The 121,896-nt window shown below is 37.8% G+C and overlaps 1 protein-coding gene and 2 pseudogenes across 1 annotated transcript; 2 read left to right on the top strand and 1 right to left on the bottom strand.

The window, feature by feature from the left end:
- Nucleotides 1–634: 634 nt before the first annotated feature.
- On the top strand, nucleotides 635–98,472 carry MRPL1 (mitochondrial ribosomal protein L1). Its single transcript, XM_045392444.2, has 9 exons — nucleotides 635–684; nucleotides 16,691–16,802; nucleotides 28,078–28,336; nucleotides 31,531–31,614; nucleotides 33,838–33,909; nucleotides 40,925–41,036; nucleotides 55,338–55,444; nucleotides 95,471–95,552; nucleotides 98,176–98,472. Exons 1-9 carry the CDS (start codon nucleotides 654–656, stop codon nucleotides 98,289–98,291), a joined length of 975 nt encoding a protein of 324 aa, XP_045248379.2. The 5' UTR covers nucleotides 635–653; the 3' UTR covers nucleotides 98,292–98,472.
- Nucleotides 98,473–103,962: 5,490 nt separating this feature from the next.
- On the bottom strand, nucleotides 103,963–106,102 carry LOC102141455 (uncharacterized; annotated as a pseudogene).
- Nucleotides 106,103–108,353: 2,251 nt separating this feature from the next.
- On the top strand, nucleotides 108,354–112,107 carry LOC107129723 (high mobility group protein B1 pseudogene; annotated as a pseudogene).
- The last annotated feature ends 9,789 nt before the right edge of the window (nucleotides 112,108–121,896 follow it).

Genomic DNA, 121,896 nt, shown 5'->3' with positions numbered 1-121,896 from the left:
CTAGAAATGTTTTATAAATGTCAAGTATTATTATTCAATTGATCCTAATGGCAAGTCTACTCGCTTGCCAGCAGGGGGTAAATGTAAAAATTAATGTAAGATTTTAAAGCTAAGGTTGATCTTGCGCTGAGAGAAAGTTTGACAATTAACAAAGAAAGTTTGTCAAAGAGGTGGACACCTCCCCTGGGTAGCGGCGAAACGCCCAGAGAAATTTTTAAAGAAGTCTTTCCAAGGCCGGAAAAGTGGCGGAGGAAGCTAGTGGGCTTCAGGGTTTCTGTTTTTCAAGATTTTACGTTGGGTATTAAGTACTCTCACAGCCTGTTAAAACTGTCGCTCTGAGTACACGTGCACGACCAAAAAAGAAAAAGAGGAAGAAAGGATTAAAATAATCACGGCATCGCCAACAGGATCGTACTTTTCCGAAGGTGGTTAACCAGCCATACCGGAACCACGAAACACAGGGTCCTTTGCAGCACGGAGGACTAACAGTAACACCGCCACGCCGGCAGCAAAGTTCATTTTGGTCCCCGCCCCGTTCCTCTTGCTTCTTTTAACTCCTTCCCCCTTTGCCCATTCTAGAACGGAACTCTTTTTTAATTCTTCCCAATAGAAACGTAGGAACAATTTCGTGAACGCAATCCGGAGTGCCCAACATGGCGGCGGCCGTAAGGTGCATGGGTAGAGGTAAGGCAGGGGGTTGTCTTGCAGGGGAAATGGCTCAGGCACCGAGTCTCTGGTTGCAGCAGAGTGCAAGGCGGATTCTGCTTTGGGTGTTGAAAATGCCTCCTGCTGTTTCTGGTCTCTAGGTTCTTCAAAGAGTGGGTCATTACTACTTAAAAGTGACCTTATGAAGGGTTTCACTCCATTCTGGAGACGTCCACCTTGAGGGAGGGAGTGGGAGCGGGATGTACATGGAGCGCTCTCCAACCACCTATAGGGAAGGCAAGGACTAGGTTCTGTCTCTGATACTGGGGTGGGGGCTGCGGATAGTGGAGTGTGATAAGTGAGGTGAGTTCTGGTAAGGGAAAGATGATGTATTTGAGTGGCTTAAGTCTGTAAACTAGAGCAATTTTCAAAGTGCTTTTCGGTGCTTTCCGAATTAATCGTTATAGGCGATTCCAGTTCTTAAACTTCCACAGGTAGTTTAATTTGGATCAACGTTTATAATTTGAAGGCTAATTCTGTAGTACCTCTTGGTAGCGCCTATTTTCATCTTAATAATTTCAACTTTTTAGCTACGATAACAGCCCTTTTTTGGTGCAACTATATATATACTACATTGTGTATATATACATTTAGTATATAGTATATATACTATATAGCATATATATACTAAATGTATATTATTTCTGAAAGGAAGGTGAAGGCGTTATCTTCCTGTATGACAGAAATCGGTATGTTAGACAAATCGAAAGCTTTGCTGCCGGCGTGGCGGTGTTTTTTATATATATATATATATTTTTTTTTTTTTTTTAATTTAAATTTTTTTTTTTTTTTTTTTTTGAGACAGTTGTCTCACTCTGTTTCCCAGGCTGGGTGTGCTGTGGCGCGATCTCAGCTCACTGCAACCTCCGTCTCCCAGGTTCAAGCGATTCTTCTGCCTCGGCCTCCGGAGTAGCTGAGACTACAGGCGTGTGCCACCACGCCCGGCTAATTTTTGTATTTTTAGTAGAGACAGGGTTTCACCATGTTGACCAGGCTAGTCTTGAACCCCTAATCTCAGGTAATCCGCCCTCCTTGGCCTCTCAAAGTGCTGGGATTACAGGCGTGAGCCACCGCGCCCGGCCTGTGCAATGCTTTTTGTTTTCATTTTGTTTTTGAAATCCAGTGATTTCGTACTGGATTTCGTACACATATCATACATATGATATATGTATTCATATATATATGAAGTCCGGTGATTAATATATATATTAATTTAGGTAGGTCTTTAGTTAGAAGCAGTAGCCAGCATTACCCCCATTTTACAGAGGAAGAAACTGATCTTATTAGATATATGGCCAAGTTCATATAACTGGTAAATGGCAGAGGAAGTACTGAAGCTTACAATGCTAGGTCAGTGATATATATATACATTTAACACTGCATCACGGGGTTGTTTTTTTTTTTTTTTTTTTTGAGTTTCTTTGCAGGAAAACTGTGTCAAGAGAGTTATTGCTCAAAAATTAAGGGTGACAAGAGATAACAGACCCTGATGTCTACTATGTGAGCAAACCAAAATGTATATTATTTCTGAAAGGAGGTTAAAGGCATTATCTTCATGTATGACAGAAATCGTTATGTTAGACAAATCCAAAGAAACCAAAAATACCTGAATATTATAATTTTCTTGTCACATTTTCTTTTCTTGGCTTCTAGGGTATCTCTCTGTTAAATTTCTTCCTATTTCTTGTGTCATTTTTTTCTCACATTACTTGGCTGGTTCCTCTTCCTCTCCCCAGTCTCTTTACTTGGAGTGTTCTGGAAGCCAGGGTTCCCTCCTTCATTCTCATCTCTTCTGTATCTAAATTCACTCCTTTGTTAGCTCATCCAAATTTTGTGGCTTTGATTATTGTCTATCTTTTTTATTTTTTTAATTGTTTACTTATCAAGAGAAACTGTCTAGCCCACATATTCACATTTCATAGTTCAAGAACACAGGTCAGTGACAAACTTCTAGGTAATTCAACCCAAAGAAATTCTTTATATTGCAAAATCATTTTGTGCTCTGAAATATACCAGCTTTCCTTATCTCCTCAAAATCTTTTATGGAATCATCATTTCTGTAGAAATCTACGTATACCTTCTTTCTTGGCTCAGCCACAGCAAACATAGCTAAAACCCCCATGGATACAATCAATGCTTCAACAATATGAAATTGCAAATGCTTTGCCAGAAGGCCATGCATCTGAGGTTCGTTAAAGCACTGGAAACCACGGTAGCTACTGTTCTTGTTAGGTATCAGCCTCAATACCAGCATTCTTCCTGACTGTTGGAGAAATGGATGATCAATTATTGTCTATATCTTTTTTTTTTTTGAACCACCCCGCCTGGCTAATTAGCCACCACGCCCAGCTAATTTTTGTATTTTTAGTAGAGGTGAGGTTTCACCATGTTGACCGGGCTGGTCTTGAACTCCTGACCTCAAGTGATCCATTCACCTCTGCCTCCCAAAGTGGTGGGATTACAGGCATGAGCCACCGTGCCCAGCCGATTATTATCTATATTTTAATGGTTATCAGATTTATATCTACAGTTGGGATCACTCTTCTGAACTTTAGATTCTTATACTCATCTGAGTATTCTACATCTCCACTTTGATAGCATATCAGCACCTTGCAGTTGTTTAAAATCAAACTCATTGTCATAGCCTGCAGTCTTTTTCTTCTCGTTTGAAGGCAGTTCTATGCTTCATTTGTCCAGGCCAAAACCTCAGAATATCCTTGACTCTTTTTTTTTTTTTGAGACGGGATCTCACTGTGTTGGCCAGGTTAGAGTGCAGTGGCCCGGTCACAGCTCACTGCAGCCTTGACCTCTGGGGCCCACTATGACCAGCCAATTTTTTTTTTTTTTTGGGTAGAGATGAGATCTCACTATGTTGCCCAGGCTGCTCTTGAGCTCTTGGGCTCAAGTGATCCTCCCAGTTCAGTGTCCTGAAGTGCTGGCATTACACGCTCTGAGCCACTGCACCTGGCTGACTCCTCTCTGTATCTCACACTTTACATTAAATAGTTGCCAAATCCTGTTGGCTTTACGCTTAAAATAAATTCAGACTCTGACTTCTCACTGCCCCCACTGTACCTACGTTGTTCCAAACCTGCTACCATCTCTCACTTTGGATTTCTCTACAGTCTACTCTCAATAAGTAGTGAAATTTGTCCTTTAAGGACCTCAGTCATGTTACTCCTGTGCTCAGAACTCTGCAAAGCCTTTCCATTTTTCTAAATCCAAAGCCCTTAGAATGGCCTACAGTTGTGCTGTTCTTTTTGTTAGCCACTATTGATTGAGCAATTCAAATGTGGCTAATCTGAATTGAATTTGTCAAATATACATTAGATTTTGAGGGCTTAGCATTAAAAAAAAAAAAAAACCTATAAAACACCTCAGTAATTTTTTTCTTTTTTTTTTTTTTCCCGAGACAGAGTCTTGCTCTGTTGTCCAGGCTGGAGTGCAGTGGCATGATCTCGGCTCACTGTAATCTGTGCTTCCCGGGTTCAAGTGATTATGTAGTCTCAGCCTCCTGAGGAGCTGGGATTACAGGCACATGCCACTGTGTCCTGCTAATTTTTGTATTTTCAGTAGAGACGAGGTTTTGCCCTGTTGACCAGGCTGGTGTTGAGCTCCCGACCTCAGGTGATCCGCCCGCCTCGGCGTCCCATAGTGCTGAGATTACAGGCACGAGCTGCCGTGCCCAGCCCAATTTTTTTACATTGATAATTTAATAATACTTTGGGGTATTAGTGGTAATAAAATATATTATTAACTTACTGTGTCTTTTTACCTTATATATTGTACTTATTAGAAAATTTAAAATTGGCCGGGCGCGGTGGCTCAAGCCTGTAATCCCAGCACTTTGGGAGGCCGAGACGGGTGGATCACGAGGTCAGGAGATCGAGACCATCCTGGCTAACACGGTGAAACCCCGTCTCTACTAAAAAAATACAAAAAACTAGCCGGGCGAGGTGGCGGGCGCCTGTAGTCCCAGCTGCTCGGGAGGCTGAGGCAGGAGAACGGCATAAACCCAGGAGGCAGAGCTTGCAGTGAGCTGAGATCCGGCCACTGCACTCCAGCCTGGGCGACAGAGCAAGACTCCGTCTCAAAAAAAAAAAAAAAAAGAAAATTTAAAATTGTACATGTAGTTTACGTTATTCTTCTGTTGAGTAGCACTGGTGTACAAGTCTTCCATATTACCTTGTGCCTGCCTTCTCCTACCCCTACCTCACCCAGCTGACCTCTCTGACCTCTTCTCCAACTATCCTCCCTCATACTTACTCTGCTGTAACCAACTGGCCTTCTGGTTTCTTTTTTTTTTTTTTTTTTTTTTTTTAATTTATTTATTATTATTATACTTTAAGTTGTAGGGTACATGTGCATAACGTGCAGGTTTGTTACATATGTATACTTGTGCCATGTTGCTGTGCTGCACCCATCAACTCGTCATTTACATCAGGTATAACTCCCAATGCAATCCCTCCCCCCTCCCCCCTCCCCATGATAGGCCCCGGTGTGTGATGTTCCCCTTCCTGAGTCCGAGTGATCTCATTGTTCAGTTCCCACCTATGAGTGAGAACATGCGGTGTTTGGTTTTCTGTTCTTGTGATAGTTTGCTAAGAATGATGGATTCCAGCTGCATCCAAGTCCCTACAAAGGACTCAAACTCATCCTTTTTTATGGCTGCATAGTATTCCATGGTGTATATGTGCCACATTTTCTTAATCCAATCTATCACTGATGGACATTTGGGTTGATTCCAAGTCTTTGCTATTGTGAATAGTGCTGCAATAAACATACGTGTACATGTGTCTTTATAGCAGCATAATTTATAATCCTTTGGGTATATACCCAGTAATGGGATGGCTGGGTCATATGGTACATCTAGTTCTAGATCCTTGAGGAATCGCCATACTGTTTTCCATAATGGTTGAACTAGTTTACAATCCCACCAACAGTGTAAAAGTGTTCCTATTTCTCCACATCCTCTCCAGCACCTGTTGTTTCCTGACTTTTTAATGATTGCCATTCTAACTGGTGTGAGATGGTATCTCATTGTGGTTTTGATTTGCATTTCTCTGATGGCCAGTGATGATGAGCATTTTTTCATGTGTCTGTTGGCTGTATGAATGTCTTCTTTTGAGAAATGTCTGTTCATGTCCTTTGCCCACTTTTTGATGGGGTTGTTTGTTTTTTTCTTGTAAATTTGTTTGAGTTCTTTGTAGGTTCTGGATATAAGCCCTTTGTCAGATGAGTAGATTGCAAAAATTTTCTCCCATTCTGTAGGTTGCCTGTTCACTCTGATGGTAGTGTCTTTTGCTGTGCAGAAGCTCTTTAGTTTAATGAGATCCCATTTGTCAATTTTGGCTTTTGCTGCCGTTGCTTTTGGTGTTTTAGACATGAAATCTTTGCCCATGCCTATGTCCTGAATGGTACTACCTAGGTTTTCCTCTAGGATTTTTATGGTATTAGGTCTAACATTTAAGTCTCTAATCCATCTTGAATTAATTTTCGTATAAGGAGTAAGGAAAGGATCCAGTTTCAGCTTTCTACTTATGGCTAGCCAATTTTCCCAGCACCATTTATTAAATAGGGAATCCTTTCCCCATTTCTTGTTTCTCTCAGGTTTGTCAAAGATCAAATGGCTGTAGATGTGTGGTATTATTTCTGAGGACTCTGTTCTGTTCCATTGGTCTATATCTCTGTTTTGGTACCAGTACCATGCTGTTTTGGTTACTGTAGCCTTGTAGTATAGTTTGAAGTCAGGTAGCGTGATGCCTCCAGCTTTGTTCTTTTGACTTAGGATTGTCTTGGAGATGCGGGCTCTTTTTTGGTTCCATATGAACTTTAAAGCAGTTTTTTCCAATTCTGTGAAGAAACTCATTGGTAGCTTGATGGGGATGGCATTGAATCTATAAATTACCTTGGGCAGTATGGCCATTTTCACAATATTGATTCTTCCTATCCATGAGCATGGTATGTTCTTCCATTTGTTTGTGTCCTCTTTGATTTCACTGAGCAGTGGTTTGTAGTTCTCCTTGAAGAGGTCCTTTACATCCCTTGTAAGTTGGATTCCTAGGTATTTGATTCTCTTTGAAGCAATTGTGAATGGAAGTTCATTCCTGATTTGGCTCTCTGTTTGTCTGTTACTGGTGTATAAGAATGCTTGTGATTTTTGCACATTAATTTTGTATCCTGAGACTTTGCTGAAGTTGCTTATCAGCTTAAGGAGATTTTGGGCTGAGACAATGGGGTTTTCTAAATATACAATCATGTCATCTGCAAACAGGGACAATTTGACTTCTTCTTTTCCTAACTGAATACCCTTGATTTCTTTCTCTTGCCTGATTGCCCTAGCCAGAACTTCCAACACTATGTTGAATAGGAGTGGTGAGAGAGGGCATCCCTGTCTTGTGCCAGTTTTCAAAGGGAATTTTTCCAGTTTTTGCCCATTCAGTATGATATTGGCTGTGGGTTTGTCATAAATAGCTCTTATTATTTTGAGGTACGTTCCATCAATACCGAATTTATTGAGCGTTTTTAGCATGAAGGGCTGTTGAATTTTGTCAAAAGCCTTTTCTGCATCAATTGAGATAATCATGTGGTTCTTGTCTTTGGTTCTGTTTATATGCTGGATTATGTTTATTGATTTGCGAATGTTGAACCAGCCTTGCATCCCAGGGATGAAGCCCACTTGATCATGGTGGATAAGCTTTTTGATGTGTTGCTGAATCCGGTTTGCCAGTATTTTATTGAGGATTTTTGCATCGATGTTCATCAGGGATATTGGTCTAAAATTCTCTTTTTTTGTTGTGTCTCTGCCAGGCTTTGGTATCAGGATGATGTTGGCCTCATAAAATGAGTTAGGGAGGATTCCCTCTTTTTCTATTGATTGGAATAGTTTCAGAAGGAATGGTACCAACTCCTCTTTGTACCTCTGGTAGAATTCAGCTGTGAATCCATCTGGTCCTGGACTTTTTTTGGTTGGTAGGCTATTAATTGTTGCCTCAATTTCAGAGCCTGCTATTGGTCTATTCAGGGATTCAACTTCTTCCTGGTTTAGTCTTGGAAGAGTGTAAGTGTCCAGGAAATTATCCATTTCTTCTAGATTTTCCAGTTTATTTGCGTAGAGGTGTTTATAGTATTCTCTGATGGTAGTTTGTATTTCTGTGGGGTCGGTGGTGATATCCCCTTGATCATTTTTAATTGCGTCGATTTGATTTTTCTCTCTTTTCTTCTTTATTAGTCTGGCTAGTGGTCTGTCAATTTTGTTGATCTTTTCAAAAAACCAACTCCTGGATTCATTGATTTTTTGGAGGGTTTTTTGTGTTTCTATCTCCTTCAGTTCTGCTCTGATCTTAGTTATTTCTTGCCTTCTGCTAGCTTTCGAATGTGTTTGCTCTTGCTTCTCTAGTTCTTTTAATTGCGATGTTAGAGTGTCAATTTTACATCTTTCCTGCTTTCTCTTGTGGGCATTTAGTGCTATAAATTTCCCTCTACACACTGCTTTAAATGTGTCCCAGAGATTCTGGTATGTTGTATCTTTGTTCTCATTGGTTTCAAAGAACATCTTTATTTCTGCCTTCATTTCGTTATGTACCCAGTAGTCATTCAGGAGCAGGTTGTTCAGTTTCCATGTAGTTGAGCGGTTTTGATTGAGTTTCTTAGTCCTGAGTTCTAGTTTGATTGCACTGTGGTCTGAGAGACAGTTTGTTATAATTTCTGTTCTTGTACATTTGCTGAGGAGTGCTTTACTTCCAATTACGTGGTCAATTTTGGAGTAAGTACGATGTGGTGCTGAGAAGAATGTATATTCTGTTGATTTGGGGTGGAGAGTTCTATAGATGTCTATTAGGTCTGCTTGCTGCAGAGATGAGTTCAATTCCTGGATATCCTTGTTAACTTTCTGTCTCGTTGATCTGTCTAATGTTGACAGTGGAGTGTTGAAGTCTCCCATTATTATTGTATGGGAGTCTAAGTCTCTTTGTAAGTCTCTAAGGACTTGCTTTATGAATCTGGGTGCTCCTGTATTGGGTGCATATATATTTAGGATAGTTAGCTCTTCCTGTTGAATTGATCCCTTTACCATTATGTAATGGCCTTCTTTGTCTCTTTTGATCTTTGATGGTTTAAAGTCTGTTTTATCAGAGACTAGTATTGCAACCCCTGCTTTTTTTTGTTCTCCATTTGCTTGGTAAATCTTCCTCCATCCCTTTATTTTGAGCCTATGTATGTCTCTGCGTGTGAGATGGGTCTCCTGAATACAGCAGACTGATGGGTCTTGACTCTTGATCCAGTTTGCCAGTCTGTGTCTTTTAATTGGAGCATTTAGTCCATTTACATTTAAGGTTAATATTGTTATGTGTGAACTTGATCCTGCCATTATGATATTAACTGGTTATTTTGCTCATTAGTTGATGCAGTTTCTTCCTAGCCTCAATGGTCTTTACATTTTGGCATGTTTTTGCAATGGCTGGTACCGGTTGTTCCTTTCCATGTTTAGTGCTTCCTTCAGGATCTCTTGTAAGGCAGGCCTAGTGGTGACAAAATCTCTAAGCATTTGCTTATCTGTAAAGGATTTTATTTCTCCTTCACTTATGAAACTTAGTTTGGCTGGATATGAAATTCGCCTTCTGGTTTCTTAAACACATTAACAACACTCCTGCCTTAGGATCTTTGGCCTAGAACACTTTTCTTGGTGTTTGAGTGGCTAACTTTCCCATATCTTTCAAGTCTTTGCTGAAATGTCACTCTTTTTTTTTTTTTTTTTTTGAGATGGAGTTTCGCTCTTGTTGCCCAGGCTGGAGTGCAATGGCGCGATCTTGGCTCACTGCAGCCTCCGCCTCCCAGATTCAGACGATTCTTCTGCCTCAGCCTCCTGAATAGCTGGGATTACAGGTGCCTGTCACAACGGCCAGCTACTTTTTGTATTTTTAGTAGAGACGGGGTTTCAACATGTTGGCCAGGCTGGTCTCGAACTCCTGACCTCGTGATCCTCCCACCTAAGCCTCCCAAAGTGCTGGGATTACAGGCATGAGCCACCATGCTTCAAATGTCACCCTTTTAATGAGGCTTGTCTTAACCACTATACTTAAAATTGCAAACCACTTTCTCCGATATACTCTCTTTTATCCTGCAGTGCCTCCATCCCCCAATTATTTTTATTGGTATTCCCCCTCTAGACATAAGCCCTATGAGGATAGGGATTTTTATGTTTTATTCACTGATGTATCCTAAATGCTTCAAGCAGTGCTAGCATATGTTTCATTGGCATATTTGTTGAATGAATGAATGAATAAATGGATCATCAGAAAAATGACCCCTTTCATGTACTGTAATGCATAATATTTGAGTCCAATTTTTGCTCTCATTTATTCAAATTTCCTTCAGTCAACGAATGTTTATTTAGAGTCTTCACTTTACAAACACTGTGCTAGGTACTAGGTATACAGTGCTGAACAGGCTATATGCGTTTCTTGCCCATGATGCTTACCATCTATTGAGGAGCAGGAATTGGATAATTCTTTCTTTTCTTTTCTTTTTTTTTTTTTTCTTTTCTTTTCTTTTTTTGAGATGGGGTCTCATTATGTTGCCCAGGCTGGTCTTGAACTCCTGGGCTCAAATTATCCTCCCACCTCAGTCTCCTGAAGTGCTGGCATTATAGACATGAGCGATCCACCCGCCTTGGCTTCCCAAAGTATTGGGATTACAGGCGTGAGCCACAACACCAGCCTTGGATAGTTATTTCTTTGTTTCTTTTTTTTCCTTTTTGAGATGGAGTCTCATGGTGTTGCCCAGGCTGGAGTGCAATGGCACGATCTTGGCCCACTGCAACCTCCACTTCCCAGGTTCAAGTGATTTTCCTGCTTCAGCCTCCTGAGTAGCTGGGACTACAGGCACATGTCACCATGCCCAGCTGACTTGTGTGTGTGTGTTTTGTTTTTTTCCGGAGATGGAGTCTTGCTCTGTTGCCTAGGCTGGAGTGCAGTGGTGCAATCCTGGCTCACTGCAACCTCTGTCTCTGGGGTTCAAGCAGTTATCCTGCCTCAGCCTCCCTAGTAGCTGGGATTACAGGAGCATGCCAGCACACCCGGTTAATTTTTTTTTTGTATTTTTAGTAGAGACAGGGTTTCACCATGTTGGCAGGCTGGTCTTGAACTCCTGATCTTGTGATCCACCCTCCTCAACCTCCCAAAGTGCTGGGATTACAGGCATGAGCCACCATGCCCGACCTGGATAATTATTTCTTTAGTTAAAATTGTCCTAAGTGCTTTGAAGGAAAAGTATAAGATGCTATACAAATGTATATAAGAGACCTAATCTATTCAGGGGAGACTCTTCTGAAGAAATAATGTTAAGTAGAGTCCCTGAAAGATGACTGTTTTACTGTGAACAAGTGGAGTGGAAAGCAGTAGGAGAAAATGTCATAGATGGAAGATTATGAAAATTTTTAGGTGGTAAAGAACAGGGTCAAGTAACTGAAAGAAGATGAGGGTATTTGAAGCGTGGCGAACATGAGGAAGAGTGATGCTAGAGGATGCTCACTAGATGGTTTAGTAGTAGCTCATGGAGTACCTTGGTAAATGAGATACCATCTCATAACAATTAGAATGGGAATCATTAAAAAATCCAGAAACAACAGATGCTGGAGAGAATGTGGAGAAATAGGAACACTTGTACACTGTTGGTGGGACTGTAAACTAGTTCAACCATTGTGGAAAACAGTGTGGCGATTCCTCAAGGATCTAGAACTAGAAATACCATTTGACCCAGCCATCCCATTACTGGGGATATACCCAAAGGATTATAAGTCATGCTGCTATAAAGACACATGCGCCAGGTGCGGTGACTCATGCCTGTAATCCCAGCACTTTGGGAGGCCGAGACGGGTGGATCACGAGGTCAGGAAATCGAGACCATCCTGGCTAACAAAGAAAATTAGCCGGGTGCGGTGGCAGGCGCCTGTAGTCCCAGCTACACGGGAGGCTGAGGCAGGAGAATGGCGTGAACCCGGGAGGTGGAGCTTGCAGTGAGCCAAGATTACACCACTGCACTCCAGCCTGGGCGACAGAGCGAGACTCCATCTCAAAAAAAATAAATAAATAAAAATAAAAAAAATAAAGACACATGCACACGTATGTTTATTGTGGCACTATTCACAATTACAAAGACTTGGAATCAACCCAAATGTCCATCAGTGACAGACTGGATTAAGAAAATATGGCACATATACACCATGGAATACTATGCAGCCATAAAGATGAGTTTGTGTCCTTTGTAGGGACATGGATGCAGCTGGAAACCATTCTCAGCCAACTATCGCAAGAACAGAAAACCAAATACTGCAAGTTCTCACTCGTAGATGGGAATTGAACAGTGAGATCACTTGGACACAGGAAGGGGAACATCACACACCGGGTCCTATTGTGGGGGGGGGGGGGAGGGGGAGGGGGAGGGATAGCATTAGGAGATATACCTAATGTAAATGACGAGTTAATGGGTGCAGCACACCAACATGGCACATGTATACATATGTAACAAACCTGCACGTTGTGCACATGTACCCTAGAACTTAAAGTATAATAAAAAAAAAAAAAAAAGAAAAAACAATTTCCTTTGTTCAAAGAGCCAAGTGAAGCCATCCAATTGTTTTAAGGACATGATGAAATTTTCATTTTAAAATGATCCCTCTTACTAATAGGTGGAAAAGAAATGGAGAGGGCCAAGTGTAGAAGACAGAACAGTTTAGAGGCTGTTGCAGTAATCCAAATGGTAGGTGTTGGTGGCCTGGACTGTGATGGTTGTAGCAGAAAGGCAAGAATAGATAGATACAATTCCCTAGGGAGAGTGAGGATTATAGAGTCAGGTGAGAAGGCAGTTTAGGACTGACCCCAAGGGAACTCTAACCTTTCACTATCAATTAAAAGAGAATAAGGAGGGGGAGTTGTTTCTATCTCATCGCCACGGGGTGGGAGAGATTTTGAGAATGAGTGCTGGATCAGGGAGGCTCAGTAGTTCAGGAAGTTCTGAGGGTCATTTTCTCTGAAGTAGCAAGTGAGGTTATATGCTAAGAATGAGGGGAATAGAAATGTATTAATAAAGGAGATAAAAAAATACCCTTAGACAAATCGACTACAAAAGGATGGAAAATACAGATATCATGATCTAACTGTGCTGCTTAAATAGTGGTATTTAGTTTCTTTTGGTCTATAGCGTTTGATTTCTGTTGAAAATTGTAATTTCTGGTTGTTGTGACTGATAGTAGTAGTTTTGCTTGCTTGCTTTTTGTTGTTTGGTTTTTTTTTTTCTTTTTGAGACAGAGTTTTGCTCTTGTTGCCCAGGCTGGAGTGCAATGGTGCAGCTCACTGCAACCTCCGCCACCCAGGTTCAGGCGATTCTTGTGCCTCAACCTCTCAAGTAGCTGGGATTACAGGCATGCACCAGCACCCTCGGCTAATTTTTTTTTTACATTTTTAGTAGAGACGGAGTTTCATCATCTTGGTCAGGCTGGTCCCAAACTCCTGACCTCAGGTGATCCACCCGCCTCAGCTTCCCAAAGTGCTGGGATTACAGGTGTGAGCCACTGCACCCAACCTGTTTTGTATTTTTGAGACAGGGTACCTGTCACCCAGGCTGGAGTGGAGTAGTGAGATCAGAACTCACTGCAGCCTCAACTTTCCTGGCTCAGGTGATCCTGCCACCTCAAGCAATCCTCCCACCTCAGCTTCCTGAATAGCTGGGACGACAACCGTGCACCACCACACCTGGCTAATTTTTAAATTTTTTATAGTGACGAGGTTCCACTCTATTGCCCAGGCTGGGCTCAAGCTCCTCGGCTCAAGGGTTCCTCCTGCCTTGGCCTCCCAAAGTGCTGGGATTACAAACATGAGCCACCATGACTGTCCTTGATTTTTTAAAATAGCAGATTGCAATTGATATGTTCAAGGTATTTTTTTGTTTCCTCAAGAGAATTATTATTTTGGGATCTTCCAAGGTTGTTAGGTTCTTGTTTAGTACAACTAGAATTGTTTGAAAGTGTTTGCCAAGCTTTGAATGGATAATTGCTTGTTCCTTCATTTACCATATGTGATTTTTCAAGATAACTGGCTTCTTCAAAAATGTGGAGCATCTTTTAGACTGTTGTATAACAGTCTAGCCTGCTTAATTTGAGATTCTCGAGGACAGGAACTGGACCTGTTAGTCTGTTTCAGTTTTTCTTCCTAGCCATTGTAGCCCTTTGTGGCTTTGCTGCAAAGAATTCTCAGTGGCAGATAGGTCTCCTACACTGCTTCAGGTGTCACTCCTATATGTTCACAGAATTCACAGTTTTGGTGGTTATCTTGTACTTCAGCTTGGAAGATTAGAGATGAAATTGGCATATAGCTTTAATGACATTTGAGCTGATATAAAAAGGAGTAGGCTGGGCGTAGTGGCTCATGCCTATAATCCCAGCACTTTGGGAGGCCATGGCTGGAGGAACCCTTGAGCTCAGGAGTTTGAGACCAGCCTGGGCAATAGGGTGGGACCCAGTCTCTACAAAAAACTCAAAAATTAGCTGGGCTTGTGATACACACCTGTAGTCCTGGCTACCCAGCAGGCTGAGGCGGGAGGATTGCTTGAGCCGTAGAGGTCAAGGCTGCAGTGAGCTGTGATCATGTCACTGGACTGTAGCCTGGGTGAAGGAGCAATACCCTGTCTGAAAAAGACAAAGAGGAGTAGGCCTTGGAAAGATTTGGAGATGGTGCATCCCAGACAAATATAGCAATAAATGCAAAAATACTATATTGGCACGAGTGTGTGGAAACAAGTGATCTTTTCATTGCTGGTGGGAAATGTATATAGTACTGTTACTAAATGAGCAGTATTTATCAAAATTACAAATGTTTATATCCTTTGTCAGCAAATTCACCTCTAGAAATTCTATAAATATACTTGTGCAAAATGATGTTTGTATAAGGTTATTTACTTTGCACTGTTTGTAATAGTAAAACATTACAAATGACCTAATGGTTGGTCACTGATTAAGTAAATTATATAGCCACACAGTGGAGTACTTTGCAACCTTAAGAGATAAAATCTTTTTTTTTTTTTTGAGACAGATTTTCACTGTCCCTCAGGCTGGAATGCAGTGGGGCAACCACAGCTCAGCTCACTGTAGCCTCAACCTCCTGGGCTCAGGTGATCCTCCCACCTCCATCTCCCAAGTAGCTGGGCCTGCAGGTGTGTGCCACCACCATGCCTGGCTAATTTTTTGTATTTTTTTTTTTTTTTTTTTTTGAGACAGAGTTTCACTCAGGCTGGAGTGCAATAGTGTGATCTCAGCTCACTGCAATCTCTGCCTCTTGGGTTCAAGCAATTCTCCTGCCTCAGCCTCCTGAGTAGCCACCACGCCCAGCTAATATTGTATTTTTAGTAGAGACGGGGTTTCTCCATGTTGGTCAGGCTGGTCTCAAACTCTGAGTTCAGGTGATCTGCCTGCCTTGGCCTCCCAAAGAGCTGGGATTACAGGTATGCGCCACCACGCCCGGCCCAATTTTTTGTATTTTTTTTTTTTTTAGAGACAGGGTTTTACCATGTTGCCCTGGCTGGTCTCAAATTCCTGGAGTCAAGAGATTTGCCCACGTTGACCTCCCAAAGCGCTGGGATTCCAGGCATGAGCCACCACACTCGGCAATAAAATCTTTATAAACTGATATGAAATGATCTCTCAAATATATGCATGTACACATACCTTTATGAAAGGCACACATAAAATCTCATCTACATCTCATGTATATATGTGTGTATGTTTGTGAAAATAGGCTGTAGTACCTTTAGGTGAAAAAGCAAGATGGAGTAGTGATTAGAGTATGCTACCATTTTATAAGAGGAGGAAAATATATTGGTACCTATATGTTAATATATGTATCTAATGTTTCTAAAAAGATACATAAGGTATTGCTAACATGGGAGAGAAGCTGGGGGCCAGGTATAGGAGGAAGACTTTACTTTTGTAACCTTTAAATAAAAACATATTTGTAGTATTTACACATGCAAAAAAAATAGGTAAGATATAAAGAATAATAATAGCTTGAAATTCTAAATACTCGCTATTAAGCTTTAAAAAAAATAGAACATTACCAATACCTTCAAAGACCTGTGTACCTTTTTCTTATTTCTCACAGCTCAAATGCCCCACTTTGTTCTTATTTTCAGAAGTACTTGGGCAACTGTGTTAATGTCTTATCTATTGTAAAAATGAATAAATAAATTATTTAAGAAATTTCGGGATACATATACATATTCGCTAATAATAGAGCTAACATACTCTGATGAATATGAAATTGATTAAGTTAAAAATAAATGAAAACCCCAGAGCCTTGAGAGGCTGAGGAGGGAGGCCCACTTGAACCCAGGAGTTCAAGGTTATAGTGAGCTATGTTCATGCCAATGTACTCCAGCCTGGGTGACAGAATGAAACCCTGTCTTTAAAAGAAAAAAAAAAAGATAACACAGTTCAAATATTAGATGTATTTACCTGCTTTTAGTTTTAAGAACTGTGGTTTCTATTACACCTTTTTTTTTTTTTTTTTTTTTTTTTGAGATGGAGTATCGCTCTGTCGCCCAGGCTGAAGTGCAGTGGCACGATATTGGCTCACTGCAACCTCTGCCTCCTGGGTTCAAACGATTCTCCTGCCTCAGCCTCCCAAGTAGCTGGGACTGCAGGTGCATGCCACCACGCCGGCTAATCATTTGTATTTTTAGTAGAGATGGAGTTTCACCGTGTTAGCAAGGATGGTCTTGATCTCCTAACCGCGTGGTCCACCCGCCTCAGCCTCCTAAAGTGCTGGGATTACAGGCATGAGCCACCGTGCCTGGCTATTATTATACTTTTAAAAGAAGGATTAAGAATCACAAAATATTGAATGTTTTCATTTTTAAAATACTGATTTTTAAAATTAAAAAATTATGAATATAATTATTGTTTAATGTTAATATTTTATGTGTTTTTCCTTTCAAGCCTTGATACATCATCAAAGGCATAGCCTTTCCAAGATGGTTTATCAGACATCAGTTTGTTCTTGTTCTGTAAACATTCAAGTGCCCAACAGACATTTTGCTGCTGCTACAAAGTAAGTATTTTTTTTAGTTATTATTTCATTTGTTATTTAATTTTTTTAAAAAAGCATGTTTAGTTCCATAAAGATTTACGAGGACATATAGTCGTAAAAGTTTATTATTTCTGCTTTGTCAACCTTATAGTCCTGAAGGAAAGATAAGACATAATAATACTTAACATTTATTGAACACTGATGTTCAATAACTAACTTATTCCCAACAGCAACCTTATGAGGAAGCTATTGTTATTATGCACATTTTACAGAGAAGAAAATCGAGGCACTGGTAGGTTATATAACTCGCCCAAGGTCAGAGAGCTACTAAATTTTAGAGCTAGGATTTGAATCCATGGAGTTTATTCCAGAACCAAAACTTTTTCCTGTATGCTTTCACTGCCTTTTTAGAACAGAACCCACTGTCTGTTGCAATTAATGAATTTTAGTTAAGGTGTTCTCTCTGTGTCTGTTTCTTTCTGTTCTTTAAATTACATTTTTTCCTTTTAGGCACTTTTTATACATCATGTATTAGAGGATTATCCATACTATGATTACATAGTAAGATTTCAGATTTGCGTAGTATATATATTGGGTAAAAATTTGTATTATTTTGACTTGGCACGGTGGCTCACATCTATAATCCCAGCACTTTGGTAGGCCAAGGCAGGCAGATCACTTGAGCTCAGGAGTTCGAGACCAGCCTAGCCAACATGGTGAAACCCCGTCTCTACTAAAAATACAAAATTAACAGGCACTGTGGCTCACGCCTGTAATCCCGGCACTTTGGGAGGCCGAGGCGGGTGGACCACAAGGTTGGGAGTTCAAGACCAGCCAGGCCAAGATGGTGAAACCCTATCTCTGCTGAAACTACAAAAATTGGCCAGGTGAGTTGGCAGGCACCTGTAATCCCAGCTACTCGGGAGGCTGAGGTGGGAGAATCGCTTGAACCTAGGCAGCAGAGGTTGCGGTGAGCCGAGATCGCACCACTGTGCTCCAGCCTGGGCGACAGAGTGAGACTCCATCTCAAAACAAAAAACAAAAAACAAAATTAGCTGCACATAGTGGTGTGTGCCTGTAATCCCTGCTACTTGGGAGGCTGAGATAGGAGAATCACTTGAACCTGGGAGGCAGAGGTTGTAGTAAGCTGAGATTGCACTACCGCACTCTAGTCTGGGCAACAGAGGAGACTCTGTCTCAGAAATAAAATAAGATAAGATATATGTAAAGGAATGAAATGTGTTCTCTCAACTTTGTATTTCCAAGAGCAGGAACTGGTTTCTTTACAAAAAGCTCTAGATAATAATAGTTAAAATTTATAGAATGCTTCCTTTGTGCTAGGCACTATACAGAGCACATAGCATATATTCATTTAAATTTCACAACACCCTGTGAAGCGTAGATACTATTGTAAGTGTTTCACGGATGAAGGAATGAAAGCCCAGAGCTTAAGTAATACGTTGAAAGTTACACAACTGGAATGTGTTTGAGGAAGGATTTCTGCCTAAATTTTCTGACTTTAGAACGATCACACTCTTCATGATTAGTATATAATAATAGAATCATTGGCTCTGGAGGACAGGGTCTGCAAAGCAAATAGAGTTCCATGTACAAAGATCTTACTTTATGATGAAATTTGTTAGAATACAGTCCTTAGGTTATGGGATACCCAAAATGAAAACTAAAGGGTGGAAAGTTTTTGCTGACTGTAAATTTTTGCTTAATATATTCTTATTTCTGTAAACTTAATTTAATATCAGGCAACTGTGCCTCAGTTGCCTCTTATTTAGCATACTTTGTTGATCATCTGCTGTAGGCCTGGCACTGTGCAAAGTGATGATATGAAGATGAACAAGGCACACATTCCGTTTCTCTGTCTTTGAGATTTTCACAGTGAACTGACAGCAACATAAACAATTGCTTTTTGTTTTAAATGAATTAATTAAAATGAGTTAGTTAACTCTGAGTAGATAAAAGATGATTCATGGTAAAAGATAGAAGATATTCATGGTAAGCATAGTATGTATGAAAAGTTGGTCGTCTTCCCACCCCGTCCTTTAGCCATTTGTAATGGTCTGTGCATATATAAGTACATGAATATATTATTTGTTTTTTACATAAATGGTAGTGTACTATACACCCTGTTTTGCATATTGCCTGCTTTTTTTTTTTTTTTTTTGAGACGGATTCTCACATTGTTGCCTGGGCTGGAGTGCAGTGGTGCGATCTTGGCTGACTGCAACCTCCACCTCCCGGGTTCAAGCGATTCTCCTGCCTCAGCCTCCTAAGTAGCTGGGATTATAGGCGCCTGCCACCACGCCAAGCTAAGTTTTTGTCCTTTTAGTAGAGACGGGGTTTCACTCTGTTGGCCAGGCTGGTCTCAAACTCCTGACCTCGTGATCCACCTGCCTTGGCCTCCCAAAGTGCTAGGATTACAGGTGTGAGCCATCGCACCTGGGCCTCCTGCATTTAAGTTAGCAATATATCATGGAAATAGTTTCATGTGGAGCTGTCTGGTCATTTTAACTGCATTTCATTGTGTGAAATGTAGTAGTGCATAATTTATGTAACTATTCCCCTATTGATGCACATTTTTCTTTCCAATCTTTTTCTATTACAAGTGATTATGCAAGTGAATAATCATGCATATAGATCGTGTCAAATATAATGAATATGTCTGTAGCATTAACTCTGAGAAATAGAATCGTTGGGTCAAAAGATGTGTGTATTTATAATTTTGATAGGTAATACCAAATTGCCTTCATAGAAATCTTGCCAGTATTTTTACCAGCAAGTATTATTGGACTGCCAATTTTCCCATGTATAGTATAGTCAAATTTTTTTATCTTTGACAATTTGATAGGTAATAAATAGCATCATTATATTTATATTTCTTTTATTATTAATGAGGTTGTATACCTCTTCATATGTTTAAGAGCCACTTTTTTTTTTTTTTTTTTTTTTGAGATGAAGTTTTGCTCTTGTCACCCAGGGTGGAGTGCAGTGGTGCAATCTCGGCTCATTGCAACCTCTGCCTCCCAGGTTCAAGCGATTCTCCTGCCTCAGCCTCCCTAGTAGCTGGGATTACAGGCATGTGCCACAAGGCCCGGCTAATTTTTTTCTTTGTGTTTTTAGTAGAGATGGGGTTTCACCATGTTGATCAGGCTGGTCTTGAACTCCTGACCTCAGGTGATCTGCCTGCCTCGGACTCCCAGAGAGCTGGGATTACAGGCGTGAGCCACCGCACCTGGCCCATTTATATTTTCTTTACTGTGAATTTTCTGTTCATGTCCTATTCTAATTTTTTGTTGTTATTGATATGTAGAAGCTTCTCTATATATTGTTATATACAAATATGATACTCATATGTTATGAACTAACATGTCTGTGATATAACTTGCGATTAGTATGACTGTTTTAACTGTCATATTAGAGGATTGGATCAAGTACCGTGTGATCACAGATGAAATGTCAATTCTATACAGGAAAGAGTAGGGCAAGAAGTATTTGATCTAGGTCTTGAAAGATAGAATTTTGCAGGGGGCAGAGTGCGGTGGCCCAGCACTTTGGGAAGCCGAGGCGGGTGGACCACTTGAGGTCAGAGGTTTAAGACAGCTTGGTGAAACCCTATCTCTACTAAAAGTATCAAAAAATTAGCTGGGCTTGGTGGCGCATGCCTGTAGTCCTGGCTACTCAAGAGACTGAGGCACAAGCATCGCTTCAACCTGGGAGGCGGAGGTTGCAGTGAGCCAAGATCGCACCACTGCCCTCCAGCCTGGGCAACAAATTGAGACTCTGTCTTAAAAAAAAAAAAAAAAAAGGAATTTTGCAGGGGAATTGGTTGAAAGGTATTTTGATAGTGCAGAGACAGGAAAGTGAGTGATACAGATAAAAACATAACTGATTTGGTTTGAAAATAAGATAAATAGGGAGGTAACAGAAATGTAGCCAGAAAGGAGGCTTCCTTTGAGTGTGAATAGTGCCTGGCTTCTTTTTGTTGTTAAGTTGCTGGAGTACCGCTTGTACCAGTTTACATCTCCACTTAATAATTAGTGAGGAGTACATGCCTAACAACCTTGGATCCCATCAATCTTCATTTGTGTTTCTTCACTGTATTTCTTTCTTTTTTTTTTGAGATGGAGTCTGCTCTGTTGCCCAGGCTAGAGTGCAGTGGCATGATCTCGGCTCATTGCAGCCTTCACTTCCCAGGTCCAGGCGATTCTCCTGCCTCAGCCTCCCGAGTAGCTGGAATTACAGGTGTGCACCACCACACCTTGCTAATTTTTGTGGTTTTAGCAGAGATGGGGTTTCACCATGTTGACCAGGCTGGTCTCGAACTCCTGACCTCAAGTGATCTGCCCGCCTTGGCCTCCCAAAGTGCTGGGATTATAGGTGTGAGCCACCAAGCCCAGCCTCTTTACTGTATTTCTGGCTTATGCCTTTTGCCTCTTTTTCTGTTGGGCTTCGTCTTTTTCTCTCTTCTCTGTAAACATAGTTGTTTATTAGGGATACTAATTATTTCAAGACTATTGTATCTTTAAATGTTTTCCTATATACCTTAGAAATGTTTCATTTTGTCTACCCCAAGTTCTATTCCAGTATGGTTTTAAATGTGCTCTTCAAAAACCTAGAAAGCATAGAACAAGAAACATGCCTACTCTTAAAAAACCATGAAAATTTATAAGCAGATGGTTTTTTGCATGTCTGACAATAAAAGTTACTTAGTAGTTTGATGAGAATCATAGTATTCATAATTTTAGTTGTAGCTTTATTGTTTCATGTACTGACTCTATAATATACTAAAAAATGTTTTTTTTTTTCGTGGCTAGATTTTGTTTTTTATCAGGATCTGAATGGAGTAGAGGGGTATGTGCTAGCTTCTCTTGCCTCTGTCCTTCTGGCTCTCCCCTCTCCCCTGTGTGTGTGCAAGCATATATCCTCTATTTGCCAGTAGCAGATCCTGATTTTTAAAAAGGCCACTAGGTTGAGTCTGGTTTTGTTTCTTTCTTGACAGTGGGTTTTTTTCTTTTTCTTTTCTTTCTTTTTTTTTTTTTTGAGGGGAGTTTTGCTCTTTTTGCCCAGGCTGGAATGCAATGGCGTGATCTTGGCTCACTGCAACGTCTGCCTCCCAGGTTCAAGCGATTCTCCTGCCTCAGCCTCCCGAGTAAGTGGGATTACAGGCGTGCACCACCACGCCCAGCTAATTTTTGTAGAGATGGGGTTTTACCCTGTTGGCCAGGCTGGTCTCGAACTCCTGACCTCAGGTGATCCGCTTGCCTTGGCCTCCCAAAGTGCTGGGATTACAGGCATGAGCCACCGCACCTGGCCTGACAATGGGTTTTTTTCTTGCTTATGTCAGAGGTCTGAATGCCAGATATGTCGTGTAGGGACTGAAGTAAATAATATTTACGCCTGCAAACAGGCATGCCCCTTCATCTGTCAGAGCATTGGGTCAATCTCGTCAGAAGCTGAGCTAGGTTTTGGTTTTGTTGTTGCCATGGTTACCAGCTTCAAATTTATATAGTTTCCTTGTTCTTAGGGTGGGGGCTGGGTTGCTGGAGGGTTTTTCTCAACCGTTCCTGTTCCATGCTCAGTTTCCTGCATTCCCTGTGCAGCTGTGCCTCAGTGGCGGGGATGGGGTGGGGTGGGGTGGGTCACTCTTTTGCCCCCTTCCCTAACAGTGGACTTCTATTCTTGGTGATGGGTAGTGGGAGGGAATTTTTTTTTTCTTTTTATAGTAAATCTAGCCCTACTCTTAAGTAGGCCCAGTGCAGCTGGACCTTGGGGTTGGGGTTTTCTCAGCATTTCTGTTCCTTCTCTTCGTGGCACGACTAATCTGTTGCATGTCTTATGGGGAAGTTTCTTAACCATTCTCTAGCTGGATTGGTACAGGATACTGGGCTCAGGACTATTTCCTGCCCTGCTCCCAGTGGGTAGAAGTGTTGCAGGTTTTTATCTTTCTCCCTTCCACCGTGAGACACAGTGCATATTTACCTGTGCCTTTTCCTGTGTGCCTGCAACCCTCGGGGGGTGGGGGTGGGGGCACGCTTCTAATCTGCTTTGCTCCAGTCTTTCCTGGGACCACCTGGTGGGAGGTATGTGGAAAATGGCCTGTGAATTGAGTGTGAACTCCCTGTATGCCTGGGTCTCCCAAGAGGTTTATACTGTCACACTAGTCCTAAAATTTTAGCTGATTGTTTCTTACCTGCTTGCCTTTTGTGCTCTGGCACAAGAGAGACTGTGGTGGGAACTGGAATGTGGGACTGACTCTGCTTGGATTTCAGGTTATTTGCATTCAGTCTCACTCTGTCATGGGTTCAAGAAAAGTTGTGATTTTATCAAGCTCTTTCTCATTGTTAATGGTCTTTCCAGCTTTTACATTTTAAGTGGAAACAGAACTTCTGCATTTAGTTTAAAAGGTAATGAGTAAACCAGCATCAGAGATGTTAGTGCATTTATTTATGTGATTACACTAAGAAATAAGAATTCCAAGTATTTCCATTCCATTAATATGCCTTAGGCATTTTCTCTTTAGTTCTGTTTAGTTCATTTTAGTTTGACAGAGGTTGTACGAATTTCCCCCCACTAATGTCTCAATGTAAAGGATTCTTCAGCCTTGGAAAGACTTGGATGGGTCTGTTGGGGTTACAGATTTTCAAAGGCCTTAAAGTGAACTTTATTATATCTCTGATTTTTAAAAATCATATTTTAGGCCCAGCACTTTGGGAGGCCGAGGTGAGCAGATCACAAGGTCTGGGGTTCGAGACCATCCTGGCCAACATGGTGAAACCCTGTCTCTACTAAAAATAGAAAAACTGAGCTGGGTGTGGTGGCAGGCACCTGTAGTCCCAGCTACTTGGGAGGCTGAGGCAGGAGAAATGCTTGAACCCGGGAAGTGGACGTTGCAGTGAGCCCAGATGGCACCACTGCACTCCAGCCTGGCAACAGAACGAGACTCCATCTTAAAAAAAAAAAAAAAAAATCATATTTTATGGGCATAACCGTGGAATTTCATGTTTTTGGAGTTAGGAGACAGATGAGGCAGGGAAAAAGTTATTGCTTGTGTGCAGTCTCTTATTACTCTTTTAATCTGTGTGGTTTAGTTACCTAGGTAACTACAGCTAAGTTCTATTCTCTTTGATTCAGACTGCCAGGTGTTTGTCCTCTACCTTCCCAAAAACCTTTCTAGTAGGATTTATTGTATTCTCTGAGAATCACAGTATTTAAGTGTTCCTGATAGAGCTTTATATAATTGCATGAACAAAAAAGTTCTTCTGAATGTGATTCTTACGAATAAAGATAGCTACATTTTGGAAGGCCATGGAAAACAGGCGACAGGTCTGTTAGATTATTGTGGAAGGAATTTGTTAAATTGCAGTTCTTTTTTTAAGAATGCATTTTTCCTGAGAGTCCTATTTGATCAATGTTACAATGTTACACTTTTTTTGTGTTTACAAATATTTTCACTCAACCACTTTAAATATTTTGTGACACAAGGTCCAAAGTATAAATAAATTGCAATATACCCAACTCAGTCTCTTTATGCAGCAGACTTTCATTGAGTTTTGCAAATACTTATTAATTTACAAAGTCATATTTCAGCCTTGGGGAATATCAGATTAATTGTAAATTAAATGTATAGGTTCAACTATGATTGAAAATTTAGTGGCGAATTCTGCGTTTATGTAAAGTAAGCCTGGAGGCTACAGCTAGAACATTTTGTTTATTTTAAATAGGAGAATTTATTCCTAAAACAGGCTCTCCAAAATCCTTCTGTTGGCTTCTCTGCTGCTTTGCTAAATATAAAGTAAAAATATGGTTTCTCCAGTTTGGAAGGTTTCAGGATTTTGTGGAGTACTTCCAAGGTAGCTATTGAGATGTGTTGTATCCATTTACTTGGGCACTTGCTTAGACTTGTCATCAGTCCAGAAGGACACCTGTGCCCCATTACAAATAAGCATTGTCATTATCTAATATTCTGTTGAATTGCTCATTAGCTGGGAGGGTACTATTATTAGTGGTGTTAGTAAGGATTTATTGAGGACTAAAAGTGAGAATGGAATTATACGTTGAATTGGTTTTTGAGGTCTTTTTAAAAAAAATTGTTTTATTGTCATCCATTTCTTTCACATCAATTTTATAGGACCTCATATTCATTTTCTTCCATAACAAATTACCATCTCTGCCACAACAAATTACCAGAAACTTTGAGGCCTAAAACTACACAAGTTTTTCATTTCACAGTTCAGTAGGTGAGCAGTCTGGCATGGATCTCACTGGGCTAAAGTCAAGGTGTTGGCAGTTTTTTTTTCTGGAGCCTCTAGGGGATAATCCATTTCCTTGCAATCCCCAGCTTCAAGAGGCCACCCACATTCTTTAACTTATGGCCCTCATCATCCTTCATCTTCAAAGCAATGGTTGGTTGCTTGAATTTCTCTGGTGTCATTTTCCCATCTCTGTGTGATGCAGTTGGGAAAGGGAAAAGACTCTCACTTTTAAGAACTCATGTGATTAGATTGGGCCCACATAGATAATCTAGGATAACTCTCCATCTCAAGGTCTTTAACCTTATCTTGTCTGCAAGGTCGTGGTTTTTTGTTTTTGTTTTTGCTTTTTTTGCCATGTAAGGTAATATATTTACAAGATTTGGGAATTAGGATATGGGTCTCTTTGAGGCATTATTATTCTGACTACCACAGAACCCGAACATCTTTCCAGAATACTATTACACTAATTTAAAACTTTTATGGTTAGAAGAGTATAGGCATGATTTGAATTAATGCTGAGAAATTTCTTCAAACTCTTATCTGCCATTACCTGTTGAATATATTTTCTTAGATATTTTGTAAGCACCTTGTTAGCTTTTGCTATGTAACAAACCAGTTATTTATCATTGCCCACATATCTATGGGTCAGCTGACATAGGCTGGGTTTGATGGATGTCTCTGATGACCTTGGCTGGACTTGCAGTGCATCTGTAAGTTTGCAGGTCAGCTGAGAATTGTCTAATGTAGCCTGGGGCTCTGTGGAGGCAGCTCTGTTACACATGTTTCTCATCCTCCTACCTTTGAGCTAGCCTAGGCATGTTCTTCTAATGAAAATGGCAGAAATGCAAACATGAAAGTAGAAACATGTGAAACTTCTTTTGGCTTAAGCATAGAGCAGGGAAACTGTCATCTTTGCTTTATTCTGTCAGCCAAAAATAGTCACATGGCCAAATAAAGGGGCTGGGAAATATACTCCTCCTCTTTAGTGGGAGGAACAGCAAAGTCATTTAGCAAGGGGCTTGAATGGAAAGGAGGTAAAGAATTGGGACCAATGATACAATTGACCCCATACTCAAACTTTGTATCCCCCAAACTGAACTAATCTCTGTGACTACCTCCTTCACCAGAAACCTGTTTTGCCTTCTTTATTTATGATCTTAGTTAATGATTCTATTCTATGCCTAGTCACCCAAGCCAGATACCTAGGAAGTATTTTGGAGTCTTCGTTTTCTCCTTTTCCCATCTTCAATATTTATTTGTTTATTTTTTTGAGACAGGGTCTCACTTTGTCACCTAGCTGGAATGCACTGGCATAATCATAGCTTACTGCAGTCTCAGACTCCTGAGCCCAAGTGATCCTTCCAAATCAGCCTCCTAAGTAGCTGGGACCACAGGTGTGTACCACCATGCCCAGCTAGTGTTTTTAGTTTGGTAGAGGCAGGGTCTTGCTATATTGCCCAGGCTGGTGTTGAACTCCTGGCCTCAAACAGTCCTCCTGCCTTGGCCTCCCAAGGTGCTGGAATTACAGGCGTGAGCCCTCGTGCTTGGCCCAGTATTTAGCTTGACAATTATTCTCTAATCTGCCATCTTTTCCAGTCTTATTACTGTTGCTACTCTGGTTCAGGTTCTCATATCTCTGAAAAGAAAGAGAGGGAACAGACTCTCAATTGTTTTCAATCCTACTTCCTTCAGATCTATCTCTTATGTTGCAGCGGAATACTCTGCCTAAAATACAGATGTCACTCCTATTTAGTGACTTCTTATTACCTCTAGAGGATGCCCCCTCTGCTGTCTTTTCTAATCTATCTTCCACTCTTGCCTACCTTCTCTTTTACCGTTTTAGTTCAGAAGTCAGCAAACTTTGGCGAGTGAGCCAATCTTGTTTACCGACTATATTTGCACTACAGTGGCAGCGTTGAGTCATTGCAGCAGAGAACATATGGCTTACAAAGCTAAAACGTTTACTCTCTGTCCTTTACAGAAAAAGTTTGCCAACCCTGCTCTAGTCATGTAGAACTTATAATAGCTTCCTTCTTACACTATTTTATTTTATGCCTCAGTACTTTTTATTATGTTGTTTCTTTTCCTGACTCTTATTTTTTAAATAACAGCTTTATTAAGCTATAATATAATTACATATCATACAGTTCACCGATTTGAAGCGTGCAGTTCATTGGTTTTTAGTACGCTTACAGTTGTGCAGCCATCACTGTAATCAGTTTTAGAGCATTTTCATTGCTCTCCCAAAAAACCCCATGCCCGTGAGCATTCACTTCTTGTGCCCTAACCTCCTATTCTAGCACTAGACAGTCACCACATCTACTTTTCAGTCTCTTAGGTTTGCCCATTCTTGATATTTGGTGTAAATGGAATAATATGTGGGCTTTTGTGACTGGCTTCTTTCACTTAGCTTAATGTTTTTAGGGTTCATGCATGTTGTAGCATTGATCAGTATTTCATTCTTTTATTAATTGCTGATTAATGTTCTGTTATATGGACATATCACATTTTATGTATCCATTCATCAGTTGATAGATATTTGGGTTGTTTCTACTTTTTGGCTTTTATGAATAATGCTGCTAAGAGCATTTGTGTACTAGATTTTGTGTCATATGTTTTCACTTCTTTGGGTTGCTGACACTTCCTTATCCATTAAGAATTGACTTTGGGGTCATTTCCTCTATAACTTTTCCCTAGCCTCCTAGGCTGGATTGAATGTCTTTTCTGTCAGGCTCTGATGATGCTCTTGTATTACTACATAACATTGAAATGACCTATTAGTATGTCTCTCTGCTCTACTCTTCTGTAAGTTTCTGGAGAGCAGCGTCAGTGCCATAATTCAACTTATTCATAACTTCAGACATTAGAAAAGTTCACTTCATGTTTGTTGAATTAGAAAAACTGTAAAGCAATCTATGCTTTTGAATTAAAATATAATTCATCCTTTTTTTCTCTCATGTTCATTGGCTTTTTAAAAAAAAGTCTCTTAGAATGTATATTGACCTAACTCAACTTTATTTTCTTTTAAGGTCTGCAAAGAAAACAAAAAATGTTGCTAAAGAAAAAACACCAGATGAGAAAAAAGATGAAATAGAAAAAATAAAAGCGTATCCCTATATGGAAGGCGAACCTGAGGATGATGTCTATTTAAAACGGTTATACCCGAGGCAGATATATGATGTGGAGAAAGCTGTTCACTTACTTAAGAAATTTCAAGTTCTTGACTTTACTGGTCCAAAGCAAAGTGTTTATCTTGATTTGACACTGGATATGACACAGGGAAGGAAGGTATGTAGAGTCTATGAAAATAAGTTTACTTGTGAACAGTGGCTCTATGAATTGGTGTTTCTTTATTTTATTTTATTTTATCTTATTTTATTTTATTGTTACTATTATTTTTGAGACAGCGTCTTGCTGTGTTGCCCAGGCTGGAGTGTGGTGGTATGATCTCAGCTTACTGCAGACTCCACCTCCCGGGCTCAGGTGATCCTGCCACCTCAGCTTCCTGAGTAGCTGGGACTACAGGTGTGTTCTACCATGCCAAGCTAATTTTTGTACTTTTAGTAGAGATGAGATTTCCCCATTTTGCCCAAGCTGGTTTTGAACTCTTGGGCTCAAGCACTCTGCCCTCCTTGGCTTCCCAAAGTGCTGGGATTACATGCATGAGCTACTGCGCCTGGCCTCTTAATTTTAAAAATTACTGCCTCTCATAATTTTTCGAAAACTTCATGCTCTTTCTGTACTTTAGCATGAAAAATATGTTTGTTCATTTAAAAATTTTCCAAATATAAAATTTGTTGAAAACACTCTAGAGAGTTAACATAGATTTCCTGTTTCCCCTAAGAGTCACTAGTATAAATTTCAACAAAAGTAGTGTTAAAATTAATTGAGGTATCACTGTAACTTTGAAAAGTAACTTAAACTGTCTAGGTGACATGTTTCTTCTCTGTAAATGAGGGCTCTGAATTAGCTCAGTGTCCTTCAGGTGTGTTCCTTGGGGTCCTGGTTTGAGACTTAAGTTTTCATAGGTGGGATTCCAAGCTCCTCACTCTTGCTTCAACCGAAGCTTCTCTGCTTTATTTGTTTATATACTGAAATTCAACAGAGTACTATTGATTATAAAACTCTAAATTAGAAGCAGGAAAGACACTAGCTTAATATTAAGAACTATTATATAGCCCTAAATCCCTAAATTTTATAAGCTTCTTGCTTAAGAGTTCTAATTTTTTTAGAAATGATTTTAATTTTTATTCTAAAGATGTCTCTTTTTTTGACAAACTAGAATGTGTAAGTTTTTAAATATAATTTAACAAGCTCAACAACAGCAATGCTAGAGCACCTAGGAGGAGGCAATACAACGCAGTCTTAAGAGCACAGGCTCTGGAGTCCGCCTGCAGTACAGACCGGAAACCTGCTTCATTGCTTTTTGAGTTTGGGTTTCTTTACTTCATGACTTTGGGTTTAATGCTTAACCTCTTCAAATCTCAGTTTTTTCATCTCTTTCTAAAAGGGAATAAAAGGTCAAGGATTAAACGAGATAATACCTGTAAAGGACTTAGTATGTGCTTAATAATAATAGTCAACTTTTACTGAAAAATTTTCTGTATACCAGATACAATGCTAAATGTTTTGCATGTGTTTTCTCATTTAATTCTATAATAATCTCGTAAGAGGAAGTTGAGGCATAGAAAGTGAAATAACTTGCCAAAGGTCATAGATTAGGGGGCAAAGGTAAGATTTGAAGCAAGGCCTGTCTCATTTCTTTGTTCTCATTTATTAGAAACAGTTTATAATAGCCATGTTACAATTTTTTATTTTGTATCAGAGTGTTACTGTTCTTTTATTTTGAAAATTTTGTACTGTTCAAGATGATCACTTTCTCAGTCAACCATTAGTGTAGTTCAAAATGATGTTTTGTAGCACCACAGGCTTCATTTCATACTTGGAAGCTGCTTGTAAACTAGTGACATTGAAAAGATACTATTGCCTTCCTAAGGCTTTTTTTTTTTTTTTTGTTCTTCATAGAGTGCTTATACAATAAGCCAGTATTCCACAGGGGATGCTATTATTGCGACTGCTTACCATTGAGAAATTTGCTGAAACCAGTTGTGACATGTTAATGGCAAAGGAATGCCAGTCCGTAAAACTAAGCTGTATGACTGATATAAAGTATACTTAAGAATTTGTCCCTCCAGGCCAGTGCAGTGGCTCACACCTGTAATCCTAGCACTTTGAAAGGCTGAGGCGGGCAGATCATCAGGTCAGGAGATCGAGAACATCCTGCCTAACACAGTGAAACCCCGTCTCTACTAAAAATACAAAAAAAAAATTAGCCAGGCGTGGTGGCGGGTGCCTATAGTCCCAGCTACTCGGGAGCCTGAGCCAGGAGAATGGCGTGAACCTGGGAGGCGGAGCTTGCAGTGAGCTGAGATCACACCACTGCACTCCAGCCTAGGCGACAGAGCAAGACTCCGACTCAAAAAAAAAAAAGAAAGAGTTTGTTCCTCCTTGTCTGCAAAGAAATCCCCAGGAGGATGTTTCTACTCAAAATAAGGTTTTTCTAAAAATATTGATCTTTCAATCAGTTTTATTATGGGAACAACCACCTTCCAAACCTTAAGGCTGCAACAAAACTTTGGAGGGCCTAGAACTTGTTTCTCTGTAAAGTCTCCCTAAGAGATCTAGGCCTCAGGCCTCTATAGTTTCTGGTCAAAATGACTGGACAGATTAGTTTAGAGGTCCTGTAAAATCTCCACCTATATTAGCGTGCCTCAAATGCATGCCATTGTTTATTTAGGATTTTCCAATTGACTTTCTAAATAAATCTGAAAGTGGTGATGGTCTAGGTTGTTTCAAAAATAGAGTCAACTCAGAAGATCCCTTTAGGCTTGACATTTTGTCTTGGGTTTAGGGTTTACAATTCCTGATAGTTTCAAGCCAGTGATGGCAATTGGGGGTGACCTACTGGGCAGATCAGCTGGATATTGTCTATTGTTCAGCATGTATAGCTGTATTCATGTCTCCCTGATGGTGTCAGAAGATTACATGGGTTTAAAACAAATTTAATTGAAGGTAGCAAACATTTATTATTCATCAGATGGAAAGCATTGTACTAGTGCTGGGGAAGATGTTATGCAAACACATTTCATAATATTTGAGAGACTGTGATGAATGATGTAGAGATAGAAGCCAAGTGGCATGGGATTATGAAGCTGGAAAAAGATTTTAGTTTTTTATTCTCAAAAAAATATAATCTTGAAAAAGTTTCTTGAAAAAGAAATATAATCTCTTGTGCTTTAAATTGTAATCGATGAATAGTAATTCATGAATAGTAATCAATGAATAGTTCTGAATTAATGGAAGAACATAGAGTAGAATCAGAACACTGAAAACAAAACATGTCTGTTCTTGTTTTATATAGAGTATGTGAGAGACAGAAAAGATTAACTTTACATAATTATTTTTCCTTGTTGCGTGTTTAGAAAAACGTGGCGCCATTTACCAGTGTTCTTAGTTTGCCATACCCATTTGCTTCGGAAATCAATAAAGTTGCTGTATTTACAGAGGTAAGTAACTTCCATCAACTATTTATATCATTTAATTTTTTTTAGAGATCACTTAATTATTATTATTTAGAGATCACTTAATTATTAACCAATGATTAGCACCCTGAATAAATGGAGTTAGAGAAAATCCTAACATTCACCTAGTCCTATTTTCCCTTTTTGGAGCTCAAAACAGTTAGATAATTTGTTTGAGGTTATGTTATTAGCTTGAGAAAGAGCTAGATTAGAACATTAGTTCCATCATTACCAGAATGCTACATTATGTTTCTTACAAGAAACTGAAGAAAAGAGTGGAATTTATCAATTTATCCTACTAACTCCTGCTTTGTGTTCAAACTTCCCTCCCCAAATAACAATAAGATGATTTTAAATCAGTGGAACCATTTAGTGCTGTGGTGCCTTAGAAAGCACAACTTTTAAAAGAATCTAGTCTTTTTTTTTTTTTTTTTTTTTGAGACGGAATCTTGCTCAGTCGCCCAGCCTGGAGTGCAGTGGTGCAATCTCGGCTTACTGCAAGCTCCACCTCCCAGGTTCATGCCATTGTCCTGCCTCAGCTTCCCGAGTAGCTGGGCCTACAGGCGCCTGCCAGCACACCTGGCTAATTTTTTTTGTATTTTTAGTACAGAAGTGGTTTCACCGTGTTAGCCAGGATGGTCTTGATCTCCTGAGCTCGTGATCTGCCCGCCTTGGCCTCCCAAAGTGCTGAGATTATAGGCGTGAGCCACTGCACTCCTAGCCGAAAGTATCTAGTCTTTATAAAACTGTCCTGTATTTATAAATGTTTGTTTCTAATGTGTTTATGAATTTCTTTTTTAATCATCCACAAACCATAATTGTTCTGAATGTAATATCCCTGATTCTTTTAATTGAAAAGTGATGCATTCAGTTCTTTTTTGAGACAGGGTCTTGGTCTGTTGTCCAGGCTGGAGTACAGTGGTGCAGTCATACTCACTATAGCCTCAGACTCCTGGGCTCAAGCAATTCTCCTGCCTGCCTTAGCCTACTGAGTAGCTGGAACTACAGGTGCTAGCCACTATATGGCAGGCTAATGTTTTTTCTTTTTTGAGATGGAGTCTTGCTCTTGTTGCCCAGGCTGGAGTGCAATGGCACAATCTCAGCTTACCGCAACCTCTGCCTCCCGGGTTCAAGCGACTCTCTTGCCTCAGCCTCCCGAGTAGCTGTGATTACAGGCATACACCACCACACCTGGCTAATTTTGTATTTTTAGTACAGACAGTATTTCTCCATATTGGTCAGGCTGGTCTCCAACTCCTGACCTTAGGTGATCCGCCTGCCTTGGCCTCAAAGTGTTGAGATTATGGGCATGAGCCACCATGGCGGGCTAATTTTTAAGTTTTTTTTTGTAGAGATGGGGGTCTCACTTTGTTGCTCAGGCTGGTCTGGAACTCCTGGCTTCAAGCGATCCTCTTGACTCAGCCTGCCAAAGTGTTGGGATTACAGGTGTGACTCACTGCACCTGGTTTGCATTTTCTTTTCTTTTTCTTTTTTTTTTTTTGAGATGGAGTCTCACTCTGCCACTGAGGCTGGAGTGCAGTGGTGCAATCTTGGCTCACTACATCCTCCCCATCCTGGGTCCAAGGATTCTCCTGCCTCAGCCTCCTGAGTAGCTGGGACTACAGGTGTGTGCCACCATGTCCGGCCAATTTTTGTATTTTTAGTAGAGACAGAGTTTTGCCATGTTGGCCAGGCTAGTCTTGAACTCCTGACCTCAGGGGAGCTACCCACCTCAGTCTCCCAAACTTCTGGGATTACCAGTGTGATCCAGCCACGTTTTCTTTTTTTTCTTTTTTTTTTTTTTTGAGACGGAGTCTCGCTCTGTTGCCCAGGCTGGAGTGCAGTGGCCGGATCTCAGCTCACTGCAAGCTCCGCCTCCCGGGTTTACGCCATTCTCCTGCCTCAGCCTCCCGAGTAGCTGGGACTACAGGCGCCCGCCACCTCGCCTGGCTAGTTTTTTGTATTTTTTAGTAGAGACGGGGTTTCACCATGTTAGCCAGGATGGTCTCGATCTCCTGACCTCATGATCCGCCCGTCTCGGCCTCCCAAAGTGCTGGGATTACAGGCTTGAGCCACCGCGCCTGGCCCACATTTTCAATTAAAAACAAAAGCTACAATTTGTACTTTGAACTGTGATACAACATACTTCAAAGCAGACTGAATGTATTTAAAATTAATGACTCATGTTCAAACTGTGTGTTTTGGTAGAATGCATCAGAGGTCAAAATAGCAGAAGAAAATGGAGCTGCATTTGCAGGAGGCACTAGTGTGATACAGAAGGTACAGTGTTGTTTTCATGTTCATTAGGTATAGAGATGATTCTCTTATCTTTGCCATTCTTTGATTTATTATATGTAGAACACTAGTCTCATATCTTACAATAAATAGTTAGTAGGTCTTTATAAGAGCAGGAAAAAAATTTCCAACCTTTTTCAGTTTCAAAATGAAGCTAGGAGAAAATGATCCAGACAGTCTTATTTTGTGTGTGTATGTGTGTCTGTGTGTGTATGTGTGTGTTTGAAACAAGGTCTCTCTCTGTTGCCCAGACTAGAATATGGTGGTGCAATTATGGCTCACTGCAGCCTTGAACTCCTGAGCTCCTCAGCTCAAGCAATCCTCCTGCTTCAGCCTTCTGAGTAGCTGGGACTAAAGGTGCATGCCACTACACTCGGCTAATTTTTTTGTAGAGATGGGGTTCTTGCTTGTTGCCCAGGCTGGTCTTGAACTCTTGTCATCAAGAAATCCTCCTGCCTTGGCCTCCCAAAGTACTGGGATTACAGGTGTGAGCCACCACACCCAACCTCAGATATTCTAATATTGATTATATTTGACTTACATTATTGTGATGATGGTGATTATTATTATTAATACTATTTTTTGCTTGCTTCTTTTTTGTCTACGAGAGTTTTGTGGATAGATAGGAAAGGGCAATGTGACTCTGGTTTTGAATGTAAGGTTTAAAATGAAATCCAAAAGCTTGCGTGGATTTCATTGATACCCATGGACACCTCTGTTCATGTTTTGAAGATCAAATATTTGTGGGGTTTTTTTTGGAGTGAAGGTGTAATTCACTTAGTAGATCATAAAGTATGGTATCTGCCCTCTATAATGTTGGTGCTTTTGGTTCCTGTTAATTTTTAGCTCCTAATCCTTTCAGAGTGGCATAGGCTCAGTATGGTAGCAACAAATGATTATATAGCCTGCCTTTTTTTTTTTTTTTTTGAGACGGAGTCTCGCTCTGTAGCCCAGGCTGGAGTGCAGTGGCCAGATCTCAGCTCACTGCAAGCTCCGCCTCCCGGGTTCACGCCATTCTCCGGCCTCAGCCTCCCGAGTAGCTGGGACTACAGGCGCCCGCCACCTCGCCCGGCTAGTTTTTTGTATTTCTTAGTAGAGACGGGGTTTCACCGTGTTATCCAGGATGGTCTCGATCTCCTGACCTCGTGATCCACCCGTCTCGGCCTCCCAAAGTGCTGGGATTACAGGCTTGAGCCACCGCGCCCGGCCTATAGCCTGCCTTTAAAAAGTAACACAGCTTTGCTGGGTGCCGTGGCTCATGCCTGTAATCTTAGCACTTTGGGAGGCTGAGGTGGGCAGATCACTTGAGGCCAGGAGTTTGGGACCATCCTGGCCAACACGGTGAATCCCCACCTCTCCTAAAAATACAAAAATTAGCTAGGCATGGTGGCACATGCCTGTAATCCCAGCTGCTTGGGAGGCTGAGGCATGGGAATCTCTTGAGGAGTTTGTAGTGAGCTGAGATTGCGCCTACACTCCAGCCTAGGCAACAGAATGAGACTCTGTCTCCAAAAAATTAATAAATAAAATAAATAAATAAATAAATAAGAAAATAATGGAGCTTGGGGAGCCGCTTTGAAACCAAGGACTTTTTTTTTTCCTTTTTAAGACGTAGGAAGAAGAGGCATGGAGTTATTTCTGAAAATACAAAAGATTTTTCTTAGTGTTCTCTCTGAAAGTTTCTCCTCTAAATAAAATCATTTATGTTATGGATTTTTTTTTTTTAATTATTATACTTTAAGTTCTAGGGTACATGTGCACAACATTCAGGTTTGTTACGTATGTATATATGTGCCATGTTGGTGTGCTGCACCCATTAACTCGTCATTTACATTAGGTATATCTCCTGATGCTATCCCTCCCTCCTCCCCCAACCCCACGACAGGCCCTGGTGTGTGATGTTCCCCACCCTATCAATTCAACAAGAAGAGCCAACTATCCTAAATATATATGCACCCAATACAGGAGCACCCAGGTTCATAAAGCAAGTCCTTAGAGACCTACAAAGAGACTTAGACTCCCACACAATAATAATGGGAGACTTTAACAACCCACTGTTAACATTAGACAGATCAACGAGACAGAAAGTTAGCAAGAATATCCAGGAGTTGAACTCAGCTCTGCAGCAAGTGGACCTAATAGACATCTACAGAACTCTCCACCCCAAATCAACAGAATATATATTCTTCTCAGCACCACATCACACTTATTCCAAAATTGACCACATAGTCGGAAGTAAAGCACTCCTCAGCAAATGTACAAGAACAGAAATTATAACAAACTGTCTCTCAGACCACAGTGCAATCAAACTAGAACTCAGGATTGAGATACTCACTCAAAACCGCTCAACTACATGGAAATTGAACAACCTGCTCCTGAATGACTACTGGGTACCTAACGAAATGAAGGCAGAAATAAAGATGTTCTTCGAAACCTATGACAACAAAGACACAACATACCAGAATCTCTGGGACACATTTAAAGCAGTGTGTAGGAGGAAATTTATAGCACTAAATGCCCACAAGAGAAAGCAGGACAGATCTAAAATTGACACCCTAACATCATAATTAAAAGAACTAGAGAAGCAAGAGCAAAACACATTCGAAAGCTAGCAGACGGCAAGAAATAACTAAGATCAGAGCAGAACTGAAGGAGATGGAGACACAAAAAACAATTCAAAAAAATTAGTGAATCCAGGAACTGGTTTTTTGAAAAAATAAACAAGATTGATAGACCTCTAGCAAGACTAATAAAGAAGAAAAGAGAGAAGAATCAAATAGACACAATAAAAAATGATAAAGAGGATATCGCCACCAATCCCACAGAAATACAGACTACCATCAGAGAATACTATAAATACCTCTACACAAATAAACTAGAAAATCTGGAAGAAATGGATAAATTCCTAGACACACCCTCCCAAGACTAAACCAGGAAGAAATTGAATCCCTGAATAGACCAATAATAGGCTCTGAAATTGAGGCAATAATTAATAGCCTGTCAACCAAAAAGAGTCCAGGACCAGACGAATTCACAGCCGAATTCTGCCAGAGGTACAAAGGAGCTGGTACCATTCCTTCTGAAACAATTCTGATCAATAGAAAAAGAGGGAATCCTCCCTAACTCATTTTATGAGGCCAGCATCATCCTGATACCAAAGCCTGGCAGAGACACAACAAAAAAAGAGAACTTTAGACCAATATCCCTGATGAACATCGATGCAAAAATCCAATAAAATACTGGCAAACCGAATCCAGCAGCACATCAAAAAGCTTATCCACCATGATCAAGTGGGCTTCATCCCTGGGATGCAAGGCTGGTTCAACATACGCAAATCAATAAACGAATCCAGCATATAAAGAGAACCAAAGACAAAAACCACATGATTATCTCAATAGATGCAGAAAAGGCCTTTGACAAAATTCAACAGCGCTTCATGCTAAAATCTCTCAATAAACTAGGTATTCATGGGATGTATCTCAAAATAATAAGAGCTATTTATGACAAACCTACAGCCAATATCATACTGAATGGGCAAAACCTGGAAGCATTCCCTTTGAAAACTGGCACAAAACAGGGATGCCCTCTCTCACCACTCCTATTCAACGTAGTGTTGGAAGTTCTGGCCAGGGCAGAAGTTCTGGCCAGGGCAATCAGGCAGGATAAAGAAATAAAGGGTATTCAATTAGGAGAAGAGGAAGTTTAATTGTCCCTGTTTGCAGATGACATGATTGTGTATTTAGAAAACCCCATCGTCTCAGCCCGGAATCTCCTTAAGCTGATAAGCAACTTCAGCAGTCTCAGGATACAAAATCAATGTGCAAAAATCAGAAGCATTCCTATATGTTATGGAATTTTTTCTGGGGAGGAGGAAGTAGATAGGAAATAGTGACTTGAAAATTTATCCTTTGTCTCATATTCAAATTTTCATTTGGGGAACTTTTAACTGGACACATCCTTTGAGATATACAGCAGTGCTCATAGTTTTTTTTTTCTTCCCCTAAAAGTACTCTAAATTTGGTGAGGATTCGGGATTTTTAAAGAGGGTCTTCAGAGTGATTTTTGGTTACAGAACTAGTGGAAAGTAGGAAGAGTATGCTTTAATACAGGTTCTAGGCCAAAGTCTGTGGTACCCAGTTCTTTCTGATATGTTATTTATTTTAATTAAAAAATTATTAAAACTTTTTTAATTATTAAAAAATAATCATCACAAATGTTTGGGAATTTGAGAATAGAGCTGGGTGTCTAGAATCAGAGAACTAATCTTGAGTTTGTATACAGCTTTCTATTTTCTTCTTGCAACCACAAAAGTTACCTTGTAGAACTGTCATAGCCACTCCTCTGGTTCTTTTTTTTTTTTTTTTTTTTTGAGACAGAGTGTCGTTTCATCACCCAGGCTGGAGTGCAGTGGGGTGATCTTGGCTCACTGCAACCTCTGCCTCCTGAGTTCAAGTGATTCTCCTGCCTCAGCCTCCCTAGTAGCTGAGATTACAGGTGCCTGCCACCATGCCCAGCTAATGTTTGTATTTTTAGTAGAGACGGAGTTTTGCCACATTGGCCAGGCTGGTCTCGAACTCCTGGCCTCAACTGATCTGCCCACCCCAGCCTCCCAAAGTGTTGGGATTATAGGCGTGAGCCACTGCTCCCAGCCAAGCCACCACACCTGGCCTTTGGTTCTTAAATGTTAAGCAAGGAGTTACTTCTCAAGAAAGAAATGGTAATGGAGCAGAAAGTGATGAAGCTGTAAGTTCAGTAAATGAAACACATTTTTTAAAGTAACCCAAATAAGGAAGACAAAGACATTTTAAAATTCTGTAGTATAGAAAATATTAACAGGTACAGAATTTCTCTTTAGGGCCCCAGTAGAGGGTCTGTTAATAGAGAGAGCATGCCACCTGTGTACGGCATCATAGAATAAGTTTGCAAGTTACCCCATGGTGACTTTTTAAAGCTAGTCCATGTTATTTTTAGAAGGTATTCAGGTTATGAAGTAAATTTAATACAGTTTTGTAAATAATACTATGGCTGCAATTTTTTATACATTCCTGTGTTTTTAAAGTATCATTTTACTTAGCTCTGTAAAATCCCAAGTAGGATAAATATACATAGTCATTTCTTTTCTTTTCTTTTCTTTTTTCTTTTTGAGATGGAGTTTCACTCTTGTTGCCCAGGCTGGAGTGCAGTGGCACAGTCTCGGCTCACTGGTCTCGAACTCCTGACCTCAGGCGATCCAACCTGCCTCAGCCTCCCGAAGTGCTGGGATTACAGGTGTGAGCCACCGTGCCACATAGTAATTTCTTAGATAATACATTCATTTATTAAATTTATTTTACTTTATTTTGAAACATCACAGATATGCCTGGTTCTGAGTGATTTTAAAGTAATTCATATTTTTACTCGTCTCTAAGAGCATGATTTCCAGCCACCATTTTTTAATATTCCAAGATATAATCTTACTTACAGCATAACTTCCAAACATAATTTTAATTTAAAGGAACATGTCATAGAATTAGGATTGGAAAGTCTTGGAATAGAAATCTCACATACAGTTCTTTGACATTTAGAAATTACCTCTGCTTTCCTATTTCCAGTGATGATAGCCCTGGTTCTGGACCCACACTGCCTGTATTTCAGTTCTAGCTCTGCCTCTTAGGTGTATACAGACTGACTCATCCTCCCCTGAGCCCTCAGTTTTTTTAATCTGGAATGTGTGGTCAATATTGGTACCTGTCTTAAGGGTTGTGGTGAAGACTGGATGTTCTAAATTATATTAAACGTTTAGCAGAATGCTTGGCACATGAGAAGTGCCCATTTAATGTAAGTTACTGTTAAGGAGAGGAGAGTATGTTAATTAAGGACTAAAAATTTGTACAAAGAATAGTAACAGAAGGATAAAATTCCATAGTCATTGCTTAATTTTGTCAGAATTCAAGTTTTTAATTCACTGTGTACCCCTAAATCAAGGCTTTGAATGGCATATTGTGGTAAGATTTCATACAAAGAGAATCATTGATAAAATATTTCTTGCTCAGGCGGTGGCACAATCTTGGCTTACTGCAACCTCTGCCTTCCTGGCTTCAAGCTATCCTCTCACCTCAGCTTCCGGTTACCTGGGACTACAGACGTGTGCTACCACGCCCGGCTAATTTTTGTATTTTTTGTAGAGACGGGGTTTTGCCTTATTGCCCAGGCTAATTTCAAACTCCTGAGCTCAATTGATTTGCCTGCCTTGACCTCCCAAAGTGCTGGGATTACAGGTGTGGAGTTTAAGTGGAGTATATTGTATATTTAAGTGAAGTATATTAAGTGGAGTTTAAGTGGAGTATATTGTACTAGTATAATAGTTATTTTAGGCGCTTGCCTGAATTAACAAAAATGTTTTCTAAAAATTGAATATTAATTCCTTTGTTCTGAGAATGGATATAGAGTATGGATAATAAACTATAAATGAACTCGTCTTTGATCACCCCCTCTTCTTTTATTCTTAGTTATTGGTGGTAAGGTTTCAGTTTCTTTGTGAAAATAATTATAAATTCAGTTCTCTGATGCTCTAAATTTAGGAAGCTAGTGGTTGCTAGTGAGTTTGGCAGTTAGTGGTTATTAATTTTACATGTGATCTGTTGCAAAATTTTCAGCTTTTGTAGGTTTCTTCAGTTTTAATAAATATATGAATTTAACTTTGTGGGATTCTGTGAGCCATGCACACATTCATTGCTGTGTTTTAACTTGTGACACTTTTGCCTAACACAACCCAAAGGAAGAAACCATTAATTTTTTTTTTTTAATGGATGTGACTGTTTTTAAAGTAAAGGAAAATGTTTTGCTTCTGATGGTTTTTATAATTGGCAGGTGTATTTGTATGATCCTTGTGTTTGAAGAAAATAATTGTGCTTAATGTCTGTTTTCTGAATTATAAAGGAAATGACTATGTTGTACTTTTTCAGAACGATAAAGCTTTTCATCTCATCTGAGGTCACCTTTCTTTTTTTTTTATTTTCAGATTTGGGATGATGAAATTGTTGTAGACTTTTATGTAGCTGTTCCAGAAATAATGCCTGAACTTAATCGATTAAGGAAGAAGCTGGGTAAAAGATTTCCAAGGGTTTCTCGAAGTAAGAGAATTCCTATTATTTCAATATCCTGTCGACAACTTTCTTGTGAACTTTGCTTAGTTAGGAAACAAAGTTGTTCATATATATGTGGAATAAATAGTATGTCCTGGTATTTGAGTTTGAGTTACAAGAACCTATGGGTTTGATTTTTTTTTTTTTCCCGCTTTGGCATTAATACTGGTAATCTAATATGATTTGAAAACCTAGTTACTTTATAATACCAGTTTTTAAAATTTAGATAAAAGTCTAGCTCCCAATTAGTGAAATGTATTATCCACTCAGTATATTATCATCATACTGTTTTATTGGCTTTCATCCCTGTTTATCAATATAATATGTATGTCCATTTATTTAAAAATGTTAAACGTATGTATGAATGTTGACCATATGCATGGCTCTCGAGGTAATTTCTCTTAAGAAGTTTTCTGCTTATGGATATTTTCTCCTTAAGAAATCGAATAAGAAAGTTAAGATCACTAAATAAGGAGCTATGTTATAAAGTGTAAGGTATTATATAATAAATTTAAAAAGTGCTAGGGATGTTCAGTGGAGGTGGAGTTTACACGTAGGTGGGGAATCAGGGAAGGCATCATAAAAGAGGTAACATTTAAACATAAAGTAACAGTAATTGGATGAATTGATTGAGGAGAATATTATTTTAAGAAGAAGGAGTGAATTAATCATAAACACTAAGTCAGAAATCATAGGCCAGGTACAAGAAATATTAATTAGCTCTCTTTGACTGTGGGGAATGGTGCCCTTACATTGACATAGAAGAGAATAATGGGATATGATGTTGGAAAGGTAGATTGATGCCGTATTGAGAAGAACTTTGAATGATGGGCTAATGAGCATGAACATCTGCATTCTATATTCAGCAGGACTACCTTAGAAGTTTTTGAGATGGGAGTGACATAATCTGTTCTTTAGAGCTTTAATCTGGCAAGAGGTTTTAAGATAATTGAAATGAGAGACAGGGAAACCAGTTTGGGTGCAATGGCAAGAGACTAATAAGTGTAATGTTGAAGCTAAGGTCTTCATAACAAGACTGGAGTGAAGTGTATAAACGTCAAGGATATTAGGACTTAGCAATTAATTAGGAATGGACAGGTTGAGGGGGAGAAAAGGAAGAGTCGAATGATACTGAGGTTTTTTAAGACTAGAGACCTCTCCTAATAAGTGCCATCATTAATGGAAATGGAGTGCATTTGAGAGGAAAAACAAGTTCACTTGCTGACACAGTTTGTTTTAGTTAGTGCTGGATGTCTGGTATATTATTATTTCAAATAAAAATTTGTAGTGTAAACAGAACAAATATTTTAAAATTGTGTTAGTAGGTTTGTCTCCAAATTTTAACTCTAGTTGAGCTAAAAAAATCCTGCTAAAATGTTTATATATCCTAGCCCCTAACAACTTGTCTGAATTCTAGATCATGACCTGTAAATTAAATTCAAATGGACTTTCTAGTTCTTTTGTTGTGTTAGAGTTTTGTTTGGTTATTTTTGATAGCATGCATTAAGTCATAAATATTTATTAGATTTTGAACTGGTGTCTGGCACTTTTTATTAGCGATTTCCCTTACAGCAGTATTTGTTATCATGGAATCCAGTTTATTTAAGTAAGACCTAAAACTGAACATATTTTAAAAATTAAACCAGAATTGCAGTTGAATTTGATGAAAATATTTCTCATAAATTTTTTGTGTTTAATTAAATTCAAGCTCAAATCAGAGCAAAACAAACAGTACTAAATATAGTCAAAACCAAAAATGAATACTAATATATTTGTATTCTAGATATCTAGCTCCTTGCTTTGCATGATGAACTGATTTTTAAGAGACATTAATTTTGTCACCTTTGCTACTTTATCCATTCTCTGTATAACCCTTTTAACTTCTTTTTTTTTAAGCCTTGAGGGTTTTTTGTTTTTTTTTTCCCATAGTCATCTCAATATTTGGAACCTTTTTTAGTTTTCAAATAACTTATTTCTTTATTCCAAATAATAACTTTCCTAATAAAATGTCTATTAGTGAGCTTTACTTTATTTCTCCTTTCATAATGAATTACAACTTCACATATCATGGTCAAGTACCTAAGTATGTTTTTCCCCTCCCATTTGCTTAGGCACCTTGAGAGAAGAGATGGACCTTTTCCCTTCTCTGACACCTTCTTTTCACCCCAACATGATCTGTTTAATGGCACTGGTAAAACATTTGTGTTCTTTAAACATGAAGACTAATGATCAACCTGTCAAAAATGTTAAACAGAATACATGAGATGTGCATTAGAACAAATGAAGCTTCTATTATGCATTTTCAAAGCTCATTCAGATTCTTGTTTAAGAACATTTGATTCCTCCTATATCCAACAAAAGTCTTCAGTGTAAAATAGAAATTACATTTTGAGCAAGTGGAGAAAATTAAAAAACAAGCTCCTGCAGCTGAGCTCATTAGTTTCCCATTTCCAGTTTTACTAATGGGAGTGGGCGTGTGTACATGCAGCTTGCTTAATGCTGCAGTTTTATTCATTTTATTTTAATTGCTTACATAACTGTAGGCAAGTTCTTTATTTTTCAAACGCACATTAAAAAAATAGAGTATAAAATTTTTTTAAGACTTGTTTTCTCAATATTTCTTTTTTGTTTTATCAAAAAAAATTAAAACCTGTTTTTTAAAATTCCTTCTAAGAAATTTGGTTTTATTTTGCTTATCGTCTGGCTTCCTCCCCAATATAAGAACCCTCTGTAATTCTTTCATCTCTAATATAGATATGTTTTATTAATTGAAACTTTTTTATTTCTATTCTTATTTATAAATTAGCATTTAGAAACCAAAAACACTAGTGTGAAAAATATCTTTTTTTTTTTTTTTGAGACAGAGTTTCCCTCTGTTGGCCAGGCTGGAGTGTAGGGGCGCAGTCTTGGCTAACTGTAACCTCCGCCTCCTGGGTTCAAGTGATTCTGCCTCAACCTCCCAAGTAGCTGCGATTACAGGCACTTGCCACCATGCCCAGCTAATTTTTGTATTTTTAGTAGAGACATGTTGGCCAGGCTGGTCCTGAACTCCTGACCTCAGGTAATCTGCCTGCCTTAGCCTCCTAAAGTGCTTGGCCTCCCAAAGTGCTGGGATTACAGCGTGTGCCACTGTGCCCAGCCAAAAAAAAGGTCTTGACTTAACCTGTGATAGGTACTGTGGCATATATGGGAGCAGTTAAATTCTTTTATACTGCACTAAGTTATTGTCAGATAAGAGAGAAAGGGACATGATTAGAAAATTAGAATTACACTTGTTTGCATTCCTCTTAACTTGTAACTCTTAGAATTGAACACTAGTGCTCCATTCGATGTCTTGTCCAAAGGATATCTCAGCAGACTTGTCCAAAAGATATTCACATCTTCTGAGCAGGACACTGCTTTCTGTAAGGAAGTTGGTGTTGTATCATACATGAGACTCATGGATATTAAAGTTCTTGTAATGTGTAGTATTTTTAACTTGTAGAATAATACCTTGTACTTCAGGGTTTTGTTTGCATTATTGGAACAATCAGAAGTTTTGGTTATATAAGGGAAAATACCAAAACAGAGAATTTTTGCAAGGTAATGAATTCGATATTTTTCTAAATTTCTACCCCTTCACATATTAGTTTAAAAATTATCCATGTATGAAATACTCCATTAATGATTAGGTACTGTTACAATTGTTATAGATGAATTATGGATCTATTGCTGCTGGTTCTGTTATGCTTTCCTTTGCTTCCTTTACTCCAGCCATGGTGGCCTCCTTGATCTTCTCATATACACTTAGTGCTCTCCCTCCTCAGGTCTTTGGATTTACTGTTGCATGGGTCTGTAGTAGTACTGTTTGGTTACTTGCCTTGCTCACTTTCTCATTTGAACATCATCTAAACAGAGAGACCTTGCATGACCATCCTATATAAAATATTACTCCCACTTCCTATTATCACTAAATGTCATTATTATGTTTTTATATTCATTTTAGGGTATATCACTCTTAGCATCTTTGTGTGTGTGTGTGATGTGTGTTCAGTTCCTCTCATTAGAGCAAGGATGGTTTTGTTTTGTCCATTGCTACATTCCCATTGCCTAGAATATAGTACCTGGAAAATAGTACATACTCTACAAATATTTGAATGAATGAATGAACGTTTAATACAGCACTCATTCAGTTGGTAGAAGATATAGGATTAAACTGTAATTTAAAAATACAGTATAAAATGTTTTTTTTTTTTTTAAAGACAGAGTTTCACTCTGTCACCTAGGCTGGAGCACAGTGGTGCATTTTGGCTCACTGCAACTTCCCCCTCCTGGGTTCATACAATTCTCCTGCCTCAGCCTCCCGAGTAGCTGAGATTACAGGTGTGCGCTACCATGCCCAGGTAATTTTTTTTGTATTTTTAGTAGAGATGGGGTTTCACCATGTTGGCCAGGCTGGTCTCGAACTCCTGACCTCAAATGATCCACCTCCCTCAGCTTCCCAAAGTGCTGGGATTACATGTGTGAGCCACCACACCCAGCTTGGACTATATACAATTTATAGATTTTTTTTTATTAGAATAATAGTATTTATAGTAGTTAGTATCTACTAGGTGCCAAGCCTTGGGTGTGATAGCAGTGAACAAGACAGACAAAGTTCTTGTGGTCATAGAACTAACAGTTTTGTTTTCTGCAGTAGAGAAACTGGTTTAACTTTTAACAGTTACTTATGCTCAGATTTTTTTTTTTCTTTTCTTTTCTTTTCTTTTTTTTTTTTTTTTTTTGAGACAGAGTCTTACTGTGTCACCCAGGCTGGAGTGCAGAGGCACAATCTTGGCTCACTGCAACCTCTGCCTCCTGGGTTCAAGTGATTCTCCTGCCTCAGCCACCAGAGTAGCTGGGACTATAGGCATGTACCGCCACACCTGGCTAATTTTTTTTTTTTTTTTTGTATTTTTGGTAGAGACGAGATTTTGCCATGTTGGCCAGGCTGGTCTTGAACTCATGAGCTCAAGTGATCCGCCTGCTGTGGTCTCCTAAAGTGCTGGGATTACAGGCATGAGCCACTGTGCCTGGCCACTTGTGCTCAGATTTCTTTAAACAAACAAAAAGCAAATCACAACCCCCCTCACCCCTGCACCTTCATTTGATTCAACTATCCTTTCTAGCTGCAATCTTAGTTTTTTATGTTGTTTTATATTAAATTTTTCAAATAATGGTCTTCAGAAATTGGCTTCATTTTCTTACTAAGCATTAGTATTCCTTACAGCTTTTTCTTCCATAATTTAGCTAAAATATTGCTCTCTCAATTATCACAGGTTTATCTTTTGCCATATTCAAAGGTCTGTTCTTAGTTTTCTCAGTTTCTTGAAACTTCTTTCAGGAGGTAACATATGCAATCCTAACTCAGCTCTTTTCTAACTATTTCTTAACTTTGTTTTCCTTGATTAAAAAAAAGAAAAGAGAAAGTATATTAGGAAGAAATACTTGATTGTATAGTATAGATTATGTTCATTATGGAAATTGAATAGAGAATTAAAGGAAAAGAAAGTGAAAGGAAGAAAGAAAATGAAGATAGTAGAGCCTAAAAACACGGAGAAAAATGAAAGTGGAGAAAGAGGAAGGCAGTTACACAGCAGTAAGGGATAGCAAAGCCCTAGAAATAGCAGTGATGATTTAACATTTGGCTGTATTGAAAAGCAGAGTAGAATAGCGGTTAGCATAGATCTCTCTTTGTCTTGAGTTTGTCACTTACTGTGACCTTGAGCAAACTTTTTAACATTTTGTGCCTTTATTTATTCATCTACAAAATGAGTTTCATTATAACATGCATCCCATACTGTTTTTGTGATAACGTATGAAACACAAGCTGGGTACATAACATACGATGTGTGGGCCATTATGATTATCATTAGCTCCCTATCATTCCTAAAATAACTATTCATTCTCCACAATTACTTTAGGAGAAGCTATTCTTTTTCATGTATTTATGTATCACCTTCATAACTTATTTGTTGAATAGGCAGATAATTATTGGCATGCCTACTTAGTACTGAGGATTGAAAAATAAAGTGAAAAGACATTTTCTGTCTTTAAGAAGGTAAACACTGAGGGGACAGAGATGAGAGCAAACTGCTGCACTAAAATGCAATAAGTTTATTGGTAGAAAATATACGAAGTATGTAGAGGAATGAGGGACTGCTTTGTAGAATGAGATTATATAAAGAAGATTGCAGTTGAAAGGTAAGCATCAATAGGCATTTGCTTTCCTTACATGAATCAGGCAGAGGAAATGGCCATTTTACATATACAAAAGTATGAGAGAGCCAGTTGTGTTCAGGAAATTATAAGCAGCTTTTTTTTTTTTTTGAGACGGAGTCTGGCTCTGTTGCCCAGGCTGGAGTGCAGTGGCCGGATCTCAGCTCACTGCAAGCCCCGCCTCCCGGGTTCACGCCATTCTCCTGCCTCAGCCTCCAGAGTAGCTGGGAGTACAGGCGCCCGCCACCTCGCCCGGCTAATTTTTTTTGTATTTTTAGTAGAGACGGGGTTTCACCGTGTTGGCCAGGATGGTCTCGATCTCCTGACCTCGTGATCCGCCCGTCTCGGCCTCCCAAAGTGCTGGGATTACAGGCTTGAGCCCCCGCGCCTGGCCATAAGCAGCTTTCTATCATTTGATATATAAAATGTTATCTGATACTGGTGGTCAATGGGGTTAGACAGTGATAGACAGTGGGCCAGGTCACAGTGGGCTTTGTGTGCTATACCATGGAGATTAGATTTTATCCTCTTTGCAAATAGGAGCCATTGAAAACTTTAGGTCAGAAGAATGATGTAAGATTTGCTTATCAGAATGAGTATTGTGGGAACTGTATAAATGGCAGGGTAGCCATATGAGGATGGTGAAACTTTAAGAGCAGAGACCAGGGAGGAGTTGATTGCAGTCATCCGGGTAAAAGATGAAGAAGGAAAGAGTCTGGTGGTGGCAGTGAAGACAGATGAGGAAGGATGTTGTTGGATATTAAGAATTAGAATTAACAGGAGTTACTGATTAAATGTAGGGGGTAAGGGAGGGGGAGGAATCTAGAATGATTTCCTAATTTTGGTCTTGAGTAGCCTAGTAAATACTATTTTAGATATGAATGCACAGGAAGTAAAGCAGGTTTGGGTATGACAATAGTACTACAAGGCGAAGGAGTCAAGGAGGTAGATAAGCTGGCGCAACTTTATTTTCTATTAACATGAAGCATTAACAGTATTAATAGGAAGTAGGTTGTGGTAAGTATGCATTGTACTCCCTAGAGCAAGTAAAACGTACTCACACAAATAAATATAGCTTAAAACTATAAATAGGGGAATAAAAACGATATGCCAAATTTTTTTATTTAATAAACCTGTAAAGGAGGAACAGAAGAACAAATAAGATGAAACAAATAGAAAACTTTTATCAAAATAAATACCTAAATTCAGCCATGTAAATAGTTATGATAATTGGAAATGGACCATACACTCCAAAAGGCAGAGATTTCAAACACACAAATAGGCTGAAAGTAAAATGGTGGATAAAGATATACCATAAAAACTGTAAGCATTAGAGAGTTGGATTGTATATTAATATCAGACAAAATAGACTTTTAAGACTACGATTATTATTAGAGAAAAATACGGATATTCTATAATAATAATGACTCATCTTAAAGCTTCAAAATACATGAAGCAAAACCTAACAGAATTGAAAGGAGAAATAGACTAATCAAGTACAGTTGGAGATTTTAATATTCTTCTCAGTAACTGATAGAACATATACACAGAAAATTAGTAAGGATGTAAAAGATTTGAACAACACTCTTAGTCATCTTAGCCTAGCTGATATCTATAAAACACCCAACAACAGCAAATGTTGTTTGGTGTTGAACATTCACCATGGTAGACCATTTGCTGAGTTATAAGGCAAGTCTTAGTATATTAAGTCTTAAATTTATGAATGTAAAAGAATTGAAGTCACATACATATGTGTTCTGATTGCAACTGAGTTAAATTAGAAATCAGTAACCATGAAAAATCTCCAAATACATTAAAATGAAAAAGCCCACTACTAAATAACTCATTGATCAAAAAAGAAATCAAAGACTGTCTTAAACTGAATGATACTGAAAACTCAACATGTCAGAACTTGTGGGATGCAGCTGAAGCAGTATTTAAAAGGAAATTTATAGTTTTAAAGGCTAAATTAGCTGGGCACAGTGGCATATGCCTGTCATTCCAGCCACTTGAGAGACTGAGATGGGAGGATCCCTTGTGGCTAGGAGCTCAGGGTAGCAGTGCATTATGATTGTACCTGTGCGTAGCCACTGCACTCTAGCCACGGCAACATAATGAGACCCGCTTTCTAAAAAAAAAAAAAAGAAAGAAAACATTTTGGCAATAATTACTCTCAGAATACTAGAAATGTAAGTGAAATTCCCCAACTTGACACAGCACATCTATGAAAAAGCAACATTCTTAATGGTGAGATCATTGAGAAGGAATGCTTTCTACCTAAGATCAGGAACAAGGCAAAGATCTCTGCTGTCAATGCTTATGTTCAACATTGTACTGGAGGTCAGTGAAATAAAGGGCATACATAAGGGTAAGGAAAAAATAAATCTTTTTTTATTCCCAGATGATACTAAGCTATTTTAGTAAGTGAATTCTAATTAGTGAATTTAACGAGGTTATAGGATAGAAGGTCCATACATGAAAATCAACGGTATTTCTATATGTAACCAACCTACAATCAAACTGAAATTTCTAAAACAGTTCCATTTACATGAGCATAAAGAAATAAAAATATTTAAGAGGAAATTTAACAGAAGCTGTGTAAGACCTTTCATAGAAAACTGGTAAATGTTGCTGCAGGTTAATAGAGGGATATACCATAGTGGTGGATTTGAAAGCATATTATTAAGATAAGCTTATTTTTTCTACAGATTGAATGTAATCCCAGCCACACTCCCAGAAAGCTTAAAAAACAAAACAAAACAAAACAAAACCTCATTCTCATGTTTAAATGGAAATACAGCGAACCTAGAATGGAAAAAATGATTTTAGGCTGGGCACTGTGGCACACTCACACCTGTAATCCCAGCACTTTGGGAGGTCGAGGCAGGAGGATTTCATGAGTTCGGGAATTCAAGACCACCCTGGGCAAAATAGCAAGACCAAATCTCTACTTAAAAAAAAAAAAAAAAAAAATCAACTGGGTGTGGTAGCGTGTGCCTGCAGTCCCAGCTACTTGGGAGGCCGAGGTGAGAGGACTACTCAAGCCCAGGAGATTGAGGCTGCAGTGAGCTGAGATCATGCCACTGCAGTCCATCCTGTGACAAAGCAAGACTGTGTCTTAAAAAAAAAAAAAAAAATTGTCCGGGTGTGCTGGTTCACACTTGTAATCCCAGCAGTATGGGAGGCTGAGGCAAGTGAATCACTTGAGGTTGGGAGTTTGAGAACAGCATGGCCAACATGGTGAAACCCCATCTCTACTAAAAATACAAAAATTAGCTGAATGTGGTGACACATGCTTATAATCCCAGCTACTTGGGAGGTTGAGGCAGGAGAATCACTTGAACCCAGGAGGTGGCAGTTGCAGTGAGCCGGGATCGCACCACTGCACTCTAGCCTGGGTGATGGAGTAAGACTCTGTCTCAAAAAAAAAAAAAAAAAAAAAAAAAAAAATTTAAAAGAGAAAATGATTTTTAAAAGGAAGAACACAGTTTGAGATGTAAGACTTTATCATAGAGCTACAGTAATCAAGACAGTGTGGTATGGTATAAAGGATAAATGAATATAGTTGAAACACTGAGGTTCAGAAATGAACCAAAACTTACATGGTCAACTGATTTTCAGCAAAGGTGTCAAGGTTATGTAGAAAAAGAATAATTTTTTCAATGAATTTTGCTGAAATAACTGGATAAGTCTTTCCTCACATCAAACACAGAAATTAACCCAAAATGAATCATAGACCTAAACGTAAAAGATAAAGTCATGAAATTCTAGAAGAAAATTTTCTAGGAGAAAATCTTCATGGTGTTGGATTAAATATTTCTTAGGACACAAAAAGCATGAGCTATAGAAGAAAAAATTGCTAATTTGGACTTAATCAAAATTAAAAATTTTTGCTCATGGATAGGTACCCCTAAGAAAATGAAAAGGCAAGTGATAGATGAGGGGAAAATATTTGCCACACATAGCTCTGACCAAGAACCTGTATCCATAATATATAAAGAACTCATAACTCAGTAAGACTGTCAACCTAATTTTTTAAAAAAGGAGCAAAAGAATTGAGTAGGTATTGTAGAAAAGAACATATGTGGCCAGGCACAATGGCTCATGCCTATAATCCCAACACTTTGGGAGGCTGAGGCAGGCGGATCACCTGAGGTCAGGAGTTCAAGACCAGCCTGGCCAACATGGTGAAACCCTGTTTCTACTAAAAATACAAAAATTAGCCGGATGCAGTGGCGCACACCTGTAATCCTAGCTACTTGGGAGGCTGAGGCAGGAGAATTGCCTGAACCCAGGAGGCAGAGGTTGCAGGGAACTGAGATCGCACCACTGTACTCCAGCCTGGGCAAGAGGGTGAGACTCCATCTCAAAAAAAAAAAAAAAAAAAAAAAAAAAAAAAAAGAATATATGTAATTGGCCATTAAACAGATGAAATAATACTAAACATTTTGGTCATTGGAGAAATGCAAATTAGACAAAGAAGAAAGAATATATAAGGTCAAAGGAAGGAATTTTTATTTATGTTTTAGGATGGAACTACCTTAAAAACTAAAATCTATATCATCTTCAATCTATCACCTTTTTTCTGGTTCCTTTTTTCTAACTATACAAATGTATATATTTTTTGATATTCCATCAGACCTTCACTTCAGTATGTTTTAATGCAGAACTATTTCTCTTTTCTTCTTGAGTCCAGTTCTTTCTCTCTTTATTACCGTTACATCATCAATACGATATCAGGCTCAAAATTATGAAGTCCTTTATTTGTTTATTCTTCCAGGAGACATTTGTCCTATTTACTCCTTACTAATAATTTGCCTGCATCTAGGTAGAGATATCAAGTTGGTGGTTGGAAATCATAAGGGAGATTGTGGCTGGAGATAAAAATTTAGAAATTATCAGTTGTTAGATGGTATTTAAAGCCACGTGTCTGCATGAGATCAGTTAGGGAGGTGTGCATGGATAGGATAAGAGAAGTAACATGACTGATCCCTCAGGTAGTTCAACCTTTGGAAGGCAGGAAAGTGAGGGTGGGTGGTTCAGCCCTTAAAATGAGATGAAATAGCCAGTGAGAATCGTGTTTCAGAGGACAAGTCAAGATACTGTAGGAAGAGGACAGATTACACTGTGAACTGCTGCTAGTAGGTCAAGTCAGAGGAACACTGAGAAATGACTACTGGATTTGCCAATGTGAAGGTTACTGAAGTAGGTATAAGAGAAAATAGAAGGAGAGGAAATAGAGATGGCTTTTTTTTTGAGAACTTACATTAAGAGGAATGTTGGGTGGTAACTGGAAGGCAACATAGGAGACTTGTTTATTTTATTTTGAAAAGGAAGATTTTATAGCAAGTTGGTAAGCTAATGAAGATTGTCTAGGGAAGCAGGGAAAAATCGACAATGTAGAGGAAAGAAGGGAGGAGCAGTGTCCTTTTATGGGTGAGTACAAGTGGGGGTGAGCATAGAAATGAAGAGGAACGGCCTTTGTTAGGGGCATAGACAGTTCACCCATAGTGACAGGAAGGCAGGCAGTGTTGTGGGCTTAGATTTAGGTCAGTCACTAAATAATTCTTGAGCTTTTATTATGTACAAGGCACTGTTCTTATGAAAACAAACTTAAAAAATATATTTAAGTAAAGAAATTTAAATATAGATGGTTTAACCAGGTATCTGTTTTTTGTGTACCACCATTAGCATCTTACTGTTTGCTAGTATACAGTTTTATCATACTGTTACATCAGACTGTGATACTGAACAAACTTCGTATTTTTTAGTAATTATTCATTTGTGTATCCATTATCTCCCAATTAGACTGTAAATTGCCCATGGGTAGTTGCTTTCACTTATAGCTGTAGTGCTCCTGAGCCAAATGAACAACTACTGAGATAATCCTAGGAGTAATGTATGCTGAGGGTATGCCGTGCTCTCTATGTAATGAGTTCCTCACATTGACTCACCTATGGAAGACTTGCTTGAGCATGGTGGGAGTGGTGTCTCTTCAGTGGCACAGTCTTCATTCTATATCTTACCCTTTAAATAATTCACATGTTTCTGTGCATAGAATTAAATTTTCAAGTTAAGTTATGGTATAGTGGAATATACTGTATTTTTGTTTATTAAATTTGTGTTAAAATGATAATGACCAAATCTTAGGAGAGTAATAGTTTATTTTATAGTCTCTTGTATGATCCTTTGAAAATTCTTTTTTTTTTTTTTTTTGAGACAGAGTCTCGCTCTGGCGCCCAGGCTGGAGTGCAGTGGCCGATCTCAGCTCTCTGCAAGCTCCGCCTCCCGGGTTTACGCCATTCTCTTGCCTCAGCCTCCCGAGTAGCTGGGAATACAGGCGCCCGCCACCTTGCCCGGCTTGTTTTTTTTTTGTATTTTTTAGTAGAGAAGGGGTTTCACCGTGTTAGCCAGGATGGTCTCAGTCTCCTGACCTCGTGATCCGCCCGTCTCGGCCTCCCAAAGTGCTAGGATTACAGGCTTGAGCCACCGCGCCCGTCCAATTTTTGTATTTTTAGTAGAGATGAGATTTCGCCATGTTGGCCAGACTGGTCTCGAACTCCCAGCCTCAAGTAATCTGCCCGCCTCAGCCTCCCAAAGTGCTGGGATTACAGGCATGAGCCACCATGCCTGGCCTCTCAGGCTGGTTTCTTTCTTTTCTTTTCTTTTTTTTGAGACAGAATCTTGCTCTGTTGCCCAGGCTGCCAGGCTGGAGTGCAGTGGCTCAGTCTCAGCTCACTGCAACCTCTGCCTCCCAGGTTCAAGTGATTCTCCTGTCTCAGCTTCCTGAGTAGCTGGGATTACAGGTACCTGCCACCATGTCTGACTATAGAAACTCATGCCAGTTTCTATAACCATTTGCGTAATAATGAGCTACCTCTACACTGTATCATTCATTATGATATTGTTTCCACTGCTAAATGTTTCTGCTTTTTAGTTGTTGGGTTTTTTTTTCCACTTCTTTATGGTAGGTAGAAGGTTCTTAAAAGATTTCAAGACTGTACTGTTATTATTATTTTTTGACAGAGTCTCACTCTGCTGCCTAGGCTGGAGTGCAGTGGCACAGTCTCGGCTCACTGCTACCTCCGCCTCTTGAGTTCAAGCAATTCTCCTGCCTCAGCCTCCCAAGTAGCTGGGATTACAGGTGTGCGCCACCATATCCAGCTAGTTTTTGTATTTTTAGTAGAAACAGGATTTCACCTTGTTGGCCAGGCTGGTCTTGAACTCCTGACCTCAGGTAATCTGCCTGCCTCGGCCTCTCAAAGTGCTGGGATTACAGACGTGAGCCATCATGCCTGGCTGCTGTTATCTTTTGCCATAGTTTATTTTATAGATTTGATTTCATTATGTCATCTGTGTTTTTAATGTATGCTATATATTATTATTGCATATACTTATGTGTTAGTTATCCATAGTGGTGCAACAATATTACCACAAACAGTTGCTTGGAACAACACACATTTATTATCTCACCATTTCTATGTGTCAGGAATGTATGTGTAGCTGAGTGGGGTTCTCTGCTTAAGGGTCTCACAGAGCTCCACTCAAGGTGTTGGCCAGAGAGGTGGTTTCATCTTAGACTCAATGGGCGATGGATTTGCTTCCAGACTTACACAGTTGGCAGAATTCAGTTCCTATAGGCTACTGGGCACAGGGCTTCAGTTTCTTACTGGCTGTTAGCTTGAGACTGCTCTCAGCTTGTTGCCCTGTGGCCCTCTCCATATGGCAGCTCACAGCATTGCAGCTTGTTTCTTCAAAGCCAATAAGGAAGAGAGTCTTTTCCAAGACAGGCATTATAGCTTTATGTAATATAATTATGTACATATGATTATTCTGTCTCTTGGTTTGAAGTAAGTTGCAAGTTTCATTCACACGCAATGAGAGGAGATCACACAAGAGCATGAACACCGGGAAACAGAGCTCTTTGGAACTAAAGTTTATCTGTCACTATTTGTTTGCTGTATCTTCACATGAGATATGTGTTTCTTTTATTCAGTAATTTTTACTGCTTATTTGGAGTGATAATTGTGGATTTTATTTTTTTCTAACTAGATTCCATTGGCCGTGACATCCCCAAAATGCTTGAATTCTTCAAAAATGGACATGAAATTAAGGTAGATGAAGAAAGGGAGAATTTTCTGCAGACCAAAATAGCAAGAGTAAGTTACAATGAAAATTATCGAATAACCCTCTTTTTTTTGTTGTTCAAGTAATTCCTTAATAATTGTTAATATTATAAAATACCAATCATTTGGACTTGTTCTTGGCACTAGCATTAAGAATGGCATTAAACATACACATAGATACTTTTTTAATTCTATAAGTTAAACATAAATTTTAATGGTACTTGAGAATTTCTTGCAGAGTTATGTGCTACTGTCACATTTACTTGTCCTTTGCCTTATTTATCTGTTTTATGTATACACTTCTGTATTTATGTATTATATTTTAAGCTTATTGAGAATAAGGTTTAGATTTTGTATGTTCCCCTAATCAAGATTGCATAATTCTGAGCACATAGTAGGTGTTCAATACTACTTTAGTGGAATTGAGTAATTTGCTTTATGTCCAATTTTCTCTGCTAATGTTTTTAAAATTGTTTGCCTGTTTTTAGAAGATGCTGGAAATCAGTTTCCAAAGCCATTTTTAGGACATTAATATAGATATGCCACATTTCTAGGACTGTATTTTAAAATATATTGTCATTACAAACATTCAAGTTATTTATACTAAAGAATCTCTAAAGTGCCTATCCAACATATGTAATTTTTTTCTTGTTCATTTACTATAAGAATAACAGTAATTTATAAGTTGATAGCAAAATTTAAACAGGACCTACCAAGTGTCAGGTGCTATTCTAAACAATTTTTATATATTCTGTCTTTTAATTGTTAGCCATATGAGAGGTAAAATGATTACCCTATCTTATAGATGAAGGCATGAAAGCCCAGAGAAGTTAAATAAGTTTTCCAAGGTCTCACAGCTACTATGAGGCAGAATAAGCATTTGAATCTTGGCACTTTCCTTGAGTCCAGGCTGTTTATCCCTATACCATCTTGCCTTGTGACTGGAATTATTTGAATAGCTATTATTCTTTCTCTTTGCCTTCCCATCTTACTTTTAAGGGGAGTTCTGCATTATAGCCAGTAGCTAGTAGTCCAAACTCATTGAGCTATGCCCACGCAGGTCATCAGAAATATAGAAAAACCTGAGTGACACAGCCTAGGCAACATGGCGAAACCCCGTCTCTATAAAAAAATACAAAAAAATTAGTTGAGTGTGGTGGCATGCACCTGTAGTCCAGCTACTTGGGAGGCTGAGGTGATTGCTGGGATCACCAAGGTTACAGAGTGAGACCGTCTCAAACAAAACAGACCAGAAGGTAAAGAAAAAGCTGGGTGCTATATTGCCCATTCTGGCCTCAAACTCCTGTGCTCAATCCTCCGTTAGCCTTCTGGGTAGATGGGACTACAAATGTATGCCACCATGTGAGGCTTCTCAGCTAGTTTTATGGTCAAAAAAAACAAGAAAACTTGCTTTAGAAATGGAGCAAAGTGGCCGGGCGTGGTGGCTCACGCCTGTAATCCCAGCACTTTGGGAGGCCGAGGCAGGCGGATCACGAGGTCAGGAGATCAAGACCATCCTGGCTAATACGGTGAAACCCCGTCTCTACTAAAAATACAAAAAATAAACCAGGCGTGGTGGCGGGTGCCTGTAGTCCCAGCTACTCAGGAGGCTGAGGCAGGAGAATGGCGTGAACCCGGGAGGCGGAGCTTGCAGTGAGCCGAGATCGTGCCACTGCACTCCAGCCTGGGCGACAGAGGGAGACTCCATCTCAAAAAAAAAAAAAAAAAAAAAGAAATGGAGCAAAGCAGGTTTAATCTAGTTGGAGATTGGGAAACCCCAGCTTGCCATCATTACCATCAGAGCTCAGCTCCAGTTTATTTGGCACTGAGCTCTGCTCCAGTCTAATATTGGAATTTCCTTGTTCCCCAAAAGGCCTTTGGTAGCGCTTCTTGTTTCTTAGGATTGACAACATTGTAATTGAAAAACCAAACAAATGAAACATAAAATACAAATTTTAAGAATCTATTCTGAAGTTGTAGAGACTTGAATTTGAATACCTGTTCAGCTACTCCAGAGATGGCAGACTTTAAGCAAGTTTCTTAATGTTGTTGTGTCTCAAATTTCCTCATCTATAAAATATGTATAATAGTAATTATTTCATTATGTGGTTTTGAGGATTACATACAATTTTAAAATAGTAACATCTATTGGTTTGTTTTGGTTGGCCTTTTGGTACTATGGAATATCCTTATAAGGCTCTTTGTGGCTGGATTAAATCTGTCTTAAGTAAGGTTTTCAGTAGTTAATAGTTTATGTAGATCCTGACTCGGAATATAAGAAACCATGATATCACGTTCATTTTTTTCAACAAATAGCATAGCAATTAAGACATAGGTCTTAATCACTAAGTAGTAGATCACTAAGTAGTAGATCAGACTACTTGGATTTTTTGGAGATATAATTTCTTAATGAAAAATTATGTGTTTAAAGAGATGTTTTTTGAACACTGTTTAAGTATTGCAGTATAGTAGAAGGTTGAGAGTGGGTTTTAGATTCCTACTGTCTTGATTCAAACCTTTGTTCCAGCTAGAAAGAGCTGTACCCCCTTGCTCTCTGAGCCTCAATTTTTCCCCGTTTCCCATTTCTCCTGTATATAAAATGATGGTAATAATATGTACCTTCTAAACTAGGAAGGAATAGATGAGATAATAACATAATTACCATTTAGCAGAGTACTTCTGGCTAAGGGAGAGTAACAGGGACCTAATTTACCCTCCTACTTAAAACAATCAACATTATTTGATACGAAAACCAGACAAAGAAAACGACAATGCAGTATCATTCGTGAACATAGATGAAACAATTGTAAACTAAATTTTAGCAAATAGAATCCAGCAATACATAAAAAGGTCAAGAAGGGTTTATTCTAGGAATGCAAGGTTAGTTTAACATTCAACAATTAATCATTACAGTTCACCATATTAAGAAAGTAAAAAACAAAAACCGTATGAGCATCTCAGTGGATGCAGAGAAAGCATTTGACAGAATCCAACATCTGTTTTTGATTAAAAAGTCTCAGCAAACTGGGATAGAAGTCCATGTCCTTAACCTGTAAAAAAATGTCTAAGAAAAGCCAAAGCTGACATCATATTTAGTGGTGAAACACTGAATATTGCATTTCTCCTGAGATCAGGAACACTCTCACTGCTGCCTCTTTTCAACATTGATCTGGGGCTTCTAGGCAGCGCAATCAGGCAAGAAACAGAGATAAAAAGTCAACTAGATTAGAATGGAAGAAGTGAAACTGTCATTATTCACAGATTACATGTTCTAACTACTAGAAGAACGAAGTGAGTTAACTAAGGTTGAAGGTAGAAGCTCAATGTACAAAAATAAATTGTTTCTGTATAATAGCAAGGAACAATTAGAAACTGAAATGAAAAAGCAACAAATGCCATTTGTAGTAATAGCAAATATATTAAATACTTAGGGGTGAATCTGACAAAGATGTTGAAGATCCATACACCGAAAACTTTAAAACACAGTTAAGAAAAATAAAAAAATTAAATAAATGGTGACTATATGCCTTATTTATGGATCAGTAGACTCAATATTGTTAAAAATGTCAATTTTCTCCAAGGTAATCTATAGATTCATAGCATTCTCAGTCAAAGTACCAGTCAACATTTTTGTAGAAACTGACTAGCTGATTCTAAAATTCATAGAAAAATGCAAAGTGTCTAGAATAGTTAAGACAACTTCTTTGAAAAAGAACAAAGTTGGAAGTCTACCTGATTTCAAGATTTATAAAGCTGCAGTAATTAAGACAATGTGGTATTCACATCAAAAGAAAACAGTTAATGGAATAGAATAGAAAGTCCAAAAAGAAAGATGAAACATATGAACAACTGATTTTCCACAAGGTACAATGGCATTTTTTCTGGAGAAAGGATAGTTCTTTCAACAAACAGTACTGAAACAGTTGGATATCTGTATGTCATAAAATGAAATCTGACCAATACTTCAAGACATATATAATAATTAAGTAAAAATGAATCAAAGACCTAAATGTAAAGCCTAAAGTGATAAAACTTTGAGAAAAGAAAGTTGGGTTAGGGAATGATTTCTTAGAGAAGACACGAAAAGTATGATCCATAAAAGAAGAAATTGATAAATCACTCTGTAAAAATTAAAAACTTCTGCTCTTTAAAAGGCACTGTTAGGGAATGAAAAGACAAATTACAGACTGGGAAAAATATTTGAAAATCATGTATCTAATAAATTCCGAATATATAAAGAACTGTCAAAAACTCAATAATAAAATTACGCAATTTTAAAAATCAGAAAAGATTTGAACACACCTTACTATGGAGATACATAGATGACAAACACTTGGAAAGATGCTCAGCATCTTTAATTGTTAGGAAATGTAAATGTAAATGAAAACCACGATGGGATAACACACATCTATTTGGAATGAATAAAGTTAAAAAGACTGGCCATACCAACTGTTGTAAGGATGTGGTGGGACTTGAGCACTCTTACAGCGTTTGTGGGTATGTTAAATGATGCAACCTCTTTGGCAAACAGTTTGGCAGTTTCTTAAAATTGAACATCCACCTACTATATGATCCTGCCATTCCACTTTTAGATAATTTACTCAGGAGAAATGAAAACATGTATGCATACAAAGACTTGTAAGCAAGGGTTCATATCAGATTTATTTGTGATAGCCCCAAACTGGAAAATTTCCAAATGTTCACTGCAGTTGAATATAAAAAAAATACTCTTCAGTAATAAAAAGAAATTAACTTGATACATTCTACAATATTGATGGATTTCAAAATAATTGTGCTGAGTGAAAGAAGTTAGAAAAAAGGGAGCACATCCTATATGATTCCTTTTGTATAAAATTCTGGCAAATGCAAACTAATGTATGGTGACAGAAAGCAGACCAGTGGTTGCCTTGAGGACAGAGGTGGATGAAGAGGGGCAGGAAGGAAGAATTACAAAGGCACACAGTAAATTTTGGGAGTGATTGTTACGTTATTCTGACTGGTGATTGTTGCATGTGTGTATACATAAGTCAAGGCTTAGTGAATTGTACACATTAAGAATGTGGAGCATATCCAATGGAGTACTATGTAACAACATAAAAGAATAAACTATGAATACATGTTACAACATGGATAAACCTCAAGAATATTGTGCTTAGGCAAAGAAGCCAGACACAGAAACTACTTGCTGTATGATACCATTTATATAAAATATTCAGAAAAATCAAAGTATAAAGACAAAAAGATTAGTGGTTGCGTAGGAGGGGTGGGAGGAAATAGGTATTAACGCTAAGTGTGCATGTTCGTATTGGGGTGATAATGTTTTCAAACTGATTTATGGTGATGGTTGCACAACTCAATCAACTTACTAAGAAACATTGAATTTTACATAAGAAAATGGTAAATAGTATATGCAAAGTATGCCTCAATAACATTAATTAAAAATGTGCAGTATGTCAAGTTTTACAAAAGTAAAACAAAGTTTTACTTTTACAAAGTAGTAAAAAACTGTACCATTGTATTATGCAAAATAATTGTTCCATAAATTTTGTTAGAATTATCTGATAGTTAAAAATTTAGAAACGATTTTACAGCAATTTAATGAGGTTTCCTTGAGTGAAATTATTATTCTTATGCAGTTGAAAATATTGAAGATGTGATATTTGTGTGTGTGTGTGTGTGTGTGTGTGTGTTTGTGTGTGTGTATTTGTAGCCAATATGATATGATAAATTGATACAGAATGAGTGCAGCAGATAAAAGGGCACTGATGGTATCACATGCCTAATAAGTGTCCTTACTTGGATAAAAGGAAGATATCTAGAACAGAGGGCAATAAATGACAACCAGGGGCCAAATCTGGTTATGGCTGTGGCCTGTTTTTGTATAGCCTGTGAGCTGACAATGGTCTTTACAGTTTTAAAGGTTGTAAAAAATAAAGCATATGCTACAGAGCCTGCATATGGCCTGCAAAGCCTAAATCATTCACTATCTGGCTCTTTACAGAAAAGATTTGCTGACTTCTGATCTAGAAAGATGTTTTTTGGGAGAGTGAAATGGGTTAGTTTTGTGTGTCTACTACCTGTACAGGAGAGACTCTCACTGTAGTTAAATCATCTTGATGTCCTGTGTTATGATTCTGCGCTTCAAGATCCATTTCTAGTATTGATGTAATACGGAATTGATCTTAAGTAGTTTATAGTTTTCCTTCTTTATCAATGTGCTAAATATAATCAGTTGAATGATCTTTCTTAATTATTTAACTTGAGGATTAGTATCTTAGATGTTAGAACTCAGCCATTAATGCTTTTGTATATCAAAACTGTATACTAATGCTCTTATTGTCAGCCAATATCTAACATTTGTCAGCAGTACTTTCAGGTAAATTAGTTTTTTTCGCTTCTCTTTTCTTGTTTTTTAGACAGAGTCTTACTCTATCACCCAGGCTGGAGTGTAGTGGCATGATCTCAGCTCCCTGCCAGGTTCAAGTGATCCTCTGATCTCAGCTCCTTCACCCAGTAGCTGGGACTACAGGTGTGTGCCACCATGCCTAGCTAATTTTTGTATTTTTTGTAGAGATGGGGTTTTGCCATGTTGCCTAGGCTGGTCTCGAACTCCTGGGCTCAAGTGATCTGCCCACCTCAGCCTTGCAAAGTTATGGGATTACAGGCACAAACCACTGTGCTTGGCCTTAGTTTTGTTCTTAGTATTTCCTACCATTTGTACCTGTAACTTACATAGTCATGAAACTGGTTATGTCTTTATGCTATCAAATGCTCATATCAGTGAAAATGTCATTAAGATGATATGTTGAACATCATGAAGACAGAACAAGTTATTGGAATATGTTATTTTTTAATCAGTTATATTGCTATCACATAGACACCATTTATTTTCTATCATAGCATGAAGCATAATTGGTTGGGATAAAAGCAAGTTGCCAAAGGATCAGATAAAAGGGAAAAGTCTTAGAGTATAAAACTGAAAATAAAGAGCTACAGAGGAGAAAAAGTACATTTCTTCAACCTTTTTCCCCCAATGGCTCTTTCCATGAAACAGAAATGAAACTAAGGCAGATTCTCAAAAGATGAAGTTGAGACATATGTACCTGGCCACTGTTTATATTCTAAATAGCAATTTAATTTCAGATAGTAATTAATTTTAAAAAGATTTATCTGAATTTGCTATATAGAAAATAATATAGTCATAATTCTGCTATCCAGATAACGGTTGACATTTAAAAAATTTCAAATTAATATACATACATGGTTAAATTCAAATAATTCACAAAAGCATATAAAGAAACACTAGAACCCCTTTCCCTGAAATAGTTTTCTTGTGGAACTTAAAAAGCTTTTAATTAATATATGTACATGGTTAAGTTAAAGTAATTTACAAATGCATGTAAAGAAGCACCAGAGCCCCTTTCCCTGCAATTGTTTTCTTGCGAAATTTCTATTTACAGTTTTATTTTTGTTCTTCCAGAAATATTAAGGCATAAACATAGGCACCTTCGTAAAATTCATTTATTTATATTATGCCACACATACTATTCTGTAGCTTTCTTTTCTGTGGATAAAAGTGTAGCATGGATGTCTTCAAAGATATAGTATGAATGTCATCAAAGATGCAAAGAGATCTGCCACATTCTTTTTAATGCCTGCATAGAGTTATATTTTATCATATACCATAATCAGTTCCTTATTGATAGGCCGTTAGTTTGTGTCCTGATTTTTGCTACTGTAAATGATACTTAATGAAAATTTCACAAAGAAATATTGCCAAAATTCTCAAAGTATATCCATAAGGTAAATTTATAGAAATAGAGTATGTGTTGAAAATTTTATTATATGAATTCCCAAATTACTTTCTAAAATGTTTATACTAATTTATCATTATCCAACAGTGTATTAAAGTACTTGTGTCTTTATGCCCTCACCAGCATTGGATATTATCACACTTAAACATTTTTTCAGTTTGAAAGTTGATACATTATAGGTGTGAGTGTGAGTGCATGTGTACTTTTAACAGCTTAAAAATTTCAGTGTGAACATTACCATCATTTTCTTTGGTTACAGTGTTGTTCTCTTTTACTCCTTAAGATTCTGAATCTCCTCATCTGTCCACCATTCTTATTTCTTTCACATTCCTAGCCCCACTCTTATTCTCCACAACTCTCTCTTTTGTGTATGCAGTCTCCTATTGACTCCTTTTACCGTGAACTCTTTCTGACTCACCCCTACCATCACCTGCTCTGTTTACAAGTGCGTGGTAAATAAAATTGACAAGAGCCATGATCACTGAAAGTTGAGTGCTTGTAAACTTGAAGTGTTCACAAACACTGAGATTGCCTGGCATTTGCTAACTACTGAAAAGAAAGCCTTTTCTACCCAGTAGAAAAGGGGACTGGTATTTCTGACCCATGATGTAGTAGGGATTTTTAATGGATCCTATGTATTTAAAAAATTACGCTTATTTTTTGACTTTTCTTAAGCTTTATTCACTGATCAGGTAAAATTACTGTTAGCTCATTTAGAATCTAACCATAGAAAAAACAGAAAACAGTCAACTTAATGTGTAAGTTCTATTTAACAAATATGTAAAAATACTGACTCTGATGCAGACACAATGCTGGTGATACAAAAAGATAATGACCTTTTTTTCTCAAGAAAAATACTTCTCGTAGGGGAGATAGATATGTAAATAAAGTACAGGAAAATGTGGTAAGTATAATAATAGAAATGTATATATAGGGCTGGGCGCAGTGGTTCACACCTGTGATCCCAGCACTTTGGGAAGCCAAGGCAGGCAGATCACTTGAGGTCAGGAGTTTGAAACCAGCCTGGCCAGCATGGTGAAACCCCTTCTCTATTAAAAATACAAAAATTAGCCAGGCATGGTGGTGCATGCCTGTAGTCCCAGCTACCCGGGAGGCTGTGGCAGGAGTATTGCTTGAACCCGGAGGGCGGAGGTTTCAGTGAGCCGAGATGCACCAGTGCACTCCAGCCTGGGTGACAGAGCGAGACTTCATCACAAAAAAAAAAAAAAATTATGCGTGTGTGTGTGTGTGTGTGTATATATATATAAAAAATACATATACGTATATATATGATATAGAAGTTACAGAAAAGTAGCAATGATTGTTTAGAGTAGCAGTGGAACAAGTAGGTCAAGGGTGGGTTCTAGGAGGAGTTTGAAAATACATACCAGGTAGAAAAGGGTCATTCGTATTTCAAAATAACATGCATAATGATCAATGGAGCACAAATTATTGATTCAACTGTTTTAAAGAAACCAAATAATGGTGATTTAACTTTGATAGAAAGTTAATTTTCTCCCAAGTTTAAATTGGTTTTCAGCTCAGGGCTTCTTTGCTCCACAGGGTTATCCAGGGATCAAGGTTTCCACCTCACCTCTTTTTCGTTGTTTGCAGTCTTCTAGGGTTTTCTTTTCTATGTGATTGAAGCTTGCTGACTACCATGTCTGAATTGTAGCCTGTATGAAAGAGGCAAGAGGAAGTAGAGAATAAGCAGTTTCTTACAAGCATGTGAGCTATTGCCCTCATCACTTTTGCCCCATCCCGTGGTCCAGAGCTTAGTCATATGGCTTAGCTCAAGGTCTGTGTTTTATAGCAGCTAGGTGGGTGATCATGTGATCATGACCTGGCTAAACCTGATTAAAAGAAGAGGGGAGAGATTTGGGGAGAAATTAAGGTTTTACCATAGCTGAGGAAGAACCAGGAATCCTAAAAGAATAAGAAAATTGAAGGCAATTTTTTTTTGTTTATTTATTGTTATATCCCCAACTCCTAGAAGATTGCCTGACATGTAGCAGGTACTCAATAAATAATTGTTGGATGAATATATGTATGTATGAATAAATAAAATTTTCTAATTTGAGATCAATTAGAAATGATTAAAACTACGTTTCAAATTATATAATGAATCAGTAGGAAAGTTTTAGTCTATAAAATTAACCAACGAGACACTAAACTTTTAAAAGTGGAATAATATTGCTGGAATTAATTGTTGGAATTTCACAAAATGACAGAATTAACTGTCTTGTCCTCTATTTTTTATAAAAATGTTTAGCCAGGTGTATAGTTTGATGTTACTCAAGAAAGTTAAAACATGTCCAAATATTGTAGCATTAACCTGTCAGAATGGAGACTTTGAAGTAATTTTCAAAGGGCGACTGTTAGTATTTTATAACATACCACAAATCCATTTTGTATTAGCTCTGAGGCTCTCAGAACTTGCTTTGTTTTTTTTTCAGAACTTGCTTTGTTTTTTTTTCATTGATAGATTTCTTACATGATTTGAAATACTTGGCCTTCAGTCTGCTTATCCAGAACACTTCTAAGTGTAATTGAAGGTCACTTACATTGTTGCCTGGTTTTCTTCACTTGTCCTTCATTATAAGATAAAAGTTCTGTCTATTTTTCTATAAATGTTGACTATCCCATTTTATAGAGGCATATATAATAACTTTGTCAAAAACTAAAATGTTCTTTCCTTTCACTTTTGTTAATATTGATTACCTCACATATTTCAAAAACAAAGAAATGTGATAGCATTGTTGTTGAGGTTTCTTTCATTTGCTGAGAGTGGTAATCAAAGAATGGAACTTTCCACTAGGAAAAAATTACTTGAGTTGTAAAATATGGTATATTAGGACTTGTGGTAAGAAGTATTTATCAACAAAATAGGGCATGGCTATTATTTGCTTTTTTTAGCCTTTCATAACATTTAGTACCATAATAAATTACATAACTCTCATGACTTATTATACATATTCAAGAACCTATAAAATCAGATCCATGTTATATATGTGTGTGTTTTCTAGTAGCAATTAGCAGACTTTTTTGGCTGAATCCAGTTGGGTAGAGTTTCATAAATATAGAACACTTAATGTAGTTTTCATAGGTTTTAGATTTTAAAATCAATTCTAACTAAAAAATCTTTGGGGATTAGTCAAGTTAAATAAAAGTTGGAAATAAAAACAAACTAGCATTGGTAATGCACACTGGACCTTTAAAGAAGTGCAATGCACTATGAAAGTGACTTAGTTTTTTATCTTTTTAAAATAATTTTGGTTTCTTTTTTTTTTTTTTTTTTTTGAGACGGAGTCTCGCTCTGTCGCCCAGGCTGGAGTGCAGTGGCGCGATCTTGGCTCACTGCAAGCTCCGCCTCCCGGGTTCACGCCATTCTCCTGCCTCAGCCTCCCGAGTAGCTGGGACTACAGGCGCCCACAACCGCGCCCGGCTAATTTTTTGTATTTTTAGTAGAGACGGGGTTTCACCGTGGTCTCGATGTCCTGACCTTGTGATCCGCCCGCCTCGGCCTCCCAAAGTGCTGGGATTACAGGCGTGAGCCACCGCGCCCGGCCAATTTTGGTTTCTTTATAAGTGCTTTGCTATCTGTGTAGCAACTTGGTAGAATTTGCCACATTTTATAAAAAATGTTTGGTCTTCAAAAGTATGTTTAGTTAAGGATTGCTATATTTTCAATCAACTTGTGCTTTTTTTCATTTCAAAGTAATTCCTTTCAAGTGTACATGTATATACAAATGAAGCTTTTTAAAATGACTTTTTACTATAATTTTTTTGACAAGTCATAAAATAAGGAATTTTGATATTTTATCTTAGAACATTGCAGACTCCTTGAGTTCACAGCATTTTTCAAAAGAAAATCTAAAGAGAAATTAATCCATATTCATAACATTTCAGGTAAGAAAGTAAGGAAATGAAACATCACACATTGTCTTGAGATCTGTTGCTTCATACAGCTGTAGCTCTAGTAAGCTCTTTCCCGAAAAAGGGAAAACTGCTGAGCATAGAGACTATAGGAACCTGCGTGTGGGATCACATGAGGTTTGATTCTGGAGTGGCAAAAGTTGAAATACAAACACAGGAAGTCTGGCTTCTGCTAATTAGCACATACTTCTATGTCCAGAACAAATTCTCTTCTTCTAAAGGAAGAAGGGTTATTTTCCTTTTATTCCCTGTATAGTACCCGTCTGCCTGCCATTCATCCTTTTTTTTGAGACAGTGTCTTACTTACTCTGTCCCCCACACTGGAGTGCAAGTGGCACGAACTTGACTCACTGCGACCTTCACCTCCTGGGTTCAACTGATTTTTGTGTCTCAGCCTCCTGAGTAGATAGGGACTACAGGCGCCTGGCACCACACCCAGCTAATTTTTTGTATTTTTGGTAGAGATGGGTTTCCGCCAGGTTGGCCACGCTAGTCTTGAACTCCTGGCTTCAAGTGATCTGCCCACCATGGCCTCCCAAAGAGTTAGGATTACAGGCATGAGCCACTGCACCCAGCCCCATTGATTCCTTGACTTAGTAATTCAGCATATTACACCAAATCTAGCAAAAGTTAAAACACTTTTCAATGGTTCTACATGGGCTGGCACCTTATTTCTACATGGGCTGGCACCTCCTTACTATTTTCTATCTATCTATTTTCTTACTATTTTCTCTCACAAAGTACACATATACACACATTCTGAGTGCCTGCTGAGTGGCAAAAACTGTTCCTAACTATGGGGATATATTGTTGTCCAGATGTTCTTGCCCTCAGATTACTTTCTAGTTGAGAATATAGATAATATACAAATAAATATATATGTACTTAGGTAAGGAGACAGAGTGCTGGTGGAGTGTGTGTATGTGTAGCTATTTTAGATATGTCGGTCAGGGAAGGCCTGCCTCTCTAAATTGGAATAGAGACTGAATGAAATAAGAAAACAAGTTATGAAGATATCTGAGAGAAAAGTATTCTTGAGACAGGAGGCAGCAAGTACAAAGGCTCTGAGGAAAAGAGGGGATTGAGCTTTTACAGGAACAAGAGGTATTTCTTCTGGGTGTTAGAAAAGGCTAAAATATCTTTGAAGAAATATATGCTCAAAAAGTTCTGAGAAAAGTATTAAATACACAAAGGAAACTACTTTGATATAGGAGGACATAGAATTACATATTTTACTGACAATACATTCCTGAGTATCTTTACATAATAGCAATCTTAACTTGCTTTTATTTGAATAGAAAAGCCTTTCGTGCAGAGTTTTTTTCACATCAGGAAACCTTTATGAGGCTAACAATAGACTTCAAGATTCTGTGAACTTCCTGAAATTTTATGCAGAGTACTATGTGTACGTGCATGTGTACATTTTTCTTGGGCAAGTGGTTGTGTTTTCTATCAGGAATTCATGACTCATTTGTTGAGCAAATAGTTATCAGGTACCTACTATATGCTGGGCACTACTCTGGATAATAGGGTTCTATACATCAACAAAGTAGACAACAGTCCTTGCCTTCATGGTATAGACATGTAGATGGTGTAAAGGTAGACATCTGGTGATAGAAGATAAATGGTAGAAAATAAGTAAAAAACAAAACAAAGCAAAAACAAAACAAAAAAAGTATTTCAGATGAAAGTGCTAAGGAGGGAAAAACAAGTTGGAAGAAGGAAGTGTATGTAAGTAATAGAGTTAGCATACTGAAATTTTAGATAGGATATCTCATGTGAACTTCTCTAAAAACATGACTTTTGAATCATGATCCAAAGAAAGTGACTGAAGGAAGGGCATTACATGCAGAAGGAACAGCAAATGCAAGGCCGTGACAGTATATCTGGCATGGTTGAGGACTAGCATAGCTAGTATGGCTAGAGCAGAGAGCAGGGGTTGTAGGTGATTAGGTCATAGTAAAGATACTGTCTTTTAGTTAGAGTGAGATGCAGACCCTTTGGAGGGATTGAGCAGACTAACATGATCTGACTTCTGAAAGGCTCAGTCTCACTGCTATATTGACAGGAGACTGAAGGGAGCATGGATGGAAGCAGAGTCCAGTTAAGGGTCTTTCGCAATAATCTTGGCTAGAGATGAGAGTAGCTTGGACCTGGTTATTAACAGTGAAAGTGATGACACTGATTGGATTCGGGATATATTTTAAAGATATAGTTTATGGAATTTACTGATTGAATGGATATGAGGTATGATAGAAAGTGAAGAGAGCAAAGAATGGTTGCAAGATTTTTTGGTGACGAAACCGGAGTAATGAAGTTGCCTCTAACTGATAACAAAGATTACAAAGCGGAGTAAATGAATAGGCGGAAGGGTTATTATCAGAAGCCTAGATTTGGACATGTTGAGTTTGAGATGCCTTTTAGATGTCCAAAGGGAACTGTGTAGTAGGTTGTTGGATATTCAAGTCTGATTCAGAGAAAAGGACTGGGATAGGGATCAAATTAGGAAGTCATCTGCATATAGATAGTTCATAAACTTTGATTTTCCTCAGTAAGTATGATGTTTGCTGTTTGTTTAATATAAATATTCTTTGTTATGTAAATGAATAGTTTTTAAAAGAGGTTTGATATTTAAGAGAGGAGCTGGTATTTTTATTTATCTATTATTTATTTATTTTTGAGATGGAGTCTCACTCTGTCGCCCAGGCTGGAGTGCAGTGGCGTGATCTCGGCTCACTGCAACCTCTGCATCCCAGGTTCAAGCGATTCTCCTGCCTCAGCCTCCTGAGTAGCTGGGATTATAGATGTGCACCACCACGACTGACTAATTTTTGTAGTTTTGGTAGAGACAGGGTTTCCCCATGTTGGCCAGGCTGGACTTAAACTCCTAACCTCAGGTGATCTGCCCACCTCAGCCTCCTAAAGTGCTGGGATTACAGGTGTGAACCACCTTGCCCAATCCTGGTTTGTCCTTTTAATTGTGGATATACGTTGCAATTTACTGAATAGCTTTTGAAACAATCTGTTGAGATGATTATTTTCTATAGTCTATTGACATGACATACTACCTTATATCCAACTATTCTTATATTCCAAGGATAAACCCTAATGTATATTATTGTTTTCCAAATATTTCTGGCCACTATCATAGTAAAAAATAATTTTTATATCATGATCCAATCAAACTTATGTGTATATGTGAGAAAAAAGTTTCAGGAGGGCTGGCTGTGGTGGTTCACACCTGTAATCCCAGCACTTTGGGAGGCCAAGGCAGGTGGATTACTTGAGGCTAGGAGTTCAAGACCAGCCTGGCCAACATGGTGAAATCCCATCTCTACCAAAAATTTAAAAAATTAACCAGACGTGGTGGTATGCACTTGTAGTCCCAGCTACTTGGGAGGCGGAGGCAGGAGAATCGCTTGAACCTGGGAGGCGGAGGTTGCAGTGAGTCAAGATTGCATCACTGCACTCTAGCCTGGGAGACAGGGCAAGACTCTGTCTCAAAAAAAAAAAAAAAAAAAAAAAGTTTCATGATACTATAGTTATTATATGCAATGTAGTGAGATTTTTTTCCCTATTCTTTCTGTCTTTCATGTTGATTGTAGACCACCACTGGTTTGACTCAGCTGGAAATCATAAACCTTGGAAAATATACAAGAATCTTTTAAACGCCTTTGAATTTAGTTTGATGGTTGTTAGATTTTTGCATCTATAGTTATTGGTACTGTTAATAAGTGATGTGTGTGTTTTGTGCTATTTTTATCTGGATTTGATGTCAGGATTATGAACTTAAAAGCTTCCCATCTTTTTCTGTGCTCAAGAGCAGTTTATATTACACGGGAATTATCTTTGTCTTTCAAATTTGAAAAAATTAATAAAAGCAGCTTGTCCAAGAGCTTATTTTTGGAGGAAGGTCATAATTCTTTGATAATTGCTGTTTCTTATGCTTGGACCCATCTTTCCCTGGATAGTTCTGAATCTTGCCTCCTCCCTTCATTCAGGGCTGTGGTCAAATATCACACTTTAGAGAAGCCCCCACTTTGAAACCCCTTCTCACATGGCAATCCTCATGCCTTTCATTCCTTTGATTCCATTTATCTTTTTCACAGTGCTTATTGCTACTGGCATGTTATTTATGTGTATGTTTATTTGTCATGTTTGTCATGTTCTCTTCTTCCTACTAGAGTGTTAGCTTCATGAAGGTAAGAACATGGCCTATCATTTTTACTCATGGTCTACTCATTTTACTCTACATCAAGAAAAAATTATGGTATATATCGGTACTCAGTATTTGTAGAATAAATTAATAACCTTTTTCATCTTTCATGGCTAATAGTCTGGTTTTTCTTTTAATTTCTTAAGTGAATTTTGGTAGTTATATACCTAAGAAAACCATCCAAATTTACTAGCATAACTTTATACTTAGAATCTTATTTGTAGATGCCCTCAGTATCTGCATATGTTTTCTCCCACTTTTTTATTTCAAAAATTTTCAAGTGAGTAGAAAAGTTGAAAGAGCAGCACAAAGACACCCGTATACTACTCATCACCTAGATTCACCAATTTTGTCACATCTACTTACCAAAACTAGTAAAACTAGATTATTTACAGAAACTAGTAGGTATTCTTTTGTGAATTTTTTAAAACACTTGAAATTAAGTTGAAGCATTGTAGTGCTTCACCCGTAAACATTTTAGCATGCATAGCCTAAGGATAGGGATATTTTCATATATGTATGAAAAATAATGAAATATATGTTTAATATATATTAAACTAATTAGATATATATGTATGTATGTATTTAACTATGAATAGATTTATAGAGATATAATTAAGTGCTTTTCTCTTTTTTTTTATTTGAGACAGAGTCTTGCTCTGTCACCCAGGCTGAAGTGCAGTGGCGTGATCTCGGCTCACTGCAAGCTCTGCCTCCCAGGTTCACACCATTCTCCTGCCTCAGCCTCCCGAGTACAGGCGCCCGCCACCTTGCCTGGCTAAGTCTTTTTAAGAACAGTTTTTAAAGTTTAATTATTGGTAGTTTTTTCATTTATAGTTTATTGCTGCTTTTTTTCCCTTATCCTGTTTTTCTGAGATTTGTTATTGGCTTTGTAATTATTTAAGTTATATATGAGATTTGTGAGGTTTTGGGTTTTTTTTAAATGATGAAAGAGTTTAAGTGTGTGAATTTGCCTCTAATTACAATTTTGACTGCATCACCATGTTTTGATTTTTAGTTTTCTTGTTATTATTTTCTAAGTAGTCTGCAATGGTACTTTTTATTTCTTCTTACTTGTGAGAGTATTTTATACTTTGCAATCTTTTTTGGCTTAAGTTTCTTAATATTTTTGTTTTATGGTTGAATAATGCATCCTTTGTAGTTTCTATTTTCTTTTAATTTCTTGAGACTTTCATTCTGGCATATAGTGTAGGTTTAATATTTTTTCAGGCATTTCATGGACACTTGAAAATAGCATGTGTTCTGAGAATTCTAGGTAAAGATAGTGGTTTGAACACCACAGTGGTAACTTATTAGAAAATTCCCACTCTTAAATCAGCAATGGCAAAAGCCAAACACAGTCTAAACCTTAGTATCTTTAAAAGGCTTAGAATGGGGCTCTGGATACCTCTGGAACTGCATGTTAATGGTGAGCATGGGGATGGGACAGGAGGAATCTGAAAAAGGGAGGGTTGATTAAAAACTATTGAGGAAAATCCTTACTTTATCATGCTGGGTAACTGCCCTTTCCTTGCCAGCAGATGACTGGAGAGATTAAAACATAGGGTCTGTAGACTGGGGGAGATCAACTGGAGTTGAAACTGAAAATAGGGAGATTAAGTGAATATATTGATATTGAATGCTGAGAAGCTCCCCTTACCCTCCACCAGCATTTCTCTTCCTTGATTTAGCTCCCAGAACTCTGGGCTACCAGGCCTCACCCTCTAGGCAGGAGATAAGAAGAGGTTTAGTTCAAGGACGTAATGATAGTAAAGCATTTGACCCAGCTTTACAATTTTTTCCTTCACATTTTGAACATTCATGGTGGCTTTGCTCTCTCTTTCCTTCTCTGGATGAAGAGATACTTGATCATTTCTGGTACTTTATGAGAACTATTTGACATGATTTAGGAATCATTGTTATAGTTTTTTTCTTTTTTTCTTTCTTCTTTTTTTTTTTTTTTTTGAGACAGAGTCTCATTCTGTTGCTCAGGCTGGAGTGCAGTGGTGCGATCTTGGCTCACCACAACCTCTGCCTCCTGGGTTCAAGTGATTCTCTTGCCTCAGTCTCCTGTGTACCTGGGACTACAGGCACGTGCCACCATGCCCAGCTAATTTTTGTATTTTTAGTGGAGACGGGGTTTTGTCATGTTGCCCAGTCTGGTCTTGAACTCCTGGCCTCAAGTGATCCGCTTGCCTTGGCCTCCCAAAGTGTCGGGATTTTGGGCGTGAGCTGCCACATCCAGCCTATAATTTGTTTTTGATACTTGTTTTCAGGTTTTTCTTCTGTCTTCCTCTCTCCCATGTTCTCTTTACCTTTTTTTTCTTTTAATAGCTCCTTGAAGTTTTTCGTTTCTATTTTCTTCGTCCCTTTCTCTCATTACTTTTTTACCCCCTCTTTTATACTTTTCCCTCCCTCCTTGGTCATCTACTTACATGTCAGAAAGATATGAAAGATAGAATGAAATCTATGAGAAAATTATTGTGAATTAGTGGGAAGTGTGTCTCTCAGAATAGTTTTTCAATGACATGCAACCTAATTAATTTTGATTACAGAGTGTCTGATAAAAAATATTGCCTGGTAGATGTTGCCTGAATTAATGCTCTATAATTAACAAATGGTTGTTTTAAAAGTTTGTTTTCTAAAGATGTTTAAATGTTTTCTTATAATCTTATTTACATTATTTATGTTTTAAAAACATGTTTGGCACAGTTTCTGAATTGTTAATTCCAAGTTAGTGACATCAGTAAGTTTATTATGAAGCATCAGTTCCTTCTGTGAGTGAGAAGAGTTCTACTCTATTTTTATATATCACGGGACAGATTCTAACCATTAGTATGCTATAAATCGAGTTAAGTCAATAAAAGCAAAGTACTGTAAATAAACTACATAATTTAAAAATATGGATGTTACTTGTTCTGTTTCAGTTTAAAAACTAATACTATATTATTTTAACAATATGTAATTTAAATATAAAATCTTGACTATTTGGAATGAGGAAAAATGATAAAAATTTCACTAAATAAAATTGAAATGATGAAAAACCTCTTTAAAGTACAATATATAAATGCATTTGTATGATAGTCTAGGAGATTAGGCATTAACTTATAACATTAAAGAAAAAAACTACAGCTCTATTACAATCATGTAAATATCCAGATCTTGAGAACATGTAAATAATAATGCTATTGGCAAATCAAATCTAAGCTTGTTTTCTAGAGAGAAGAAAAGAGTAGGACAACTCAGAGTTATATTTATACCAAATCATGTCAAGACCTGATTTAACAAGTATTTCTTGTCTGGGTTTCAAATATATTTGGAGCTTTGACATACTTAATATAAAAGCAATGCCTTTGATATGCTCTTTGTTTTTCTTTTTAAAGTTGTAGACATGGTCCAATTATAGGTGAGTATCATTTTCTGTGCTTGTGTAATAGTGAATAGTTTTGTGGCAAGCGTGTTGTCAACCTGGCAGCTGATAAAAGCTGAAGCATATTGTAACGAAAATAAACAAGTTCAGGACAAGGGACTATAAACAATAGTAAAATATTATGTTGAAATTAGAGAGCCTTTGGTTTTAGTGAACATGTTAGAACAGGAAAAGTAAATGTTCTGGAGTTCAGCCAAACAGTGAGATGTGGATAGTATAAGACATGGAAATTAAATGCTTATTTTGAAGCAACTGGGTCCATAGGTTGAAATAGTAGCTAGCCAGGAATCTTGCTTAAATCTATAAACAATAACTGGATAAAAGGAAGCAACCCATTGGCTCATGGCTCACTGCCACTTCCCCTCCTCCTTTTCCCTTATTCCTTCTAGTTAATAATTAACTTTTCTTTTGTTGCATTATTTTTGGTGTACTATAGTGTACTGTGTCATAAATAAGGGAATTATAAAGAGAGGAAAATAAACTTTAGAATGTAAAGTAGAGGAAGTAGGCTGGCAATAGATCTTAGATCTCCAAGGATATGGAGCTAAGAAGGAGGAAAAACTAATATTTATCCAGAATCCATTCTGTGTTAGCTCTGTCTTTGTTGCTTTATCATAAGAGAAGTATATTTAGTTGGGATGAGTCATCCTTGCAGTAGGTTTTACGTTACATCTTTTGAATTAATTTTGATCAAAAACTATTTTTGATCAAAAAATAATTTATCATTTCTAGTGGTCTTACCTATATTATCATGAAATCAGATTTTAATTTCCCAGAACTTTTGGAAATTGAAAGTGTGACTCTCCCCTCCTAACAGATTTGAATAATAGCAGAAGAAAAACCATACCGTTTGAAAGAAATAGCTAACTTTTCTCATTAATCCATTGTATTTGCAATGTAGTGATCATGGATAATAAAATGACACATGATGAAAAATACAAATGTTGCATAATGTGTAAAAAGGGAGTAAACTGATCTGCTTTCCCTTGCCAGCCACTTTGCTGCATAGACAACTTTCTTTTGTTGGCTTTATTTAAAAAGCAGTGATAAGCTGGGCATGGTGGCTCATGTCTGTAGTCTCAGCTACTCAGGAGGCTGAGCAAGAGGATCTCTTGAACCTATGAGTTCAAGATCAATCCGGGCAACATAGCAAGATCCCACATCTCTAAATAAAAATAAAAATAAAAACAAATTTAAAACCAGTGGATAAATATGATAGCTTTTACTGAATTCTGTCTTTATCCAAATGCCTGGAGAAGAAATTAAATGGATCTGAAAGATAATTCCTTATGAGTGTCATTAGTATTACATCTAAAAAAGTAACATTTATTAATATAGTATTTACAGTAAACATTAATAACATTTATTAACAGTATTTACAGTAAACAATAAAAATGTTATGAATTATTAAATATAAATGCAAAGTTAAGCATTTTCTAAACAGCTTTATCATAAATAATGATAAAAGCTGCTTTTGCCTCAGAGCACCCTTCTCCCATTACAGATTTTGGCAAATATTAATTTGTTAAAGTGGTGTAAAGCATAGCTTATACCACAGCCTGTCTTTATATGAATTTTCATGTATTTGTAGATAATAATGTTTTCTAAAACAGAGGTTGGCAAATGATGGCTCTGTGGCCTGTTTTTGTGTGGCCTATGAGCTTAGAACCCCTTTAAAAGGTTTTATTAAAAAAAAAAACAGGCCAGGCGCGGTGGCTCAAGCCTGTAATCCCAGCACTTTGGGAGGCCGAGACGGGCGGATCACTAGGTCAGGAGATCGAGACCATCCTGGCGAACACGGTGAAACCCCGTCTCTACTAAAAAATACAAAAAAAAAAACTAGCCGGGCGAGGCGGCGGGCGCCTGTAGTCCCAGCTACTCAGGAGGCTGAGGCAGGAGAATGGCGTAAACCCGGGGGGCGGAGCTTGCAGTGAGCTGAGATCCGGCCACTGCACTCCAGCCCGGGCGACAGAGCCAGACTCCGTCTCAAAAAAAAAAAAAAAAAAAACAAGAATAATATGAAACAGAAATCATAAGTAGCCATTAAAGTCTAAAATGTTTACCATCTGTCTCTTTACAGAAAATGTTTACCAAGTTTAAAATATAAATACATAATGTATAAATGTGGGAGGTTTCAGTTCCAGGTGAGACGGCATAATCACATGAAACCCTCTCTCTCTCACTGAATGCAGCTGTTAAAAACCCTGGACAGAATACGTGGAATAGCTACTTGAGGATTCTGAAAAGTAAATAATAGCAGGTTGGGAAAGAAGACCAGATTTTGAAGTACCATCAAACTGGTGGCAAGTTTGCCATTTGTCCCCTTCTGTTGTCACCTGGCCTGGTCTCAATACAGCCTGAAACCAGGCAGCAGACCTAAGTGTAGGCAGAAAGAGCTCCAGGAGAAACCTTCCAGTTACAGGCTTGAGAAGTGGAAATCATATCTCCTTGTAGCAACAGTAGGTATAGGGCAGGGGTCCCCAATCCCTGGGCTATGGACTGGTAATGGTCTGGGTCCTATTATGAACTGGGCCTCTCAGCAGGAGGTGAGCGGTGGGTGAGCAAGCAAAGCTTCATCTGTATTTACAGCGGCTCCCCATGGCTCGCATTACCGTCCAAGCTCTGTCTAGGTTGCATGCTCCTTATGGGAATCTAATGCCTCAGGATCTGAGGTGGAGCCGAGGTAGTGATACTAGTGCTGGGGAGCCACTGCAAATACAGATTAACATTAGCAAAGATGTTTGACTACACAGAGGCCATAATTAATCAATTGCTGCAGTCTCATATCAGAACCCTATCAGTGAGTGGCAGGTGACAATTAAGCTGCATCTGGTGGCAGGCTTTATAGTGGCAGGTAAGCTGATATACTTCAATTGTGCAGCTGCATTTGGTGGCAGGCTTTAAGTCAGAATCCAACCCTTATTTTAGTCTGTGTATGGCCTGCCCATTATTTGATTTACCACTTGCATCTGCACCTCTTTCCCGCACTGCGCAATTGTCTCAGTCACAGTTTTGGTAAGCCCGCAGGCTAACCCTAGCCAAAATGAGTAAAAAACAAATGCCACTGGAGAGCTTCTTTGAAAAGGGGGAAAGACTCAATGACGAGACAACAGAAGACTCTGAGACTGCCAGCAAAAAGAAAGCTTCATTTAAAAGAAATACCAAGAGCAAGATTCCTTCTGAAATTATGGGTTTGTTGAAACGGATGATTCACATTCTCCAAGCCCACTTTGTATAATGTGTGGCAAGTGGCTATCCAATGAAGCCATGAAACCTTTAAAACTGCTTTGTCACATGGAGACTACGTACCCTCCATTAAAAGACAAGCCTTTGGAGTATTTCAAAAGAAAAGAGCGTGAACACGAAGAACAGAAGCAATTGAAGGCCACCACTTCATCAAATGTGTCTGCACTGACAGCATCATTCTTAGTGGCTAACCACATTGCTAAAGCTAAAAAGTCCTTTACTGGCGAGGGGTTGATCCTGCCTCCTGCTAAGGACATTTGTTGTGAACTTTTAGGAGAAGCTGCATTCTAAAGGTGGCACGTCTTCTTCTTTTAGCTAGCACTGTAACTAGATGAATTAATGAAATAACAGAGGATATTGAAGCACAATTGTTAGGATTAACGAATCACTGTGACACACAATCCAGGTTGATGATTCTACTGATGTTAACAAGGCAACAGTGCTTGTTTTTCTGCGATATATTTTTCAGGAGGATATATATGAGGATATGTTATATGTACTTTTGTTGCCAACCAACACCACAGCTGCAGAACTCTTCAAGTCTTTGAATGATTACATGTCAGGAAAACTGAATTATTCGTCTCGTGTTGGTATATACATGGACAGAGTGGCTACCGTGACTGGACGGCTTTCTGCTTTCACTACTTGGGTGAAAGAGGTCACTTCTGAATGAGAGTCTGCGCACTGTGTCATCCATAAAGAGGTGCTGGCTAGCTGAAAAATGTCACCCAAACTTAAAAACGTTTTGCAGGACATGATTAAAATTATCAGCTACATTAAAGTACATGCTCTTAACTCTTGTCTGTTCATGCAGTTCTGCGAGGAGATGGACACAGAGCACACACATCTTCTCTTATACACAGAAGTGAGATGACTTTATAAAGACAGGTCACTGGCCAGAGTTTTTCAGTTCCAAGAGCTGCTCCAGAGATTTCTTTTGGAAAAACAGTCATCACTGGCAGCACATTCAGTGATACAGAATGGGTCACAAAACTTGCTTACTTGTTTGACATATTCAGCCTCCTCAACAAACTCAATCTGCCACTTCTGGGGAAAACAATAACTGTGTTCAAATTGGCAGATAAAGGGGCTGCATTCAAAGTCAAACTGGAATTATGGGGGTGACGAGTGAACATTGGGATTTCTAACACTTTTTAAACATTAGCAGAGGTTTTGAAAGAGACTGAGCCAGGGCCTCCTTTCTCCCAGCTGGTGCACGATCACTTCTCTCAGCTTTCAGAGTTTGGGCATTACTTCCCAACCACAAAAGGCCCCTGAATTGGGAAGGAATGGATCCTTGGCCCATTTGTGAGATCACAAATGACAGTGGCCTTGAAAGTATGTTTGAGACAGCTTCAAATCTCCATATGTTCTGTATTAAAGTCAGTGTGGAATATCCTGAGATTGCCACAAAAGCTCTGGAAAGCCTGCTTCCATTTCCATCATCCTCTTTGTGAAGCAGGGTTTTCCTCAGTGACAGCAACCAAAACGAAATTACAGAGTAGACTGCACATAAGCAACACACTTTGGGTGTCACTGTCTCCCATCCTCCCCAGATGGGACATCTAGTTTCAGGGAAACAAACTCAGGGCCCCCACTGATTCTACATCATGGTGAGTTGTATAATTATTTCATTATATATTACAGTGTAATAATAATAGAAATAGAATACACAATAAGTATGTGCTTAAATCATCCTGAACCTCCCACCCCCACCCCATTGGAAAAACTTTTCTACAAAACCGGTCCCTGGTACTAAAAAGGTTGGGACCACTTGTGTAGGGTAAGACACAGGTATCTAAAACTGTAAGAGAAGGGAACTTTCCTTTTTAAAAAAAAAAAAGAATTTTTTTTGAGACAGGCGTTGCTGTATGTTGCCAAGGTTGGAGTGCAGTGATGTAAGCATAGCTCACTGTAACTTCAAACTTGGAGTCTAGGGGTCCTCCTGTTCCAGCCTCTCAGGTAGCTAGGACTACATGCGCTCCACCACACTTGGCTAATTTTTAATTTTTTTTTAAGAGATGGGGTCTTGCTATGTTGCTCGGACTGGCCTCGAACTCCTGTTCTCAAGTGATCCTCCAGCCTCAGCTGTCCAGCATGCTGGGATAACAGGTGTGAGCCACCACACCCAGCTAGAACCTTTCTTTCTGTTTAGAGGAGCTGTAGTTACGGTGGGACATACCACCCTTGCTTTTTTTCTCTGCCTTTGTCCTTTGAGGGCTAGTTGGCCCTCAGTGGAGAAACATTTGGTTGCAAAATGTGTCAGAACTGGGTAAATAAAGCCCCATCTTTCATTACAGAGCTGAAAAGGTGAGCCCCAGGGAACCCGGAAGTACTGGGGAGATCAAGCAGCGTGTGGAACTTGGAAAAATGACCTCATAAAACTATAAACTCTTGGAGATGAAATAAATGGAGATGACAGAGGAGAGTCAGGGAACTCTAAGATCATAGAAATTTTTCAATCTGAAAAGCAGAGAGTCAAAAGACTGGAAAAAAATGAAGAGAGCCTGAGGGTCCTGTGGGACAGTAACAAAAGATCTAACTTTCATGTCAGTGGAGTTCCAGAAGGAAAGGAGAAGCGTGGTACAGAAAATTACTTAAAGAAATAATGGCAGGATTGCAGAGAAATTGCACCTCTCATACGTTTCAAGTAGGAATGCAGAATGGTGCAGCTACTGTGGAAAACAGTTGTATTTTATAAAGCTCATCATACATTTACCGTATGTCCTAGCAATTCTGTGGGTTTTTAACTCCACACAATGAAAAATTTAAAGTGAAATGGAAACCTACATTCACACAGATATCTGAACACAAATGTTTACAGTAACTCTATTGATAATTATCAAAAGCTGAAAAAAACCCAGTTGTGTACATGGATGTTTTCCTACGTGTGAAAAAATCTCTGGTGCATCACACAGTGGAATGTCACTCAACAATAAAAAAAGGTATGAGCTGTTGTGTAGACACAGCAACTTAGAATCTGAAAAGGTTTTGTACTGTAACCTAAGTGAAAGAAGCCAATCTGAAGTGGTTACATACGGACACCAAAAGCACAGACAACAAAAGAACTAGATAAATTGGACTTCATCCAAATTTAAAACTTTTGCGCATTAAATGACGGTATCATTAGAGCACAAAGGCAACCCACTGAATGGGAGAAAATATCTGGAAATCATATATATGATATGAGACTTGAATCGAGAGTACATAAAGAACTTTTACAATTCAATGATAAAAAGATAACCCAATTTTAAAATCATCACAGAGCCTGAATACATATCTCTCCAAAGATGAAATACAAATGGACAATAAACACATAACATTAATAGCTATCAGGAAAATGCAAATTAAAATCACAATGAGATACCCCTTCATACTCTGTAGGATGGCTATTATTTAAAAAAATAAGAAGTGTTGGCAAGGATATAGGGGAATTGGAACTCTTATTTATTGCTGGTGGGAATGTAAAATACTATAGCCGTTATGAAAAACAATATGGCACTTCCTCAAAAAATTAAACATAGAATTACGTGATCCACCAAATCCACTTCTAGATACATACTCAAAAGAATTCAAAGCAGGAACTTGAATAGATGATGGCATACCCATGTTCACAGTAGCATTATTCAAAGGAGACAGAAGGTACAAGCAACCCATGTAACAATTAACAGATGAATGGATAAAGTGCAGCACACACATTGACTGCAATATTATCAGCCTTTAAAAGGAAGGAAATTGACACATCCTACAACATGCATGAACCTTGAGAACATTTTGTTATGTGAAATAAGCCAGTCACAAAAGGACAAATATTTTATCCTGCCACTTGTATAAGGTACCTATAACAGTGAAATTCGTAGAGATAGAAAGTAGAATGGTGGTTACCAGGGGCTGGAGGAAGGGGGCAGTGGGGAGTTATTGTTTAATGAGTTATATACTGTTGTTTTGTTTAAGTGACATTTTTAAAAAGAACACTAGTAAATCAGTGGTTACCAGGAGTCAGGAGTGGATGGTGTTTGTGCCTGAGAGAAATCACATGAGGGAATTTTTTGGATTCTGTATCCTATATTGGAGTGGTCATTACTTGAATGTATACATGAGTTTCAAAAGATACACCCCACAAAAAGTTAATTTTACTACCTTTCAATTTTAAAAATGTAATTTAAAAATATATAAACATATAACAACATAATTAGCTTGTTAGGAGCTGTAGTGGTGGTCGGGCAGGCTTTGGGTCTATGCCCCTATATCAACAGTGAGAATAATTCTTTTTTTTCCTCCCCTTTTTGAGATGGAGTTTCGCTCTTGTTGCCCAGGCTGGAGTGCAGTGGCGCATCTTGGCTCACTGCAGTTTCTGCCTCCTGGGTTCAAGCGATTCTCCTGTCCTTGGCCTCATGAGTAGCTGGGATCACAGGTGCCCGCCACCATGCCTGGCTAACTTTTTGTATTTTTAGTAGAGATGGGTTTTGCCATGTTGGGCAGGCTTGTCTCAAACTCCTTACCTCAGCTTATCCACCCGCCCCGGCCTCCGAAAGTGCTGGAATTACAGGCGTGAGCCACCGTGCCCGGCCAAGAATAATTCTTATATTGCTTTATATCTTCATTAAGAAGTAAACTATGGGCCGGGCACAGTGGCTCACACCTGTAATCCCAGCACTTTGGGAGGCCAAGGCAGGCAGATCACGAGGTCAGGAGTTCAAGACCAGCCTGACCAATATGGTGAAACCCCGTCTCTAGTAAAAATACAAAAAATTAGCCAGACATGGTGGTACACACCTGTAGTGCCAGCTACTCGGGAGGCTGAGGCAGGAGAATCGTTTGAATCTAGGAGGCAGAGGTTGCAGTGAGCCGAGATTGTGCCACTGCACTCCAGCCTGGGCGACAGAGCAAGACTCCGTCTCATTAAAAAAAAAAAAAAAGTAAACTATGTCTTGCATTTTATAGCATCTTAAAGGGCTGGTTTTAATAACTTTAAATGCTAAACTAAAACTAATTTTTTATTAAGAGGTAATAAATGCACATAATGAAATATTTAGAAAATACTGAATCACCTAGGTAAGAATGCAAAAATCATTCCAAATTCCTGTAATCTTTCACCATTTTAGTACTTTTTATTACTGCTTTTTCTGTATGCACATATTTTTTCTTTAAGTAATTGCTATTTTATATTGAGTTTTGTATTCTTTTCCCTTTAACACTGTATCTTACTTTCCCATGTCATTAAAATCCTTGCAAAGTATCATTTTATTAGCTGTTTCATAGCCTATTATGTAGACACATAATTATTTATTCAACTTTATTTCTTTTTTTGGAGCATTTAGATTGTTTCTAATATCTCATTATTATAAATATAATTCTAATGAACATAAATTCAAGGCTCTCATACACACAGAATACATTCTGTGTCTATGTATAAATATGTAGTTGTTTATTAAGAAATCTGAATTTAGACCAGGCATGATGACTCATGCCTGTAATCCCAGCACTTTGGGAGGCCAAGGTGGGAGAATCGTCTGAGCCAAGGAGTTCAAGAGTGGCCTGGGCAGCAAGGTGAGACCCCATCTCTACAAAAATTTTAAAAATTAGCCAAGCATGATGGTGCATGCCTGTGGTCCTGGCTACTTGAGAGGCTGAGATGGGAAGATTGCTTGAGGCCAGGAGGCCAAGGCTGTCACGAGGTGTGTTTGTGTCATTGCATTCCAGTCTGGGTGACAAAGCAAAATGCTGTCTCAAAAAAAAAAAAGAAGAAAAGTGAATTTAGTGGAGTATAAACATGACATCGTTTTCTTCATTCTCTTTCAACTGTGCCCTGTACTACTTCCCTTCTCTGTTAGATGCACACATACTAGACAGATCTCATAGTTCAAGTGACTGTGTTCCAGTTCAAAACTCTTATCTCATATCCAAAGATTTCCCTTGCCTAATTTGGAGCCAGGCTTTGATGACTTGTGTGACCTGAAGTGGGGTGTGCTTATTACGATTTCAGCCTCCCAGGTTTGATCTTAGAATACTCAGTTCTAAGTACGTGGCTCCCAGTGCCTTTTCCAGGCCTAACTGCTCTGGGGTAGATGCCTGAAGAGGAGATTAAGGGGGAAAACCCAAATGCCTCTACTTCCTCATCCGTATTTGTGGTCCCCGTTTTGGGTGGTTTGACTGCTTCTATTTAGCAATGTTCAGTCAGTCTCTCCTTCCTGCAGGTACCGCCCGGTCTTTCCAGAGGCGTCTTGTAGTCTTTCCTTCTCACTTGGCTTCTGCTGCTTCTCATGTTCAGTCAGTCTCTCCTTCCTGCAGGTACCGTCCAGTCTTTCCAGATGAACGTCTTGGAGTCTTGCCTCCTCACTTGGCTTCTGCTGCTTCTTGGGTTGGGTGTTGATTATGGTAGGACCTTTTTGGTGGCCTTAATTGTTGGCATCTTTCTTTAGAATATAGGGTACTAAATGCCTTTTTTCCTTTCAAATTTGAGTCTTCATTGTGAATCTTGAAGAAATTTGTTTCAAATGCATATATAAAGTTTATATCAGCTACTGAAACCATTGCTAAGCATTTTTTAAATTTTAAATAACAATGCGTTTCTTAGCCAGACAACTGCATAGTAGATACATAGTAGGAAACCAGAAGCCTATCAGGACCCAACAAAGCTTTCTTTTAAAACAAAACAAAACAAAAAATGCTTCTGCTATAGCAAAAACTTACAAAACAAAAATGGTGACTTTTACTCATTCATTTCCTCAGACATCCTTCAGTCTGTCTTCTGTACCAGGAGTCAGCAAACCAAATCCAGCTCTCCACCTGTTTTTGTAGATAAAGCTTTGTTAGAATACAACTGTGCTCATTTATGTATTGTGTATGATTTGTTTTGCACCAGAACGGCAGAAATGGAAGAATTCTGACAGAGGCCATTTGGCCCGCAGAGCCTAAAATATTTACTGCCTTACCATTTACAAAGAAAGTATGCCAACTCCTGTTTCATACTCTTCTAGAATTCTTTCTAAACCATAGATCAGATATACCATTTTTATGCTTAGAAACATTAAATGGCCTCTCACTGCTGACAGGGTATTTTCTAAGATCTTTACCTTTAAATCGCTTTGCGACCTAGTTGCAGATCACTACCTCAGGTTCAAATTCAGTCTTTCCCGCTGTTTTCAGTTGTGCAACTGGAAGACCAAAGTTACAAATAGCAGCTTGCAGGCTGAATTTGGCCTCTAGTCTTACTTTGTTGGTCCCAAATAGTGGTGGCGGTTTGTCTATTGAATCAGGATTTAAAAACTGGAGAGTATCACATAGAAATCCAGATTTTTAGCTGTTCTTGACAAATCAGGAGTTCTGATGACATTGGCCCCACAGCCCTCAGTCTGTTAACCCTTAGTGTAACAACTCTGCCGCCTCCATCCCTAGTGGTTGCTGTCCACCTCAGCACAACCTGTATCACACACATGGTATAAGCATATGCATGTAAACCCAGTCCTCCTCACTTATACATGTTTCCCACTTTGGCCACTGTAGACATTTGAGTTTGTAACCCTGGAGCTAGATATAATGAACTACCTCATGGTCCCCTGATCCACGTTTTTAAAAAAATTTATTTTTTTATTTCAATAAGTTTTTGGGGAACAGGTAGTGTTTGGTCACATGAGTAAGTTCTTTAGTGGTGATTTCTGAGATTTTGGTACACCCATCATCCAAGCAGTGTACACTGTACCCAAAGCGTAGTCTTTTCTCCCTCACTCCCCTGCCACCCTTTCCCCTGATTCCCCAAAGTCCACTATATCATTCTTATGCCTTTGCCTCCTATAGCTTAGCTCCCTCTTATGAGTGAGAACATACAATGTTTGGTTTTCCATTCCTGAGTTACTTCACTTAGAATAATGGTCTCCAATTCCATCCAGGTTGCTGTGCATGCCATTATTTCAATCCTTTTTATGGCTGAGTTGTATTCCATGCTGTATATATATACCACAATTTCTTTATCCATTCATTGATTGATGGGCATTTGGACTGGTTCCATATTTTTGCAATTGTGAATTGTGCTGCTAAAGACACGCGTGTGCAAGTATCTTTTTCGTATGACTTTTTTTCCTCTGAGTAGATACCCAGTACTGGGATTGCTAGATCAAATGATAGTTCTACTTTAATTCTTTAAGGAATCTCCACACTGTTTTCCACAGTGATTGTACTACTAATAGTTTACATTCCCACCAGCAGTGTAAGAGTCCCTTTTTCACCACATCCATGCCAACATCTATTATTTTTTTATTTTTTGATTATGACCATTCTTGCAGGGGTAAGGTGGTATCTATCGCATTGTGGTTTTGATGTGCATTTCCCTGATCATTAGTGATGTGGAGCATTTTTCATATATTTGTTGGGCATTTGTGTATCTTCTTTTGAGATCGTCTCCCCATGTCCTTAGCCCACTTTTCGATGGGATTGTTTTTTTTCTTCCTGATTTCTTTGTGTTTCTTGTAGATTCTGGATATTAGTCCTTTGTCTAATGTATAGATTGTAAAGATTTTCTCCCACTCTTTGGGTTGTCTCTTTACTCTGCTGATTGTTTCTTTTGCTGTGCAGAAGCTTTTTAGTTTTATGAAGTCCCATCTACTTATCTTTGTTTTTGTTGCATTTGTTTTGGGTTTTTGGACATGAAGTCATTGCCTAAGCCAATGTCTTAAAGGGTTTTTCTGATGTTATCTTCTAGAATTTTTACAGTTTCAGGTCTTACATTTAAGTCCTTGATCCATCTTGAGTTGATTTTTGTATAAGGTGAAAGATGAGGATCCAGTTTAATTCTTCTACATGTGGCTTGGCAATTATCCCAGCACTATTTGTTGAATAGGGTGTCCTTTCCCCACTTTATGTTTTTGTTTGCTTTGTCAAAGATGGTCTGTAAGTACCTGGGTTTATTTCTGGGTTCTCTGTTCTGTTCCATTGGTCTCTGTGTCTATTTCTATACCAGTACCATGCTGTTTTAGTGACTATGGCCTTATAGTATAGTTTGAAGTCAGGTAATATGATGCCTCCAGAGTTTTTCTTTTTGCTTAGTCTTGCTTTGGCTGTGTGGGATCATTTTGGTTCCATATACATTTTAGGATTTTTTTTTTCTAGTTCTGTGAAGAATGATGTTGGTACTTTGATAGGAATTCCACTGAATTTGTATATTGCTTTTGACAGTATGGTCATTTTCACAATATTGATTCTGCCCATCCATGAGCATGGGGTATGTTTCCATTTGTGTGTGTTGTCTATGATTTCTTTCAGCAGTGTTTTGTAGTTTTCTTTGTATAGAGGTCTTTTGCCTCTTTGGTTAGGTATACTCCTAAGTATTTTATTTTACTTTTTGTAGCTATTGTAAAGGGGGTTGAGTTCTTGACTTGATTCTCAACTTGGTTGCTGTTGGTGTATAACAGAGCTACTGATTTGTTTCTGTTAATTTTGTATCTTGAAACTTTGCTGAATTCATTTATCAGTTATAGGAGCTTTTTGAAGGAGTCTTTAGGCTTTTCTAGGTATATGATCATGTCGTCAGCAAACAGCGACAATTTGACTCCTCTTTATTGATTTGGATGCCCTTTATTTCTTTCTCTTGTCTGATTGCTCTGGCTAGGACTTCTAGTACAATGTTGAATAGAAGTGGTGAGAGTGGGCATCCTCCTTGTCTTGTTTCAGTTCTCAGGGTTCAAGTTTTCAACTTTTCCCCATTCAGTATTATGTTGGCTGTGGGTTTGTAATCATGGCTTTTATTACATTAAGGTATGTCCCATTTCTGCTGATTTTGCTGAGGGTTTTAATCTTTAAGGGATGCTGACTTTTGTCAAATGCTTTTTTCTGCATCTATTGAAATGATCATGTGATTTTTGTTTTTAATTCTGCTTATGTGATGTATCACATTTATTGACTTGCATATGTTAAACCATCCCTGCATCCTGGTATGAAACCCAGGTCATAGTGGGTTATCTTTTTGATATGCTGTTGGATTTGGTTAGCTAGCATTTTGTTAAGGATTTTTGCATCTATAGGCTGCGTGCGGTGGCTCATGCTTGTAATCCCAGCACTTTAGGAGGCTGAGGTGGTTGGATCACCTGAAGTCAGGAGTTCAAGACCACCCTGGACAGCATTGTGAAACCCCATGTCTACTAAAAATACAAAATTAGCCGGGCGTGGTGGCACATGCCTGTAATCCTGGCTACTTGGGAGGTTAACAGGAGAATCACTTGAATCCGGGAGGCAGAGGTTGCTGTGAGCCAAGATCATGCCATTGCACTCCAGCCTGGGCAAAAAGAGCAAAACTCTGTCTCAAAAAAAAAAAAAAAAAAAAAGGAGTTTTGCATCTATATTTGTCAGAGATATTGATCTGTAGTTTTCTTTTTTTGTTATGCTCTTTCCTGGTTTTGGTATTAGAGTGCTATTGGCTTCATAGAACAATTTAGGGAAGATTCCCTATTTCTATATCTTGTGGAATAGGGTCAGTAGGATCGGTACCAATTCTTCTTTGAATGTCTGATAGAATTCAGCTGTGATTCTGTGGTCCTGGAATTTTTTTGTTGGCAGTTTTTTTGTTTTGTTTTGTTTTTAATTACCACTTCAATCTCACTGCTTGTTATTGGTCTGTTCAGAGTTTCTATTTCTTCCTGGTTTAATCTAGGAGGGTTGTCTATTTCGAGGAATTTATCCATCTCTTCTAGGTTTTCTGTGTGCATAGAGGTTTTCTATGCGCATAAAGGTGTCAGAGTAGCCTTTAATGATCTTTTGTATTTCTGTGGTATCAGTTGTAATATCTCCTGTTTCACTTCTAATTGAGCGTATTTGGATTTTCTCTTTTTCTTCCTTAATCTCGCTAATCATCTATCGATTTAATTTATCTTTTCAAAGAACCAGCCATTTGTTTCATTTATTTTTTGTATTGTTTTTTGTTTGTTTGTTTGTTTGTTTCCATTGCATTTAGTTCTGCTCTGATCTTGGCTATTTCTTTTCTTCTGCTGGGTTTGGGTTTGGTTTGTTCTTGTTTCTCTAGTTCTCTGAGGTGTTACTTTAGATTGTCTATTTTTGCTCTTTCAGATTTTTTGATGTGGCATTTAAGTCTATGAACTTTCCTCTTAGCACTCCCTTTACTGAATCCCAAAGGTTTTAATAGATTGTGTCACTATTATCATTCAGTTCAAAGAATTTTTTAATTTCCATCTTGATTTTATTGTTAACCCTGTGATCGTTCAAGAGCAGGTTGTTTAATTTCTATGGTTTTGAGGGTTCCTTTTGGAGTTAATTTCCACTTTTATTCTACTGTGGTCTGAGAGAGTACTTGATATAATTTCAGTTTTCTTAAATTTATTGAGACTTGTTTTGTGGTCTATCATATGGTCTATCTTGGAGAATGTTCCATGTGCTGATGAATGGAATGTATATTCTGCAGTTGTTGGGTAGAATGTTGTGTAAATATCTCTTAACGCTCATTTGATCTAGGGTATATTTTAAATCCATTGTTTCTTTGTTGACTTTCTGTCTTGATGACCTGTCTAGTGCTGTCAGTGGAGTATTGAAATCTCCCACTATTATTGTGTTGCTATCTATCTCATTTCTTAGGTCTAGTAGTAGTTGTTTTATAAATTTGGGAGTTCCAGTGTTAGTGCATATATATTTAGGATTGTGATATTTTCCTGTTGGACAAGTTCTTTTATCATTATATAATGTCAAAATATAATGTCTTTGTCTTTTTTAACTGCTGTTGCTTTAATGTTTGTTTTGTCTAAGAATAGCTACTCCTGCTCACTTTTGGTGTCCATTTGTATGGATTAAATTTTTTCCCACCTCTTTACCTTAAGTCGATTTGAGTCCTTATGTGTTAGGCAGTCTCTTGAAGACAGCAGATACTTGGTTGGTTAATTCTTATCCATTCTGCTATTCTGTATCTTTTAAGTAGAGCATTTAGGCCACTTACATTCAACATTAGTATTGAGATGTGAGGTACTATTCTATTCATTGTGCTATTTGTTGCCTGATACCTTTTTTTTTCTTAAATTTATTATATCTTTGTTTTATAGGTCCTGTGAGATTTATGTTTTAACGAGGTCCTATTTTGGTGTATTTCAAGGATGTGTTTTAAGATTTAGAGCTTCTGTTAGCAGTTCTAACAGAACTGCTAAATGTGGTGCTGGTTTGGTAGTGGCAAATTCTCTCAGCATTTGTTTGTCTGAAAAAGACTGTATCTTTCCTTCATTTATGAAGTTTAGTTTCACTGGATATGAAAATCTTGGCCAATAATTTTTTTTTTTTTTTTAAGGAGGCTGAAGATGGAGCCCTAATCCCTTCTAGCTTGTAGGGTTTCTGCGGAGAAATTTGCTGTTAACCTGATAGGTTTTCCTTTTTAGGTTACCTGGTGCTTTTTCCTCACAGCTTTTAAGATTCTTTCCTTCATCTTGACTTTAGATAACCTGATGACTATGTGCCTAGGCAATGATCTTTTTGCGATAAATTTCCCAGGTGTTCTTTGAGCTGCTTTGTAGATCTCTAGCAAGGTTGAGAAGTTTTCCTTGATTATTCCCTCAAATATGTTTTTCAAACTTGTTGATTTCTTCCTCAGGAACACCATATTCATAGTTTTGATCATTTAACATAATCCCAACTTCTTGGAGGCTTTGTTTGTTTATTTATTTTGATTGCCTTTTCTTTCTCTTTGTGGATTGAGTTAATTCAAAAACTTGTCTTTGAGCTCTGAAATTCTTTATTCTGCTTGTTGGATTCTATTGCTGAGACTTTCCAGTGCATTTTGCATTTCTGTAAGTGTGTCCTTCATTTCCAGAAGTTGTGATTATTTTTTATTTATGCTATCTAGTTCACTGAAGATTTTTCCCTTCATATCTTGTATCACTTTTTTTATTTCATTAAGTTGGACTTCACCTTTCTCTGCTGCCTCCTTGATTAGCTTAATAATCAACCTTCTGAATTCTTTTCCTGGCAATTCAGGGATTTCTTCTTGGTTTCAATCCATTGCGATCCATTGCTGATAAACTAGTGTTATCTTTTGGGGGAGGGGGGTATTTAAGAACTTTGGTTTTGTCATATTACCACAATTGTTTTTCTGGTTCCTTATTTGGGCAGACAATGTCAGAGGGAAGTTCTGAGGCTCAAGGGCTGCTGTTCAGATTCTTTTGTCCCACCAGTTGTTCCCTTGATGTAGTGCTCCCCTTCTTCCCCTAGGGATGGGGCTTCCTGAGAGCCAAACTGTAATGATTGTTATTTCTTTTCTGGATCTGGCCACCCAGCAGAGTTACCAGGCTCCAGACTGGTAGTGGGGCATGTCTGCACAGAGTACTGTGATGCAAACTGTCTTCAGGTCTCTCAGCCATGGATAGCAGCACAGTTTTCTGCTGTCTCTGGGGCCTGCCAGAGCAATCCGCTTCCTTCAAGGGTCTGTGGGTTCTCCTGATCCACCTTTGTCTCACATTACCTTATGCTGGTGCCTCTGCCTAGAAGATCCTCTTTGTCCTTCAAAATTCGTCATCCTTTAAGATTCAGCTTAGATATCACCTTCTTTGGTGATGAGTAAAGCCTCCGTGTCAATTACTTCTTCCTCTGTGCCCTTGTGGCACTTTGTTCATATAGTTAAAGTGGTATTTCTTATGGTGTGTTTTAGTGTCTATATTGTAATCTCAAGGGCAAGGTTTGTATCTTATTCATCTTTCTGTTCCTGGTTCTGTGTGTTGCTTGACAGAGTGGGGGTTAAGTAAATGTTGCTAAGTTGTATGGTGTTAACATCTAAAAATTAGGAAGGTAGTAAAGGATTCATTGGGCAAAGAGAAAAATTCTTATTTTTCCATCTTAAATGTATATTCTTTTGGTGTTTCACTTAGTTTCTCTTTTTTCTCCCCTTAGTAAACAACACACTCATTTGTGTTTCTCAGACAACTGATACTTCATTTTCCTTATATAAAGATCACCAACTTGAAATAGCTGTGTCCAGAGTCATAAGCTAGTAAGGTGGTGGAAGTGAGGTTTGTCTGCCTTAAGTGCTCAGACACGTAGCTACTTGGCCACTCCTTACCATGTGTGTCCCCATGAATAAGTTACAGAGTTTTCTGAGTCTGTTTATAAGTGTAAATAAAGGATAATAATAGCACCTACCTCATAGGGTTCTTGGGAGAAATGAATAAGAATATCTATGTGAACACTTAGAGCTTGGCCCAAAGTAAGTACCCAATAAACAGAGCTGCACCATCAATTATTATTACTACTTTATGTTATGTAGGAGACATACGGATAACCTTTCTTTTCTTAGTTTAGACTGTTAGGAGTCATGGAAATTAAGAGTTTTGGCCCATCTTTAAAAGCCGTCTGCCAGTCCACACTTTATATAGTCTTAGAATATTACATTTGGAAGGGATTTTGGAGGCCAAGTGATCTAACAGGTGCTTATCCAAAGCAGCAGTCCTCTCTGCAGTTTTCAGTCAAAGGTGATTAGTCATCTAGAGACTGTCAGAGCATTTATAGTAATATAAGTTGCCACTTTAGAAGGAACATGTGATTGTTTAAAAATCATGTATGGGGTGCTTTTTTTTTTCTTCTTTTTTTGGTCTGTCTTCTGTAAGATTGTAAAAATCCTTTATTCACACTGTAATCCTTAGTTCTTCAAAATATCTGGACAGACTAACCTCTGTAGTAGTGGTTCTCAAAATGTGGCCCAGGGATCCTTTTTAACTCAGACACTTTCCCCAGGAATCTTTCTTCTTTTATCCCCTTTCTTTTAAATCAGAGAATCTATGAAGACCCTGGTCGTGTAGACTAAGTTCTTTTTGTGAATTTTTCTGTAGCAAGACTCAATGACCTAAAAATGTTTAAGGATTACTGGCTTGGACATGCTTGTGATTACATTTTGCCCTGAGATGAATTATGACATATGCATCTCAACGGGACAAAAAAAAAAAAAGGGTTAAGAACCACTGATTTTTAGTTTTATCATAATGATAAGAAAGTTATTGAATAAAATGGTTAGGAATTACACAAAAAGGGGGAAATCTGAGAGTTAAAACAGAGATAGAGACATAAAGTTCACCTGTGTCCACTGAGCCACTGCCCTGACATCTTTTGTAGAAGGCTTCTGTCTGCTTAGGGAATGGTTTCTGACATAATAAGGGATGCTAAGCAGAAAGTAAAGTGGCCTTTTTTTTTTTTTTTTTTTTTTTTTGAAAACATGTATGCTCCAGAATAAGGAATAACTGTTTTGTCTTGCAGTGGATAATCACTTTAGTTAAACATATATAGTGTTGTGACTGTTATATATTCAAATACACACATATGCACACATACAAATATGGTGCTTAACATAGTCCTATATCCCCTTCAAGATCAACCCCATCCCGGTTTGTTTTTCCCTTGCTGTACCAAGTCATATACTGTGCTTTTGTTAATATAATAGATAATATTCTCTCCTCAAAATAGTCATCCTGCCTCCTTAAGACCACAAAATGTTATCACATGGGAAAGCACTATTGGAGTGCAGACTAACTGAGAAGTAGGCAGAAAACCTTGTAAGTTTGCTTTTCTGAGTTCTCTTTAGGTCATTGTCACCCCAAATGAATTTCCTTAGCAAGTTTTGATAAAACTCATCCACATTTATATTTTGTTTTTGTACACAACTATCGGTCTTGTCATTAGCCAATAATCACAGTAATGCCTATGAGATATGTAACATTTCCATAATTTTGCACAATACCTAAAATAAAAAGTATAGCTATACATATATTTTAAAATTCAGTAGAGGGCACAGTACCATATATTAAATATGCTAAAATTTGAATAAAAGTGTAAACTATGTTTTAAAACATTTTTGTGTTTTTTTTAAACTTAAATTGATAAAATCATTGAAGGTATCCTAATAATGAAAGTTGCAGGGGACATAATTGTTTTATATTTTTGAAACATATATTGTGCAGAGTTAAGAGGGGAATTGAAGGCAGGGACACATGCTGATGCCTTTAGCCTTTTCTTTTTTATTTTTCAACATAAATATGTAAGGTGCCTTCTCTGCCAGTGAGCTACCTGCTTCAATGCAAATTAAAGTCTGTATGGTGTATGGACTTAATAAGGTGAACTAAACATTGCTTTTTTATCCTCTCAGAACTTCTACTTAAGGATTGGCATAAAGTGAGAATTCCTCCAGTATTGTCCAACCTTTCTCACTTAGGATTTGGTACTGCATCGTGCCCAAGTGGGTGTTGAATAAATGCTGTTTGATGATGATAAAATAATTTTTTTAGGATGAATTCTCTTTATGTTTATGTGGGGCACAGTTCTCACAGGGCTCTCAGAGTCTTTGGAAAACAGAAATCTTGTTTGAACTTCAACTGTTGTACTGTATAAATTTTGCCTGTTAAGCTACTATAATTTTATATGAATCTTCTTTTTTTTTTTTTTTGAGACAGAGTTTCACTCTCGTCACCCAGGCTGGAGTGCAATGACGCAATCTTAGCTGACTGCAACGTCCGCCTCCTGGGATCAAGCAATTCTCCTGCCTCAGCCTCCTGAGTAGCTGGGATTACAGGCATCTGCCACCACACCTGACTAATTTTTGTATTTTTAGTAGAGACGAGGTTTCACCGTGTTGGCCAGGCAGGTCTCAAACTCCTGACCTCAGGTGATCCGCCTGCTTTGGCCTCCCAAAGTTCTGGTATTACAGGCGTGAGCCACCGTGCCCAACCATGAATTTTTTAAAAATTGGTTTATTTGGCACGGTGCAAAATCCTGTAAACATTTGAATGTAATATAGCGGATTTTAACTAGAATATTTAGGAAGAATAAGAGTCATTGAATTTGAATAATAAACACAAAGACTTTTCAAGGGTGTAATTTGAGTTTAGGAGTTTTATGAATAGGACTCATTCACTGTATGTTTACTCACTGCTAAATGACAAGATAATTGTTATTGCATAGAGCGTTTGAAAAATTAGAATGTTAGCACAACATCCTGAAATTGTCTCTGTGTAGATATGTATTGTCTGAATGCATGTGGCAAGCAGTTTTATTTTGGACTCATGAAAACATTAATTTCTAAACATTTTCTTAGTTTCCTTTAAATCAACAAACTTCATGAGAAAATATCACTGTTTCCTTGCAGGGTGGGTGTAGGAAATGATGTATTCTGCTCCAAGATATGCTTTGGGGAAATTACTTGGAAGTCAAGGACTCTCAAGTAGAAAAACTTCAACTTCAATTTGTTATAACATGTTCTATAAATCTATTAAATCTTGACAAGTGAAGACATGTAAATGTGGCATTCGAAACAAAGAGCTGTAGAGGTTTTCCCCTTTCACAGTAGGGTCACTTACTAGATAATTTGCATTGATTGAATATTTGAAAAATAGTCTAGAATAATTGTATTATCTTCTTCCTTTCTCATCATTAATGTTGTATATATTACTTTCTTTCAGTTGGATATGTCAAGTGACCAGATAGCTGCCAATCTACAAGCAGTTATTAATGAAGTTTGTAGGCACAGACCACTGAATTTGGGTAAGTGGTTTGCTGAGGGTAGACTTCCCTATGACCCTGCGATACTTTAAAATGTAAAATATGAAGAAAAAAGTCAAGTTAACATGCAAGTATAATAGCAAAATGTAAAATATTAAATAAAATATCAAGTTAACATGCAAATATTATATTTCCAGGGATTAGATAAATAAATTTAATTCTCCAAAGGATTTCTCTAGCATTAATGAGGAATGCATCCTGAAACCTTTGTAGATTCCCACATTATGACTACTAATAAATGTAGCAAAGTTTGAAAGAAAACCGTAACTGATTGCTTTAAACTTACAGTGATGTTAGGGACTAAAATTATTTCTAAAATGACATTTTGAAGCCAGATCATTAACTTTGTCATTGGCACTAGCAGTTGGTTTTCTTAATCTTATTTATTTATTACAGGAAAGAAAGAAGATCATTTTATTGTGTCATGAGAGTCATTTATAAATGAGGTGATTCATAGAGAATCACTCAACTCAGTTGAGATGCGAAAACAGTGTTGTAGGCTGGAACACAGGTGTCCAGTTTCTTTATCATCGTGTTGTGTGCTGTTCAAATTCCTTCCTCAGACAAATTTCACTTGTGGATGGTTGAAGCCAAGCAAGGGTCCATTATACTCGATTGATTATTCATTTGTAGGCTTACCATGATAAGAATTTGTCAGGTTTACTTTTATAACCAAGTTTATAATTAAAACACAATCTTAAGCTATTTTTCACCTTCTTTGGGAGTTAACCATACTGGTGAATAAATATCACCCTTGTTAATTCTCTTGTCCTAAATATGGCCATACTACTAAGTAATTGGATGTGTATGGATTCTTATAGTCCACAGAGAACTTTGATTTCAGTACAGGATCCTCTGAGACCATAGTAGGAGTAGATGATGGACAGCAAATCCTCAAAATGTTGTTATTCTCTTTTTGCTATTTCATATGAAGCCCCCTTAGCATGTTTAAATGTTGTGATTCTCTTTTTGCAACTTTATTTTATTTTTTGAGACAGGGTCTCACTCTGTCGCCCATGCTAGAGTGCAGTGGCTTGATGTCAGCTCACTGCAACCTCCGCCTCCCAGGTTCAAGCAATTCTCCTGCCTCAGCCTCCCAAGTAGCTGGGATTATAGGCGCCTGCCACCATGTCAGCTAATTTTTGTATTTTTAGTAGAGATGGGGTTTCATCATGTTGGCCAGGCTGGTCTCGAACTCCTGACCTCAGGTGATCCACCCACCTTGGCCTCCCAAAGTGCTGGGATTACAGGTGTGAGCCATGGTGTCTGGCTGTCTTTTTGCTATTTTAAATGAAGCCCCTTAACATTGTTCTTATGAAAAGCATTTTAGTTTTTAGGGAACTTTACCAACTGTGTGGTAACACAAAGGTAGCATCTGTGCTGACTGTTTTAAATAAATATTTATAATATTTCCATCAAATGTAAATATCACCACCTGTTCCCTTCACTGTTGACTTTGCAATAAAATAAATTGTAGGTGATCATCTTCTGGAAGAGAGAAATGAATTATTAGTGAGTATATGTAGTTTCAAGGATAAATCTCTAATATTCTAGAGTACAACTAGTTTGTCTTATATTCTAGAAATGAAACTATCTTCCTCTTCTTATAATTCAAAATGTTATACAGTAATACAAAAAGTTTAGTAATACAGTACTCTTCATGTGAAAATATGACATGAGTTCTGTAAGTTTTCTTGTTGCATATTTGTACAGCATGTCCTTGAATAATATCCTTTTGTCCAATGTTATTTCATTATAACATTCATAAGAAAAAAATAGATTCCTGGCCAGAGCCACTGTCTGTGTGGAGTTCGCATGTTCTCATGTCTGCATGGGTTCTCTGGGTACTTCGGTTTTCTCCCACATCCCAAAGATGGGCATATTAGGTTAATTGGTATGTCTACGTGGTCCTGGTGTGAATGAGTGTGGGGGGTGTGTACGTGTGCCCTGCAATGAGATGCTGCTTATCTGGAGATCATTCCCACCTATGCTCTGACCTGCCGGGATAGGCTTTGGCCTCCCGCAACCCTGGACTGGAATAAGGGAGTTGGAAGATGAATGAATGAATGCAAACTATTGTAAAATAAAAATGTGCAAAGTATATGATGATCATACAAATGCAGGACAATAAATGATGTGGTATGAAAGCACTCAGGGAGCCAATCATATTTGTTAGTTTGTTTTTGAACTGCATGGTGGCAGATGGCGCTTCTTACGGTTTTCATTTTGCAAACACTTAGTCTTTGATTTAAGTCACCACCACTATGACTCCTGTCACTGTGATTTACCAACAGTTGGGTAAATAATTATTGCTTTTATTAATCTTAAATGTATTTATAGTTCAAATTTATTTCAGTGGTTAATATTAGAAGTGTTTGAGCTCTTTATTTAGAAGCTTGGTGATATTTTTGTGACTAGAAATTTGTCTTCGAAACTTAACTCTTATTAATTAGCCTATGGTACAATTGATTTCTCTATAAGTTGTTTTGCTTAAAGTTGCAGTTTCCAAGAACCTAGTGACAGTATTTAGTGAGGGTTTACTGTATTTGCTCATGAGGTGGTATTGTGATATAAAATCAAAGTTGATTGTCGTTTTTGTTTCCAGGTCCCTTTGTGATACGTGCTTTCCTTCGTAGTTCAACAAGTGAAGGTTTATTACTGAAGATTGATCCATTGTTGCCTAAAGAAGTAAAAAATGAAGAAAGTAAAAAAGACATCTAAATGTGTTGAATTGTGAAATTACTTTAAGTGGTTTAAGAAGCAATGGAGAAAATTATAAAACTGCATAATTTTTACATTTGATGTCTCGTTATTGATCATACTTGAAAGTGAACTTTAACACTGAAAAATCTTAGTCATTTCAAGAATAAGAAAATAAAATTTTCTCTTTGTCTGAACCTGCCTTTTAGACCCTGTGACATTTTCTTTTTTAGAATCCAGAGTCTACATATTGGTAATTATAGCAGCAGTTTCTAGCTTGATAACTTTCCCTTGGGAGTCATAACCATCTGAGGGAATGGTAACATCCTCAGTTCCCATAAAGCAGAAAATGGCAGAATCATGAGGTACATCACAAATATAACTATTTTCTTTAAAAAAAAAAAAAAGGAAGGAAAATATGCATTCCAAAGAATTCTGAGTACTATTTTTGATAGCATGAATATAGAAAATTGCTAAGTCACTAAAACATGTGTTGGGTTATCTCTTTTTAGGAATCGGTTTGTAATTATATATATAATATGTATATGTAATATATAGTTATATATTATGTAATTATGTAGTATATGTAATATATATTATATAATTATATATGATAATATATACATTTGTAAAATACCACATATTTTTATGATGCTTTGCAATCTACAAGGCACTGTATACAGTGTTTGCTCCTGAATTTCTCTGCTTAATAGTATAACAAGTGTTTGGTTAGTGTTTGTTAAATGAGCATTCCCATGAAGTAGCTAGAACAACTTCATTCATGGATTAAAAATCAGGACAAGAAGTAAAGCATCTTGCATCAGGTACCAGTTTGCAGACCGATATTAATCCTTAAGTGCTTACTGATTTATGACAAAATGAAAAAAAAATAAGGATTATTTTGGCATGCAATTGCCAGCTGTCCTTTCTTGGGAATGATTACTTGAAGTATCTTCCACCTTTTTAGGGGTTATTTGAATGAATTTTCTTTTATGACATAATAGTGATGGTGAATTTGTTGGTGGGGTTTAAATACCTAGTTTGTTTTTGTTTTGTTATTATTTTTTTCTCATTAATGAGTCTCATTTTATTTTAGTTTTGGTGTTGACTCACCAGCTCTAGCTTTTCAAGGTAAAATCTTTTTTGAAGAAGAGCTGGGTAACACAATTCTCACAATTACAAAATGTATTATTTTAAAACAATTAGATTTCTAATAACACAAATTATTTTGATTCATTTTGCATTGATCTACTTGGGAACCATAAATCTGCCTAGAGCACAGAGAATTAGCACACTCAACTTGGCCAAGGAATAGACATGTTTCAAGATGAAATTCATCACTACCAATGAAGTATTTATTCTTGCCAAGGCTGTTCTGCTTAAATCTAATCAAGCTTATAGACCTACATCTCAGTTTACAGAAGATACAAGAGATGGAGGTACAAATCAACTGACCTCAAGTGGGAATAATTAGGCCAATTCAGAATGTGGGATGTGATGCAGTTCAACCCTCCCAGCCTCATAGAAACAAGCAGAAGGAGAAACCATTAAAGAGAATTCAGACGTAACAATTAATGTGGGTTAGTGATTAGAGTGTAGTTTGAAAACATCAGCTATACAAGACATTTGAGGGAAAATGGATTAATACCTACTTTGTAAAGAAAATTTTGACAGCTCCATATAGGTCTCTCAAATTCTTTTTGAGATGTTAGTGATCTGAGAATTCCAAATGACTGAATAGCCACAGTACCCCACTAAGCTTTTTTTTCCCCACAGGAAAATTAAAACTTAGGGTTTGCTTACCCAAAACAGCAATAACATTACTAGAAAACAATAATGGCAGTTACCTTTTATTGAGTGCTGCTATGGTTTGAATGTGTCCCTCAAAAAGTATGTGTTGGAAACTTAATCCCCAATGCAACAGTGTTGGGAGATGAAGCCTAATGGGAGGTACAAGTCGTGACAGCTCTGCCCTCATGAATGAATTAATGCTGAGTATAGTCATTGGAGATTCCGAAGAGAGGGAGGGTGGGAGGAGGATGGTGAGGGTTGAGAAATGAATAAGTACCATGTACACTATTTGGGTGATAGTTACATTAAAAGGCCCAGGCCACCACTAAGCAATATATCCTGTAACACAACTATACTTGTACCTCTTAAATTTATACAAATTGTAAAAATAATAATAAAAGGGCTTAAGACTGCAAGGAACTCTTGGGCATACCTTGCATGCTTGCTTGCTCTCTCTTCCTCCCTGGCTTGCTTCCTCTTGCCCTTTCTTGCCCTTCTGCCTTCTGCCATGGTATGACTACAGCAAGAAGGTTACCACTAGAAGCCAGCTCCTTCATCATGGTCTTCCAGCCTGCAGACTGCAAGAAATTAATCTCTATGCTTTATAAATTACCTTCTCAGGTATTCTGCTATAACAACACAAAACAGACTAACAAATGCGTACTACCTTCTTATACTTTAGATGCATCCTCTCATTTCATCCTCACAGCAATTCACTAAGCAGAGTGGTACTCCCATTTCACAGGTAAGGAAAATGAAACTTCTGTGACGTGTCGTAAGTGGCAAACTAAGATTTAAACCCAGATCTGTTTAATTTTAAAGACCTTAGTCTCTTTTAGCCATTGGGCTATTTTACCTCTTTTTAAATATATATTCTAAGATCAACCATTTAATTGAGCAGCTTTAAAATTTTAAAATATTGAATAATTGCCTTCGGTTTCTTGGTATTTCTAGTTAATGAATTATGGCAGGGCTGATGTGAAGAAAGTAGAAGTAGAAGAGTTAGAGTGGGATGAGGAAAGAGTAACACAGGATGGAGAGGAAAAGATACCTACCTGTTTTCCACAGTTACCATCTTTTGAAAGCTTACAGATTAATCATTATTTGAAGATCTCAATTTACAAAGTAGAAGCTCTGCTATTTGTAGATTTTCTTTTAATTAATGGATAAGTATAGTCGTTATTGAAAAAATTAAAAATACTGATTAGATATTTTAAAATTCATAATCTGCTACTGAAGGATAACCAGCATTAATATTTTAGTACTTTGTTGTCTTCAGTTGTGAGTGTGTATGTATCCGTGTGTGCACATGTTATAAAGTAAGCATTTCGTATATTTAAAATGCCATATGAGGCTGGGTGCGGTGGCTCACGCCTGTAATCCCAGCACTTTGGGAGGCCGAGGCGGGCGGATCACAAGGTCAGGAGATTGAGACCATCCTGGCTAACACAGTGAAACCCCATCTCTACTAAAAATACAAAAAATTAGCCAGGCGTGGTGGCGGGCGCCTATAGTCCCAGCTACTTGGGAGGCTGAGGCAGGAGAATGGCGTGAACCCGGGAGGCAGAGCTTGCGGTGAGTCAAGATCGTGCCACTGCACTCCAGCTTGGGCGACAGAGCAAGACTCCGTCTCAAACAAACAAAAAAGCCATATGAAAAGCATCATTTTAATGGTTGAACAATAGTCCATCCTGTTGATGTTTTATTTTATGGAATCATTCCTCGATTGTTGTACATTTAACTAACTCCAGGATCCCCTTCTCCCCATTATTTGCAGTGCTTTGGAGAAATCATTGGAGTGCAATTTATTTTCTAAGTTTTAGAAGTGGCATTCCTGGGTCAAAAGGTCTGATGTGACTAAAAGGCCTTATTGTGTCTTAGAAAGGTAACTTATTGAGCAGAACAAGCCAGAATAAGGAAATATGATTCGAAAATTTGCTCTAGGCAGGAACATTCCAGGGTCTGAATAAATTACTCTCCACTCTTCCATTAGAGTGCTTTTCCTGTTGGCTAACTAGAGCTTTGTTGAATGTATGCTTCTGGAAAAAGAGTAAAATTACACTATATTACTCAATTTAAATCTTTATATTTTTTTTCTTAGAGAACAGTAAATCAAATTTTTTTTCTTCATTTTGTTTTTATTATAGCAAAATGAAGGGAAAAATTTTCCTTCATAAAATAAAGTTTATTTCTGTTTGCTTAACTTACAACAAGCAGAAAATAAGCTGGGTCTTGCTTTGATCCAGTATTGATGTTTTAAAAGCGGTACACAATATTTGTTAAAGAGAACTATGAAATGCCTTTTTAGAAGCTTCTATAAGAAAAGTAGAAAGTTTAGCCCTACAGCTTTCCTCTCCGCTAGAACTGCAAACTACTGCTACAGTTTTAAATACACTTTTTGTTGTTTATATATCCAGGAAAGTCTTAAAAAAGTAAAGAAACATGCATATAAATGATTGCATAGCAGAACAGAATATGACTGCAAACACTAGAGAAATGAAAGAAATACTATCAAATATACAAAGGTACTACAATCAACCCCTTAAGCACTTCCCACAAATAGTATTTAAAAACCATCGTTTTGTTCTCAGTCTAATGCTCTCCCAATAGAGCTATCTCAGCTTACTGCCATTGTTTTGTTCTCTACAGACAAAGCCTAGGTTACTAAAAACAATTGAAATAAGTAATCCTCTTAAAGGGTTGCTTCTCCATAATTCTTACTTATATCTGTAAGCAAGCAATCTGAGATTTTAAAAGATGCTAGCTTTTTATGCAAAATGAGATTGGATATGTCAAGTCAGTTTTGTCCCCAAAACAATCTTTCAGAGAAATACTAGAAATTAAATGGTAAAGGGTATTATTTCTTTATTTTTAGTCAAGTACTACACTGGTAGTCAAAAATTCAAAAGATGTGACTCTTTCTTAAAACTGACTAATCTTTTTTTCCAAAATCATTTTAAATTTCATGGCACCACAGAATCACCTAGAATGAGCGTGCTGTTTTTGAACTTGCCTCACGTTAAATGAACTGAGGTGTGAAATGCAAGCCTCCTACATAAAGAAACAGGCAAATTTTGATGCAAATGTATAGGCCAAATGCTGTAAGCGTCAACATTTCAGTTCTTTTACACTATACACCACCCCCCCAACACACACACACACAGCCTACTTTGAAACAATTCACTTGCTTCTAAGGACAGTAAGAAAACTAAGCAATATTATGGTCAACAGTACTCCTTAAATTTTAGAAAAACTACATAAGAACATTCTTTTCCCCTTAAAATTGTTTCTACCATTATTGACCTCCACAAATTTTAAGGTGAGTTTTTCTGATGTTTTCTTGTTCCAAATCTATAGAAACCAGAAAAAAGTAAAGGCTCCATGTTTCAGTCAAAAACTTAATCTCCCTGAAAATACTACATGACTCAGTTGGCATTATTCCCCAAGACAGTGGAGTTAACAAAAGAACTAATCCATATTGCATCATAAATAAACTATTATCAAGAGCCTAGACATCTTGATAAGACAGAAAGGTCCACGCTGAACCTAAATGTGTCTGAGCAATCAGTGTTGTACTGTGGCTACAACTTCACTTTTGTAACATTCTATCTTACTCCTTTCTAGGTTAACAGTTCTATGAAATATGAATACGAAAGTTTATTTTTAGTAAGAATGTTGCAAATTATGGTCAACCAACATCTTTCACCAAATACTTCAAGCATAAAAATGAGAATCTTTACAAAAATATACACAGACATAACAAATTGGTAGCTGCCCATATCATTAAACAAACTGGACTCTTAAGAGTGGCTTCTCAACAGCATGTCATTTTAATATAACCATTGCCTGGTACAGGGAAAACTAACAAGTGTTTGTTAAACATCATTGCAACATTGTATTCCTGATAATTTAAGTCAACGAATCTATGAACAAATGAATGATATGTGCCTAAAAATGATCATGGTTTATACTATCAGTGGCCACTGGATTTAGGACTAGTCCAAGATCTTGATCTAGATTTTGACCTAGACCTAGACTGTGACATTGACTGGGATTTGGAGCAAGGCAGTTCTTTCTTCCTTGATTCCTTTTTATGTCTTGAGCAAGACTTGTAATGTGTTTTGGAATCTGTTTAAGAGGTGCCTCTAGTTTTGACATGCAATGCAGGCCTAGAACATGATTTTAGCCTTCATTTATTTCTTGGGCTGGGACTTGGACCTTGATCTTGAATTGGATTTAGATCTTGCAAAAGAGCGATTTCGGTGTTTAACTCTGTCATTGTTGGAATGGCTTCTGCTACATGATGGTCTTCCAGTCCATCCACCCTTTCTAGGACTATTAGATCTTCTATAGATGTAAATAAAAGTTCGACTTCTTGATCTTCTTTCATAACGTTGGCTTCTAGAATCATAGCGTGAAGAACTGTACACACTCCTACCTTCCTTTGCTTTCATCTGATTTGGGGGTCTTCCAATCCTCCTGTGCAAACTATTTCCATTTGACATCCACAAATCCACTTTCTGTCCAAATTAGGTAAAGCATCTTCAGCATCACGAACATCCTCCAGTTGAACATAAGCAACTCCTCTTGGACAGTGAGTGTAGAAATCAAGTGGAACATACACATCAACTATAGGATCATAACGACCAAATTCATGCCATAAATCTTTGAACCTGCTGTTATTGGCTCCATTCCTGATAAACAGAGGCACCTTGGGGGACACAGGTAGCTGGATATGACCGCTGTGTGAGTCTCAGCACCAGGCACCAGGGGATAATAAGGGACTCAGCAAACTGTCCAGCCCCCAGCGGCTGATCCTCAGACACGCACAGCCAAATTAAATGGCTACTACAGCTAAATTAATTCTTTTATGTAAAAGAGTAGGAATTTACTGGTTTTGTTGTAAATAATAGTGATTCTCAAACTTTAGCTTGTATCCAAATCACTTGAAGGCTTGCAAAACACAAATTACAGCACCCAACCCAGTACTCTGGGATGGACCTTGAACATTTGCATTTCTATCCAGGTGATGGCGATGATGATGATGATGATGATGCTTGTCTAGGGACCACACTTTGAGAACCACTGGTATCTATTAATAGTTCTTTTAACCCTGGCTGGATGTAAAAATCTCTGGCTTTGGTGCCAGCTTTATTTTAAAAATTTCACAAGTCATTCTGATGCACCAGAGTGGAGAATCACTGGTGTGTGAAATTAGCCAAGTTATGAAAGATATAAAATTTGCAATATAAGTCAAGATTTTAAAAAGATAATGCACTGAACTTAAGAGCCAGGACTAGTTTATAATTTTCTGGACTATCGCTATGTGTAAATAAATTCTGGGTTCTTACCCTATGAGCAAACAACTCAAGTTCTGTGATCTTCTGTAAAACAAGAACATCATAGGATGATCATGAACGTACTTGCAAACCAAAATTTTATATATACCTTTTTAGCAGGGAGCATTTCACACTAAGAAGTGATGAAATGTAACATTAATTAGCATTACTAATATAAAAACAAATAAAGATATAAATTTGATGATTTTATTTGTACTGTTTTGTTAACTAGATGCTTAAGATGGGATGGGGGACCTATTAAATAATGATTGTTGGTTTTAAAAATATCTTAATTTTTTACAGCAAGTAGTCAATAACAGTGTCCAGTAGGTGGCGATAATAGCCTTTCATACAACTTGAAAATAGTTGTGTACTTACTGGTCAGTAATTGTTTTCTCACTTGCCTGTACAAATAGAAAGCACAAAACACTTTATAGGCCACCTGGAGCTTTATTTCTGAGTAAGTTTTTTGTTTGTTTATTTTATTCTATTTTGGGAATATAACAGAGGTTGCTTTAGGTTTCTGTGATCATGCATATTTAGAGGTTTGTAAAAATTATTTTTTAAACTTTTATTATAGAATTTTTCAAATATGAAGAAAATACAATAATGATTACCCACCCAGCATCAGCAATGATCAATATTCTGCTATTGTTCCCATTTTACCTGTCCCTTCCATCTTCCCAGCCCCCAGCTTGTCATCATCCCTTCTACAGCACTTACAAGCAAATCCCACATATCACATCACTGAACCTATAGAGCTTTAAAAATTGTCAAGCTATAATTACCAGATTTTAGGTGCATTATTTCAGAACCCATTGTTTGTTTTACTCTACCAATTGAGTACCATTAGTTTCTGTTTGTTTGTTTTGTTTGGATTATATTTTTCACATAATAATGAACCAAACACCTACTACTAGTGCTTTGAGAACTGCATGATTAGCCACAAAAGGTTGTGTGTAAATATCAATATTTTTAAAATAAAAAATTGATATCTTCAATTAAATTTTTGTTTTTTACTTTTAAAATTTTATTATTTTTTTGAGACAAGGTCTCGCTGTCACCCAGGCTGGAGTGCAGTGGTGCAATCACAGCTCCCTGCAGCCTTGGCCTCCTGGGCTCAAGTGATCCTCTCACCTCAGCCTTCTGAGTAGCTGGGATCACAGGTACATGCCTTGGTTCTCACCATGCCTGGCTAACTGTTTTATTTTTTGTACAGATGGGGTCTCACTATGTTGCCCAGGCTGGTCTCGAATTCCTAGGCTCAAGCAAACTGCCCACATCAACCTCCCAAAGTGCTGGAATTACAGGCACACACTCTGGTGCTTGGTTGAATTTTTATTTTTGAATAAAAATATACAATTAGAAATTTATTCTTATCAACAATAGAAGGTATATATGTATATCTTTTTATCCAAGGTATCCAAAAGAACAAAAAGTTTTACTGTATGGTTTTTATCTAAAAAAATGGAAGCATATTAAATTTTGGCAAGTAGAGAAATGAACATAATTAAGAATTTAAAGAAAGAACTCAATGACCCATAATTCCTAAAACAACCCCTTAACATTTTGTTATATTTCTTTTTTCTCCTTCCTATGTGGAGGTCTCCCTCTTCCCTGAAATTGCGTGCTTATGTTGGACATAGAGTAGAAGGGGGACATCCTGGCTCTGGAGGTTTTCCACATCTCTGACTCTTCAGTCACTTTCCACTGATAAAAAGCCAACCAAAAAAAAAAAAAATTCGAAGTATTTGCTAAATGAATAAAAGGCCTAACACTTTCTATATCTCATTATGTGCTATCTAAAACTTTCTTTTTTCTTTTCTTCTTCTTTTTTTTTTTTTTTTTTTTTTTTTTTTTTTTTTTAGGGATAGAGTTTTACTCTGTTGCTTAGGCTGGAATGTGGTAGTATGATCACAGTTCACTGCAGCCTCGAACTCCTGGGCTCTAGCAATCATTCCACCTCAGCCTCCTGAGTAGCTGGGACTACAGGAGCATGCCACCATGATTGGCCAATTAATTTTTTTTTTTTTTTGGTAGAGGTAGGTTCTCGCTATGTTGTCCAGGCTGGTCTAAAATTCCTGGCCTCAGGCAATCCTCCTTAGCCTCCCAAAGTACTGGGATTGCAGATGTGAGACACTGTACTTGGCCTGTAAAACTTTTTTATTTTTTTATTATACTTTAAGCTTTAGGGTACGTGTGCACAACATGCAGATTTGTTACATACGTATACATGTGCCATGTTGGTGTGCTGCACCCATTAACTCGTCATTTACTTTAGGTGTATCTCCTGATGCTATCCCTTCTCCCTCCCCCAACCCTACGACAGGCCCCAGTGTGTGATGTTGCCCATCCTGTGTCCAAGTGTTCTCATTGTTCAATTCCCACCTATGAGGGAGAACATGTGGTGTTTGGTTTTCTGTCCTTGCGATAGTTTGCTCAGAATGATGGTTTCCAGCTTCATCCATGTCCCTGCAAAGGATATGAACTCATCCTTTTTATGGCTGCATAGTATTCCATGGTGTATATGTGCCACATTTTCTTAATCCAGTCTATCATTGATGGGCATTTGGGTTGGTTCCAAGTCTTTGCTATTGTGAATAGCGCTGCAATAAACATACGTGCACACGTGTCTTTATAGCAGCATGATTTATAATCCTTTGTGTATATACCCAGTAATGGGATCACTGGGTCAAATGGTATTTCTAGTTCTAGATCCTTGAGGAATCGTCACACTGTCTTCCACAATGGTTGAAGTAGTTTACACTCCTACTAACAGTGTAAAAGTGTTCCTATTTCTCCACATCCTCTCCAGCACCTGTTTTTTCTGACTTTTTAATGATCACCATTCTAACTGGTGTGAGATGGTATCTCATTGTGGTTTTGATTTGCATTTCTCTGATGGCTTGGCCTATAAAACTTTTTAATACTGCTTCCAAAGTTGATTATTGCTTTTTTTTTTTTTTTTTTTTTTTTTGAGACGGAGTCTTGCTCTGTCACCCAGGCTGGAGTGCAGTGGCGTGATCTCCACTCACTGCAAGCTCCTCTTCCTGGGTTCACACCATTCTCCTGCCTCAGCCTCCCGTGTAGCTGGGACTACAGGCGTCCGCCACTGCGCCCGGCTAATTTTTTAAAATGTATTTTTAGTAGAGATGGGGTTTCACCGTGTTAGCCAGGATGGTTTCGATCTCCTGACCTCTTGATCCGCCCGTCTCAGCCTCCCAAAGTGCTGGGATTACAGGCATGAGCCACCGCGCCCGGCCGTTGATTATTGCTTTAATGAAAATTATTTTATTCAAAATTCTAAGTTAAAGACAACAACCTGGTGTTTCCCAAAGGGCAATCAATACCTGTATTCAGAAAACTCTGAGGAGTTGTACCACTCATGGTACAAGGAATTAATTTAGCTTATAAGTAAATCACATTTTAAATTAATAATTAAGTATATATTTAATGCATTGTAGGATAAGATAACTAACATAAAGACCATGATTTCATGAAATTGTTTCCTAAGATGACATTACAATAGGTAATTACATTTATTTTTAAAACCCATTAAAAATATTAAGTTTATAAATTATATAAACTGTCAAACTATTTTCCAAAGCGGCTATGTCATTTATATTCCCTCCAGCAAAGCATGAGTGTTCCAGATTCTCCACATCCTTGTTGACACTTGGAACTGTGTGTTCTTTTAGCTATTTTAGTGGGTGTGTAGTAGTCATATATGTTTTAATTGAGAAAATGAGTTATTTTGCTGAGAAAGCATATGGGGAAAAATGATAGTAGTTTTCAAACATGTGCCATTTAAAGGATAGAGTATATGTATACAATGAAGCTTCAGAAGTAGAGCTAGGCAGGACTAACATAGACTTTATAAAGAAGCAAATTCTGGCACAAAGTAAGGCAAAACTTAAATGCATGGACTCTCTTGCGTAATAGTAGTGAATGTATTTATATCCAGCTGTATCAGTGTTCGTCAACTACAGTCAACAGAAATTGACCAACTTAATGAAAGTCATGTATTTTAAGGATATAGAGTGGGTCACGGAATCAAAGGAAAAGCCACGCAACTGGCACTTGGAAAGGATAGGAAGCAACAGGGCAGCGTAAGAGATCTATGTCACAGAAGCCAATGAACAGCCTCCTCAGAGAGCTACTGTCAAGGTGAATTAGTTCCGTTTTCTGACCTTGTGTCACTCAAGATTTAAATTCTAAGGGGAGAGAATCTGCTTGGCCTAGTTTAGTTTACATGCCCACTTCTTGGTCAGAAGAAGGCAGAATTGATAATCTCACCAAAGCGCATGTGGTAGGGTAGAAGAAATTCCCCAAAGAAATATTGAAGTGACTTTACCAAAAAAATGGGCTACTGGGTGCTGGGCAGGCAAAATAAACAGATGCCACTACACTAGGTCACTACTTTTGATGGGTATTTAGGAGGAATTAGTAGCAGTGATAGGAGGAGGCACCAAAACTCTCTTAAGACCCATTAATTACTTGAATTTTTATTAAATGTCTACTCCTACAGTTCTATGAAATCAATAACTACATTGTATTGAATTCAAAATACTAACTTCATTACCCTGAAAGTGTTTTTACATACATAGCAAATATTCTTTGCAAAAAAATTACTAATTGGTTTTTTAGAGGGGAGAGATGGCAATTTCATTTTATTAAATATAAATACAAACACATATATAATTACATATGAACAGATTTCTATGGTAAAAATATTCAATTGATTGCAGTACACTGAGCTCCATAGAGAGAGTGCTGGGGCAAGTGAGAGCCATATGGGCACTGGGCAACTCTGTGCCTTGTTGAAGAAAGATAACTAACATGGGCAAAGTAGATCCTAAGAAGCCAAGAGGCAAAATGTCATCATATGTGTTCTTTGTGCCAACTTGTCAGGAGGAGCACAAGAAGGAGCACCCAGAAGCCTCAGTCAGCTCCTCAGAGTTTTCTGAGAAGTGCTCAGAGAGGTGAAAGACTACTTCTGCTAAAGCAAAAGGAAAATTGGAAGACATGACAAAGGTGGGTAAAGCCCATTATGAAAGAGAAATGAAAACTTACATCTCTCCTAAAAGGGAGACAAAAAAGTTCAAGGATCCCAATACACCCAAGAGGACTTCTTCAGCCTTTTTCTTGTTCTGTTCTGAGTATCACCCAAAAATCAAAGGAGAACATCCTGGCCTAAACATTGGTGATGTTGCCAAGATGCTGGGAGAGATGTGGAATGGCGCTGCTGCAGATGACTAGCAGCCCTATAAAAAGAATGCTGCGAAGCTCAAGGAAAAATGTGAAAAGGATACTGCTGCATACCAAGCTAAAGGAAAGCCAGATGCAGCCAAAAGGGAGCTGTCAAGGCTGAAAAAAGCAGGAAAAGGAGAAAGAGGAGGACAAGAAGATGATGAAGAAGATGATGATGAATAAGTTAATGTTAGCACAGGTTTGTTTTTCTTGTCTATAAAGCATTTAACCTCTGTGCACAATTCACTCCTTTTAAAGAAAAAAATTGAAATGTAAGTTTGTGTAAGATTTGTTTTTAAACTGTACAGTGTCTTTTTTTGTACAGTTAACACACTACTAAATGTGTCTTTCGATAGCCCTGTTCTGGTGGTAATTTCAGTAGGAACTAACCTTGCTTCGTACAGTATGGGGGTATAACTTGATGAACTTTCCCAAAATAAACGTGTACCTAGCACACAGATCAAGAAAGAGGGTAATTTCAGCACCCTAGAAACCACTTAGAAAGCACTCTCACTCAAGGTAATCACTATTATGACTTCCATGGCCATATATTTGTTTTGCCTGATTTTGAAAATTACCTTAAATTGAATAATTATCATATGTGATTTTGGGGGAGGTCTGGGTTCATTCATTCAACATTATATTTATGACATTCATCCAGTATGTATTTGTAGTTTGTTCGTTCTCATTGTTATATAATATTCCATTGCTTAAATGTATCACAAATATCCATTCTACTGTTGATGGACATGTGGAGTTTTACAGTTTGGGGTATTACAAATAATATTGTTATGAACATTTTTGTACATTTCTTCTGGTGAAGTTTTAGGGCTATTACAATAACCCTACTTATTAACAGAAATGCTTATATATACACATATATGTATGTATGAGGTTGGTACAAAAGTAATTGCTGTTTTTGCTGTTAAAAACAGCAATTACTTTTGCATCAAGTTTATGCACACATATTTATATCTTGTTCACTTTTGGTGAGCATATATATATATACAAGGGGGATGATCATATATATAAATAAGATGAACATATATACATGAGGAAGATGAGTACATATATAGTTTGGCGAACATATATATATATTCACCAAAAGAAGTGCACAAGATATATACATAAACATTCCTGTTGTATATATACCTAAGCATGAACTTGTGGGATGGTAACATGCTCCATTACAATGCTCAACACTTTTCCTAAGTAGTTGTACCAATATACATTCCCAAAAGTGTGGAAGATTTTCAGCTGCTCCATATTCTTGCCAATACTTGGTTCATTATTTTTTTCACTTTAATCATTTTGCTAAATGTGACATTGTCCAGTAATTTTTGAGGAATTTAAAAATCCTGTGAGAGGAGGAGACAGAAGTTAGAATATCACTCTACATTGATTAAAGTTGTAATATGGTGATCTAGAGTTTTATGAGATTCATAAAATAACTTCTTTTTTTTTTTTTTTTTTTTTTTGAGACGGAGTCTCGCTCTGCCGCCCAGGCTGGAGTGCAGTGGCCGGACCTCAGCTCACTGCAAGCTCCGCCTCCCGGGTTCACGCCATTCTCCTGCCTCAGCCTCCCGAGCAGCTGGGACTACAGGCGCCTGCCACCTCGCCCGGCTAGTTTTTTGTATTTTTTAGTAGAGACGGGGTTTCACCGTGTTAGCCAGGATGGTCTCGATCTCCTGACCTCGTGATCCGCCCGTCTCGGCCTCCCAAAGTGCTGGGATTACAGGCTTGAGCCACCGCGCCCGGCCAAATAACTTCTTAAAAATAAAAAGACTTAGAGATGAAAGAAATCTGTTGCTTTCTGACTCCCAACAAGTTACTGTCTTCCCGGGGGAGGGATTAATTCCGTTTGCATTATCCAATGTAATGAAGAATCCCGTCAGGTTGGTTAGGATACTCAGCTGATTTTTACCCTACCTCCTCTTTATATTTAAATCCCAGTATTTGGTAAAGTCCAGTCTATAAGGTTTTAATATGTTATTTCTGACACATTATGCAATTTAAATATTACTGCTCTTAGCTAGAATACAGTCTGCAAATTTATGGCACAGATTCTTACCATTCCCCATCTCCATCAGGCACATGACAGACGATGTGAATCACAGAAGCCTTTCCCACTGATTTCTATGAGGTCTCAGGGTTGTTTTTTCCTCAGTATAATGCTCCACACAATCACACTGTTGGTCAGAAGTGTCATGGAAGATTCAAACACTTTTGCCTCCTGTACCTTAAGGTACAAGGTAATTTGCTGAATCTTACAATCTTCCCAAGTTATTGTTGGTTGTCCCTGTATGAGACTGATTGAAATTTGGGAGGCCAAGGCGGGCGGATGACCTGAGGTCGGGAGTTCAAGAACAGCCTGATCAACATGGAGAAACCCCATCTCTACTAAAAATACAAAATTAGCCAGACATGATGGCGCATGCCTGTAATCACAGCAACTTGGGAGGCGGAGGCAGAATTGCTTGAACCTGGGAGGCAGAGGTTGCAGTGAGCCGAGATCACACCATTTTACTCCAGCCTGGGCAACAAGAGTGAAACTCCATCTCAAAAAAAAAAAAAAAAAAAAAAAAAAGAAAGCTATAATTTAAATCTATTATGTTGTCATACTAACTGAGGAGCTGGTTTACTTTTAGTTTAAGTTTAATTCTGTTTAGTTTTAAAATTTTCCTCTTCCTTTATATTTTAATTTTTTAATCTTTTTTTTTTTTTTTTTGTTGAGACGGAGTCTCGCTCTGTCACCCGGGCTGGAGTGCAGTGGCCGGATCTCAGCTCACTGCAAGCTCCGCCTCCCGGGTTTACGCCATTCTCCTGCCTCAGCCTCCCGTGTAGCTGGGACTACAGGCGCCCGCCACCTCGCCCGGCTAATTTTTTGTATTTTTAGTAGAGACGGGGTTTCACCGTGTTAGCCAGGATGGTCTCGATCTCCTGACCTCGTGATCCGCCCGTCTCGGCCTCCCAAAGTGCTAGGATTACAGGCTTGAGCCACCGCGCCCGGCCAATTTTTTAATCTTTAATTTTCATTTGGACTAGGGAAAATTCTGAGAAGATTGCTGTAGCTTCATAGGTCAAAGTAATTTAGGGGAAGTGGGTGACAAAGGAGGAAAGATGATACAAATGGATTAAGCATAACCAGGCCAGGTGCAGTGGCTCATGCCTGTAATCCCAGCACTTTGGGAGGCCAAGGCAGGCGGATCACTTGAGGTCAGGAGTTCGAGACCAGCCTGGCCAACATGGTGAAACCCCATCTTTACTAAAAATACAAAAAATAATTGGGCATGGTGGCAGGCACCTGTAATCCCAGCTACTCTGGAGGCTGAGGCAGGAGAATTGTTTGAACACGGAAGGTGGAGGTTGCAGTGAGCCAAGATCATGCTGTTACACTCCAGCCTGGGCGACAGGTTGAGACTGTGTTTCCAAAAAAAAAAAAAAAAAAAAGCATGAATCCTGACAATGTAGGGGCTGGCTGGAGAGTGTGTAGCTTTAGAGGTCTATAAGGTTCTGGAATGTGTTGGTTATGGTATGATATAGATTGATAATAGCATGTTGCTTGAAATTCATATTAAAAAATATGGCAGTGAATTAAAGATAGGGGTTTTCAAAGAATAAAGTTAAAGAATGAGTTACTTCTTTAAAAATGTTTGGCCATGCTAAGACAACAAAGATGATGATTAAAATCTAAGGCAAAAGATAATTAAAACCTGAGGGAGAAACAGAAAGGAAGGATGGATAGATAAGAGTTTGGGAGTAGTGGACGAAACCAGAGATCTAAGGAAAAGGAAGCCAGGAGACAAGTTTTAGCATTAGTAGTTTATGCTGAACATCATACTCCTAACTCCAAGCCTTACAAGGTGTGTAAGGCATTCACTTGCCTCTGTGAGCCTCACTTGAGCATTCACTTGCCTCTGTGAACCTCAATCTTTTTGACTATAAAATGATCATAAGAAAGGTCACCTTTGGCTCACTGTGTTTTAAGGACTAAATCAGGTAATGTAAATGAAATAGCTTTATATTAATTAAATGAATGTAGTATCATAAATACTATGGCAATTATAAGAGCCTCAACACATAATAAGCTCAAATTAGATTTTAAAAAATATTCTGGCTTCTACTTCTGTCTGTAATGAAGTAACTTATACCGAACTTGTCCTTTACCTGTGAACAAGTAGAAAACTGGACAATGCATGTGAAACAACTATTTTCTGATATTGGAAAACATGCAGTGCAGGAGTGCAGTCTCAATGAATAGAAACAAATGAGGTGAGTTCCACAAAAGCCCTAGTATTCTGCCTGGAGTCCCTTTCCAGAACAGCACAGGAATCAGAAACCAAGGAAAGCATGGCAGTCTCTTTATGGAAGAGACTGAGAGCAGACTTTGGGAAAGCTGTAGCTGCTTCAGTTTTTGGGGCACAGCTCCAGGGTTGGAGGAGCCATTCAGAGAAGCTCTAGGAATCTGCACAGGAGTTTCATTGAGTGTTTTGCTGTATACTAAGGTGCACGTGCAAACCGTGAAATGCCACAAGGCCAGACAAATGGCAATTACTGGAGGATGGTAAGTTGAACAACTCCTACAGCTTAAATGTAGCTGAGAGACATTTGAGTTTCAATCACCAGAGTCACAGGACCTCACTGAAAATCCTGGGAATCCAGTATGTACCCCAGGGTTGTGCCTTAAAATAAGCTTAACAAGTTGTAGAGTAAAACTCCTTAGAATACTACTAACAAAGTTCAAAAACAACCCCAAAAGGATCAAGATGATTGGCAAAAAACTTACCTGCTAGCCAAATTCACCTATCTAAGTGAAGAAAACAAAATTCAAAAATCTTAAGAATGTAGTGTTTATAGTGTATGGCATCTAATACAAGTAAGACATGCGAAGAAGCAGGAAAATGCAAATAAGAAAATCCATCAGCAGAAAGTGAGTCAAATTACAGAGATGAATGAAATAGATGCATCAGAACAATTATAAATGTGTCCAAATATTTAAAGGAAAACTTGAGCATAATGAGGACAGAAATCGATGGTATTAAAAACAAACAAGGAAACTTCTAGAGCTGAAAGATGTCATATCTGCATGAAAATTCACCTGATAAAATTATCAGCTGATTAGGTATGGCAGATGAAAAGAAGAGCAAACTTGAAGATACTGTAATAGAAACTATCCAAACTGAGTTACAGAAAGAAAATAATAAGAAGAAGAACACATCCTCAGTAACCTGAGGAACATTCCAAGTGATCCAACATATGTGTAATTGGAGTTCCTGAAAAGATCAGAGGAGAGGAGCTGGAATATGTATTTGAAGGAATAATGACTTATATTTTTCAAATAAGATGAAAACTGATTCTTAAATCAAAGAAAATCAACAGACTCCAAGCAGAATAACTGAAAGGAAATGCATTCTAAGGCACATCATATTGAAATTATTGAGAACCAGTGACAAAGTGAAATTCTTAAAAGCAGCCAGAGAAAACAATTAAATACAAGGGTACCATGATAAGAATTCATACTGATTTTGTGTTAGATATAATGCAAGCCACGATGCAAGAACTTTGTGTTTGAAATAATGCAAGCCTAAGTCTAAAGAAAGCAATAGGATGAAAACTTTAACGTGCTTTTACAAAAGCTAATTTAGGATTCTTTGTTGAGTGAAAATCTCCTTTAAAAATGAGAGCAAAATAAAGCCTTTTGAACAAAAGAAAATACGGACTATAAGTTAAGCAGACCTGAAGTACAAGAAATGTTAAAGTTACTCTAGAAGGGAAAAATTATACCAGGTACAAACTCATTTCTATGCACATGAATGAAGAGTGCCAGAAATGGTAATATGTGGGAAAACACAAAATGTGTTTTTCTCATTTTTACCATTTCTAAAAAAACCAAACAAACAAACAAAAAACAAAAACAACAACAACAAAAAACCTTTGAAGAGCAAATGTACTAACAGTGTATGGTGGGGTTTATAAGAGTTTGAATTATAATGTATGACAACAGCAGGACAAAGAATGGCAGGGTATATGTTTATGGCTTGGTTCAGGTGAGTGCAATTTTCTGCATTCATCTAGTGTTTTTAGTGGACAAAATCATGCATAAACAAGATTAAAATTCAGGCTGTGTTAAAATTGTTACCTATCATGTTGTAACAAATTTGCATTCTCAAAAACAAGTTTTATAGTAGAACTGACTATATAGTTCAGAGTAAGGCAAAAGTTTATGTCCATGTGAACCATGAAATCAAGATGCAGAACATTTCCATCACCCCGAGAAGTTCACTTGTGTACTTTGCAGTGATTCTTGCCCTCAGCCTAAGGCAACAATAGGTTTTCTTCCTGTTACTGTGCTTCTTCCTGCTCTATAATTTCATACAAATGGATCATATATAGTGTAATGCATATGTTTTATGTCTGGCTTCTTTTGTTTAGAGTAATGTTTTTGAAATTCATCTATGTTTTTGATTGTTTCAATAGGTCATTTGTTCTTTATTGCTGAGAAATATTTCATTGTATGGATATACCAAACATATTTATCCATTCACCTGTTGATGGGTATTTGTGTTATTTCCAGCTTTCAGCTATTATAAACAAAACTTCTGTGAACATGTACTAACCTTTTTGTGGACATTTGCTTTCATTTTTCTTAAATATGAGTGGAACCACTGGGTAGGTATATGTTCAATTTCATAAGAAACAACCAAATAGGTTTCAAAAGTGGTCATACCATTTTATACTCCTACCGACAATATATAAAAGTTGAAATTGCTCCAGATCTTCAGGAACAGTTGGAATTTTTCATCTTTTTTATTTTAGCTATTCTGGTGGGTATATAGTGGTATATTATTGTGGTTTTAATTTGCATTTCCCTGATGACTAATGATGTTGAACATTTTTTTCAGGCATAATAGCTATTCTTTTATCTCCTTTTGTAAAGTGTCTATTCAAATCCTTCTCCCTTATTGAAAACTGGGTTTTCCTAACGCAGGAACAGATGGCCAAATACCACATGTTCTCACTTATAGTGGGAGTGAACAATGAGAACACATGGACACAGAAAGGGAAACAACACTCACTTGGGGCCTGTCTGGGGGTGGGGGGCAAGAGGGAGGGGCGGCATCTGGAAAAATAGTTAATACATGCTGGGTTTAATTCTTAGGTGATGGATTGATAGGTGGAGCAAACCACCATGACACACAAAGCTTCTCATCCTGCACATGTACCCTGGAACTTAAAAATAAAATTAAAAAAAGAAAGAATGACTTAAAAATAAAAATCCATTTAGAGAATATTATAAACACCTCTCTGCAAATAAACTAGAAAATCTAGAAGAAATGGATAAATTCCTGGACACACACACCCTCCCAAGACTAAACCAGGAAGAAGTTGAACCCCTGAATAGTCCAATAACAGGTTCTGAAATTGAGGCAGTAATTAGTAGCCTACCAACCAAAAAAAGCCCAGGACCAGATGGATTCACAGCCGAATTCTACCAGAGGTACAAAGAGGAGCTAGTACCATGTCTTCTGAAACTATTTCAAAGAATAGAAAAAGAGGGACTCCTCCCTAGCTCATTTGATGAAGGCAGCATCATCCTGATACCAAAACCTGGCAGAGACACAACAACAACAAAAAAGAAAATTTCAGGCCAATATCCCTGATGAACATTGATGCGAAAATCCTCAATAAAGTGCTGGCAAACTGAATCCAGCAGCACATCAAAAAGCTTATCCACCACAATCAAGCCAGCTCCATCCCTGGGATGCAGGGCTGGTTCAATGTACGCAAATCAATAAACATAATCCATCACATAAACAAAACCAATGACAAAAACCACATGATTATCTCATAGATGCAGAAAAGGCCTTTGATAAAATTCAACACCACTTCATGCTAAAAACTCTCAATAAACTAGGAATTGATCTTAAAATAATATCTTAAAATAATAGTATCTTAATATAATATTATCTTAATATTATATCTTAAATAATATTATATCTTAAAATAATAGTATCTTAAAATAATAAGAGCTATTTATGACAAACCCACAGCCAATATCATACTGAATGGGAAAAAGCTGGAAACATTCCCTTTGAAAACCGGCAAAAGACAAGGATGCCCCTTCTCACCACTCCTATTCAATATAATATTGTAAGTTCCGGCCAGGTCCATCAGGCAGAAAGAAATAAAAGGTATTCAAATAGAAAGAGAGGAAGTCAAATTGTCCCTGTTTGCAGACGACCATGATTGTATATTTAGAAAACCCCATTGTCTCAGCCCAAAATCTCCTTAAGCTGATAAGCAACTTCAGCAAAGTCTCAGCATATAAAATCAAAGTGCAAAAATCACAAGCATTCCTATACATCAATAGTAGACAAACAGAGAGCCAAATCATGAGTGAACTCCCATTCACAATTGCTACAAAGAGAATAAAATACCTAGGAATACAACTTACAAGGGATGTGAAGGACCTCTTCAAGGAGAACTACAAACCACTGCTCAAGGATGTAACAGAGGATACAAACAAATGGAAAAAATTCCATTCTCATGGATAAGAAGAATCAATATCATAAAGGTAATTCACAGATTCAATGCTATCCCCATCAAACTACCACTGACTTTCTTCACTGGATTAGAAAAAAACTACTTTAAATTTCATATGGAACTAAAAAAGAGACTGCATAGTCAAGACAATCCTAAGCAAAAAGAACAAAGCTGGAGACATCATGCTACCTGACTCCAAACTGTACTACAAGGCTACAGTAATCAAAACAGCATGGTACTGGTACCCAAACAGATATATAGATCAATGGAACAGAAGAGAGGCTGCAGAAATAATGCCACACATCTGCAACCATATGATCTTTGACAAATCTGACATACACAAGCAATGGGGAAAGGATTCCTTATTTAATAAATGGTGTTGGGAAAACTGGCTAGCCATATGCAGAAAACTGAAACTGGACCCCTTCCTTACACCTTATACAAAAATTAACTCAAGATGGATTAAAGGCTTAAATGTAAGACTTAAAATTATAAAAACCTTAGAAGAAAACCTAGGCAATACCATTCAGGACATAGGCATGGGCAGAGATATCATGACTAAAACATCAAAAGCAATGGCAACAAAAGCCAAAATTGACAGAAGAGATGTAATTAAACAAAGAGCTTCTGCACAACAAAAGAAACGATTGTCAGAGTGAACAGGCAACCTACAGAATGGGAGAACGTTTTTGCAATCTATCCATCTGACAAAGGACTAATATCCAGAATCTACAAGAAACCTAAACAAATGTAGAAGAAAAACAAACCATCAAAAAGTGGGCAAAGGATATGAACAGACACTTCCCAAAACAAGACATTTATGTGGCCAACAAACAGATGAAAAAAAGCTCATCATCACTGGTCATTAGAGAAATGCAAATCAAAACTACAATGAGATATTATCTCATGTTAAATTAGGGAAGCATTTTAAGTGGGACAATGGTATTAAGCTTATATGGAATCACATTCTTAGGAGATGCATGGTTAAGTAGTGTCATGTCTATAACTTTCTTTGAAATGGTTCATATAAAGCAAATATGGCAAAATATTAAAAAAGGAAGAAATTTAACCAAGGAGGTAAAAGATCTGTATACTGAAAACTATAAAACATTCATGAAAGAAACTGAAGACGCAAATAAATGGAAAAATATCCCCTGTTCATGGATTATAAGAGTTAATATGGCTTTTCACTTTCTTGATGGTGTCTTTGAAACACAAAAGTTTTTACTTTAGATGATGTCTGTTTTATCTATTTTTTTTCTTTTGTTGCCTGTGTTTTCAGTGTCTTATCCAAGAAACTCTTACTTACTCCAAAGTAATGAAAATTAAAGCCTATGTTTTCTTCTAAGTGTGTTATAGTTTTGGCTCTTACATTTAGATATTTGATCTAATTTTAGTTAATTATTTATATTATGTGAGGTCCAACTTCATTCTTTTGTATGTGGATATCCAGTTGTCCTTGCACTATTTGTTGAAAACAACATATAATGGTGGAAACCTCCATTGAATTGTCTTAGCAATTTTGTTTTTGTTTGTTTTTGAATCCCTATTTGTAACAGACTTAGCAACTTTGTTGAAAATCAAGTGACTGTAAATGTGAGGGTTTTTACCAAACTGTCCTGATTACTGTTGTTTTATAGTAAGTTTTGAAATCAGAAAGTGTGATTCCTCTTTGTTCATCTTAAGATTGTTTTGGCTATTTTTTGTCTTTTACATTTCCATGCGAATTGTAGAATTAGTTTATCAACATCTGCAAAGAGCCAGCTGGGGTTTTAATAGGAATTGAATTGGATTTTTAGGTCAATTTGTGGAGAATTGCCATCTTAGCAATATTAAGTCTTTCTATTCATGAGCATGGATGGTTTTCCATTGACTTAGGTCTTCTCTACTTTCTTCAATGATGTGTAATAGTTTTCAGTATACAAGTCTTGTACTTTTGTTAGGTTTATCCATAAATAGTTTCTTTTTTTGATGATATTATAAATAAAATTGTTTTCTCAACTTCATTTTTGGGTTGTTCATTGGTAGTGTGTAGGATTAGAGTTGATTTTGTTTATTGAGCTTATATCCAGCAACCTCGTTGAACTTATTACCTTAAACAGTTTTTTTTGTGTGTGGATATCATAAGATTTTCTGTATGCAAGATCATGTCATCTGTGATTAGACATAGTTTTACGTCTTCCTTGGCAAACTGGATGCTTTTTATTTCATTTTCTTTCTTAATTTCCCTGGCCAGAACATCCAGAACAATACTGAATAGAAGTACCAAGTGGTAACATTCTCATTTTGTTTCTGGTCTTGTAAGTAAAGCATTCACATTTTTTTACCATTAAGTATGATGTTAGTTGGGTGTTTTTGTAGATACTTTTTATAAAAGTGTTGAGGAACTGTCCTTGTATTCTTAGTTTGTTAAATGTTTTTTGTCATGAAGTGGTAAAAAAAACTTTGCTTTTTCTAGTGTCTTAAGGTGGGAGGTTAGGTTATTGATTTGATATATTTTTTCTTTTTTAATGTAGGCATTTAAAACCATAAGTTTTTCTTCAAGCACTGCTTTATCTGCATCCCATAAGGTTTGGTAGGTTGTATATTCATTTCCATTAATCTCAAAGTATTTTCCAATGTTCCTTGTACTTTCTTATTTGACACACTATTTATTAATATTAGTGTGCTAATTAATTTCTGCATATTTGTTAACTTCCTAA

This window comes from Macaca fascicularis, chromosome 5, assembly GCF_037993035.2.
Source record: "Macaca fascicularis isolate 582-1 chromosome 5, T2T-MFA8v1.1".
NCBI lineage: Eukaryota > Metazoa > Chordata > Mammalia > Primates > Cercopithecidae > Macaca > Macaca fascicularis.
This window is presented reverse-complemented; position numbering and strand designations above follow the sequence as displayed.

Coding starts and splice junctions, on each gene's coding strand:
- MRPL1 (XM_045392444.2), top strand. CDS start 654: ATGGCGGCGGCCGTAAGGTGCATGGGTAGAG. Junction 16,803..28,077: donor CATTTTGCTGCTGCTACAAA/GTAAGTATTTTT, acceptor TTTTCTTTTAAG/GTCTGCAAAGAAAACAAAAA. Junction 28,337..31,530: donor ATATGACACAGGGAAGGAAG/GTATGTAGAGTC, acceptor TTGCGTGTTTAG/AAAAACGTGGCGCCATTTAC.